This window comes from Eurosta solidaginis, chromosome 5, assembly GCF_040869045.1.
Source record: "Eurosta solidaginis isolate ZX-2024a chromosome 5, ASM4086904v1, whole genome shotgun sequence".
NCBI classification, from domain to species: Eukaryota; Metazoa; Arthropoda; class Insecta; order Diptera; family Tephritidae; genus Eurosta; species Eurosta solidaginis.
In genome coordinates, this window is record NC_090323.1 from 62,807,357 (window position 1) to 62,951,535 (window position 144,179).

The 144,179-nt window shown below is 38.2% G+C and overlaps 1 protein-coding gene across 4 annotated transcripts; it reads right to left on the reverse strand.

The window, feature by feature from the left end:
• Window positions 1-20,080: 20,080 nt before the first annotated feature.
• On the reverse strand, window positions 20,081-108,328 carry LOC137233696 (uncharacterized). 4 transcript variants are annotated; one of them, XM_067756960.1, is made up of 6 exons: window positions 108,277-108,328; window positions 97,937-99,717; window positions 63,883-64,318; window positions 45,919-46,299; window positions 22,322-22,496; window positions 20,081-20,439 (listed from the first exon to the last, which is right to left on the reverse strand). In XM_067756960.1, exons 2-6 carry the CDS (start codon window positions 99,336-99,338, stop codon window positions 20,284-20,286), a joined length of 2,550 nt encoding a protein of 849 aa, XP_067613061.1. In that variant the 5' UTR covers window positions 99,339-99,717; window positions 108,277-108,328; the 3' UTR covers window positions 20,081-20,283. The 4 variants fall into 4 exon arrangements, with proteins under 4 accessions (XP_067613061.1, XP_067613060.1, XP_067613062.1 ...); XM_067756959.1 differs by having other exon boundaries at window positions 97,937-99,511; window positions 108,271-108,324; XM_067756961.1 differs by having other exon boundaries at window positions 97,937-99,511; window positions 108,277-108,313.
• Window positions 108,329-144,179: the final 35,851 nt, after the last annotated feature.

A 144,179-nucleotide genomic window follows, 5' to 3' on the forward strand; every position in this document is an offset into this window, starting at 1 on the left:
GGTAGCGTACGTGTGGACACAAGAGAAGAAGTGTCAATGTTTAGAGCTGGCCAATATGTCAGTAGCAACGAGACGGCTTAGAAAATACTGGCCTACCCCTTCATGAAAGGTATCCTATAGTAACACTTATTGCCGTTCACCTTGCTGTGATAGGGGGTACTTTAGCGAGGATAACATACGCCAAAAAGTAGCAGATCCACAGAAGCAACTTTTGTTCATCTCTACCGGAGTGACGACTTTGGGCGATAACTACTAAGTATGCTGAAGTTACCTTCCACGTGGAATATGTCGCAAAAAGAGAGGAAGCGTAGTGGAAAGGGTACTATAGTCCAACGCTGTCAGGGAGTGAAGGCATCGTTATCATGTACACAGTATATGTAAGCCAGTTTGATTGTTTCTGTTTACGGTAATACTGGGTTCCTACCAGTTTTCAGGCTTTAAGAACGTTGATGTGCAAGAGAAAACTATTTAAGGGATGCGCGCGAAGCTTACCAGCAGGGCGCTCATTGTTGCCAAAACAAAGGAGATTTTTTATTAAAATTTTAAACCATGTGAATAGTATAAAAGGTGGTTTATTTCTTAGATGCACCACGGTGAACTGACAAGACCTTTCTGCTGAACTTGCTGCTCTCGAAATTGCGAAAAGATAAGAACGCTGCATTAGCTGTTGCTTTATTGGGCATAGCTCCCTCTGAATCTAACTAATTAAGAATCTCCAACTTCCAACATTAGCAAAAAAGTCGGAGTGAAATTATGTTACAAAGATGCTAATTTATTGCATGAAACGAATGTCCAATGTCACACAAGCGTTCAGTTGATGCACTTCATCGTAACTGGTAGGATATTGGTGGTCGCTAAACCTTGAAAGGTGGAGTTGTTTTCTTGCTCGCAAGAGACTGCCGGGAGACCCTGCTTGTCATTGAGTGCTGTACTCTGGCTGACGAAATTAGCGCGTGCTTCAAAAGCTCGTCAGTATAGCAAAAGAAGAAGTTTTACACCTAACAACAAATATACGTGCACAAGTTTACAATGACGGGGAATCCGCCACTTTTGCTCAAAACTTCCTTCAGATCGGCGAAGGTCGCAAAGCAATGGTGTTATAACATCTGAGCTCGGAAAAAAAAAACCTCAAAAATGTAACGTGACATTATAAATTTGCAACATAACATTAGAAAGGATGTTTAGATTAGCGAAGGGCAATGTAAGCTACCAAAAATTAAACCGCGAACAAATAAAATAGTACGCCGGATTCAATTGAGATGTAACGAAAGGCAATTGGCTGACGTGAGAGCTTTGGGCAGCGATTTCTCGAAAAAGTTGTATGCAAATAAAAATTTGGGCCAATATGTATATATTTTTTTTTTTTGTACCAAGCAGACCTGCACAATGTTACAACCCAGCAAATACTTGGAGTCAAAAAAGAGCCAGAAAATAGTCCTTATTCGAATAGTTTACGCTCATTTATGATTCCGAAATGAATACATCTCCCTTCCTGCAATGGTCGACCGATATGAGCTGAATTTCACACATTATTTTAGCCTGAATAAGAGACCTATATGACTCCTGATTGGTTCATAAGCCTCCCAAAATTTGCTTGTTATATGACTCTTTTCGGAGTGATTTACGTGGTTCATATAAGGGAATGTGGACGCACATTCAAATTGAATATGAAAGAAAATTAAAACAAAAAATTTGAATATATTTGTTTAAAGACTGTTATATCATCACATTTCTGGGCTCATATTTTTCACATGTTTCGGACTCATACCGGATTTCTAAATTATGAGCCCTACGAAAATGTTTTCCTACTTTATATTATATATTTCTCATATTTTTTGATTGCTAGCTCTTTGCTGTGCCATATAAACCGAGCTCGAGTACCGTTTTAGGCGACATTTTTATACAGTATTCCTGGAATCAATTACACACTGTATGAGTTTTTTACTCTTATCACTTGGTTAGACCACATACCTGCTGATTTCCTTTAAATAAAAATGTAAGGCGCGATAACCTCCGAAGAGATCTAAGGCGGAGCTTCTCTTCCAAATTGGCCGGACGGGACCTACATGTTTTATGCCGACTCCGAACGGCATCTGCAAGGCAGATGAGTTTTCACTGAGAGCTTTTCATGGCATAAATACACCCGGAGCGCTTGCCAAACACTGCCGAGGGGCGACTCCGCTTAGAAAAATTGTCTTCTGATTGAAAAATCTTATTTCTAAAATTTTGATTTTGCTTTGCCCGGGGTTTGAGCCCACGGCATACGGTGTGGTAGGCGGAGCACGCTACCATCACACCACGGTGGTCGCTGATTTCCTTTACCACCGTTAAAATGCGCGGCATAGAACTGCCTGAAACCCAGGACCTTATTCGCTAGGGCTGCACACTCGCAGAGGAATGGGTAACTGTACATTACAACCCGTTTAACTACTGCTCCTACACCTTTCAATGAAAGTGATTCTCATTCCTTCTGGTGGTGGCTAAACGTGTGTGGCTAAACGTGGTGTGTACAGGTGACCGCGAAATTCTAATCTCAAGTCGCGGTTTTCTTGATATTATATTGGTAAGTATGCCTCTCTTCGTTTATGTGTGTGGTTGGTGCACTGTTATTGATTAGTTTTAAATACCACTTCTTTGTATTCGCTGAGAATGTCAGCCAGCCTTTCATCGTCAATCTCAAGCTCTCAGTAGTTCTGCTTGGAAGATACCAGTTGTGCTTGGGAAACGGATATAGTTATATTGCTAGATTTAGCTGTTTGGAAAAGATATCTGCACCACCATCGCGGTCAAGAGTTGAGTGAGGTGATGGCCACTTTGTAAACTATGTCATCTCACCAATCTCTTTGTAAGTGGTAGATCCATCAAAAGATATTGCTTTTCTCGTGTGAACACCTACCTGCCTTCGATAGAAAGAAATTTCTAACATCTTTAGAAACCTATGAACTTTTCTATAATTTCGAAAGCCAAGAGCAGCAATTATTTTTTATGTGATAGCTCCAGAAAAATATCCTTCCATCGTGAGCGTAAATAAGAACAACAATATTCTTAATAACATTTCTCAAATATGCGCATTATAACATTTATTGTTGCATTTTTACCTTTGTTACTTGTTTTTTGCCTCTTATCAACTATTTATTGTTACTTTCTTTTCTTTTTTAGTGTTACTTGATTATAATACAATATATTTTATAAATATTGACGTTGTTATATATTGCAATATTTCTTATATAATTTTCGTATTTTACTATCGAATATAATACATATAATAGTTATATCCAACGCAGAACCAAAAACGTCCAAAATAATATGACCATAATTTTTTTAAATTTTATATATGTATATATGTATATATACCCAGTTACGAGGCAAATTATAGAAATAGTTATGAGCTGGAAAACAAACTTAGAGTAAATGTTGTTGCTTAGTAAACAAGGCAAAACAATGATTAACGACTAAAAACTCAAAATATGGTTAAATATCCAAATGACTAATAGAAAGAAACATTAAATTTAAATTTTTAGTTAAAAAGAATGTATTACAAACTATGTCATTCTTGACGGATGTAATAATCAGTTCAAGTTGATCGAATTTGCAATAAGTTTTTTTTTTTATTTAGAAATTTGAGAAAGCTGCAGTAATTTTTGAAGCGTTTAGAACGATTCTTTTATTTGCATATGGACATTTGGACTTTCATAAAAATAACCTACGGATCCGGATTAAATAAATCGCACCTCAATGTTCTAGGCAAGCAGGATTTAAAATTAGTATCAGCTTGAGAGAAATCAAATTGTGAAATCAATCAGCACCAACTCTTGTTTCCTTAACTCCCATTTTTTGTATTCCTTCATATTAATTAGCTGAAAAATGCTGAATGTTCATTTCTGCAAAGAGACTAAAGGCCTCATTATTTTTATTACGAAACGAACCTCAGAGAAACCTTTTCGAGATATCACCATAAAGGTGGACCAGGGGTGACTATAGAATGTGTTTGTACGATATGGGTATCAAATGAAAGGTACTAATGAGTATTTTATAAGAAAGTGGGCCTTAGTTCTATAGGTGGACGCCTTTTTGAGATATCGCCATAAAGGTGGGCCAGCGGTGACTCTAGAATGCCTTTGTACGATATGGGTATCAAATTAAAGGTATTAATGAGGGTTTTAAAAGGGAGTGGCCCTTAGGTGAATGCGTTTTCGAGATACCGACCAAAGTGTGGACCAGGGTGACCCAGAACATCATCTGTCGGATACCGCTAATACCACGAACAGTAATTTTAATTTTATTCTACTTAATATGGTAGGTGTCACACCCATTTTACAAAGTTTTTTCTAAACTTATATTTTGCGTCAATAAACCAATCCAATTACCATGTTTCATACCTTTTTTCATGTTTGGTATAGAATTATGGCATTTTTTTCATTTTTCGTAATTTTCGATATCGAAAAATTGGAGGTGGTCACAGTCGGATTTCGGCCATTTTTTTACACCAAGATAAAGCGAGTTCAGATAAGTACGTGAACTAAGTTTAGTAAAGATAAATCGATTTTTGCTCAAGTTATCGTGTTAACGGTCGAGCGGAAGGACAGGTTGTCGACTGTGTATAAAAACTGGGCATGGCTTCAACCGATTCGCCCATTTTCACAGAAAACAGTTATCGTCATAGAGTCTATGCCCTACCAAATTTCACAAGGATTGGTAAATTTTTGTTCGACATATGGCATTAAAAGTATTCTAGAGAAATTAATTGAAAAAGGGCGGAGCCACGCCCATTTTGAAATTTTATTTAATTTTTGTCTTTTGTTGCATCATATCATTACTGGGGTTGAATGTTGACATAATTTACTTATACATATACTGTAAAGATATTAAATTTTTTGTTAAAATTTGAATAAAAAAAAATTTTTTTTAAAAGTGGGCGTGTTCTTCATACGATTTGGCTAATTTGCACACATACAGTAATGGGACTAACGTTCCTGCCAAATTTCATCATGATATCTTGAACGACTGCCAAATTACAGCTTGCAAAACTTTTAAATTGCCTTCTTTTAAAATTGGGCGGTGCCACGCCCATTTTCCAAAAGTTTACTAATTTTATATTCTGTGTCATAAGGTCAACCCACCTACCAAGCTTCATTGCTTTATCTGTCTTTGGTAATGAATTATCGCACTTTTTCGGTTTTTCGAAATTTTCCATATCGAAAAAGTGGGCGTGGTTATAGTCCGATTACGTTCATTTTAAATAGCGATCTGAGATGAGTGCCCAGGAAAATCGAACTCATTTGAACTCGACACTGAGTTCACTTCGTTATTTTCAAACTGGTTTACGTTTAAAGACTTCACAATGGTGAATCACCATACATATGTAATAGCCTTAGTTCTCCTTTTTTAACAGACGTAAGGCGCCCAATTTATGGTGACATCAACAACATACACGACAAACCAATTCGTTAGTCGAATAAAATAAGGATTGCTGCTTTACGACTCACACAATTACACTTCTTGCCACCACTGCAATGAATTCGTGTTCATTCGTAGCAATGCCGCAGTGTAATAAATTGTAAAAATCAATTCTTTAATATTTCGGAAATGGATTGGGTTGTTTTTATAGCCTATATCTTTAGAGCTAAATTTAAAATTTGTTTCAAAGAAAGTGCAAACCCAAAAAAATTAAGACTTACATATTAAATGAAGATTTATTAAAGGCCCATCGAATTATTTTTCCAAAATAAACGATTTTGTTAAGGGAAATTATGAAAGGCGATATATGTGACTATTAATTGGTATCATTAAAAGCCTCATACCAAAATTATAGTTTTTTGGTCTAGGTTTGACAATTTTCAGCAAATTCCCATATTAAAACTTGGATATATAAAAAAAGAACAAATAGTGACACTGAAGATGGCATAACGCGAAACCAATTAGCGTTGTATCGAATTGACGAAGGAAGCCGAAACAACGTTTTGACAAAAGAATAAGTGTTTTTACGTTGCCGAAACATTAGCTTTAAAAAAGAAAAATTATACTAAGTGTTTTTTTTTTTTTACCGATAAAACTATGTATGTATGTGTCTAAGCTTTGGTGACTCGAAGGGCGAATAGTTTTTTTTTTGTTATTATATTATTTGTTATTTATGTGGGCTGTATATTATTTTATTTAGAGGGAGGTCGCTATGCGCCTTTTACACCTTGTATGTATTCATTGGAGGCGAGCACTGGGGGCTCCAAGGTATTGGCTGCGGGTTGAGCCATCTTGTTTTGCTTTGAAAAACCCCGCTTTGGGATACAAAATTTAAACTATGTATTTAGAATATTTCACTAAGCAGTGGTAAATTACAAGCACACTCAATGGCTATGAAAGAAACGAACGAAAAATGTTCATAGTTTAAGTCACTTAAACAGTATGTACTATACGAAGGTATTATGTTGCATTTACTTAATATTTTAAATGCTCAAAAAGTTTAATAAAAGAACAGGCATACCAAAAAAATTGCGAGGAAATTAAATTTTTGAACTTAACTATGATAAAATTTGAACTATTCTTGTGTTAAAAAAGATATGTATGCACTCAACAAAAGCATTGAAATTTATGAATTATAAACGTACCGTTTTCAACTTACAAATATTAAGTAACTAAACAAAAATTAAGTTGAAAACATCGTAGTAGAAAACATTTAACTTAAAGCATTAGCCAAGCTTCAATTTCCTTGTTGTAAGTATTTACAAGTATATGCTAATATTTAAATGATATATGCTAAAGTGTATTTATTAAAAAAATCAAAAACATATTTACAATCAAATTAGCTTCTTTTAAAATGTTCATCAAAACAATTTTATTTGTATTGCCCAACAAAAGTACGAAAATTATATTTTGTAATAGTAAATAATTACTGTACCCTACCAGCAATTTCTATAGCACTAGTAATGACCTCAGCGAAATCCATAAGGAATAACTATGAAGACATAGTCACCAAGAGAACAGAGCATACTTAAATTATGTAAAGACATGAATGAACTCTTGCCTGAACAATAACGGAGGGACAATTTCACCATATTTGTGTCAATGACATTATCCATAAGAATTACCACCGATTCAATCAGCTGATTGTTGCCTATAAGATGCACTATACATAGTGTTCTACACGATTGAGAGTCAAGTAATCACCTAATCAGAAATATTTCGAGATTGTTTGGGAGATCACTTCGGTAATTGATAAGCTATCTATTTAGGACTATTTCATGATCGCTTTGATATCTACTGTTTTTGTGATAATTTCAGAATGCTTATATTTTGGAATAACTTGTTTTGGTTATGTTGGAGATAATTTTGGGTGTTTTTCGGGAATATGCTAAGATTTATTTTAAGATCATTTTGGGATCTGCTATTCGAGATTCTACACCTTTCTTGTTTAAATTAAGAAATTTGCAATTCATGTTCAAAAAATTTGTCAAGTATTCATTTTTTTTTTTCAATCAATGGACATATGGGCTTATTGGACCTCAGTGCAGCTTGAGACCTGGTTAATCTACCAACGGCCAGATTTTCACAATGCGCCAAATCTTGGGAAAATGCCGCGAAAAACGAATCGACATGCATCACCCCTTCGTCGATTTAAAAGCCGCCTTCGACAGCACGAAAAGAGCTGCCTATATGCCGCTATGTCTGGATTTGGTTTCTGCAGGAAACGTATACGGCTGTGCAAAATGACGTTGAGCAACACCATCAGCTCAGAGGAGAATGAGGAGGGACCCCTCCCAGCCGTTCGAAACTAAGGAAGGTTTCAGACAGGCTGACCCCATATCGTGCGATTTGTTTAATTTGATGCTGGTAAAAATTATACTAGCTGCAGAACTTAACCGCTCTGGAACAATATATCAGCCTGACCACCTACGCCGTTAGTTCTGCTTACTCCAAACTGGAAAAAGAAGCGGTAAAAATGGGTTTGATGGGGAATGAGGACAAAACGAAGTACCTGCTGTCATCGAGCAAAGAGTCAGCGCATATGCGTCTTGCCAACCATCCTACTGTTGTTAGCCATAACTTCGAAATAGTAAGACTTCGTTTATTTGGGAACCAGCATTACCACTATCAGCAACATCAGCAACATCCGCTCTGAAATTCAGCGAAGAATCACTCTTGCCAATAAATGTTACTTTGGACTAGGTAGGCAATTTAAAAGTAAAGTTCTCTCTCGGCAAACGGAAATCATGCTCTACAAGTCACTTATCGTACCTGTCCTGCTATATGGTGCAGAAGCATGGACCATGACAACATCAGATGAAACGGCTCTTGGAGTGTTCGAGAGAAAAGTTCTTCGAAAGATTTATGGACCTCTACGCGTTGGCGATGGCGAGTACCGAAACATATTTAATGATGAGCTGTACGAGCTTAATGCAGACATCAACATAGTCCAGCGAATTAGAACGCAGCGGCTACGCTGGCTAGGCCATGTAATGCGAATGAAAAACGGCGCTTCGGTTAAAAAAGTGTTTATATTGGAGGAAGGGGGTGGCCCCCACTTCGCCGGAAGAACCAGGCAGAAACCGATTTAAACTCCCATGGCGTGATCAATTGGCTCCTGTTGGCAGAGCCAAAAAGCAACTGGTGCGCCTTTTGGGATGGCCATAAACGTTTAAACGGGTAAGCGGCAATTAAGTAAGTAAGAAAGTAATGGAAATAAATGTATATAAAATAGTAAATGTTAACTCTAATAATTTGATACATGGATATGAATATCCACTATCTGTTAAGGAAACATTCCAATTCTCAACTCATTTAAATTATTTTGCTCACGTGAAACAAAGAACACCCCACATAAGGATAAACAAGTAGATGGCATAGAAAAAACCATTCCCTCACTTCTCTATGTTTCGCAGTTACAAGGCTAGCTATATCTTGGGGCCAAGAACCATTGGTCTGCATTGAGTTTGTAAGTAGTGCTGACGTATAAATAAACACTTAACACTCTCAACGGAGCGTTCGCACCTCCGCATGTAACGTATAGGTACTATGTATGTGCTATATCTTCAGCTATGTGAGATAAGCGCACCGTATGTCAAAAATATCGCAACCAATCCGTCGTCATCTTCATTCATCACTAATTGGTGCTTAACCGCCTAAGCGATTTAGTCCGTTTCCAAACAAGTCACGCCAGCTTTCCTTGCTTCGTGATAGCTGACGCCGATTGGGAGCACCATGAGAGGTCAAGCTTTCCTCCACCTGCCTCTCACAACTCTGCGGAGGTCTCTCCTTCGACTACTTCCAAACTGTGATGTCGACCAAAGTACTTTTTTGGCCGGAACATCCTCATGCAAGACTTTTCCTCCATTTGATTTCTAAGCTCGATGTACACACCTTGGACAAAACTATTATTTTGGCAGCATTTTCAACGACGTGTTCACACTTCCGCAAGGCTATGCCAAGATCGTCCTGGTTGCTTGCAACTGATCTTAATCCTTTCATAATAACTTTGACGGAAAGACTCGTCAAATGTTAGACCAGAAGAGTTCAATGTCTTCATAGGTACCAGTTTTCTGCACAGAGCTTGAGGAATGTAACGATAAGTTGAGATATTCTAGACACATGACGCTCATATCTGACCAAGCCGACGATCATAGCCTTGCGGAAGTGTGGACGCTTCGTTGAAAATGCTGCCAAAATAATGGCATTCACTTTTGAAAAAAAAAAACCCTACTTATAAATTTCTGAACTTGGGTTGTAATTTTCTGAACGTTGTAATTTTCTGAACTAGAATTAGAAAGTCTGAACTTGAATTGAAATTTTTTGAACTTGAATTGTAACATTCTGAATTTAAATTGGAAATTCTGAACTTGAAATGCAATTTTCTGAACTTCAACTGTAAATTTTTTAACTTAAACTGGAAAAGATGTAACAAAAAAATGCACTGGGTTTTTCAAACAACAGTAAAGCGTATCGCAATGTATGGAGTAAAAAAAGTAAGAAATGTGCCCACCGTATTTAAAAACTTGCCTTGAAATTAATTTCCTAAATTTTCGATGTGTATCCTTGCACTATGAAACAAATTAGTTAAAATTTAGTAATGTATTTTTTCAGATAATGACGTAAGAATTATATATGAACCTATTCTAACTTTATTTTAAATCTCTTTTAAGATATGTGGCTCGAATAAAGAGTGCCGTTTTTAGGAAAACGTCGATAAAAGGTGAACGTAGCCACGTTATTTAATAACTTCTTGGGAGGAACTGTGCCCTAAGTGAACTCTTAAACATAGCATCATTCATTCAAATCCATGATCAAATATATGATATAGTTATAAGGAGAAAACTAATTTCGGTGTTTTTGTAGCGAACACGGGGCATATTTTAGACTTTTGTAGTAGTATGTTCGAATACACTACTCTAGTCTGACTTCACCATCCCTGAAATGCGTACACGTTAATTCAAATGGACGTTAAGTCACACATATAGCGCTACTAGGATTGGAAAGGCACGATCTGTTCAAGAAAAAGGAAAAGTTTCCCATAAGAATGCATATACTGACATATGTAGATGATATTGACAACATTCTTCGTAGCTCAAAATCAATTGTGATTTGCGAAATCAGTTGCCATGAACACTCAGATATTTTTTCCGAGCATGTAGCAATATTTTTGTTGGTAAATACTTTTCTATACTAAACTCTTCTAAATAATAAAAATAATTACTCTTAAAAAATATTATTTAACTTAATTTACTACAAAAAGATAACATATTAAGGCAGTTCAGAGTTTTGTTCATTTGATATTGCAACGTTGTAAATTTAAAAATTTTTGTTTTTACATTTTTTTGTTTAAGTGAATTTAGTTTCTGTGTATTTGACATTGGAAACCTTGCTATGGCAAATATAAGCTACAGATCGTTAACCACTTTCTTTCATTTTCAGTTTTTAATTCCACTTTCTCTTTTGCGTTGACAGTAACTGATTTGCTATTCACTATTAATCAAATAAAGCACGGTTCTAGATGTTGCGTATGTGCAACGACGTATCAAATACATAGCCGTATAATTTGTTAGTGTTTTGTGTAAAAATACTACACCAGTTTGAAACAACAATGATGCTAGACCATTGGCACAAAATCTTAAACTCCCCTACTATTTTTCGAGGTTAAGAAATTCCACAATTTTTTGGCTTTTGAATAAAGCTTACGATTTCTCAAATTTTTTCGAAAAGAAATTTCCCGCGAGTATCGGTTTCTCGCGAAATTCTCAAAACTTCAAATACTCGTATGGTTCGCGAGCTTCTAGGCATTCAGTTTAATCGCCGCATTGGCAGTTTTATATAGAGCTTACGATTTCTGTTAAAACACATTCTAGTATTCTGGGAAAAAATCGTAAGCAAAACATATAATACTGCCAATGAAGCAACTAAATTGGATGTCAAGATGCTTGTGCGCTGTACGAGGATTATGGGATTCCAGTTTGTGCAAGAAGTTATCTTTCCGATTTCTCGAGACACAAAATGCTTGTGTTCGAGAAGAATTAATTAATTAAGCTAAACTTTTTGGACTTAAATGAATAATTCTAGTGATTCGGTAAAAATTCCTTTTGGATTCTATTACTACAATTTTGCGAAAATATGCAACACAATGTCCTTTTTTTATAACCATATTTTAGTTAAAAATGATTGAAATAAGCATACAACTCAAAATGCTAATATGTACACTATTTTTACGCAACAAAGTTGTATGACGTTGGAATTTGATTGCATATTTATTTGTTTCATTTCATTTTCACACAAACTCACAATTTATTTTTACACACTCTTATTTATTTAAATATAGCATTCTATTGCATTTGACTAAATATACAGATTTTTCTGTTATATACTTATAACTATTTAAACATGTTTTTATTTTCGCATTACAAAGCAACAATTTCTACACACATAGCACACAAATCACATCTAAGTGTTGTTGTTGTTATTATTATCATTGTTATCCTGGGAAAGTGGACCTGCATTATAAAACTGTAAAATTTACAAAAGAACTATCGAAGCTTTTCAATAATTACACAAATAATTAATTTTATTATTTATAGTTCTTGTTTTTTATTTTCTTTCTTTCTTTTACAGTTTGCGCGTACTGTAGGAATTTGAAAAAAAAACGTATGTGCATACATTTACATTTTCGGGTAAGTGGAGAATCACGCTATTTCGACTGTCAGTTCGCAAATGCTCTGTCTTAACAAATGATTTAAGAATGGTTTGTTTTTTCTGAAAATGCTTTATCCAAAGCAAGGCGAATCCATACCAGGTGGTGGCAAAGCGAATTCAACCAATTCGCCGTGCAGAAGAATGCCAAGTCAAAAGACAATTTTAATTCATTCATTCATTCATTTAATATTCATTGATTTCGATTAAATGACATATTAAAGTACAAGACGCTGTATGAAAAATAATCAAGAAGAAGCAATCAGCTGTTTTGATAACAACACCTAGTTGAATTTGACAGTTCTCTGTTGTTGTTGTTGTAGCTATTAGGTTACTCTCCGAAGGCTTTGGGGAGTGTTATCGATGTGATGGTCCTTTGTCGGATACAGATCCGATACGCTCCGGTAACACAGCACCATTAAGTTGCTGGCCCGACCATCTCGGGAACGATTTATATGGCCACATTGAACCTTCAGGCCATCCCTCCCTCCCCACTCCCAAGTTCCATGAGGAGCTTGGGGTCGCCAGAGCCTCGTCTGTTAGTGAAACGGGATTCGCCGCTCGAAGGTGAGGTTGACAATTGGGTTGGAGAAGCTATATATTGCGCTACACAACCCCTTGAATCCCTTGACAGTTCTCTCTTTACACACAGTACTATACAGTACTATAATGTCAGTTTGAAAATTTTAACCCATTTGAAAACCAAATATTTCAATTTTACAAACTTTTATAAAAAATGGAAAAATGAGTAGCATTTCTCAAATTTTTCAATTTTTTTAGTGATGCCCACTTGAGATAATGAATACTAAGGCGGTCGCCCCCCGGCAGTAGGAAAAGTTTAATGATGCATAGCACAGTTCGAAGAAGAACCTAAGTTAACTCAATTTTTAAGTTTTGTTATATTTATATCTAAGTGTAATTTAAATGTGATAAAATGTAGAGGTCCACGCCGAAACAAATCATTTTTATATGAAATTGCGGATAATCGGTTGTACGGGGAGTGTACTACAATATCTATATATATAACAAGTAAAGGTGTCTAAGTTCGGGTGTAATCGAACATTATATACTCAGCATGAGCTTCAATTGTACATTTCATTTCAGATAAATTACTTTTCTACATAACACGTGGCACCGCCCGTTAAAAAAAATATCTGCCCATTTCCTCTTACAATAAAACTTGATAAGTGAAATATCATTGATTAAAAACTATTTTTTGCTAAGTTATAGCTTATTATTCTAGTCTACGACCCTTTTAAACTTATTTTGTATCTAAGTTGCCGTGGTCTTTAACCGATCCCGCCCATTTTTACTAGAAATATTTTCTGCTATTAGGAAAATATGTGTACACAATTTTATTATGATATGTTAAGTTTTCTTCGAGTTATGGCTCCCGAAACATAGAAAATTGCTTATTCAGAAAAGGGGCGGTGCCACGCCCATTTTTTTAAATTTGAAGTTTTTCCTATTTACTGTTATAAATACACTTGGGAAATGCAATACCATTGATACCCATTTTGAAAAATTTTAGTCTTTTCCAATTTAATGTTATAATTCAATTTAGAAAGTAAAATTCTATTGATACAAAGCTTTTTTCGCTAAGATATTGCTTATTTTATTCGTCCGTGACCCTTTTAAAAATCTTTTATATAAAAGTGGGCGTGGTGCTTAACCGATTTCGTTAGTTTTTCTTCAAAGCATTCCTTATAGTAAAGGCATCCTCTCTGCCGAATTTTGTTACGATAGGTTTAACGATTTTTGATTTATGATTAATAATATTTGTAAAATTGATTTTATCACAAGTGGGCGATGCCAGCCCATTTTAAAAAATGTTTTCAAATTTTTATCAAGAGTCTCAATATCAGTCCACACGTCAAATTTAAACATTCTAGGTGCATTATTTACTAAATAATCAGGAGTTTTGTGTTTTCCAAAATGTTATGTATATAAAAAATGGGCGTGGTTATCATCCGAGTTCGCTAATTTTCAATACCAATCTATTCTGGGTTCAGATAAGCTCGTGTACTATATTTGGTGAAGGTATCTCAATATTTACTGAAGTTATCGTGTTAACGGACAGACGGACGGACGGACATGGCTCAATCAATTTTTTTTTTCGATACTGATAATTTTGATATATGGTCTATATCTATCTCGATTCCTTTATACCTGTACAACCAACCGTTACTATGAGTATAAAAATCAAATTCTGTATGTGTGTGTATGTTCGCTATGGAAACGTATTTCCCACACTTCAATCATCACCAAATTTTGGCTATAGGTTCCTCCGATCAACAGGAAGGTTTTAGGCTGAAAATAATTTCGATATATAAAAGGGGCGTGGAACCTCCCATACAAATGTAATCTTTGGTACTGCATAACTCTGAAGATATACATGAAATTTAACATTGAAACATTGAAATTCAGTAACGAGTTATATAGGAGTGAATCCCTAACACCACCAAGAAAATGTGGAATTGGGAAAAAGCGGGCGTGGCACCTTCCATTCAAATGGAATATATCATACTACATATCTCTGGATGTAGTAATGATAGGATAATAAAAATTGGTAATAGCTACGTATAGGACGTTAAGCCCTAACACCTCCAGTAAAATGTGGAATTGGGAAAAAATGGGCGTGGCACATTTCCTACAAATGGGATTTTTCAGAACTATGGCTGCCGTAAAAACTTAGGTTATTTCAACACCTAAAGTTTGACTGCATTGTTGTGTTTGGCTGTTATTCCTTTTGGACGTTTAGTAATCTGCCACCGTTACAAAAAACTTGATAGCTTCAGTCTATCTACATCTTCTATAAAAAATCAAATTCTGTGTGTCTGTTCCCTATGGAAACGTATTTCCCAAACATCAATCATCACCAAATTTTGGCTATAGGTTCCTCCGATCAACAGGAAGGTTTTAGGCTGAAAATAATTTCGATATATAAAAGGGGCGGGGCACCTCCCATAAAAATGTAATCTTTGGTACTGCATAACTCTGAAGATATACATGAAATTGAACATTGAAACATTGAATTTCAGTAACGAGTTATATAGGAGTGAATCCCTAACACCACCAAGAAAATGTGGAATTGGGAAAAAGCGTTATTCCTTTTGGACGTTTAGTAATCTGCCACCGTTAAAAAAATTTATTAGCTTCAGTCTATCTACATCTTCTATAAAAAATCAAATTCTGTGTGTCTGTTCCCTATGGAAACGTATTTCCCAAACTTCAATCATCACCAAATTTTGGGTATAGGTTCCTCCAATCCACAGGAAGGTTTTATGCTAAAAATAATTTGGATATATAAAAGGGGCGTGGCACCTCCCATACAAATGAAATCTTTGGTACTGCATAACTCTGAAGATATACACGTCAGGACATTGAAATTCAGTAACGAGTTATATGAGGTGAATCCCTAACACCACCAAGAAAATGTGGAATTGGGAAAAAGCGGGCGTGGCACCTTCCCTACAAATGGGATTTTCAGAAATATGGCTGCCGTACAAACTTAGGTTATTTTAACACCTAAAGTTTGACTGCATTGTTGAATTTGCCTGTTATTCCTTTTGAACGTTTAGTAATCTGCTGCCGTTACAAAAAACTTGATAGCTTCAGGCTATCTACATCTTCCATAAAAATCAAGTTCTGTGTGTGTCCCTATGGAAACGCATTTCCCACACTTCAATCATCACCAAATTTCGCAATAGCTTCATTCGATCACGACGAAGGTTTTTCATATTTCAGAATTAAGAATTTTAAAAATAAATTTTTTTGGGCTATGCGAACGAGCAGTCTTAGATCCCAAAAATGATCATGTATACAAAATCAATGATCGCATTCAAAACCAAACAAAAGCAAAGGTGAAGATGTGCTCATACCATGGATCCCACTGATTCCTACAGATTTCCTATTAAATTTTAAGATCTTACAGTTTCCTGTAGGCCTTGATTTTGCAATTACAATCAACAAAGTACAAGGACAATCGCTTATTGTTGCAGGATTAAATTTAAAGAGTCCATGCTTTTCCCATGGCCAGCTATATGGTGCTTGCTCTAGAGTTGGAACGCCAAAAATTTTTTTTATCTTTGCACCGAACGAAAAAGCCAAAAATATTGTGTACCCACTTGCACTACAATAAGATACAATAATAAAATGTTTTAAACGAAAATTTCCCCAAATATGCGTACAAAATTCAATTCAATTTACAGAAAATAAACTAAATTATCAGCAAACAAAACAGAAAAAATAACGCAACATTCATTCGATCTCGGGCGTTACAACGTACGCCAGATAAAGCTAGTATTGCTATAAAAATGAAGAAGAAAAGGTGTAAAATCATTTTTTCAGGAGAATTGAAAATGGGTTGCACATTGCTCTGAGCGTTTGATATGGTCATAAATTTTCATGTGTATGGATATGTGTTGTGGACCAATACGAGAATGATGAGTTACATTACGTTTGCAACATACATATTTGCTTAAGAGGCGGTTTAAAAATTTAAGGTAAAATTTATGTTAGTTATTTTAAAACATATCCCACTGCTCCACTCATATTGACACAGAAGATTGAAGAATACTTTGCAAAATATATTTAAACACACTGAGCAAAAAATAATTAAAAAAACCCATAAGCTTGATGGTCTCTTAAGTATTTTAATATAGGTAGCGGGGTTCGATTTTCTGTGTTTGCTTAAAATTTTGTTGGACAAATATTTAGCTTACTTTACCAGAATAAAAAAGAAAAAAGTTAAATATTTAATAGAGATATTTTATTTGTCTAGTATAGTATAAATTACGGATTTCTACAATTTTTTCACGCAACTAAACGTACCATATTCGAAAGCATCTGGTGAAATTTGAAGCTTATATCTCACAAATTGTATATGACAAAAAAACTTGGCTGGTTCTGGTTGTTGTATTAACGGTAAAGACATTTCCTGAGAGTTTTGGGGAGTTTTATCGATGTTGATGGCTCTTTGCCGGATATAGATCCTGTACGTTCTGGTAACAACGCACCATAAAGGTACTAGCCCGACCATCTCGGGATCGGTTAATTAGACCACAATAAACCTTCTAGGCCAACCCGCTTTGTATTTTGAGGAACTTGGGGTCGCCACATCCTTGCCGGCTGATATTGTGTATGATACATATTTTTAACAGGATTCCCCTCGCGTAGGTAAAGTTGACAAATGGGTTGCAGAAGCTCTGAAGCTATAAAGCTTTGTATTGCGCTTATTAACCCCTTGATCCAGCTGGTTTCGACAATTGTCTAATCAGACACCTTAATATACACCAGCTTACCAGTTTTAAAAAGATATTTAAAAAATGAAGGGACTAGTTTGCATTCAAACAGACAGACAGACATAGCGTAATCAAACTAGATTGTCAACCTGATCAATTGGGTATACTTATTGGTGGGTCTAACTCTTCTCATTTAAGAACTTACAATTTTGAGACTCGAGTTAAACGTAATATACCATTTCATTTTCATGAAAGTTATATTTAATACATGGGTTAATTAGTTTTCTTTACAACTTTTGACATAATGGCCTTATATGAGATTCATTTACAACTATCAATCACACTTTGTTGAATACACTTCGGCCTTATCTCCGTTTGATGAATTTTTATACCCAGCTGTACTTGTACACAGGGTATTATAACTTTGATTGGATAACGGTTGGTTGTACAGGTATAAAGGAATCGAGATAGACATAGACTTCCATATATCTAAATCATCAATATCGAAAAAAATTTGATTGAGCCATGTCCGTCCGTCCGTCCGTTAACACGATAACTTGAGTAAATTTTGAGATATCTTCACCAAATTTGGTACACGGGCTTAACTGGACCAAGAATAGATTGGTATTGAAAATGAGCGAAATCGGATGATAACCACGCCCACTTTTTATATATATAACATTTTGGAAAACACAAAAAACCTGATTATTTAGTAAATAATTCACCTAGACTGTTGAGATTTGAAGTGTGGACTGATATTGAGACTGTTGATAAAAATCCGAAAAAAAAATTTTTTAATGGGCGTGGCACCGCCCACTTGTGATAAAATTAATTTTACAAATATTATTAAGCATAAATCAAAAATCGTTAAACCTATCGTAACAAAACTCGGCATAGAGGATGCCTTTACTATAAGGAATGCTTTGAAGAAAAATTAACGAAATCGGTTAAGAACCACGCCCACTTTTATATAAAAGATTTTTAAAAGGGTCGTGGACGAATAAAATAAGCTATATCTTAAAAAAAAAGCTTTATATCAATGGTATTTCATTTCCCAAGTGGATTTATAACAATAAATAGGACAAACTTCAAATTTTTAAAAATGGGCATGGCGCCGCCTTTTTTATGACTAAGCAATTTTCTATGTTCCGGGAGCCATAACTCAAAGAAAAATTTACATAACGTAACAAAATTGGATACACATATTTTCCTTATAGCAGAAAATATTTCTAGTAAAAATGGATAAGATTCGTTGAGGACCACGCCCACTTTTATATAAATGACTTTAAAAAGGGTCGTAGGCAAAAATAATAAGTCAAATCTTAGCGAAAATAAGTTTTGTACTAATGGTATTTTGTGCCATTATAACAAGAAATGGAAAAAAAACTCAAATCTTGAAAAATGGGCGTGGCACTGCCCCTTTCTTACAATTCATTTCCCAACGTTTCTGGAGCCATAAATCGATGAAAAATTTGGTGCACATGAATGCCTTTTAGCAGGAAATATTTTCAGTAAAAATGTACTAAATCGGTTAAATCGTCTTCTTTTATATACAAGATTTTGTAAAAGTGCGTAGATGCTGGTAATAAGCTATTTCTAGTAAAAGTTGGAAAATGTCGTGGTTAACCCTGCCCTTTTTTTGTAATAACGCTTTTTAGTACAATGGCACTTGTGTGTTTGTTTTATTGTTCTGTTATATCTTTGTTTTAAAATAAACAGTATGACAATTCCCATATCTGAAGGGAAACTGAATTATTACCCGCTCAAGGTCATTGGTGTTATCCTCTGTAAGCTTTTTGCTTTGTTTAAACGAAAATTAGTTCAGAATAGAACCATATATATATATGTATTATTGCGCAGCCTTGTAACACTATTAAGCACATAAAATAAACAATAACAGCATTTTAAGTGTGGGTATATAATATTCGGTTTCACCCGAGCTTAGACTTCCTTACTTGTTTCATTTTATAATTGTTTAAAAAACTGCTTTCTCTGAATACATTCTATACATTTATAGCTAAGCATAGAGCGCTCTTCAAGCAATTTCTGAGATGCATTCATCAATCGTGTGTTGAGATAGGGCGTTTCCGAACTGGTAACATAGATAGAGTTATCTTTCACTCAGCTGACTATATCGTACGATCAGTTATAAAACAGATGTTTTCCCACAAAATACGATACGTTTTTAAACGCATTGGAAATCTGAAATAAGCCGTGTTTTCTTAGTTCTACACACACTCATATAATATTAATATATACTTTATACACATACATTCGAAACTCTTTATATACATATTTGTATATACTAAAGGCTAACATGTTAGTGTTTTTGTTTTTTGTTTTTTACTATAACTAGATTTTTTCTGTTTTTATTTTTAGGGTAATAAGTTTGTAAGTTTGGTTTCGGTTGATTTCTAGCGGCCTTTGAAGGGCTTAAATGATTCTAATTTCACTTTTTTTTTTAACTCGATTATAGTGTTTTATTATATTGTATATATAGTATTTTAAAGCTTTATTTGCATATATGTTTCTATATAATTTAGCTAAGTTATACAAATAAGAACTTTATAAAAAACAATATTTGCAAAATAAACAACAACAAACAATATTTACATATATGTTATATGTACTTCAAGCAACAAACAAGCACCATAAAAAAGTAAAATGCCCTTTCATGAAATTTAACAGAATTTCTTAAAGCTAGATCAGTAACAATTTTTTTACGGTTATACAATATCTATGTAATTTATTTGACTATTTTATTAACCTAACTGTACAGGATTTATTTATTGTTTTTTTTTTTACTTTTACTTAAAACTACATAATTTTGTTTTTAGTATTTCATCTGAATTGTTTGCCCCGTTGACGTACGTATTTAATTATTTGTCACTTGGAATTTTGTAAGATCTAGCAAATGCTCGTAAAGTAGGTCTTCATTTGGCGTTAAGCCGATCATAATCCAACCACAGATGGCGCCAATGCTGCGCGTCACCGATAGACTACTCCAAACGCTTAATACGCTGTTGCTATACTGCTCGAAAGAGGAAGAAAATGTTTTAATAAAATCTGGCACTTACAGTTCAAACATATATATTTTTTTTTTATTTAAACAATTTTTTGGCTCAGACTAAGATAGGACTTAAGTATATTCTGTGAAAACGTCTCTTTATTTCCCCACAACTAAGATTTAGGCGGGCTTGATAGACTCTGGTAGAATTTGTGAAACTTCTTGGCTTAAAGTGCCCACTTTCCTAAGTCCGGTGTAAGCTACCATCACAACGTTTGCGTCCAGAGACACCTCCGAGGGAGAGACTACAAACTGGTGATCGCCAAGTAAATGCGTTCATTGAGGGTATTTTCTCGATAGCAACTGGGTTTCACTTTCAAACTCTTGACAACCTACCAAGCAGCACTAAATGTTGCGAATTTTTCACTGAGTCATCTCTCTTGGTTCTCTCAATTGGCGTTAGTTTTGGTGCAACAGGCCAATACCACCTAAGCGGTAAAGCGCTAATGAACGTTTATGATGATGTAACTTTTTGCCATTAGCGTTATGTTAACTAATCATAGCCGTATTCATCGCGCCGAAATAATCATCAATAAAAAAACAGCTGGATGACTACGTCCCACAAGACAAGCGATCAATCACAATCTACATATCAGCTGAACTGGTACCAAAGTCGTTCACGGTTATATCAACTTCTCAAGGGTAGTCAGTGATTGGCAGTATATGCCGAAGGAACTAGCTATATTATCTATAATGAATGTAACCAATACTTGGACGATCTAGCTATAACAAGAACAAGCGTTTACATCGGCTGCCACTCAACCTCCTTATTGGCCTATGAATGGGCCTCTGTTTGATTCAGATACTTAAAGAACATTAGAATTGCTTAGGCCTCAAAATAACACAGTATCGATTTTTAAACAACCGATTTCCTATCAGATTTAGGCTCTGCGGAAATTTGGACCAATATGTATAAATGCGTATGCCAAATTCGCATAGTTATTTAGTTGAGTAAGCTCTTAATGTAGGGCGGAAGAACTCTTACCAACGGCACTTTAAAGTGCTAATAGACCTAAAACTGCTCTTTCGGCTAACCTAGACTGGTTGACTTTCGGTTTTGGCGAGACTATGGATAAGCTTACCATTATTTTGCATATATACAGAGGCCTTTTTCGTTTGGTACTAAGCTTGAAATAAAATTTCTTCTTGCGTCTGTTTAACAAAACTTCACACTTTTACTTATTTGCTTACACTATGTATACATTCAGTCTATGTGAGGTATTTATTGACCGGCTAGTTCAACCTTACTTATTTGCAAATTTTAAACCAGTTTTATTTGCAGTGGTGCTTAGACTGAGTTCGTTGATCCTTGGTTCCTATCAACAAGCTAAGCGTTTGCATTAATTGTCCACCTAAGTATTAACAAAAAGCAGATGGCGCTCCAAACAGTGACTAATTCCGCCACCTAGAGGGGCCTCTATGCATTTTTTTTGTGGCTACGTTCTGCGGAATTGCAAGTTATCTTCCTACAACGCAGTTTACAAGGTCAAATGCAGTTCAATCTGCCCTAATTTGTCCATTTTAGCTCGCTTTGAAAGGTTATTAAGACGGCCCTGCTCGGTTTTTGAAAACATGGTCAGAGTTCCCTAAGATCTAGTATACTATCTATGTACATAACAACAATGTGCTGGACGGTGACGACAGACTTTCTAGAGCTAAATGCATATATAAAAACTGAGGTTTCGTCTCCATTTATATTTAACTTAATTTGGGTTTTGAGTTTTAAAAACTTATAAAACAAGTTGATAATATGAGTAGCTAATCGCAATTTTCGCGCCATACTAATTGAGTTTTCAATCCATCCGAATCTTTTATATCTGTTTTTAATATCTAAGTGCTAACTCACCATTTCTTCCTGTGTTAGCGTCACATTCGCATTGTTGCTGTAGCAGAGTCGTGCATCTATCGAATCGGAACAAATTGTTAATAGTATTGTCGCTATATAAATCATTGCAATGATTAACCAACGAAATGACACAAACTTGGTGGCATTGCTGAAATCCCAACGGCAAATATCCATGCTGTAAGAAAATATAAAACAAATTTTCGAATTTATAAAAACTTGCCAGTTAAAGGAATTTTAATCAATTTATTTATCACACAACAAACCAAGTTTTTTTTATTAATTGGTTGTTTTGTAGAATTTGTAAGAATGAAGTTTTGTCTATCCAAACTCCTTAAAGGTTTAAAATCGGTGAGCAATTATCAAACTTAAACAAAGCCAAGAAAAAGGTTCTTAATCGTTTTGATAAAACTTTAGGGCATCATTCTGTATTTCGAACGAAAGTTCAGTCGAACGATTCATCTCTTGACGATTTCGTCTAGGAATAGTATTCTCTATCATTTTCATTCGGTCCAAAAGGACCAAAAAAGTGCACAATTTGCTTAAAAGGGCTTTACATGTTTGTATATTCAACGGTCAACTTCCATCTACCTCAATATTTTAGTAATTAATTGCGCTAATTGCTTTGTGGTTTCTGATATTGTGGAGTTGCAAGATAGGACCATAATGCAATATTAATTTCATCATGGTTGGGGTAAAGTTTTAGACTGTAAACAATTTTTCCAAACGGACGATTTTCGTTTGGAAGAGAAGTACCGTTTTTCTTTTGCCTACATTTCGCTATACAGAAAATATATTTTTTTAATTTTCGTCACGAAAGAATCACTTGTTTTCGACTGGTGACGTGATCTTTTAACAATGCGCTTATATCGCACGAAAAAATGGCTCGCCGGGTGACGTTGCCTTATACATGATTTGACCCTAAATTTTTGGCACATTGTGCTACATTTTTAATTTTAGCCATTACTGAAATTCTAGAACGCTATGGAAGAGAAACAGCTGTATACCTTTTCATACAGCTGTGGGTATTCACAAATTCTCAGAAAAAAGGAATATAGCACACACTTTTTGTTCTATAGGCTTCCCCCTATCACTTTGCTATCCGAATTAATAGTCGATTGTGTAGACCTACCCTTACAATAGGCGTATTGAGACCCCGAAAATCATATCCAGTACAAATAAATACTTTTACTTAATGCGTAAAATCTAAGACCAGTTTTTCATAAATATTCTGGCAACCCTGCTGCACGATACTTGTAATTGGCCCGACAGGACATATGATGAACACAATATATTACGTATTAAATTCAAATTCCAGACAGGCTTGAAGAGATGTAAGAATAATTAAGCTAATATATTTTATATGTTCCTTAAAAATGTGCATTCGTTCTGTTACACATTATCTTTACATCAGAGAAATTCTTCTTATTTTCTAAGAACATCTGGCAACCATGGCCGTAGAGAAAAAGCCGGGCCAAAGACTAAACAATTTACGGGCCCCCTATAAAAAATCCACTAATACATTTCATTAACTTGAATTAATGAAGTCTCATTCATTACTCACTACACTGCGTTACAAAAACAAGCTTTAGTTCTGTCCTATGAACCAAATATACTCTTTCGGAAAGGAGAGAAAAAATACAAGTGTATCGGCGATTTTCATGTACACGTCAGAATTTTTTTATGTATAAAGTATAAAGTTCGTAGTGTCCGTCTGTCCACCATAAGCATTTTAGTGTTAGAATATTTCTATTGATAAACTACAAATATATGGAGTAGGATGGGTCGAAAAACAATTTTTTTTTCGAAACTCTTTAGTAGTTTAAAATTTTGGAGTCCCTTCAAGTTATGCCGAAAAAGTGATTTTTTTTTTTTAATTCAGGAAAATCTGAGAATTGATAAAAATCTATTTTTTTTTAATTTGACGTGATACAGACATTTCCAAGAGTTTGCCTGCAAAAACTCAGCTCTATTGGATGACGAAAAAAGGGGTCAAACTCGATCCAAAGACTTTCCCACAGGCGGACAGACGGACACTACGAGCTTTATACTTTATACATAAAAAAAAAAAATTACATGTACATGAAAATCAACGATACACCTGTATTTGTATTTTTTCTCCCCTTTCCGAAAAAGTATATTTGGTTAATAGGACAGAATGTGTGTAACGCGGTGTTATTGACGGATTACATCAAAAAAAATTTTCCCACATCAACTAAATGATTTTTGGACTAAGAGCTGACAATAAAATGAACACAGAATATTTACTATTAATACTATTGTAACGAATTTGCTGCAAATCCTCTTATTTGCAACCCTCTGCTAAGTTCGTATCGCTAAACTGTTGAATAAATAACTCCAATATGTAATAATGCAAAATGGCCTTTATTCAAGTACTTCACAATAACACTTGTACTTTGCAACGAATAGCTTACTTAATAACCAAACTGATTGACAGTTCAAATGAAAGTCTACTATTCAAAATAATACTGCTATAGCTCGCTAGATAACGCTTAATCCAAATCTCAAATCAAACTGAATTACTTTTTACTCGCTTGTGCCGCTTTTATAGTTTACGCTGCATACATCTAGGCTCTTATATTTCCAGAACTTACCAACTATTTCGAGTGTTTATAGTTCTCATATAGTTTCTACTTGTTTACAATTTTCTACTTTTCAGCGTCTCTCAGATGTATGTGAGTTTGTAGTTTACAGTCTCTCGCACACACACAGGCGTATAAGTAAATACATCTGTGTGTGACATCTCTTTCGGCTGCCTTATATATGTGTATACATGATTTGATTATTGACGTAAATACTGCTTGGCATGGCCTTAGCATCGCCTTAGTGATGGATAGCTTAGTCATGCTAATATCCGTGACACTGCCCTCCACCTAAGTCTGATCGTCCCGATCAGACAAATCTCCCGATCTAACTGCCGCTAGCATCTCCAAATGTACCACTCTTCTAACCCGTGGTTTCCCAGTGGTTTGTATGCGGTAGATGGTATCACTGATCTTCTTCACAACTTTGTACGGGCCTTCCCAACTGCGCCGAAATTTGGCTGGAACACCTTTCCGCCGGTGAGGGTTGTTTAACAGTACCAAATCTCCCGCCAAGAAACCTTCCGAATTAGAGTTCTTGTCATGCCAGTGTTTCATCTTACTATTCATTACCCTGGACCGTTCCTTCACACTCTGTTGTTTGGTCAATGAACCACTTCGTAGGGCTTGCGCTGGACGGATTTGCTTTGCACAATCGGTATCGTTCCCACATTTCACAACAGTATGCGCTCCGGCTTGAAACTAACCTCGCATTCTTTCTCGGAAATTCGTTGCTTCGTTTTCCTGCGTCTTTTAGGTTTTGTCAATGCCAGTGTTTCTCTCGCAGGTACTTTTGATTTTGATTTATTTGGCCCATTCGATCTATCAACTTTTGCCTTTGACTTTCGTGGTCTTTGTCGAGTCTTTTCCACCAGTGCCCGATTACTGCTGAACCCTTTTTCCAAACTAAAGTTAAGTGGTATGTCCAGGTTCTTATAGCGCATAATTTTTCTCCGCATATCGATCCTGACGTCATGGTCAACCAAGTAGTCCACTCCCAATATGACTTCATCAACGATCTCCGCCACAACGAATTTGCGTAGAACCATGACTTTCCCAATTAATACCTCACATACCACTTCGCCTTGGACTTGATTATATTCGCCTGTGACCGTACGCAACCTTGCTCCAGGTAATGACTTTACTCTCCTGTAGACCAAATCAGATCGAATCAAGGAATGAGATGCACCCGTATCTACAGTCAGTACACGCTCTTTACCATCCACATTCCCTCTGACGGTAAGACTGCTTGATTTCCTTCCAATTTGCGACACAGATATCACAGGAAATTCAATAGCCGGGGCAAGTTTTCGTTCTTAACATTCGACACGCTCTTGCTCATTTCCGCCAGCTTTGCGTTTACGGCCACCCACATTGTTGGAACTATTAGGACCAAGATCGCAATGACGTGCAATGTGACCTGGGTTGCCGCACTTGAAACATTTAATAACTCCGGCATTCTTCTGTTGAGATCCCTTCAGTGCTTCCAAAATTGTGTCTACCCACTCTGGCCTTTCTACTTCCACACGGCGTGCTTTGAAAACTGGCTTACACAGAAGCGATGCTGTTTCCTGAATCAGAGCTTGTGACACCGTTTCTGCGAATGTTGGCTTTGGGTTTGCGTATGTAGCTCGCTTTGTTTCGGCAGCCCGTATGCCATTTATAAAGCTCTGAATTTTTATCCTTTCAGTGTATTCCACGGGTGCGTCCGCATTCGCTAAATGTGCTAGCCTTTCAATATCCGACGCAAACTCTTGCAATGTTTCACCAGGCCTCTGGAAGCGGTTCAGCAACTCCATTTGGTATATCTGTCTCCTATGCTCAGTTCCGTATCGTCTCTCTAGAACGCCCATCAATGCTTCATAACAGTTCCGTTCGCCCTCTGAAATGGTTTGTAAAATCTCAGCTGCAGGCCCTTTCAACGCCATGAATAATGCGGCAACTTTATCTTCCACATTCCATTGGTTCACTGCTGCGGTCTTCTCCAACTGTAGCTTAAAGACCTGAAAAGGAACAGAACCGTCAAAGGATGGTGTTTTTACTTTTGGATTACTCGTTGAAACTACTGGGCGATTTAGTTGCAACTGCTCGATACGTCCTCTCAAAGCATCCACCTCGGTCTCGATTTTTTCTTCAAACTGTAAAATTTTTGTATCTTGCGCCTCCAACTTCGAGGAAATACGTCCTTCTTGCTCTTCTAGTTGAGCAGAGATCTGCGCTGATATTTGTGCCGACATTTCGGATATTCGTGCCTCTTGTGCTTCAATCTTCGATGTTATACGGTTCTCCTGCGATTCCAGTTGAGATGACATATACGTTTTCTGTTCTTCCAGTTGAGTTTCCATCTTGGATGCCATACATGTCTTCTGTTCTTCCAGTTGTGATGCCATATATGTCTTCTGCTCTTCCAGTTGTGATGACATTTGTGCCGACATTGATGCTACTGTCGATGTTTGTGCAGATATTGCAGCCAATATCATGTTCAAGTCTGTGCTGGTAACTGTCTGCGATGTTTCGTTTTTCTCTTCAATTTTTGTTGTCTCCTCGCCATCAAGATGAAAGACATACTCTTCCACATCAATTCCTTCTGCTTCCATTGCCTCTCTTAGCCGTGCCTGAAGTTCGTGTTTAACGCCGCTTGTATTCAATGCACGGTTCTCCAACTCCTTCTTTAGTTGCTGGATCTTTAATTCACTGAACTTTGCCATGTCCTTGTTGTCCTCTGGAATTTATTCAACAATTCCTCTTCTGACACCAATTGTAACGAATTTGCTGCAAATCCTCTTATTTGCAACCCTCTGCTAAGTTCGTATCGCTAAACTGTTGAATAAATAACTCCAATATGTAATAATGCAAAATGGCCTTTATTCAAGTACTTCACAATAACACTTGTACTTTGCAACGACTAGCTTACTTAATAACCAAACTGATTGACAGCTCAAATGAAACTCTACTATTCAAAATAATACTGCTATAGCTCGCTAGATAACGCTTAATCCAAATCTCAAATCAAACTGAATTACTTTTTACTCGCTTGTGCCGCTTTTAAAGTTTACGCTGCATACATCTAGGCTCTTCTATTTCCAGAACTTACCAACTATTTCGAGTGTTTATAGTTCTCATATAGTTTCTACTTGTTTACAATTTTCTACTTTTCAGCGTCTCAAACTGAATTACTTTTTACTCGCTTGTGCCGCTTTTAAAGTTTACGCTGCATACATCTAGGCTCTTCTATTTCCAGAACTTACCAACTATTTCGAGTGTTTATAGTTCTCATATAGTTTCTACTTGTTTACAATTTTCTACTTTTCAGCGTCTCTCAGATGTATGTGAGTTTGTAGTTTACAGTCTCTCGCACACACATAGGCGTATAAGTAAATACATCTGTGTGTGACATCTATTTCGGCTGCCTTATATATGTGCATACATGATTTGATTATTGACGTAAATACTGCTTGGCATGGCCTTAGCATCGCCTTAGTGATGGTATAGCTTAGTGATACTATTCCATTACCATTCTTGAATTGTAAAATTTGTTGCTTTCGAATTGAAATGGAGTTAGCGCAATATAAACGTAGTCAACGCGGCATAGCGTCAACGATAATAGTAAAATACTTGGCTTTCTTGCCTTTATCTAATATAGTTCCCTCACTTGCTTTCCACAAATTTCTATAGACTCGTTCTGAATGTCTGGGGCAAGATAGTGAACTTGTAAATGTTTGTGCTGCTGTTGTGAAATCCTAAATTTCTCCAAATGATCTCTAAGTATAGGACCGTATTGGATTATGAGATCTTAGATGCCCAAAAAATGCCCATCGTTTCGTTAACCAAGATATATACTTTCGCCTTTGAAAGGTAGGCCTCTTTCACCCAAAAATAAAATAGTGTCCAAAATTCTATATAAAATTTCTTTGCGCTTTTGAGTTTCAGTTATTAGCTGGTTATTGATAAGTGTATCAATTGTAGCCTCCTTTTGAATTAAATTTTGTAAAGATCGCCATTGAATATAACATTTAATATGATCTTGAGTATTTTCGTGTGATGGTAGTTTATCATATAGCTTCTTCCATACCTGGAATTTCGAATATCCGCACAACAAATTTTAGGTCTATTTAAAGTATTGGTGCTTAATAGACGAAATGGTAGGCAAATAAAAAGCATTGCTACTGGCACTCTACACTAAGCAGTCACGCTCCACAGTCTCTCCATTTGGCAAGATTCTGTTTAACAAAGAGGTAGGAAATGCCTCGTCATGACAATCACGTGGAAAAATAACACGACACTTTTGATGACCTCCACGAATTATTTCGTTGACTTCTTCAGATCGCAAAAACTCATTATTCACGGTACCGATATCGAAGTCGTTTAAATAATCTGGACTTTGATACAGAGTTGGTGGTATTGTTGGAAGACTTTTTGAAGATGAAACTTCATCAGGGTCACCACGAAAACTTAACGATTTCGGATTCATGTAAACATAATTTTTTGTTTGATGTTTTTATCGTCTCCTCACTGTTCGAAGGCCCAGGAAAAAAATTATTATCAATATTCGTTGCTTTTGAAATTCGGCTTAAAATTTGCAAATGTAACAACTAAAGACTCTCCTGAATTTAAAACAAAATGTCTTAGTACCTCTAAATCGCAGCCCCACGGGCCCGGGGGGAATACCCCCATCACCCCCCCCCCCCCTCTCGTCGGGCCTGCTGGCAACTATGGTAATTCAGTTAGTTTATATCACATTATTTCAAAACACCTTGAATAAAATAACAACATAGCTACGTTTATTTTCGACTCAGCATTTCTTGAAGGCAAGAAGAGCTTTGCGAACGAAAACCAACAACCCTACACAAAATATGTAAATTTAAATAAATTAAATTAAATAAGAGGCAGCCTTAGTTAATTTTCGGCATACCACTGCCACCCATGCTCGTCTTGTAGTCTTTTCCTCAAGATAAAAATCATGCAATCAAAGAATTCACCAGCGGCAGTTGTGGGCGTATACTTTAATTAAGTAGACATACAAATACATATATAAGGGCAAAGAAAATGCAGCACGTATTTGTATACCAACGCACGCAACCACTTTTGTTGTTGTCTTTTTATCACATCTGTGTATTATTGCACTTTTTCAAAATAACACATCAGTCGAATTAATTTTTTTTTACTTTTATCTGTAATTTTTTGTGGTATTACATGAAGACTCGGATGCGCCTTTGGCATTTGGAATAAAAATTCAACATTAAAGGAATATCGTAGTTGAAGGGATGCAAGTGTTAGTGTTTTGTATATTATTACATCACTTGTTTGATGATTTTGCGTATTTTGACGCTATCTTTTTGGGTTTATAGTGTCTATCTTGGTTGTTGTTTTTAAAGAAGGGTTGTTCCAAAAAATTCCATCTTTCAAATAAAATATGGATATTTATTACTAAAAATGTTTTATTGCTACATTTTGCTATAGGTACACGGTAAAAACTTTTAGGGGGTTTGGAAGGGAGCTAGACTCGCGGCTGTGGAACGGAGGGATCTCCCCCTTCGACGGAGAGTTCGAATGTGATTACCTGATGGACCTTTTCAGCCAGAGGGAATTTTGGAGTTGTTGCGATGGGTCAAACCTTCCGATACAGAACTGGAGGGTCCTTAGAGTAGAGGAGGCCGTTGGGCCACGTGGGCCCAAAAGGGCTACTTGTCTGCAGGGTCTGTGTTTCTTTAAGTTACCTTAATTATATCTACGCCACCTGATTGAATGTGGAAATATTTCCCAAACCATGAAATATTCTCAATGTCACCTGAATAAATAGATTCTACAAGCTGCAGCATCACTGCAACTGCGTCGTCTTTTATATTTACAGCGAAGCAGCAACTAAGGCAATAATCTCGCATTGAAAATCATCTAAAATCATTTGGAAATAGACGGAAATGAAAAAGCGGATAGGTGAGTGACGAGGTTTACAGACTGGACGCCACCTTTTGGCGCTACATGCTCTTCGATAATGATTGGTCAATGAGCGCAGATGTAGGAAGTGAGGGAACGATTCTGTGATCGTGCCTTGCCAGGTTAAGATACCAGATATTAGGAGTAGCACAGCTCGCAGATCAAGAAGCAGTAAGTGGCATATGTATGTATGTACGAGAAAACTTTCAGTATTTGATAAGAGGACTAAATTTGTTCATAACATTGGTGCTAGTTTTTGGTAGGGTTTTTCAGTTTGGTTGTTCAGAAAACAGCTGCTAACACTACGGACTCACGAACCGGGCAGTTCAACCACACAAAACTTAACCAGGGTTCCGAAAGCGATAAAGATCTCCCACGTCTATCCCCAGGATTTTAAACCGATAGTTCCGTCCTAGTTCCTGTTAAAAATGATGGAGCGCCTGAAAGATATACACATATGAGTAGGACCAAAGAGAAGAGTTATGCTACCCTGCAGCATTGGTTTCCTCTTATGAGTCGTGGTTGCAAGCAAAATACTCCAAGAATGCAGCGCTGCCAAGTGGTGGCCTGTGCGGACGACCTCGGGAAGTTCCCATACACCTTGCGGAACTTTTTACACGGGTCCTGTGAACTACCTTTAAACCGTAATAAAATTGAGCTAAATATTTTCAACTTATATGATGTACAAGGTTCCTATACTCCAAATACGCAGCTTCTGGGGATTTGGTCTGCTAGAAACCATATACCTGGTGGACATTGTGAAGACGACAGCAGCGTGGGCTGTAATTAGGCTTTGTGACGCGGGATATAAAGTTAATAATAATTGGCATTCCAATAGGAATGCTGCCAAGTAAGTTATTTGTTGGGAAGTTTAACGCCTACTTGGACAGTCTCTCGGTTATCAAAGCATTGGACTTCAAAACTATCCGGTCAAGTATAGGCGCTGAGTGGCTGAAATCACTGGCGATCGCATCGAGCTACTTTTTAATCAAATAATTTGGGTGCGAGGACAATTACGAAGTCCCTGGCTGCCAACAGGTTCTTTATAAAAAATTAAATATATGAGCTTAGAAAAACTTGCTTTTCATACTCAGTTGAGCAGAGCTCACAGAGTATATTAACTTTGATTGGATAACGGTTGGTTGTACAGGTATAAAGGAATCGAGATAGATATAAACTTCCATATATCAAAGTCATCAGTATCGAAAATAAAATAATTAAACAAAATTTTTTAAATTAAACGGTTTTATTGAAAACAATACTTACATGAAGTAATAATAATACGAAAAGCTAGAAAATAAGATTGATAAGGAGTGTGATGAATAGTACCTAGGACCTACCTAATTATTTTCTAGCTTTTCGTGTTATTATTACTTCATGTAAGTATTGTTTTCAATAAAACCGTTTAACTTAAAAAATTTTTTTAAATTATTTTATTTTCAAGTTTTTAGTCTTTATTTAATTGCCTATTATTTCTCATTCTATTTAGTTCATTTAGTGACTCATTATTACAAGGACTCTTTCCTGACTATTTGTTACAACCTAAGTCCTCAATACATAATCCTTCCAAAGACTTTACTCAACTCTGCGCCACGTGTGCTTGTCCCTCCTCCAACTCCAAAATATTTTGATGTCACTTCTACCGGACTGTATGCAATATTTGTTCCAAATATGAGCCAAATCGGGCCACAAATACGATTTTTGCGTATATCTCGATCCATGCGCCACCTAGCGGCGATTTTTTTTCATAGGTCGATTTCTATTCTTGTATGTATTAAGTGTTCCAAATATGAGCCAAATCGGTCCACAAATACAATTTTTGCGAATATCTCGATCCATTTTTTTCTTATTATTGCATTGTCATCGGGTTCTGAACTATATTCCAAGTTTCATGCTTGTAGCTTATCGGGAAGTTACTTAAATTTCAATTACAAGATTCGTTCACAACGGCCGTGCAGCCGTGCATGCGGCCATGCGGCCAGTCAATTCAAGCTACATAAAACCGTTTAAAAATTCGATTGAGCTATGTCCGTCCGTCCGTCCGTTAACACGATAACTTGAGTAAATTTTGAGGTGTCTTGATGAAATTTGGTATGTAGGTTCCTGGGCACTCATCTCGGATCGTTATTTAAAATGAACGATATCGGACTATAACCACGCCCACTTTTTCGATATCGAAAATTTCGAAAAATCGAAAAAGTGCGATAATTCATTACCAAATACGGATAAAGCGATGAAACTTGGAAGGTGAGTTGAACTTATGACGCAGAATAGGAAACTAGTAAAATTTTGGACAATGGGCGTGACACCGCCCACTTTAAAAAGAAGGTAATTTAGAAGTTTTGCAAGCTGTAATTTGGCAGCCGTTGAAGATATCACGATGAAATTTGGCAGGAACGTTACCCTTAGTACTATATGTATGCTTAATACAAATTAGCAAAATCGGAGAACGACCACGCCCACTTTAAAAAAAAAAATTTTAAGTCAAATTTTCAAAGAAAAGTTAATATCTTTACAGTATATAAGTAAATTATGTCAACATTCAACTCCAATAATGGTACGGTGCAACAAAATACAAAAATAAAAGAAATTTTTAAAATGGGCGTGGCTCCGCCCTTTTTCATTTAATTTGTCTAGGATACTTTTAATGCCATATGTCGAACAAAACATTACCAATCCTTGTGAAATTTGGTAGAGGATTAGATTCTAGGACGATAACTGTTTTCTGTGAAAAAGGGCGAAATTGGTTGAAGCCACGCCCAGTTTTCATACACAGTCGACCGTCTGTCCTTCCGCTCGGCCGTTAACACGATAACTTGAGCAAACATTGATATATCTTTACTAAACTCAGTTCACGTACTTATCTGAACTCACTTTATATTGGTGTGAAAAATGGCCGCAATCCGACTATGACCACGCCCACTTTTTCGATATCGAAAAATATTAGAAATGAAAAAAATGCCATAATAATATACCAAATACGAAAAAAGGGATGAAACATAGTAATTGGATTGGGTGTAACACCTACCATATGAAGTAGAAGAAAATGAAAAAGTTTTGCAGGGCGAAATCAAAAGCCCTTGGAATCTTGGAAGGATAACTGTTCGTGGTATTACATATATAAATAAATTAGAGGTACCTGACAGATGATGTTCTGGGTCACCCTGGTCCAAATTTTGGTCGATATCTCGAAAACGCCTTCACATATACACCTACAACCACTCCCTTTTAAAACCCTCATTAATACCTTTAATTTGATGCCCATATCGTACAAACACATTATAGAGTCACCCCTGGTCCACCTTTATGGCGATATCTCGAAAAGGCGTCCTCTTATAGATTTAAGGCCTGCTCCCTTTTAAAATACCCATTAACACCTTTCATTTGATACCCATATCGTACAAACAAATTCTAGAGTCACCCCTGGTCCACCTTTATGGCCATATCTCGAAAAGGCGTCCACCCATAGAACTAAGGCCCACTCCCTTTTAAAATACTCATTAACAGCTTTCGTTTGATACCCATATTGTACAGACGCATTCTAGAGTTACCCCTGGCCCACGTTTATGGCGATATCTCGAAAAGGCGTCCACCCATAGAACTAAGGCCCACTCCCTTTTAAAATACTAATTAACACCCTTCATTTGATACCCATATCGTACAAACAAATTCTAGAGTCACCCCTGGTCCATCTTTATGGCGATATCTCGAAAAGGCGTCCACCTATAGAACTTAGGCCCACTCCCTTTTAAAATACTCATTAACACCTTTCATTTGATACCCATATCGTACAAACAAATTCTGGAGTCACCCCTGGTCCACCTTTATGGCCATATCTCGAAAAGGCGTCCACCCATAGAACTAAGGCCCACTCCCTTTTAAAATACTAATTAACACCCTTCATTTGATACCCATATCGTACAAACAAATACTAGAGTCACCCCTGGTCCACCTTTATGGCGATATCTCGAAAAGGCGTCCACCCATAGAACTAAGGCCCACTCCCTTTTAAAATACTAATTAACACCCTTCATTTGATACCCATATCGTACAAACAAATTCTAGAGTCACCCCTGGTCCATCTTTATGGCGATATCTCGAAAAGGCGTCCACCTATAGAACTTAGGCCCACTCCCTTTTAAAATACTCATTAATACCTTTCGTTTGATACCCATATTGTACAAACGCATTCTAGAGTCACCCTGGTCCACGTTTATGGCGATATCTCGAAAAGGGGTCCACCCATAGAACTAAGGCCCACTCCCTTTTAAAATACTCATTAACACTTTTCATTTGATACACATATCGTACAAACAAATTCTAGAGTCACCCCTGGTCCATCTTTATGGCGATATCTCGAAAAGGCGTCCACCTATAGAACTTAGGCCCACTCCCTTTTAAAATACTCATTAACACCTTTCATTTGATACCCATGTCGTACAAACAAATTCTAGAGTCAGCCCTGGTCCACCGTTATGGCGATATCCTTAAATGGCGGCCAGCTATAGAACTATGGCCCACTCCCTCTTAAAATACTCTTTAATACCTTCCATTTGATACACATGTCATACAAATACAGTCCAGGGTTACCCTAGGTTCATTTTACTACGAGGTGATTTTCCCTTATTTTGTCTCCATAGCTCTCAACTGAGTATGTGATGTTCGGTTACACCCGAACTTAGCCTTCCTTACTTGTTATGCTTCTATTTGTCGGCGGAATGTGCTGTGATGCAGTTTTGGAAAGCTCCATCCACATTAATGGCCTTTTGCCTAGTTAAATTTAATTTCGAGCAGTAAGGGTCTGAGAATTGGTTGGAAAAATGTGCGTGCAAGCTGGGTTTTTAAAATAAACAGAAAAATGGAAAGCTTCATTAAATAATCACTTAAACAAATTAAATTTCTTTCAACAGGGTTTCTCTTTTTGTCTATGTGCACGTATGTATGTATGATACTCAGGTTACAACCATCTGAAGGACAATTGTTGTTAGTGTGCTCTGTTGCGTGCATACAATTGCTAATTCGCTATTGAAAAATGTGTTGCCCTTTAACACGCCACCTTTTTTGAAATGCGAAACACTTTCATATAGCTGCACCCACTATCGTTATGAACTTTATTCTCCTCTGCGCTATTTGTGGTATTTGTACACATTCCATATATTCTTTATATTCCCGTTGTTGATATATTCTATTGTTCGAATGTCATGTTATTATACTCAGCGTGGTTTGCACACAGAGTATATAAACTTTGGCAACATAACGGTTGATCGTAACGAATTATAACAAAAAGTAAGAATATATTAAAATTTTTGAAAATGGGCATGGCACTTAGCACTGTCCCTTTTTTGACCAAGCAATTTTCTATGTTTTGAGAGCCATAACTCGAAGAAATATTAACATATCGTAATAAAATTGGGCATATATACTTTCTTTATAGCAGGAAATATTTCTATTCAAAATGGTTAGGACCCCGCCCACTTTTATATAAAAGATGTATAAAACTTTTTCCCAACCATTATGAAATGAATATTGCATTATGCTCCTAACTTGCAACTCCAGAATATCAAAAACCAAAAGCAATTAGCGCAATTAACCACTAAAATATTGAGATAGATGGAAGTTGACCGCTGAATATACAAACATGCAAAGCACTTTTAAGCAAATTGTGCACTTTTTTGGTGGTTTTGTATGCCCAGGAAACATATTTCCTGGGCTTATGTTACGCGGGACTTGTCAATGGAGGACATTGCTTGAAAATATCCGCTCCTATTTCCATATCCGAGTTGTGGCTCTGTTATCTTCATAACAGATAAAGATAAAAAATCTTCCATATACCCCATACAACCGATTTTCCAGAAAACTGTGTTTTTTTTATATCTTCCTCAATTTATTAAATGAAGATGTTTTCGTATATGGCACGTAATACATATATATAAAATATACCCCTTACAACAGATTGTTCGAATTAGAAGATTTTCGAATTTTCGCCCCATTTCGCCAGCTAGAACCTTCAACCAAACACTTACGTATGCGAAATATATTGTTGTATAAGAAAATAGCAGAGTTCGGTCGTATAAATCGTACATATCCCATACAACCTATTGTTCAGATAAAAGGTTCATGATCATAGCTATCTTATGCAGACAACAACAAACGTGAAACTTTGTGTGAGAATTACCAAACTTTTATTGATATATATCGAAAATGTCGCACATGTATATTTGCTCTCTATATATTATATATCTTATACAGCTGAATATTTGGGTATTACGAATGGGATAACATTATTGCTCAGCTCCATTGATGAAAAGTATAAAGTCCCGTCCTTGCTTGTTTTCTTTGTGATTAGGTCATTCTGACCACTTGTTGTCCTCAAGCCCTCGGTGTAGGTATTGCACTTTACAGAAGCTCACATGTTCATGCTTTAGAGTTTTACCAGGGCAATAGCCAATGGGAAGTCATACAGTGGGCCTAAATATACTGTACAGCTGCAGTTGTGTTATGTGCATTGAGGACGGCAGTCACTTTATGCTTTTCTGCCTTGGCTAAGACGAGGCAAAAATATTTCGATCTATATGCATTTGACTCTCAGCGGGCAGAGATCCCCGCCTCAAGTTCCAGACAACCAACAGCAACATCATGTTTTAGAAAATTTGTTTAAAAAGGATTGCCTTCCGCATTTTGTGTGAAATTTTAAATTTATCTGCCCTTTAACAGAAATTTTGTTTCCAAAATGTTGTTTTTTTTTCGAACATATAAACTTTAAATTTAATTGGGGAAACTAATCGATTAATTAAGATTGTTAGTTGATGTATAGTTAGATAACCTACTATGTATGTATGTATGTATTCAAATGTGCATTTTTGACTCGCCTCTTGGTAATTTTTTTATTTATTCATTTTTATTATGCGTTATTAAACTGATTTCTTCGTCCTTGCTTACTGGCAAAGGTCAATGATATGTTCTTGAAATATTTAATAACTGCTATTCCCCAAAAACATTGGATAACAAGTAAAGAAGGCTAATTTCGGGTGTAACCGAACATTACATACTCAGCTGAGAGCTTTGGAGACAAAATAAGGGAAAATCACCATGTAGGAAAATGAACCTAGGGTAACCCTGGAATGTGTTTGTATGACACGGGTATCAAATGGAAGGTATTAAAAAGTATTTTAAGAGGGAGTAGGCCATAGTTCTATGGGTGGACGCCATTTAGGGATATCGCCAAAAAGGTGGACCAGGGCTGACTCTAGAATTTGTTTGTACGATATGGGTATCAAATGAAATGTGTTTATGAGTATTTTCAAAGGGCGTGGTGGTAGTTTGTGAAGACTTTTTCGATATATTGACCAAAATGGGAACCAGGGTGACCCAGAACATCATCTGTTGGGTACCGCTAATTTATTTATATATGTAGTACCACGAAAACTGGGCGTGGCTTCAACCGATTTCGCCCTTTTTCACAGAAAAGCGTTATCGTCCTAGAATCTAAGCCCCTACCAAATTTCGCAAGGATTGGTACATTTTTGTTCGATTTATGGCATTAAAAGTATCTTAGACAAATTAAATGAAAAAGGGCGGAGCGACGCCCATTTTGAAATTTTCTTTTATATTTGTATTTTATTGCACCATATCATTACTGGAGTCGAATGTTGACATAATTTACTTATATACTGTAAATATATTAAATTTTTGTTAAAATTAGACTTTAAAAAATTTGTTTTAAGTGGGCGTGGTCGTTCTCCGATTTTGCTAATTTTTATTAAGCATACATATAGTAAATTTCATCATGATATCTTCAACGACTGCCAAATTACAGCTTGCAAAACTTTTCAATTACCTTCTTTTAAAAGTGGGCGGTGCCACGCCCATTGTTCAAAGTTTGACTAATTTTCTATTCTGCGTCATAAGTTTAACTCACCTACCAAGGTTCGTTGCTTTATCCGTCTTTGGTAATGAATTATCGCACTTTTTCGGTTTTTCGAAATTTTCGATATCGAAAAAGTGGGGGTGGTTATAGTCCGATATCGTGCATTTTCAAAGGCGATCTGAGATGAGTGCCCAGGAACCTACATACCAAATTTCATCAAGATACCTCAAAATTTACTCAAGTTATCGTGTTAACGGGCAGACGGACGGACGGACGGACATGGCTCAATCAAATTTTTTTCGATACTGATGGTTTTGATATATGGAAGTCTATATCTACCTCGATTCCTTTATACCTGTACAATCAACCGTTATCCAATCAAAGTTAATATACTCTGTGAGCTCTGCTCAACTGAGTATAAAAAGGGCCGACATATGTACCGTTTCGTACAATACATGCTATTGGGTAAGTTGCTCGCGATGCATTTAGGTAATTACTCAACATACTTTTATTATTAACTTTGGTAACATAACGGTTGGTTGTACAGCTATACAGGAATCCAGATAAATATATACTTCCATAAATCAAAATCATCAGTATAGAAAAAAATTTATTAAGCCATGTCCGTCCCTTAACACGATAACTTGAGCAAATATTGAGACATCTTTATCAAATTCGGTACACGGGTTTATCTGGGCCCGTGGTATTGAAAATCTGCGAAATCGAATGGTAACCACGGCCACTTTATTGATATCGAAAAACGGAAAAAATTAGATAATTCAAAAACGAATACCGTTAAGTAAATGATATTTGGTAGGTGGATTGACTTTATAACGCAAAATGTAAATCCAAAAAATTTTGGAAAATGGGAGTAGCATAAGCTATATCTTTGTGAAAAAGACCTTTATATCAATTATATTTCTTTCCCCAAGTGGAATTTTAACAAGAAATAAGAAAAAATTCAAATTTTTGAAAATGGGCGTGGCACCGCCCCTTTTTTGGCCGAGCAATTTTCTATGTTTCGGGAACCATAACTCGAAGAAATGAACTGTACCATTGAAACTCACGCTGAGTATATAATGTTCGGTTACACCCGAACTTACACACCCTTACTTGTTTTATAGAGCTTTCTTATGTACAGCAGCGAACAGAAAAAAAGGAGTTGTAATTGGTGTCAAATTTCGTTAATTACATTCATTTTTGTTTTCTATATTTTACGAGAAAAACTTTGAATTTTACAAAAACTTTGAATTTTTCATGTAGAGCTCTCTGAGTTTTTATTAGTATGCAGTTTTAATCTTTTTTGGGGTATACAGCTTCAAGCATAATCAGTTTAAGTAGAACAAAGATCAAATCTTTCAGATCATGTGTTTCAAAATTTTCATTGATATCTTTCCTTTTTTTCCGTAGGGTGTTTCCGACTGGACCATGACAACAGCAGATGAAGCGGCTCTGGGAGTGTTCGAGATAAAAGTTCTTCGAAAGATTTATGGACCACTGCGCGTTGGCGATGGCGAGCACCAAAGAAGGTTTAACGATGAGCTGTACGAGCTATACGCAGACATCAACATAGTCCAGCGAATTAAAACGCAGCGGCTGCGCTGGCTAGGCCATGTTATGCGAATGAAAGATGACGCTCCGGCCAGTGTGTGTTTCTATCGGAACCCGCCTATGGAAGCAGTGATAGAGGACAGCCCCCACTCCGTTGGAAGGACAAGGTGGAAAACGATTTAAACTCCCTTGGTGTGACCAATTGGCACCGGTTGGCAGAGAGAAGAAGCGACTGGCGCGCCTTGTTGTACGGCCATAACCGTTTAAACGGTTAAGCGCCATATAAGTAAGTAAGTAAGTTTCCGACTTTCTTCCATTAAAAAAAAAACGTTCGTACTGTGTATGGAAAAAAATCTTAAACTCCCTTCAAAAAAAAAAAATTACAGAACTCCGTTTTCGATTTTCGAAAGGCCTATAACCATATATGTAATACTCTTATATTGCTAATACAAAATGCGCGCTATGAGTTTTGAATTCGAAATCAAAACAACATAGCCTACAAAATTTTTGTGATTGTGACAACATAAGTGTGACAAGAAAAAATATAAATTAAGGTACATTCAACTATTTAATACAAAAACAAAAACATTTAAATAGCAATATATCGGCACTCTGGTGTTTGTGAGTGGACCTAGCCAATAGTAGCAATATTACATATATGTCTATAACTTGTACTATGTTATATTAAAACTGATTAGGCTGCAAATCTGTATACTCAAAAAAAGTCAGGGACTTCAAGTAAAAAATTCGACATTTTCGTGAAATTTAAAGATTTTTCCAAAACTTTTTTGGCATTGGTTTGCATAATCAATTTCAGTGACGATACTCGTAGAAGTTTTTTCTTAAAACATCGAGAATAAAAAAAGAAGAATTTTAAATTTATAGACATTGACATGAATCGGTAAGCCTTTAGATAATGACTGGCAAGGTAGCCTCTCTATATGAAAAAAGGGCTTCTATAAGTAAATATGTGGCCCATCATGTTATGTCAATAACCTCGGAAAAAACTGAGGATGGATTTGAAGCCAGAAAACAACAAACCATATACAGATGTGGAGGACAATATGCCTACGCTGGTCTACTAGAGATGAATGTCTTGCACAAACAGTCTAATATTCATAACTCCCTGTCAACCTCGAAAATCATTCGATACTTTCGCTGGAGAATCAAAAGTCGTATGAGCACGGGTTTCCAAGTATGCCCAGTCATGCCTATAAATAGAACTATAACCCTACTGTATTCCCCTCTTACAGCAAAATAACTATCAAGATCAATCAACTGTAAGGTCATCAATGAGTCCGTTTCTGAAGGTTTGAAAGCCAAAGCAGATAAGAAGGGTATCGCTAAGGATAAGTAAACCGAAGTTTGGTCTAAATTGAACGGCTCGAGTCGCTGTGGACTGATTCAGATTTCGAAAAAGCTGTAGTTCCAATATTCGCGGACTTGACTTGACAAGAAAATTTACTAATTATTGACTAATTCATTGATTCCATCTCTCAGTAATTTGAATGAAACAGTTATTTAGTACAGAAACTTATTGTCGGATTTTAGTATACAGAAATATAAAATTTCACAACTAGGAATTGGCTCTACGAAAAGCAGATTGTTCTTGATAGGGCCACCTCAGCGAGAGCTGCATATTAACCATTAAAAAGCACGCTACACATGGTAACTTAAGTCCTCTTCTCAGTTTCACATGTCGTGGACGGGTTTCTGCGAACCCTGAAAGTAAAATTCATCTACATGCCAGACAATTTGCTTAACACAAACCAAAGCTTGTTCATGCCTCACTAGACTTAATAGTAGGGGCATGCATCAAACGATAGTTCTTCAAACTGCTTTACCTCCAACTTACAAATTCACACGAAACTTTAAGCTCTATTTTTTTTTTTTTGTTCATTCAAACGAAGATTTAAAATCTGATTGCATGTCTATAGTCTAAACGTTAAAGGTTAATTCTACATGCTCTTGAAAATATGCAACGTAGTAGGGGAAAATCCTCGCAACTTAACAAGTGGCAATCAAACAGCTGGTGACCTTCTTAGTAAAACTTATTCATTCATATACACATTACGGTGGCCCTTCGTTGTATGGAGAAAAAAAGTGTTTGGATTCTCGATTTCATCCACTACAAAAATACGAATAGCGCAAAAACTAATACATACAAAGTTGTAAGCCAATCTATAAAGATTTCAACGTTGCACAAGGAACTTGAAGTCCTGAAAAAGAACGAGTTTTAGCATTTCAAGTGTTAATATTCCTTTATCCTTGAAACCAGGGGCCGAAACTATTATTCCTCTTATAATATAATTCCTTGCAAAACTATTAATTTTGGACTTTTAATGTATTTGGATCAAGATAAAAATTATTTTCGGATTTATTACCTGAGTCCGATAGAACTAGTTAAACTCGGACTTTTAAGAATAAAAGTCCCGAAATAAAAGTTAAAAATTTCTTTTATTTCGGATAAGTCGTTTCTTTGTTATCAAGCCGGACCTTTATTTTGGCCTTAAAAAATAAAAGTCCGGATTTAACTTTTATTTCCGGACTTTTAAAAATAACTAGTTTAACTAGTTCTATCGGACTCAAAAAATAAAAATACAGATTTTACTTTTATATGTGGACTTTTATGGAAAAAGTTCGAAAAATAAAAAGATACATGATTCGACATGATATTGCTATAGGGATACCTGAGAACACAAACATTTTCACCTAGGACAATTTTTTGACCCGGACTTTTTCGACTCCGAAAAAATAATAATTATTATTTTTCGTCCCTGCTTGAAACTTTTACTCGTCTTCAAAACAATTTTTGCATCTTTCATTTTTGTTTATTTAATACGACTGCGATCTTAGAAGTCCGTCCAATCTTAACGGAGCTTCGGACTAAATATATTATAAATAAAAACATTCATTGTATAGAAGACCAACAACCGTTACGAAAAATGTTCTCAAATTAAACAGCAGTCGAAAGCGTTTTGAAACTTGCACGTCGTTAAAGTAAAATTTAATGAGCTAAAACCCTGCATACTTGAAAAATTTCCTAAAATTCATAACAAAAAGTTTAAAATTTTGCGCGCAATGAAAATCTTGGTACTTCTCTTTTTTAACTTTTTTATTATTTGCCCAATTTTTGTAATTTTAAATGCGAGAATGCAATGAAAACAAAGTGTGTGGAGGTTATAGATAACAAGTGGGAGATAATTCCGCTCATAATAAATGAATTAGGGTGGTACAATGAAATGTAAAAGTTCGTCCTTTTACAAATTCAAGCTCCTTCCGTAATCTCTATACCTTTTTTAATTGGCCTTACACTTTACAAATAAAAATTTGAGGGCTATTTCAATATATCTGAGGGGTGAGTTCGGGAATCGGAACACTTTGGATAACAACGGCCACACTAACATACATCCATATAACATAAGTATATGTATAAATCAGTGACGTAGTAACTATTAAATGAGTAACTAAAAGACTTTTGCAAGGGCGGATTTAATTTATATGTATTAAGTATATAGGCGCTGAGCTATTTTATGCCAAAAGAAATACATAATAAAATGTGATGTGGCCGCGCCATCGTTACATACATTCATATATTAGAGCATATCGAAAAAATATAGTTCGCCATACACCCATATAATAAAGAATATTTGCAAAACAGCTCATAGAAGCCAAAAAAATTGTTTCTGATCATTCTAGCGGTAAGCTTTTCAGTTTTCTTGGTATATGTTTGCAATTTTGGGCAATATCTTTAAGTATGATGATTGATTCGAGGAATCTCCATAAAATATATGTTACTCCATTTTATGTATATATAATATAGCAGCTCTTTCTGAGCGGTTCGCGTCAGCTCCCTTCTGAGCACCTTTCATTAGCCCCCTACTGGGAAATCAGCTGCTTTCTGAGCAATTCGCGTCGGTTCCCTTCTGAGCACCTTCGTCTGCCCCTTACTGGGCATACGTAAACAAAACTCTTACCCTTTTGTAAAGTTAACTTATTTATTTAAATTATCGCGCATATAATTATACATGTCATCTCTCAATATCAAATATGTAACTATAACTCTTAAGATCGTTTACTTAATGTTTTACACTGCACATTCGTTTTGTATAAGACATACTATTTGTAAATGTATTGCTATTTGCTATTTAGTATGTTTGAATTGCTCAATTTGTAGACTATTAAATAAATAAATAAATAGATTATGAAACAAATTTCTGCTTTAATATGCTTTAATGTACATGTTTGTGCTTTAAGCTCAGACATTGTAATGCAGTTGTGAGGTAAAACGATCTCATGCATACAATTTTTTTAAGTTCTCCCACCTTTTGCCACTGCTAGAATATGTAGCCTCTCTTTTGTACTTTTTCTTCTAGAAAGTACAACAGGAACCGGCATATTCTAGTAAAGTTTACTAGAGAAGGAGAAAGAGAGAGATGTATAAAAATAAAGTAAGGAAACGAGATAAAGTGGAAGAAATAAAAGAGAGAAAAAGTAGATGGCGCGCCTGGTAAAAGCTGGTAGTTTTTATACCTTCAATGAAAATTAAATGGTATATTGAGTTTGTCACAAATCTCAAAATTGTAAGCTCTTAAATGAGACGGGAGAGATCCACCAATAAGTATGCAGAATTGATCACGTATACAAACTGGTTTGATTTAGCTATGTCCGTCTGGCTGTTTGAACACAAACTTGTCCCTCGATTTTTGAGCGAGTATATTTAGTTGTCCAATTAGACATTTGTCAAAGCAGGCCAAATCGGACCACTATGGTGTATATCCACCAGTTTTTTTTTTGTCATATCTTGCTCAATTTATTAGATATAAGCTTTACATTTTAGCAGATGCTTTCGTATATGGCACGTACAACCGATTGCTAGGATCACAACCTTTTTGTAATTTCTGCTCCATTTTAAGAGCAAAAATCATAGAGATCGGTCGTGTATATAGCATACATATAAATCGTTAAACGGATTGTTCATCGAAGAAGCTTTTCCCGATTTCTGCTCCATTTTAATAGCTATAAGCTCCAAACGTAAACAAAAGATTGTGTATATCATATATATTGTTGAATGAAAAAATCGTATATATCGGTCATATAAAGAGTTTATATACCTTATAATAAAATAAATCATATATATTTTATTTTATTTTCGTGAAAATACTTTAGGAATATTACACTTAAGTCCAGTCAAAGAACCACAAGTTGGGAACTATCATTTTTCAACTTAAGTAATAGCATTTTTCGCTTTATAAAAATTCCCTCTTTTGCTGAGTACACTATGATTCTAAAGTTCACCCACTGTTTCTTAACAACTCTTGAGATTTTAGAGGTATGCTAGTTATAAACATGAGCTCTAATGGTACTCAAGACCAAATGCTTGTTGGGTATATTCGACGCCATTTCGAACGAACGCAAATCACCGATAGGTTAACTAAAGTTTAACCCTGCCATATCGGCCGCTTAAACTCAACTCAAAGTAGACTGAAAAACTACAGAATAAGTTTAAGCGAAGTTTAACTGACAAAGTGAGTTGAACTTGTACTGAAAAACCGGACCTTAGACAGTCTGCTAAGATTTAAGGATGTGGGCACTGACACTTTAAACTGATTTATTAAAAATATAAATACAAAAGTAAAACTTACCGATCAAATACCGAAACCATGCATATGATTGCCAAACAGTAGAACGTATTCAAATAGATATCAGCAAATGTTGCATAATCCTCTAAAAATCTAAATGTATGCTGGGAGCCAGTTAATGACAATTTATCAGCACCATCGCTATTGCTACCGTCGCTTGCCATTGTTATTGCTGTTGCCATATTCGCATCATTTGCCTTTGATACAGTCTCGCCCGCGAAACTGAGTACGCGTGACCAATCCAACGGATGACTACTCAACACGAATAATAAGTGAGCCAAAGCTAGACCAGCTAGCAAACCGTGACAGATATTCGAAATGAGTATCCAAATTCGTTGAATGACGCAGGCTAATTCTATATTTGAAGTTATTTCACGTCGATGCCTGTAATGAGATGAAAATAAGAAAAGGGATATAAAAATACTTGTTTTCGGAGAGAGTATGTATGTAAGGATATATACGTTAGACGTTTGTTTTGGCAAACTTTGGATTTCTTTATTGCTAATTCAAAAAAATAAGTTAACAAAAAAATAGTTTTATCGGGAAACGTTGAAGGCAGCCGTTTAGAACTTTATTATTCGTAACTCCCTCGCACATTCGTCATTCGACCATCATTTAAGCACCGAATCTATTCAAATTTACGCACCGTATCATTAAAACTCTGAGAGTAAAGCAACTCATTGAGTGCACATTATACTATTTTTTGTAGCACCGAAGTCTGGGCATTTTAGTATGGTAGACTAGCACAATACATCAGAACTTAGAGAAGATTCGCGATAAAATAATCAACACTTACTATCTTTTTTCGACTTTTAATCAGAGGTTGACAGCTCGAAAAGGACTTGCTTGTATGCCGCTATATCTGAGTTCCTTGCAAGGTAATAACACTTTGTCAAATAACGAAGAGCAATACGACCAGCTCCATAAAGATTGGGAAGAACTTCTCCGAGTCATTCGAAACCAAACGAGGCCTAAGACAAGGCGACTCCCTTCATGCGATTTCTTGAACATAGAAGGTGGGATTCCTCTTGAAGTGTTCGAGAGAAGCTCTCCGAAATATTTATATTACTCTCCCTTATGCCGACGGCGTGTATCAAAAATTTATAATGGCAAGCTATAGACTTTGCGCAGATATGGAGATAGTGCAACGGGTAAAAGACCAAAGGCTTCGTTGACTACTAAGTCGAATACGCGCCGTCTAAAAAATAATTACAGACGATATCGCAATTTGAAAGGCGAGGGAGGGGGATACCTCCACTGAGCGCTTCCCAAGGCAGTCGGTTCTATGTACCGGAGCGACTCGGGATTTTTCCCGACCAAGGACTGTCATTTCAGTGTAACCCCATTTAATTTGTTGCGTCCCGCCCACAAATTGTCATCCTCCCAGCAACTACTTGCAGCGGGACTGCTCCATATTCTCTTACTCCGGGAAGGTATCGAACCCAATCCGGGTCCGTCTCCTGACCCCGGTCCTGAGAAATGGTTTTACTGCATCTGCCGGAAAAGAATCTTTTTAGGACGGTCATACTATTTTCAGTGTGTCTCACGTAAGGGATGGTTGCATCGGACAGGTTGTTCTGGGCTAGATCCCAAAACCAGACGTCCGCGTAACTTCTATAAATCGTTTGTGGCTCCTTGCTGTTCACGCCCTAGGACGTCCCGTTGTCTGCGCCTTAGCGCCCCCCCCCCCCCCCCCCCCGCTACCTTCCAGCAGCCCTGCTGCTCAGCAAGCAACAACAAGTACCCGCTGCTGCTCGCGCCCCTCGGTGCCACCAACTCACACGGCTGCTCCCACTCTTGCTTACAATCTCCGTAGTAGAGTCGGGAGCATCAGCCCCTGCCCTCGTTTTCTCCCTCCCTCCCCTCCCCCCTCTTTTCCGACAGGAATTGTGTAGGTCAGGGAAACAGGCTCTTAGCCCTACCTCCCTTTGCACCGTTTTCCAGCACAAAATGTATATGTTTGCGTCATCCGCCCAATGCAGCTCCTGCCACTTTCATAGATGTTCTGGTCTCCGCGACGGCAACCCCCCGACGGGTTCGATTGCGCCATGTTGCCAGCCCCCATACCCAAATATACCGGGTACCGCAATGCTTACACAAGGACGTCCAGTCCCAGGGCCACAACAGCAGTCGCGTCCTAGCCTTCCACAACCCAGGCGTAGTCACCCGTCACTTACTCCCAGAGTGTCGACGTCTCCCCCTATGCACTTCAGAATTCTGCAGTTAAACTGTAATGGGTTAACTGGGAAAATCACTGAGATAGTCGATTTCATGAAGCGGCACAACATCCGTATTGCTGCGATTCAAGAGACTAAACTCACAGCAAGATCTGCACTGCAGGCCTGTTCTGGGTATAATGGCCACAGAAAAGATCGCGAGAGCGGAAATGGAGGCGGCCTCGCGTTTCTCATACGCCACTCTGTGCAATATCATATATTTGATCCCAACATCGACCGCAGGGAGAGTGTCTTAGAACGTCAAGGCTTATCTGTCCGGTCAGGCGATGCAAACCTAGAAATCATCAATATCTACATCGCTCCTGCCACCTGTTGCCCAGTGGATACCGCCCTAATATCAGCGTGTTACTCACTGGCAACGATCGCATGATCTTACGCGATTTCGATGCCCATCACGATCTATGGCATTCAAACTTGCAGGCAGACAGTAGGGGTGAGATGTTGGCGGATCAAATAAAAGAAACGATGCTCTGCACAATAAATGGAGACGTCCCCACACGTATGGTAGAAATCTGTCTCAGTTCGCCGGATATATCAACCGTGAGCGCAGAACTCGTAAACAGCGTCAACTGGCAGCCGATGGTGACATTGGCATCCGACCACCTGTCTATTCTTATTTCGCTGGAGAGTAACGCCGACTGCATTCTTCACAGAAAAACGCAATTTCATAAACTTTAAAAAAGGAAAGTGGGATGAATACAAATCTTTTACAGACAACCGCTTTGCTGCCCTCCCTATCCCGACTGATTTTCGCCAAGGGAAGCGTGCTTTCTGCAAGGTCATGGAATCCGCCTCGGCTCGCTTTATTCCCGCCGGTAGAATACCCAAAATTCGGTCTCACTTTCCGACGGTGGCCGCAAGACAGCTCGTTCCCGGCGACCTCCAAATAAGGGATATAAACCAATGCATCAGATTGCTTGTGGATGAACACAAGCGGCCGAAATGGGAGGAACACCTAAGCGGTTGTAACCTCTCTGTCGATGTAGGTAAGCTTTGGTCCACCGTGAAGTCCCTATCGAATCCGTCTAAGCACAATGACAAAATTTCCATCGCCTTTGGCGATAAAGTGCTTTCGGATGCGAAAAAATACGCGATCGCTTTTTGCTGACAACATATAATGCATTCTATGGTCGACAAAGTTATACGGAGGGCCAACCGACACGCACATCAACATAAATTCAGCGCGTCTCCAATTACCATCACCGCCGAAGAGATTGAGGATGCCATCGTTCATGCTAAACTATCCAAAGCAGTGGGCCCAGACGGCATAGCTTTTAAGAAAGCCTAGGGAGAGGGGGTTTCAAATATTTAGCACATGTCTTCAACCTGTCTCTTTCCACCTTTTTCATTCCCGAAAAATGGAAAATGGCCAAAGTGTTCCCGCTACTAAAGCCTGGGAAACCAGCTAACATAGGAGATTCATATCGCCCGATATCTCTCCGATCGCCAGTAGCCAAGACACTTGAAGCCATTTTGCTCCCCTATTTCAAAGCAAATTTGCAGCTAGCCTGTCATCAGCATGGCTTTAGAAAACTTCGTAGCACCACCACCGCGCTAAATGCCATTAGCACCTAGATAAATTGCGGTTTAAATCAAAACCCCCACCACAGAACAGTACTCGTTGCGCTAGACCTATCAAAAGCTTTTGATACGGTCAACCATGGCACGCTACTGCAAGACCTGGAAGGGTCTACCCTTCCACCAATTCTTAAAAGGTGGACCGCAAATTATCTGGGTGATCGCCAGGCATCGTTGCAATTTAGAAACGCAACATCAAAGCCAAGAAGAATTAAACAAGGGGTGCAACAGAGTGGTGTCCTATCCCCACTTTTGTTTAATTTCTACATATCTAAGCTACCTTCGCCACCAGAAGGAGTTACTATCGTTTTCTACGCCGATGTTGCACAATAATGGCCCAGGCCCACAGATCGATGAGCTTTGCAACAGAATAAACGGCTACCTCCCTGATCTCTCCAGCTTTTTCGCCTCGCGAAACCTGGCATTATCACCGACTAAATGCTCCGCGACCTTATTTACAACATGGACGTCCCAAATGTCGACCATTTTGAACATCCACGTCGATGGCGCTACGCTACCGACTGTCCTACACCCCAAAATCTTTGGTGTGACGTTTGATCAGGATCTACATTTTGGTGAGCACCCAGCAGCAATTGTACCGAAAATCCAGAGCCGTAATAAAATCTTCAAGTTCCTTGCTGGCAGTACTTGGGGAAAAGACAAAGAAACGCTCATTGCCACATACAAAGCAATTGGCCATCCGATTGCATGCTACGGGTCCCCTATATGGGCGCCAAGCCAAAAAATTACCCACTGGAAGAAGCTACAGGCCTGCAAAAATACTGCTCTCAGAACCGCCACGGGCTGTCTTCTTATGTTCCCAGAATACCATCTACATAATGAGGCGAGAATACTCCCCACCAGGGAGAGAAATGAGATGCTAACCAAACAGTTCCTGTTGAATACCCAGAAACCTGGGCATCCCAACAGACATCTGATTGATGAGCCAACACCGCCTAGGGACTTAAGGAGTCATCTCCGTAAGCATTTTGAGGAAATGCGGCACCTAAGAACTCAGCCGTATGAAGCCGCCCGCAGCGGGTTAGGGGGTCAGAATTTACCCGTGGTAGGTATGCCTGCCGTAAGGGGCGACTAAAATACCAGATTCAAGGGCTGTGTAGCGCAACCCTTCAGGTTGCCAGTGCAATATAGAGCTTCTTCAAACTCAATTGTCAACCTCACCTATCCGCGTCGAATCCTGTTTCACTAACAGACGAGGCTCTGGCGACCTAAGCTCCTCATGGAACTTGGGGGTGGGGAGGGAGGGATGATGGCCTGAAGGTTTAATGTGGCCATATAAATCATTCCCGAGATGGTCGGGCTATCACCTTAATGGTGCTGTGTTACCGGAGCGTACCGGATATCTGGCAAAAGACCATCACATCGATAACACTCACCAAAGCCTTCGGGGGGCAACCTTATCGCTACAACAACAACAACAAGCAAAAAAACACAAGCAGGTTCTTGGTGAACTCCACAAACAGGCGTCGGACCTTTATGCCAGGAATTGCCCGGTGAATCCAGTACACAAAAAACAGTACCCAAAACTTAAAGAAGAGGAACGCATACTCCCTAGGGAAACGCGAGTCACTCTGGCTCAACTTCGTTCTTGATACTGTAATAGGTTAAACTCTTACCTATCCAGAATAAACTCCGACATACAAAATGTATGCCCCGCTTGCAATATGTCCCAACATAACACCAACCATCTCTTTAATTGTAATGTGGAACCAACGCTTCTATCACCCCTTTAATTATGGTCCACCACAGTTGAAACAGCAAGTTTCCTTGGACTCCCGTTAGAGGATATTGATGACAATTTGTGATTGGTCAGACCTATTGGATGGGGCGAAGCACTGCTACAACAACAACAACAACAACCTCTACTGAGTTTGGAGAGGAAGGTGGAGGAAGACTTGACCACCATTAGCGCGCCCAAATGACTTGTAACGAAATGGCCGATATCGCTTAGGCTGTTAAGCGTTAATGATGAATCAACTCATTCCGGAGACGTTATATTATTTTTTCTGAGACCTAAATCCGGTAGGTTTAATATAGTAGATCATCACGCTGCCTCTTTACCCCTGTGCGGCCGTCGCACTATGGCTCCTTGAATATAGCCTGAAAGCTAATTATTCAAGCTTTGGACAGTTTAAATCACAGGGTGCCAGAATAACAGGGTGCTTCACAATAATTCGTCAAAGTTGAAAAATTGTAGAAAAATACAAAAAAAAAAATCTTGTTAAAAACTGAAGGACAAACTTTGAAATTTTTTTTATGAGGATGTATTTGAACATGAAATCAGATAAACTTATGATTTGTATGAAGGAGTGTGGCTCTACCCACTTATGATTAAAAGTTTTATCTTAGTAGCAAGGTTATCAATATCCACCAAACTTGATGGACGCATTACTTCTTTTAAGATGTTACACTCTTATAAAAGTGAAATTGCTTGAAAATTCATTGTATAAATTTACTTACATATTTTTGAAAAATTCAACAACCAAATAATTTATTAATACTTAACTAAGAAAAATTATTAAAAGTTATTCAATGTTATTGTATTTGAGCCAAAGATGAACAACTAATAAATTTCTGAGCACTGACCACTTATGATAAACAGTTTTATTTTAATAGCCGTTATTCCAATTTTATTGATTTCTGTAAAAATTTATTACTCTTCTGATAGCCAAAGCCTAAGCTTTAAAAAAAATATACATAAAGAGTGCTTCAAAACTCATCTTAAAATTTGATAAATTATAAAAAGATGTAAAAACGAAAATTATATGTATTTAATTAGCGAGCTTTGCTCATATTGCTTTATACAATGGTTCAACGCTCAGCTCCCGAAAAGCTAGCTGATGAAGAAGTGAAATTCAGAAACATGTCCTAGTAACCATCGCCGTTTGTAAACTTACAATTTTTCTCTAATATCAATTACGAAAATTATATGGTTGTTATTACTAAACGAAATAACTGTATTATTTATAATAAATAATAAACTTGTATTTATTGATTTATTTTTATAGGAAAATGAACCTAGGGTAACCCTGGAATGTGGTTGTATGACATGTGTATCAAATGGAAGGTATTAAAGAGTATTTTAAGAGAGAGTAGGCCATAGTTCTATGGATGGACGCCATTTAGGGATATCGCCATAAAGGTGGACCAGGGCTCACTCTAGAATTTGCTTGTACGATATGGGTATCAAATGAAAGGTGTTACTGAGCATTTTAAGAGGGAGTGGGCCTTAGGTCTATCAGTGGACGCCTTTTCGAGATATCGCCATTAAGGTGGACCAGGGGTGACTCTAGAATGTGTTTGTACGATATGGGTATCAAATGAAAGGTGGTAATGAGTATTTTAAATGGGAATGGGCTTTAGTTCTATAGGGGAACGCCTTTTCGAGAAATCGCCATAAAGGTGGACCAGGGGTGACTCTAGAATATGTTTGTACGATATGGGTATCAAATGAAAGGTGTTACTGAGCATTTTAAGAGGGAGTGGGCATTAGGTCTATAGGTGGACGCCTTTTCGAGATATCGCCATTAGGGTGGGCCAGGGGTGACTCTAGAATGTTTGTACGATATGGGTATCAAACGAAAAGTGTTACTGAGCATTTTAAGAGGGAGTGGGCATTAGGTCTATAGGTGGACGCCTTTTCGAAATGTTGCCATTAGGGTGGGCCAGGGGTGACTCTAGAATGTGTTTGTATGATATGGTTATCAAATGAAAGATGGTAATGAGTATTTTAAAAGGGAGTAATCCTTAGTTCTATAGGTGGACGCCTTTTCGAGATATCGCCATAAAGGTGGACCAAGGGTGACTCTAGAATATTTGTACGATATGGGTATCAAACGAAAGGTGTTACTGAGCATTTTAAGAGGGAGTGGGCATGAGGTCTATAGGTGGACGCCTTTTCGAGATATCGTCATTAGGGTGGGCCAGGGGTGACTCTAGGATGTGTTTGTACGATATGGGTATCAAACGAAAGGTGTTACTGAGCATTTTAAGAGGGAGTGGGCATTAGGTCTATAGGTAGACGCCTTTTCCAGATGTCGCCATTAGAGTGGGCCAGGGGTGACTCTAGAATGCGTTTGTACGATATGGATATCAAATGAAAGGTGGCAATGAGCATTTTAAAAGGGAGTAATCCTTAGTTCTATAGGTGGACGCCTTTTCGAGATATCGCCATAAAGGTGGACCAAGGGTGACTCTAGAATGTTTGTACGATACGGGTATCAAACGAAAGGTGTTACTGAGCATTTTAAGAGGGAGTGGGCATTAGGTCTATAGGTGGACGCCTTTTCGAGATATCGCCATTAGGGTGGGCCAGGGGTGATTCTAGAATGTTTGTACGATATGGGTATCAAACGAAAGGTGTTTCTGAGCATTTTAAGAGGGAGTGGACATTAGGTCTATAGGTGGACCCCTTTTCGAGATATCGCCATTAGGGTGGGCCAGGGTGACTCTAGAATGTGTTTGTACGATATGGGTATCAAACCAAAGGTGTTACTGGGCATTTTAAGAGGGAGTGGGCATTAGGTCTATAGGTGGACGCCTTTTCGAGATATCGCCATTAGGGTGGGCCAGGGTGACTCTAGAATGTGTTTGTACGATATGGGTATCAAACGAAAGGTGTTACTGAGCATTTTAAGAGGGAGTGGGCATTAGGTCTATAGGTGGACGCCTTTTCGAGATATCGCCATTAGGGTGGGCCAGGGTGACTCTAGAATGTGTTTGTACGATATGGGTATCAAACGAAAGGTGTTACTGAGCATTTTAAGAGGGAGTGGGCATTAGGTCTATAGGTGGACCCCTTTTCGAGATATCGCCATTAGGGTGGGCCAGGGTGACTCTAGAATGTGTTTGTACGATATGGGTATCAAACCAAAGGTGTTACTGGGCATTTTAAGAGGGAGTGGGCATTAGGTCTATAGGTGGACGCCTTTTCGAGATATCGCCATTAGGGTGGGCCAGGGTGACTCTAGAATGTGTTTGTACGATATGGGTATCAAACGAAAGGTGTTACTGAGCATTTTAAGAGGGAGTGGGCATTAGGTCTATAGGTGGACGCCTTTTCGAGATATCGCCATAAGGGTGGGCCAAGGGTGACTCTAGAATGTTTGTACGATATGGGTATCAAACGAAAGGTGTTACTGAGCATTTTAAGAGGGAGTGGACATTAGGTCTATAGGTGGACGCCTTTTCGAGATATCGCCATTAGGGTGGGCCAGGGGTGACTCCAGAATGTCTGTACGATATGGGTATCAAACGAAAGGTGTTACTGAGCATTTTCAGAGGGAGTGGGCATTAGGTCTATAGGTGGACGCCTTTTCGAGATATCGCCATTAGGCTGGGCCAGGGGTGACTCTAGAATGTGTTTGTACGATATGGATATCAAATTAAAGGTATTAATGAGGGTTTTAAAAGCGAGTGTTCTCGCGATATCGACCAAAATGTGGACCAGGTGATCCAGAAAATCATCTGTGGGGTACTGCTAATTTATTTATATATGCAATACCACTAACAGTATTCCTGCCAAGATTCCAAGGGCTGTTGATTTCGCCTTGTAGAACTTTTTCATTTTCTTCTACTTAATATGGTAAGTGTCACACCCATTTTACAAAGTTTTTTCCAAAATTATATTTTGCGTCAATAAACCAATCCAGTTACCATTTTTCATCCCTTTTTTCGTATTTGGTATAGAATTATGGCATTTTTTTCATTTTTTGTTATTTTCGATATCGATAAAGTGGGCGTGGTTATGGTCGAATTTCGACCATTTTTTATACCAAGATAAAGTAAGTTCAGGTAAGTACGTGGGCTAAGTTTAGTAAAGATATATCGGTTTTTTCTCAAGTTATTGTGTTAACGGCCGAGCGGAAGGACAGACGGTGGACTGTGTATAAAAACTGGGCGTGGCTTCCACCGATTTCGCCCATTTTCATAGAGAACAGTTATCGTCATAGAATATATGCCCCTACCAAATTTGATAAGGATTGGTAAATTTTTGTTCGACTTATGGCATTAAAAGTATTCTAGACAAACTAAATGAAAATGGGCGGAGCCACGCCCATTTTGAAATTTTCTTTTATTTTTGTATTTTGTTGCATCATATCATTACTGGAGTTGAATTTTGACTTAATTTACTTATATACAGTAAAGATATTAAATTTTTTGTTAAAATTTGAATTTAAAAATTTTTTTTTAAAAAGTGGGCGTGTTCTTCATCCAATTTTGCTAATTTTTATTTAGCACATACATAGTAATAGTAGTAACGTTCCTGCCAAATTTTATCACGATATCTTCAACGACTGCCAAATTACAGCTTGCAAAACTTTTAAATTACCTTCTTGCAAAAGTGGGCGGTGCCACGCCCATTGTCCAAAATCTTACTAATTTTCTATTCTGCGTCATAACGTCAACACATCTACCAAGTTTCATAGCTTTAACCGCCTTTGGCAATGAATTATCGCATTTTTTCGGTTTTTCGAAATTTTCGATATCGAAAAAGTGGGCGTGGTTATAGTCCGATATCGTTCACTTTAAATAGCGATCTGAGATGAGTGCCCAGGAATCTACATACCAAATTTCATCAAGATACCTCAAAATTTACTCAAGTTATAGTGTTAACGGACAGACGGACGGACGGACGGACATGGCCCAATCAAATTTTTTTTCGATACTGATGATTTTGATATATGGAAGTCTATATCTATCTCGATTCCTTTATACCTGTACAACCAACCGTTATCCAATCAAAGTTAATATACTCTGTGAGCTCTGCTCAACTGAGTATAATAATTTTTTTGTTGTGATAGAAAAAAGTAGAACATTTATTTAGTCTTAACGTAGTCTTCGTGGCTTGAAAATATATCTAACAAGGAAACCATTTCTGAGCTATAGGAGTCTGTAAGATCTTTTTGTGATCTTGCATGCCTCATAGATGATATGACTGGATCAGAAGAGATGGCCAACATGTTGAAAAGGTCCTCGTTTTGTCTAACTTGTGAGATTTTGCAAGCGTTAGTACTTCTATGTCTTTTGTAGTCCTTGTTTTTAGATTCTTGAGCTTTTTCAGACAATTCTCCTAATGGTAAACACTGGTATTCTATTAAATCTTTTCCATGGGGCAAAATTTTATGTACCGTTGGTGTGAGCTTCTTCTCAGGATACTTTTGAAGCTGCAGCTCTGTAGTTTTCGATGCATATTCTCCAAATTTATGTCCATTAACTTTTTCATGGCAATTTTAAATATTTAAAATTACTCCCAATCGTTTGACAATATCTCTATCGACTCCAGTAATGTGAGCAGTCATTTCAATGTGTTCAAAAAATCTTCTTGAGGAGTTTCCATCATTTGCGTTGCCTTATCCATACTTTGAGCAGTCAACTCTCAGGCCAAGCTCATTATAGAATACATCTTGAATTATTTTTTTCTAATGTTTTGTTTTTCCTTATATGTTACATTGTCGTCGAAAACTTCTCCTTGTTGTGGTAGTGTATAAGCCAGTTTCAAAACGAATTCCATGCACCTTACCCTCGCATGCAAAGGAGATATTCCATACTCATAATTTAGTTCGTCATTTAGCCATAAACATATTACCATCTGTAATTGTTCCATCGTCTACATTTATTCTTTGTTTATATGCGCTTTGTCCTGAGGATCCATCACAGCCCCATTTAATTATCAATGTTAGGCTTTTTGGCAGTGAATTCAACTTTTCTTCACAAAAACTTTTCAAGAGTCGCATAGACATATGACCCATTAAGTTTTGGAGCTCAACTTCAGCTGATTATTTTTGCTCTTGGAAGAAGTGCTTCTTTCTTGGTTTGAGTGATTTGTTTGTATCCAGGGAAAACATCGGGATTATGGTGCAATAATGACTCACGCAATATATTATATTTATCCTTCGATAACCCGAGATCTATAAACACAGCCAAAGACCCTTCAGGAGTGTATGTCCTAGGAAGCGCATTTGGGGGTGTGGGAATGCGGTTTTTGATTCTTCTCAGTCGCACTGGACTTGCTAACGCAACTGCTCCTATCATATGAGACTTGGTGTTTTCTTCGTCCTTTTTATATTAAATAGCCAATGATTCTGAAAGATGAGTCGTGGCGATAGTTCTAGTATTATCTGGCAGCTTTCTTTTCCTTGTGTAGGTCGAACATTCTTCTATGGGTTTTGTTGGTCTTCCTCTAGTTCGATTGGGTCATGTGCTAGGCATTTCTTCTTCCAAAATACTTTTACCAGCTAGCCAGCTTTCATGCTTATTTATAAACCTTGAAGTAGAACGACCGGCTGCTTGCCATTTTCTTTGTATCGGAATGTAGAGGAAGCCAATTTTTTTTTTTAAGTCTTCGTCTTCTTTGTTGCATGCTTCATTTGGTAATTCTGCCGTAATAGCCTCAACGAACTCCGCTTTTGTTTTTGAAGCTTTGAACACCTCAAATAGTTTGGAGTTTTCTAGAGACATATTAAAATTTGCCATCGAGTATATCTTACTAAAAATATGTGAGCTATATTTAGTTTATTTAAATAAACAGAATGCTTTATTCTATAGACTCCAAAAAACGACTGATTTTGGGCGTCGTATTAAACATTGCTTTATATACTCAAATTATGGAAATGAGTTCCAGGTATATTATGCAGCTTGTAAACGAAAAATTTGGTTTTATTAACAAATTCAACAACAAAAGTGACCGTACTAAATTCGCCTCCTTCTTAACCATACCTGCTCAGGCGCGTATTTATACCCAAGGTTGCCTCACTTTATTTGATGTAAAAAGTTAAATCGCAGCTGAACGCAGGTAGACCTTATGAATTCAGGTAACTGAATATTTGGCAAATACCTACTGTAAATTTCACGGACACCTTTTTTGTCCTTTTTTTTATTTTCCATCAAAGTTCGAAAAAGGTCCTAAAAATAAGCTTTTAGAAAAACAGGTAGATCTGACAACTTTTATAAAAAAACCAATTTTATGTTTTGCTTCAACCTAGAGTTAAATATCCTTTCGTTGTAATACAAGAAAGCAGTAGCAGGCCGTTTTATTTAGAGACAAAACAATTTTTAATACAACAAAAAAGAACAAAAACCACAAATTTTTCTAAGTGTTAAAAATTAATAAATTTTGAGCGGCTCTACCTTCTAAAATATCACATTCTGTAAGAGTTATATATTCGTAATCCCTGGAAAATTCTCTATTAAATACATGTCTTAGGTTTATCGAACGCCTTCATGAAATTTTTGTTTTTTTCCAGGCTTTTCGGGCAGAAGCGCCACAGTGCGTCGGTAAATCCGATTAGTGTTACTATTTTCGTTACACAAATCGTTCACCATTACATTTCTTTCGTCGCACGTAATGATTTCGGTATGCTCAATTTAAAATTAAAAATGAAATTGCAAAAATCCTACCAAACTTACATCAGCATACTAAATACCTCTAAGAACCTTTGGTCGACCTTCGTACATCAACTTCATTTCTCAGACAGTCATTGTATCAAGGCTACACGTCTAAAGATGCAAAACTAAGGATTTAAACAAAAATAGTCCCAAAACACACAAAAGGCTTCCTATCAGGCACAAAAGCTCTAAAAGCTACATCCGTTATATGACTGAGCATGAAAGCGTCCATCTTTTTGGAAGCAGCATTTGCGTAGGTGCAAGCAATATTTAAGGGAAAAATCGTTAATACAGCAAATGATACTCATTTTATCCTTGAATGCAAAACATGTACATACACACACACACGCGCGCATTACTTTTACTAACAGGATTACGTCTTAGATAGTTGGGGTGGTGTGCTTTGAAAGTTTTATCGTTTTGATTGTCTAAAAATAAAAGCCATTATTGTGCCTTGACAGCCAAAAATGAAGTCAGCCGAAGAAATTTATATTTCAGTCAACATCAGCCAATGCCTTGTTCCCAAGAACTCTGAGGAGAGTATTAAATACATTTTTTATGTACATATGTAAGGCAAAATTTTTGTTTCTTGATAATATTTACATTTGTTGTGGGCATAAATGATATCGAGTTTTGAGAAAAACAGCTTGAATTATTTTTACTTAAATATCCAGCAGAAAAAATAGCTTGTCAAAAACTGGTACAAATAAGAACCTAAAAATTATCCTTTTTTCCATACAAGTAACTGTAATTTTATTGGCCAAGTGGTATAGTGAGTACTAAGTGTGCTTTTCTACCATATCGAATGCTTCAAGTTAAAGTCCAGATACAGATAACACGAGAAATATGGCACATAAAGTTATTCAGACAAGACTGTTTCGTCTGATGTCTGCAAATTCTCCTAAAACATTTCTGCTGTAGCCGCTTTTTAAAATTCAATATGTATCTGATGCCCGATATAAATACTGTCCAAATAATTTACAAATTAAAACTATCAACCAAGGCGAATTCAGTACCAGGTGTTGTTATCCCAACAGCTGATTGCTTCTTCTTGGTTATTTTCCATACAACGCCTTGTACTACAGCATTTCAGTTAATCGAAATCAATGAAAATTTTCTTTTGATTTGGCATTCTTCCGCACGGCGAATTGGTTGAATTCGCTTTGCCACCACCTGGTATGGATTCGCCTTGGTATCAACTCAAAATCGGTAAAGAAGAAAAAGTTTTCTAAGATCAGCCAACTAGTATATTTCAATCGGAAATAGTTAGTACTGAAAGGGCCTTCGGCATAGTTTTAGAAAATTCACCAAAAGATCTACAACAGCAAAGCAGAGCCTATGATGTTCAATACACCAAGTACAACATTTAGCTTAGTCAGTGACTGTAAGAAAATACTAAAGCCAGCAGGGAGCTGCGCTAGCATCACACTTGTCAGGATTGCTTATGACAGGAATATCGAAGATAAAGATAAATCTGATAAGTAAGCAGAAGCGTAATCATAGTTATATAAAACTTAGGCAATTGCGGTGCAGAGATGTGAATAGAAATAACAAGGCAATAAAGGAAATTGGTACTATTAATCAGATCCTGGGATCAGGACGAATGGGGCTTCAATGTAAACACTTTTCGACCTTCCTTTAGCTATTAAGCCATTTATCGGATTATAATGAAACTTTGGTGAGATTTGAAGTAATACAGAAAAAATTGTATTGCATATTTTAGGAACTAAGATGGCCATATTTGGCAGCAATTGTAGGCAGATTTTAATTATATTGGAAGTAATAATGTTAAGTGCCTATAAACTTGGAGTGTAAGCGGCTTTGTTGAAGAGTTAAGCGTCTGTGCTCAATCCCATTTCACACATTGTGGAACCTTGACCGATATCAATTTCAGAGAGAGAGCGCACTTCAACGACCCCACTACGGCATATAGGCTATTGTACTCGGCAATGTAAAGGATGACATTTGTTTCCTTCAAGAGATGGGAAGCACTATGGCAGCAAAAGTACTGGATTTGTGGAAGAGACCACTGCGCTTCTAATAGGAGCTTAGAACATAGCCGATGGCTTAAAATCATAGAGCGCGGGCCAAGCAGAAGTATTCAGCCCCAATAGATAACAATCTAAGTAGAACTCATGATCATGAAACCTTGGCTCCCAAAAGTAGGTTTGAAGTTTAGACTATATACAGGCATTACCATTATTCTCCCAACTTGAATTTTAAATAATTTCTCAAGTCTGTAGCTTCGTCTGATCTTCATTACTCTTTCAAAATACAGTCTCTCTTTACATACATAACACCCTTGCTTGCAATATAGCACGTCAGCCTCTTCTTCTTTTCGTCAGTTGGACACTTCTAGAGATGCCAAAACCTCGTTGTTCCTTTGCTTCCAATAGGTGGGTGGAATGTCTTTCATCACCAACTTCCACAAAAATTCAGTTAGTTTGTATGTCTACTCTATTGGGACTGGAAAGGGAATGAAAATAAATAAAAGGAAGGCAGAGGAAGGCTCTGCCCTAGGACCTCTTTTGTTCAGTTTATTCGTCAATGATGCATCAGTGCATTCGTCTAGTCGGGTTGGGCTTGTTGAGGATTTTTGTTTTAAAATAAAAAGTGATTTTGCAGGTATGTATATCGAAATCGGCAAGTGATAACCGTTTCAGCTTTAATAAATCTAACTCATATGCGTTGCCTATATGTTGTTGTTGTTGTAGCAGTGATTTTTTATTTATTTATTATTTAAAGTCGACGACAAACTATGGTCGACTGCATAATATAAAAGATATATAAATATACAACTCAAAAGTTAAAAATTTAAGATATATCGAGATTTCAACAATGTTATATTACAAACAAAGATATATTATTGAACATTACACTTTAATTTTAGAATATAATAATAATAAGAAATATGAGCAGAAATATCATCTTATACCGAGATCTTATACAGGCAGAATGCATCAGATTCCGCTCAGCATGATTTCGGAATGCAACAAGATTCCAATCAACATGTCATGGAAATCCGGCAGTGCTAAGAGTAGTGTAATGAAGATACGCCATCACAAGGCATAAACAAGTAACATGCCCTGTGTTCTTGGAATGCACCTATTTCCAATCAGCTCGATGCCTGACCCATAAGATTATACTGCCGGAATGCATACGATTCCGGTCAGTGATTCATGAAAAATCATGTTTTTAACGTTGTTGGAATGCACCAGATTCCAATCAACACAGTACTGTCTTGTTCCTTCTTAATGAGACATGTTGATAAATGTTCCTCCATCCTTAAGCGAGATAGTGCCTGTTTTCTACGGAAGAAACAAATGCCGACAAATTAAATTAGCTTGTATTTCTTACATTAGATAGGCAAGTATTGCATTACGTATAGTGGCAAAAGTACATTCAGCTATACAAGTCATTGTAGTGCGCGCACCAGATATGAAGAGGATTATTTTTAGCAAAGTTTCGTCGACAAAGGGGTAAATAAAAAGGAGCGTAGTGTCTGAATACTCTAGGGGCAACCGCAAAAAACAAGCGGCCTAGAAGGTCGCCCTATCCAATATGGGTGCCAATCACAAATTGTCATAAATGTCCTCCAACGGAAGCCCAAGGGAACTTGCTGTTTAACAGGGGTGGACCATAATGAGAGGGGTGTTAGAGGCGTTGGTTCTACAATACAATTGGAGAGATGGTTGGTGTCATGTGGGGCACACTGCAAGCAGGACATACATTTTGTATGTCGGGGTTGATTCTGGATAGGTAAGAGTTTAACCTGTTACAGTACCCAGATCGAAGTTTAACTAGAGTGTGGCGCGTTTCCCTAGGGAGAGTGCGTTCCTCCTCTGTAAGTTTTGGGTATTTTTCTTTAAGTATTGGATTCGCCGGGCAAATCCTGGCATACAGGTCCAACGCCTGCCAGTGGATGTCACTGAGAACCTGCTTGTGCTTTTTTTACTTCATACGGCTGTGTTTTCAGGTGCCATATTTCCTCATAATGCTTACGGAGGTGACCCCTTGAACACCTGGGCAGTAGAGCCTCATCAATCAGATGCCTGTTGGGATGCCCAGGTTTCTGGGTATTCAACAGAAACTTCTTGGTTAGCATTTCATTTCTTTCCCTAATGGGGAGTACTCTCGCTTCATTATGTAGATAGTGTTCTGGGGATAAAAGAAGACAGCCTGTAGCTGTTCTGAGGGCAGTATTTTGACAGGTCTATATTTTCTTCCAGTGAGTAACCTTTAGGCTTGGCGACCATGTTGGTGTTGCCTATACATACGTAAAAGCATAGTGCATGTGGAGATTATTCCGGAGCTGTTTATTTGTAAAAGTTCTCTACAGTTTTCAAACAAAACTGGTACTAAATGAGATATTCTAAGTACATTTTGGCCTTTTCATGTTTGTATACATTCAACAATATACCACTTGCAAATGATAAAAAAGAACGATATAATCAATTGTCGTAAAAAATGCAAACTAATATTTTAACACTGAGAAAAAAACCAAATTCGAAGATCATTGTTTTCCACATAACCCCACAAATATGCATATACATATGTACATACATACAATTTCAAAAAAATAAAGACACCTCAATTTCTATAAATAAATTAATATATTGTCCCTAAATTGCCACTCCCACTGCGAAATTTAATATTATATGATTTCAGCGCAAGCCTAACGCCCGCACAATATGTACGAAATTTCTATTCTGTTTGTATTTTTGCATAACCACAAAGCACTCACCTTCCACATTCGGCATCGAGTAGACAACGAGTATCACCGAAACTACCACTCGCCCTCAAGATGCCAGCATGTTCTAAACCACCAGCCAAGCTGCCGCCCGCGGCAGACAAACGATGTGCTACACCACCAACTAAACCAAAACGCCCACTAGCACTGGCGCCAATCGTACCACCTTTTCCGCCACCGCCACTGCAACCTCCACTACCACCGCTGGCACCTTCTACACCAACAAATGAATGTTTATAGTAACAGTGTTCGACTGGTCGATATCCTGATGACGTCTGCAAGAACATTTTATCAATGTGTGCTGGCGTATCCTCGCTGGGGGATACAACCGGTGTGAATGGATTGTAGATTTCCTCACCCTCCGCAGGTACGATGTCATCAGAGAGCTCACGTAATATAGAAGAGAGGCCACCAGCTGAGTAAAGCTTGCCTGTATTAAATGAAGTGTAAAAGTATATGTATGTATGAATAATAAATGCAGAATTAAAGAGAGATGTTACACTAAATTTGATGATAAAAGAGCAAAAAGAGAGCAAGATTTTTTGCAAAAGTGTGAAAATTACACTAGAATCTAGCGAAAGAGACAAATATGTAGTCATTGCTGTCTGCTTGTAAATATAATAAATTATTTAAATTTTGAATGAAAGATTGTATAAACGTATTTATATGTGAACATAAACATATCTGACCCAATATAAGTATTCATATCCTTTTTAAAAGGCAGTCCCATGATGGTTTTGTGATTCACGAATCCGATTAAACTGAAAAAATAAGATTTTTGACAGGAGAGATATAGATTAGTGGAAGACTTCAATCGGTTTCGCTAGCAAAATCCTCAATTTCCCTCTCTATAAAGATGTGAACAGCTTTATTAGTCCACTATCGTGGTACTTGCGCATGATACTAGTATTTTGTATCGCTGCGATTGCATCCACGTCTTTCCTGTTCAACGGCTTTTCCATGCTTTTCATTTGGTAAGGGATCCGAGTAAGCAATGACCTTCGGTCATCTGGTTAATGTAGGAAATGCACTTTATATGTAGTTTTTGTTTTTTTTTTAATCTATCCGATACCCAAATATGTCGTTGGACGATGAAACGCCGGTTCACATTCTCTGTGAATGCGTGGCTCTGGCTGGACAAAGACTATCCCATCTAGGTGGTCGGACTCTTAATCCTTATGTGATATGGAGCAAAAAGTCTGAAGAGGTCCTTAAATACATCAAAAGCCTCTAGGTACAAAATTAGCCTGAAAGGTCTTGCACAATATATCTGCACAAAGGTCGCAGTGCTTCCAGACTTAGTAATAATAATAATAATATGTAGTTGGGCATGAAGGAAAGTATTTTACGACTGGCTTATTAGGTAATATCTCCTCAAGAATATTTTTAATACATTTTTCAATAGGGTTTTTTGTTTTGTATTATTCAATCATTTAAAGAATGAACAAATTATGTTTTTACTAATCAAAAGTATGAAATTTATGGTACATAAGTACCTGGGTTGCCTAGCTGTTATGGCAGACCTATTGGCTTGCCAGGTTTAATTATGAGAATACAGTGAGTCATTATCACCCATTTGTTATATATTCAAAAAGTTAATAAAATAATATCCTTTCCAGGATCCAGCTTGGATTCCGCGATATCAAGTCCACATAGATAGGTAAGAATCAATTAAAAACAATTTTTACTTTTTGCCGTAAGAAATATTCAATGGGATTCCTTGTGTAATCAACCCCTTCACATTAACCGGTTGAAACTTATTAATCTTCCCGCATTTCTTAGTCGTTGAAAAATGCTTGGGAACATTTATTTATTAGTGAACTCTTGGATTTCTAGATCTTTTCTAATCGAAGCAAGACCAACTGTTGTTGTTGTTGTTGTAACCATAAGGTTACTCCCCGAAGGCTTTGGGGAGTGTTATCGATGTGATGGTCCTTGCCGGATACAGATCCGTTCCATGAGAAGCTTGGGGTCGCCAGAGCCTCGTCTGTTAGTGAAACAGGATTCGCCACGGATAGGTGAAGTTGACAATTGGATTTGGAGAAGCTGTATATTGCGCTGGCAACCTGAAGGGTTGCGCTACACAACCCCTTGAATCTGGTATTTTAGTCGCCTCTTACGACAGGCATACCTACCGCGGGTATATTCTGACCCCCTAACCCGATGGGGGACCGCCGACCAACTCGACATTTTAAGCCTTTCTCCCTAAAACAATATAACACCAATTTTGAATTAAATGAGAACTTCTGCAGTATGTGTCAAGATTATAACTCTCACCCAAGCACAAATGATAGCTCGCTCCCACTTTTTAGCAATCAAACATCTATTTTTACCTCTCTTAATAGTTAGCAACTAACTTATGCACTACAAAGATGATTTTTTGTTTCTCTACAATAACAATGTAAACTACTAGGTGACCCGTTAGACGTCGTTCTGCCCCAACTTTGGTCTGTCTGCAAAACTTTTAATAATTTTTTACCTCTTACGCTCCCTCTCCTTTTATCCTTTTTTTTTTTGGTATACTTTAATTCACTCCTCCCTTTGCCTTTCTCTTCTTCTGTGTCTCTTTCTCCCTCTCCGTAATTTCTCTCGCTTCCTTTCTCTCAAACTCTCTCTCCTTCTCCCTCCCCCGCTCCATCTATCCCTTTCTCTCCATTTCTAGGTTATGTTAGGTTAGGTATTACCTGCCTGTTATAAGAGGCGACTAAAAAACCAAATTGATTTAAGGGGTTGTGTAGCGCAACCCTCTCAAGGGGTTGCCAGCGCAATATATAGTTTCTCCAACCCATTTGTCAACCTCAGTTATCCGTAGCGAATCCTGTTTCATTAACAGCCTAGGCTCGGACGACCCCAAGTTCCTCATGCAACTAGGGGGTGGGAGGGCGGTATGGCCTAGAAGGTTTAACTTATATATATAAAAATTTAGCTTTTTTTCGCGTTGTGATGAATTTTACGGAGAATAGCTGAACGTACTTTAACCAAACTTTGCCACATTGAAGAGGCACATGTGGAGAAGGTTTAAAACTATGTTTGGTTAAAATCGGTTCACGCATTCGTGACTTATGCGTATATATGTGCGTAAAATGTACGCACCATACAAACCGTTTACAACAACAACCATACGGGTAAGAGAAATGCTGCTTCATGTGTACTGTGTTTTTTTCTTCGTGTTCTTTCGTTTCTCCTTTCACTTCTCCGTCAACACGCAGTATACACGAGGAAGCATCGTTCAATTATATGGTTGGCTCAAGTCGACAAGAACAAAACACCTTTGCACAGATTATCATAATCTGTGTATTGGTGCATGGTTTAATTATCATTCAACCATGCCTAACAACAGCCTTTGTTTACATTTTGTATCTCCTTTTGACAACCGCAGCGACCATGCAATGAAAAAAATAAAATCAGCTGATGACTTGAGACAACCATATCATTCAACAATGCGAGGTAGCGTTCCTCTTAGGCAAGTGATTGTTGTTGTAAACGGTTTCCATGGAGAGTACATTTTACTCAAATATTTACACAAAACCAGCATTTAAATGTTGCAATGCGTGTATTGTGGCCAGTGCACGGGGTTTTTAAAACGAGAAAATGGGTAGACGAAAAATTAAAATAGTGGTAGAAGTTGGTAGATTTTTTTTTTTTTTTCAAGAAAACAATAGCTACATTTTATATTTGTACAAAACAATTCATATTTTATTGTAAAAGAAATAAAGCACATTTCACGGAAATAACACAAAAAAATGTAAACAATCCAAAAAAATTCATATAAATTTGTATATACATAGCTAATGCCTATATCATACTTGCTTTTTCCTGTATTTTGAGCTTGAAATACTGAGGAAACTTTACCGATACGTCTCATTGCAACAGCAATTTTCCAATATACCGGTATTACTCTGCCACAAAATAACCGATTTTGGCATGTTATCGTTTACTTAAAACTTTTTTTTTTCGTTCAAAATTATTCATAAAAAACTGATGAAAATGCGCAGGAAAATATTTGCGAGCTCATTTACTAATTTCTTTCATAAACAAATTTATTTCTTGTTTGAATTTGTGCATAAATTTTTCAAAATAAGAACCGAATTTCAACAAAAAAAATTGTCAGAAAAAAACAAAAGAAAAATCTAGTTCCATATGGGCGTTAAAAAAATACAAGGAACAAAATCACCTTCAAAGTAAAATTTTTTATAAAATCTTATTAATTTAATTGGAGGCTGAAATAAAGTCCATCCGATACAATACTCTTTTATTAATATTTGATTGGAAATGCTTGAAATTTTTAATCCATTATGCTTGGCGGTTTTTATGTCGTTCATTATAGAGAACTACCTTTCTGCGGCTGCACTAATGTGAGGTAATATTGCTAAGGAGAACATTTATTCACTCAAATTTTCTTTTAGAAGATTCTTTTCAGTTCCCAATTTTATCCATCCTTTAAGAATATCGTCGAAAAATATCTTTTCTATTATTTCCTTATCATATAACATTAATGATCGCCATTCGTGGTTGAGAATTTCCATGGAAGTCTTGTGAAATGGAAAAGCTTTAAGTAAGGGAACAATCGGTGTCATTTGACTAAATTGAATATTTTTTGCATCAAAATATTCCAAAAGGTGTAGTTTTTCCTCTACGAAATTGAATCGTTTCTTAATTTCCTTACAAAGGCAAATGTTGGTAGATTTTTAGGCTTTGGTGGTAGAAGTGGTAGAAAATGAAAATGGGCTAAAAAGTTGGTAGATCTACCAATAAAGTGGTAAAATCCGTGCACTGATTGTGGTATTGGTGACTTTGACAGCATTGTTAAACACAAACATACAGCCTGATTTTGTATCTCGAGACGAACGATCGTTTCGTCTGCCAGACGATTCGTTCGTGTATATGTATCATGTAAGTAAACGTTCGTCTGGCCACATGAAAACAGTTTATTGTTACGTTGTTGTCGTTTAGGTTGGTAGTTTGTAACTCGAATACAAGACGACAGTAGAGCAAAATAGACGAAAGGTTATTAGTGATCGTCTTGATGGTGGTGGATGATTTCAGTAGTTTTGAGACCAAGCACAAGCGTATACAGCGCGTCTTTTCGCCGTGGCATTGGAACAGAACGGACGTGGTAAGTTACGGCGGCAAAACAGTGAAAAGTGTAAATCAAGGTCAAAAATAATTATTATTTTGGAAAATTTTAATGAAAATATCGACGGAAAATGAAAAACAATCTCTTTTCTTAAATATTTTCATTAAAAGTAAAGAAAAAATACAAAATTACAGCCGATATTTTCAACAAAATATTCAAAAATTTCGCCGATGAATGACGGTTTCTGTTCTAAGTTTGTTTGGCTTCCGTACGTAGTCAATTTGGAGGGTAAAAAACATAGAACAGAAATCGGAAATCATCGCCTAAAATTTTGGATATTTTGGAAAATTTTAATGAAAATATTTAAGAAAAGAGATTGTGTTCACATTTTCCAACGATATTTTCACGAAAAATTTACAAAATATATATTATTTTTGCAAATGATTGGTAACAAGTGAAGCAGCGAACAAAGGGAGTGAGAAATACACACAACAGAAATCGGCAAAAATAATAAATATTTTGGAAGTCTTTACTAAAAATATTTAAAAAAAGAGATTGTTTTCACACTTTCCGTAGATATTTTCAGGCAAAATTTCAAAAATAGATATTATTTTTGCTGATGATTGCCGATTTCTTTTCTGTTTAATTTCCATTTCAACACATGGTCACAGTTCAATTATATTTTCAAAAGATGCTGCTAACAGTATGTCAATTTGAATTCCATTTTAAAAACAGAAAATTAGCAATCAAGAGCTCAGAGTGACATAAAGAAGACCAGTTTGATTCGATTTTGATAAAAGTGACGTTTGAATGCAACTGACAGGTAAAAGAAATGCCAAGAGGTGGAAGAGGTAGAATACATGCTAACATCGGACGTAATACCCGTCACAATAGAAATGTGCAAAATCACAGACAAAATAAAAATGAAGAAAATCATGCTAATAGATTTAAGTCAACAAAGAGATCGTAACAGGTCACGTTCTCAAAATCGGCCAATAAATATCAATTCTGTAAATTTGAATGGTGCAGCATTTCAATGTAACCCACAATTTGATTATTCATTTCACAAATACGTTGTCATTGGAAGTATGGATAAAATTTGCGGATTTTGTCACGCATTGAAATTTAAAACTGAAAAATCAGGCATGTGTTGCGCTGCAGGAAAAGTTCGTTTACCAGACATACAACATCCGCCCGAACCATTAGCTACATTATTATCCGGAAGATCACCCGATTCCAAACATTTTCTTGTAGACAAGATTTAAAAGATTTATTACACACACACAATGGTTTGGTGCAAAGTTTTAAAACAACAATCGAAAGATTGTCATCTGGTAATCATAAAATCAAAATTGATGCAAATAAAACGCCTACCGGCAAACATCGTGGAAGATACAATCAACCAACTTCAAGCAACGAGGTTGCAATTGTGATGAATTTCAACCAAGGGATATTGTTTTGCAAAGAAGAAATGATAAACTGCAAAGTGTTAATGAAACGCATCGAAAATATGATGAACTGCAATATCCTCTGATATTCTGTCGTGGTGAAGATGGTTATTCGATTGATATAAAACAATAAAACCCAGCAAATGGTCAAGAAATGAAATAAAACTGTAAGTGCAATGAATTATTATGGATACCGAATCATGATGAGAAGAAATCAAGAGAATCACATTTTAAAATGTCGTAAATTATTTCATCAGTACATTGTTGACATGTATGCCAAAATAGAAACAGAACGATTGAATTACATTAAATTCAACCAAAGAAAATTACGCTGTGACGAATACATACATTTACGAGATGCAATTAACAACGATACCATCGTGAATAACATTGGTCAAATGGTAATATTGCCTTCATCGTATACAGGCAGTCGAAGGCATATGCATGAACACGCCCGAGATGCAATGTGTTATGTCAGAAATTATGGTCGACCCGACTTATTCATAACTTTTACATGCAATCCGAAATGGGATGATATTAAGAATCATTTATATCCTGGACAATCAGCTACTGATAGGCATGGCATTACTGCAAGAGTGTTTAGACGAAAGCTACAGTCTCTAATGAATTTCATTGTAAAACATAAAGTTTACGGAGATGTACAATGTTTCATGTATTCTGTGGAATGGCAAAAAAGAGGCTTGCCTCATGCGCATATTTTGATTTGGTTAAAACAAAACCTAACTACAGATAAAATTGATGATATTATATGTGCTGAAATTCCAGATATAAATGAAGATCCCGAATTACATGCTACTGTAACCAAAAACATGATTCATGGTCCGTGTGGTACGTTAAATCAAAATTCTCCATGTATGGTTGATGGTAAATGTTGCAAAAATTACCCAAAGCAATTAATTGCTGAAACAATGACTGGAAATAATGGATATCCATTGTACCGTATAAGATCACCAGAAGATAATGGAAAAAACAGTCACTGTGAAAATAAATAATCAAGATGTGGAGATCGATAACCGTTGGATAGTTCCGTGTTCCAAATTATTATCGAAAACATTTAACGCACATATAAATGTTGAATATTGTAATTCCGTAAAATCCATCAAATACATATGCAAATATTGAATGTTTTGTTTTGAGTGGTAAGTGACAACGTTCAATTATTTTATACTAAAAAATAAAAAACACACACCTTAGTGTCACTTAAATAATAATTTTTATTTTGTAACTTAAATTACAAAAACAATACAAATTGTTTCGACACTCGCTTTATTTGTCATCTGATGGACAATGGTTAGTTGACATAAACACCTGAAGAAGGCACCACGCGAGTGTCGAAACAATTTGTATTGTTTTTGTAATTTAAGTTACAAAATAAAAATTATTATTTAAGTGACATTAAGGTGTGTGTTTTTTATTTTTTAGTATAAAATAATATGCAAATATATCAATAAAGGAAGTGACATGGCAGTATTTGGAGTTGCAAATCAGAATGATGAAATCACTAATTACCAAATGGGAAGATACATTAGTAGCAACGAAGCAGTTTGGAGAATATTATCATTTCCAATTCATGATCGCCTTCCAGCTGTTTATTTCACTGAAAATACTACTCCACAAATGGATGAACGACCACCAGCAACAATACTAACTGCATTTTTCAACTTATTTGAAACAGATTCATTTGCAAGAACATTTCTTTATTCAAATGTGCTGTTACGTGGCTGACTGTTTGGGTGGTGAGGAGCGGCGGCAAGCAGGTATGCTTGCGGGCCCAGGCTAGCTCGTCGTCTTGGGCGGGGTATTGCACTACCGACCTCACCCGCAGCCACATGAACAAAAAGAGGGTTCATACCTGCATGTGTATAGAAAGGAGAGAAAAAGCTGAAAAAGATAGAAATAAACGTGAGGGGCAGAGTTAAGAGGGGAAAAAGATGGAGGCCTGTCCTGTCAGGTGGAGTCTACCCTCCCTCTGCAGTGCAACCTGCACCGCATCATGGGCACTGTGCTGACTCCTATCTACTTACAGTGCCCCCAACCCTGACATGAGTCTGTCCCCTGTCACTCAGTCATTTTCCCTAAACACTCACCTTCACCTAACCTTTCCGCGCACAAGCGCAGCACCAACACCAACTTAAAACTTTAGCCCTGCATAATGAATGTCTTAAAATTTCATCCAAACATAATTCTTATAATTTATTTACAAAATTTTTGGTTTACAAATTACCGACTAACACCCTACTACTAGTTCACCAATTTCAATAAAACTTTAAACTCAAAGTTTACTACAAAATAATTTTCCAAGTGTTTCAAAAGTTTACTCAAAGTAACAATAAAAAAATTGCTCAAACTTAATGCTAAATTTTATTACTGGCGAACATTAAAAATTCATAAGAGTGCAAGAACCAGTAGATACATTCCAAATTCAATTCTATAAAAAAAATACCTACGACTAATAGACAAAGTGTCTGGCCTCAAACAAAAAAATTTAAACTTTTAGGGCCACCCTAATGCGATATTATTAATAGGAGCTAATTCTAAATTCTAAAGATACAAATTCACATAAAATAAAATAAGAGGGCGAATAAAAAAAATTCAAGTACCCTAATCCCTGACCTACCGCAACCGCTCAAATAAACATAAGATCAATTATGTACACAGCAAAAGTAGGTCATCAAGGAAAAGAATTAATGTGTATATGCAAACAAATGGTATGTATGTAAGTGCAACTGTACGTTTGTGACGTTTTCCATGCATGCACATATGTTCGTTGCACTCTGTTTTTATTTTTCTGCTTTGCTAATTCCTGTTCTATTTTTGAAAGAGCAGGAATCTGTGCTAACACATGTACATACAACTAAACAGGCGTATTTTGATAAATTTTTTATATTTCACTGAAAACACTCACCAAGTTACTCTCCTTATCCAACGGCGCCGCTGCAGTTGAGTAGCTGAAACAAAAAAACTCAAACATACATACGTACATATGACCACGCCCAACCACTGATCAAGATCGATCGCATACGGTCTTGGATGTGAGCGTATTGATAGTGATAACGTTATAGCCGTGCTGACAATATATAAAAAAAAAACGTGAATGAAAGAAAAGAAAAATTCGAAAGAAAAAAAATTATAAAAAAAGATTCAACAATTTTTCAGGTGTTTAAAAGCAAGCTCCTGAGGCTAAATGTGCGGAAGTCAGGGGTAAGTTTGTCGGAAGCGTTCCGGCAAAGAAGTATGTATGTGCGATCTGGGCAAACCAAATTAGTAAAATAAGTAAGTTCAAAATTGCATAATTTCGACTTAGTCCAAAAAAAAAACATGTGCGGAAGTGGAACTGTGGGCAGAGCACACCGATAAAGATCAGTGTGCTCAGAACATAGTAATTAGCCGCAACAAAAGAAACAAAAGAATCTTACAAATAAATGTCACAGAAAGGGGAATTGCAAATGAAAAACTAATTAAAGAAATTTCAAAAAGTGTAAAGTGAAATGAAAAATTAATCAAAAATATAATAAAAAAAAAAAGGCAAGTGAAGTATTAATTAGACCTTAGCAAAAAGGTTTCCTGGAAAAATTTTCAAATTAGCAACCCCAGCCCTTAGTTTTACCCAATATTTTTCCTACCACAAAACTTATGTCAAAAAAGGAATGTTACAATAAGAGTAAGCCAAATTCTTTGATAACGGGTCACAATGGCTAGAATACAAGGACAAACTAAGAATCTACAAAAAAGTCCTGAGACAAGCGAAGAGAACTTCATGGAGAAACTTCTGCACTGGAGTCGAAAGTGTCGTGTACACATCCAGGCTACGGTGCGTGCTTTCTAAGACGCAAACAGCTATTAGCTTTCTGCGGAGACCGAATGGTACCTGGACCAGCACAGAAGGGGAAACTCTAGAGCTGCTCCTGGACACACATTTCCCGGGAAATATGACAAACGCACCGGAAGTACCTGCAGCAAACCAAGCTGTGAATATACCCATCACTGAGGAGAGAGTGAGGTGGGCAGTCAAAAGTTTTAAAACTTTTAAGGCTGCTGGACTAGACGGGATTGTACCCGCTCAACTTATATACTCTTTGGAGGTATCAGCCAACTGGCTGCGGCACATATATACCGCTTGTTTGGCTATGAACTATATTCCGTGTGCATGGAGGAGCGCCACGGTCATATTCATTCCTAAGGCAGGCAAAGCCTCTCATTACGAGCCGAAGGACTATAGACCTATCAGTCTTTCATCCTTCGTACTCAAGACTCTAGAGAGAATAGTTAGCGATTTTCTCACTACAAGCATTTATAGGAATCTCATTTCGGACTATCAACACGCGTACACCAAAGGTAAATCTACGGAGACTGCGCTACACAGCCTAGTCTCTACTATAGAAACATCCTTGTTCGAAAAGGATTATTGTCTTGTGGCCTTCCTAGACATTGAAGGAGCATTCAACAACATAAGTCCAGACGCCGTTAACATTGCTTTAACTGATCTGGACGTAAATAGACCCTTAGTGGGACTAATTGATGAACTGCTCAGGGGAAGGAAAGTGCTCTCCTCACTGGGGAAGGTTGAGGTAACACGATTTGTCGCAAGGGGCACGCCCCAGGGTGGTGTCCTTTCCCCCTTACTATGGAACCTAACGGTAAACTCGCTATTAAGAGATACTAGTTGGGGGAGCGGGAAGGTCGTGGCATATGCTGATGACCTAGCGATTATCTACAGAGGCAAGTTTCCTCAAACTTTGTGCGACTTGATGCAGGTAGCACTGCGAGAGGTTTCCTTGTGGGCTTCCCGATGTGGACTCAGCGTCAACTCCGATAAAGTAGAGCTTGTCTTATATACCAAACGATACAAAATACCATCGTTGAACCTACCTGAACTAAATGGGGTGCGCCTAAGCCTGGTAGATAAAGCCAAATTTTTAGGCGTAGTTTTAGACAAAAAGCTGAACTGGAAGGACAACGTTATCCAGCGACAAAAGAAAGCGTACATTGCATTATATACGTGTAAAAGAGCCATTGGCAAAAAATGGGGACTCACCCCCAACATATGCAGATGGATTTATACCGCGATTATCAGACCCATACTGCTGTATGGGGTAGTCGTATGGTGGCCAGCCTTGAGCAAGGCGTCAAACCTAAACTTGTTGGGTAAAGTCCACAGATCCAGCATGATAAGCATAAGCGGGGCTCTAAGGACAACGCCTAGCGAAGCTCTTCAGGTCATTCTTGACATCTTTCCACTGGATCTGGCTGGTCATCGAGCAGCGGCAACGTCAGCCCTGCGTCTAAGGGAGTTGTCGTGCTGGAACAACAGGACCACAGGACACTCAAGTATACTAAACAAATACAGTTTTCTCCCTCCTAGCACGCTGTGCGACCACAACAGTTGCAGAAACCAACTTTAAGATAAACATACCCAGCAGGGATGACTGGACGGATTCGGACAAGTGCCTTGCTATGGGCAACAGCATTTCCATATACACGGACGGCTCCAAGCTAAACGGGAGAGTTGGGGGTGGAGTATACTCAAGGGACCTTGACCTCCAGCTCTCATTCAGACTACCCGACCACTGCAGTGTATTCCAGGCAGAAGTTGCAGCCATAATGGAAGCCGCAGCTAGGATAGGGACATACATTGTCGGCAAAGAAATGTTTATCTTCAGCGACAGCCAAGCTGCCATAAAATCTCTGGGCTCCCACTCGTTCAATTCTGAACTAGCACTAAACTGTCGCCGATCTCTTCAAGAGATGGCTCAACAGAACCGTGTACACCTCACATGGGTCCCTGGACATAGGGATATCGAGGGAAACTGTATTGCAGATGAACTCGCTAGGCAGGGTACGACCAAGCAGGTTCTTCCTGGACAATAACGCTTAGGTATGCCCCTGTCCACATGCAAGCTAATGCTAAAAGAGCACATCTACCGTCAAGCCGACGAAAGATGGCTACAAACACCGGGATGTCGAACGTCGAAAGAAAACTGGCCTAAATGGGATCCTAAAAGGTCCCGTCACGTTTACAACCTAAGAAGGGATACAATTTCCACACTTGTAGGGGCACTAACGGGTCATTGCCTCATAGGTAGGCATGCAGAAAGGCTAGCAGCGCCTTATCGTCGTTGCTGTAGGAGTTGTAAAGAAGATGAGGAGGAGGAAACGGTGGTTCACCTCATTTGCAACTGCCCAGCACTAAGCGGAGCACGGCAGCGCTTTCTGGGAGCTCCATTTCTTGATACTATGAGTCAGGTTGTGGAGCATGACGTCAAGGACCTGGTAGATTTCATCAGGTCCTCAAAATGGTTCGAAGAGGAGAGGTAACGGTGTTTTTCGTGGTATCACAACGGGCCTAGTACTACTGCCCTAAGTGTGCCCTCGGGCAGCCACCCCAACCTAACCTAACCTAACCATAAGAGTAAGCATACAAAAAAAAGGTATGTGAGAAAATACAAAAGTATAGCGTGTTGGAAACAACACACAAAAAAAAAATTTTAAATTCATCATCAGGGGTATGTGTTTATTTGTTAAATCTGTTACAAACAACAAAATACAAAAATGTTAAATTACATACAATTCTATTGAGTTTGATAAATCCGTATGAAAAATCAACTAAAAACAGATAATAATACATGAAAAACCAACTTACAATATTGCACCTTGCCGAGGGGTTTTCCTCTTTTGAAATTATTTAAAAATATTGTCTTTGAACATACAACACTTTTGAAAAACATAAAAACATTGAACATTTATGGACAGTAAATCAATACCAACTTAACGCTATGGTAATCTCGTCAATACTAAAAACTATTTTCCTAAACACGTAATGTAAGCAGATGCTATATTGTCTGTATCTTCTTTCTTGTTAATCGTCTTTTCTCTTCTTTCCATGATTCTCAGGCTTTCTAAAGTGTATCTTGTTGTTTCTTTCCGTTCCCTGTCAATAATCTTCGCATTAGTAAAGTCAGCTGAGTGTCCACTTGATATTATGTGTTGTGATAACGCTGTACTGTTCTTTTGTTTTCTTATATCCGCTTCATGTTCGCCCAGTCTAACACCTAAGGGACGCTTTGTTGTGCCAATATATATTTTGCCGCATTCTTCGTTTGGTTTTCCTTTACAAGTAATTTCGTAAATAACGTTGTTTTGTTGATGGAGATCTACAGGACACTTTGTTCTTGTAAATATCGTTGACAAAGTGCGGTTTGACTTATAGGCAAGTGTTGTGTTAGTTGTTTTTATTATGCTGTGATCAATATTTTCGGTAAGCTTGGGTATGTATGTGACGCTGTAAAACTTTTTCGCTGCTTTCGTTTCTAAATTTGTTCTTATGTTAGGTTGGTTGCTGGATTTCATGATTTCTTGGTTTATTAGCTCTCGTATTAAATTATTAGGATAATTGTTGCTGCGTAAAATATTATAAATTTTTTGTATATTGGCATTATGAAAAGTTTTGTGGCTTAAGGTCAAAATTTTATGTATGAAATTTTTTGCTGTATTAATCTTATATTTGGTCGGCTGCGAGGAAAGGTAGTTTATTAGGCGTCCTGAAGAGGTAGGTTTTGAATACCAGTCAAGAAAAAGGTTGTGTTCCTCCCTATGGATGCAGACATCAAGAAAAGGTATTTTGGAGTTGGCTTCTATTTCCATTGTAAATTGCAGTTTTTTGTGATATTTATTCAGAATATCTAGAATAATGTTCGCGTCGTTACGTTTAATTATCGCCAAGAGATCGTCTACATATTTACATATAAATTTTATGTCTATATCAAATCGTTTCTTAAGTTCTAAAATAGCATTGTCAAGTAAGTCATCCATAACAATGTCAGCTATTGTAGGTGAAATTGGATTGCCCATAGGCATTCCAAACGTTTGCGTATAAAGCTTATTATCAAACATAAAATAATTATTATCTTTAAGGCAGAAATCTAGTATCTCCTGGAATTTCGGCTTTGGAATATTGGTTTTTTCTTTTATTTGGTTCCATTTTCCAAGAATTATTTTCGAGGCTAACATTGTTGGTATGTTAGTGAACAATGAAACGACATCAAAGGACACTAGAACTTCATCATCACATAACCTTATATTGGCTAATCTATCTTTTAGGTTGAACGAATTCTTAACATTGTATTTTTCCGATATTAAAGCTTGTAGAATATCTCCAACGTAATTTGACAATTTGTAGCAGGGGACCATAACTGAAGAAACAATAGGACGTAAAGGCATTTCAGGCTTATGTATTTTTGGCAATCCATATATTCTAGGTGCCAAAGCCGCAGAGCAAGTGAGTTGTTGTTTCTCTCTATAATTGATATGTTTGTTTTTGTAAAGCTCGTCCACTATTCTGTTGTTTTTCTTTTGTAAAGTATTTGTAGGGTCAGTTCTTGTTGCTTTATAAGTGCTTTTGTCTTCGATTAGCTTACTCATTTTCTCTATATACTCAGTTTTATACATTGCTACTGTTTTCTTTCCCTTGTCAGCCTCTGTTAAAACAATTTCGTTCTTGTATTTACCGACGAACGCTTTCGCCTTACAAAATGCCGCTAATATAAATTTTTGGGCTTCATTATGCTTAATGTTACGCTTAAATTGAAGAATTCTATTGCTCACTTTGTTACGCGCAATTTCCTTATCCTTTTCGTTTTCTAATGATTGTATAATTTGTTCAATTTCAGCTATGATGTGTATAGGTGAAAAATTTGATTTTGTTGTTGGTACTGTGAATTTTTTACCAAGTGACAATATCCATTTAACTTCGTTAGGGAAATCAATCGTTGTTTTATTTACGAACCAGTTATCGTTTGTTGTTATGTTAAGCTTCTTCATTTTTTCATTCTTAAGTTTATTTATTTTCGACATAAGTATAGTTCTCTTTCTTTCTGCGATCCTGTGACTGAGGAAACTTTGCTTATTGACAAATGTGTTAAATTCTACCTCATTTAAAGTATATTTTAATTGCTGTTGAGCCTGATTTAATAGATCTTTTGTAAGCTTGATGTTAATGTTGGTTTGCGTAATTTCTAAATTTAATATTTTCATTAGAAAACTTTGTTTTGACTTATCAATCTGTTGTCTTATCTTTTCAGAAGTGGTGTTAATTTCAACGTGTCTGATTGAATTTGTTAGGTGATAAGGGATAAGTCCGTATCGTTTGCATTCTAAGAGAAATTTTAGATCTTCTTTATGCTTAGATAGTTTCTGTATTTGTTTGCTGTAGTGTTTGAGGGATATGCATGCTAAATTTCCATGCTTATAGCTTATATGCTTGTAAAAATGCTTCATTTTGGTTGGCTTTGTAAATGTTGTTCGTAGCAGAAAAAATAAACAGATTATTCGGCAGGCCTTCCGAGTTTAAATATTATGTATTTCCGACCAGTTCTTATTGAATCTGAAGGTATATTATTAGGCTTTTCCGGTCTAAGTTTTTGTTTTTAAGTGCGAAAAAATTAAATGATTCCACTTTTCTAACCCAACGTTTCGCTAATAACTTTTTAGCATCATCAGGGGTATGTGTTTATTTGTTAAATCTGTTACAAACAACAAAATACAAAAATGTTAAATTACATACAATTCTATTGAGTTTGATAAATCCGTATGAAAAATCAACTAAAAACAGATAATAATACATGAAAAACCAACTTACAATATTGCACCTTGCCGAGGGGTTTTCCTCTTTTGAAATTATTTAAAAATATTGTCTTTGAACATACAACACTTTTGAAAAACATAAAAACATTGAACATTTATGGACAGTAAATCAATACCAACTTAACGCTATGGTAATCTCGTCAATACTAAAAACTATTTTCCTAAACACGTAATGTAAGCAGATGCTATATTGTCTGTATCTTCTTTCTTGTTAATCGTCTTTTCTCTTCTTTCCATGATTCTCAGGCTTTCTAAAGTGTATCTTGTTGTTTCTTTCCGTTCCCTGTCAATAATCTTCGCATTAGTAAAGTCAGCTGAGTGTCCACTTGATATTATGTGTTGTGATAACGCTGTACTGTTCTTTTGTTTTCTTATATCCGCTTCATGTTCGCCCAGTCTAACACCTAAGGGACGCTTTGTTGTGCCAATATATATTTTGCCGCATTCTTCGTTTGGTTTTCCTTTACAAGTAATTTCGTAAATAACGTTGTTTTGTTGATGGAGATCTACAGGACACTTTGTTCTTGTAAATATCGTTGACAAAGTGCGGTTTGACTTATAGGCAAGTGTTGTGTTAGTTGTTTTTATTATGCTGTGATCAATATTTTCGGTAAGCTTGGGTATGTATGTGACGCTGTAAAACTTTTTCGCTGCTTTCGTTTCTAAATTTGTTCTTATGTTAGGTTGGTTGCTGGATTTCATGATTTCTTGGTTTATTAGCTCTCGTATTAAATTATTAGGATAATTGTTGCTGCGTAAAATATTATAAATTTTTTGTATATTGGCATTATGAAAAGTTTTGTGGCTTAAGGTCAAAATTTTATGTATGAAATTTTTTGCTGTATTAATCTTATATTTGGTCGGCTGCGAGGAAAGGTAGTTTATTAGGCGTCCTGAAGAGGTAGGTTTTGAATACCAGTCAAGAAAAAGGTTGTGTTCCTCCCTATGGATGCAGACATCAAGAAAAGGTATTTTGGAGTTGGCTTCTATTTCCATTGTAAATTGCAGTTTTTTGTGATATTTATTCAGAATATCTAGAATAATGTTCGCGTCGTTACGTTTAATTATCGCCAAGAGATCGTCTACATATTTACATATAAATTTTATGTCTATATCAAATCGTTTCTTAAGTTCTAAAATAGCATTGTCAAGTAAGTCATCCATAACAATGTCAGCTATTGTAGGTGAAATTGGATTGCCCATAGGCATTCCAAACGTTTGCGTATAAAGCTTATTATCAAACATAAAATAATTATTATCTTTAAGGCAGAAATCTAGTATCTCCTGGGCTATGGGCAATCCAATTTTCACCTACAATAGCTGACATTGTTATGGATGACTTACTTGACAATGCTATTTTAGAACTTAAGAAACGATTTGATATAGACATAAAATTTATATGTAAATATGTAGACGATCTCTTGGCGATAATTAAACGTAACGACGCGAACATTATTCTAGATATTCTGAATAAATATCACAAAAAACTGCAATTTACAATGGAAATAGAAGCCAACTCCAAAATACCTTTTCTTGATGTCTGCATCCATAGGGAGGAACACAACCTTTTTCTTGACTGGTATTCAAAACCTACCTCTTCAGGACGCCTAATAAACTACCTTTCCTCGCAGCCGACCAAATATAAGATTAATACAGCAAAAAATTTCATACATAAAATTTTGACCTTAAGCCACAAAACTTTTCATAATGCCAATATACAAAAAATTTATAATATTTTACGCAGCAACAATTATCCTAATAATTTAATACGAGAGCTAATAAACCAAGAAATCATGAAATCCAGCAACCAACCTAACATAAGAACAAATTTAGAAACGAAAGCAGCGAAAAAGTTTTACAGCGTCACATACATACCCAAGCTTACCGAAAATATTGATCACAGCATAATAAAAACAACTAACACAACACTTGCCTATAAGTCAAACCGCACTTTGTCAACAATATTTACAAGAACAAAGTGTCCTGTAGATCTCCATCAACAAAACAACGTTATTTACGAAATTACTTGTAAAGGAAAACCAAACGAAGAATGCGGCAAAATATATATTGGCACAACAAAGCGTCCCTTAGGTGTTAGACTGGGCGAACATGAAGCGGATATAAGAAAACAAAAGAACAGTACAGCGTTATCACAACACATAATATCAAGTGGACACTCAGCTGACTTTACTAATGCGAAGATTATTGACAGGGAACGGAAAGAAACAACAAGATACACTTTAGAAAGCCTGAGAATCATGGAAAGAAGAGAAAAGACGATTAACAAGAAAGAAGATACAGACAATATAGCATCTGCTTACATTACGTGTTTAGGAAAATAGTTTTTAGTATTGACGAGATTACCATAGCGTTAAGTTGGTATTGATTTACTGTCCATAAATGTTCAATGTTTTTATGTTTTTCAAAAGTGTTGTATGTTCAAAGACAATATTTTTAAATAATTTCAAAAGAGGAAAACCCCTCGGCAAGGTGCAATATTGTAAGTTGGTTTTTCATGTATTATTATCTGTTTTTAGTTGATTTTTCATACGGATTTATCAAACTCAATAGAATTGTATGTAATTTAACATTTTTGTATTTTGTTGTTTGTAACAGATTTAACAAATAAACACATACCCCTGATGATGCTAAAAAGTTATTAGCGAAACGTTGGGTTAGAAAAGTGGAATCATTTAATTTTTTCGCACTTAAAAACAAAAACTTAGACCGGAAAAGCCTAATAATATACCTTCAGATTCAATAAGAACTGGTCGGAAATACATAATAATTTTAAATTCAATTTCGAGGATTTTGCTTGCTGCTGCCGTTGTGGTTTGTTGCTGTTGTCGGAAGTGGTCTCCGCCGATACCGCTTTTATGCTTCTTTATATGTTAGCTTCTTATCCGTGTGACGCTGATAAAAATTACTTTGTTGAGCTGGTTGGTGGATGGAGATAGTGTTGTTATAGTTGTTGTTGTGGTGGCAATGTATTGCCGGTATCAAAATATGTGGTTGTTGTTGGCGTTGCGCCGCCAATAAATACCTGTGTTGTGCTAGGTCTTGTGCCGTCGGTGAAAAACCTCTGTGTAGTTGTTGTATGCGTGATGTGCCGTGGGAAAAATGTTGCTGTCAAAATTTGTTGTGGTTGTTGCTGATGTTTTCTGTGACACGTTTCTTTTGTTGCAATACCAATTAAGTGTGGCCGCAGGTGGGAATTGTAATTGCCAATAGAACAAAGGGGTTTTACTTGTAACTGGCGTTGCGCCGTCGATGAACAAATATATGTTTGTTGTTGGGTGCGATGTCGCTAATTTGGCTTTTAGGCCGCTAACCGAAATTTTCAATTCTCCGCCGCGTGTGTTCTTTCCAAAGGTGCCCTGGTAATATACAAAAAAAACATTATTCTTCAAGAATTCCTAATGTGGAAAAACTGGTGAAGCTGAAACTTATTATTTTACTTTTTTTTTTGTCTGCATTATTAATATACGCACCGACACACATATGTCTGTATGTAGGCGTGCATACATGCATGCAAGTTTTCTCTTGGCTTGCTTGGAAAATTGGCTATATGGAAGCTAACTTCCCAGTGGGCATGCCAAGCTGAAAAAAAACCCATCCAAAGCCAACGAAAACCATTAGACTCACCTGGTTTTTAGCTGTCGCGACACACGTTGTGGTTCAGCTCATTTCTGCTGTCACAGTCAGGATCGGGAGCTAGGTGGCAAACCAGATTGGTTATGTTTTAGCGTTCGCGATACCCTTTTCGCCGCGCACTACACAAAAAAACTTTAACTGTCCAAACTATTTAGCAAACAGTCTTTACTGCGATTTGAGGCGCGCACTAAGAACTGGGTGTATTTAAAGATTTTTAAGGCTTTAGCACTGCACTTACACTCACTGGCACTGATGAAATAATACTTTGGCCCGTTGGCTCATTTTGCCCCTTCTTATAGCTACCGCCGTGGTAAGGAACGTTACCCAGAAACGGAAAATTTTTACCATTACATGTCAAACTTTCTTTTCGGCTTTCCCGTATTTTCCATCTATACAATCATGCACTCATACATTCATACGCTTACCGCTCCACACAACGAACACCTACACAGATACATTTGGTTCGTGCCTTGACCGCTTACACTGATGCATTCACACGTTAATAGCCTTTCACAAATACACATCCACATACATAATACCGAACAGAACAAACACATAGTTACATATCATTCGTCAAGGCTGCTAGGTTGTTAGCAACATGGTGAAATTTTTCTTATTATAACAACATGATGCCAAGCGCAACATCTTATTTCCGTTGCAACATTGTGTTCACTACAGGTACAATGTTGTCAATGTTAATGTTATCATGTTAATATTATTTTGATGGCAACATTGCGGCTAAGGCACGGACCTGGACACAAAACACATAAACACGTAGACGCATATACACTCTGCCACTCATTCAAGCCAGTATGGAGACAGGCTGTCGTTACAGTGCCTAAATATTATACTTGGAATGCATCATCAAAGTCATGGGTACGAAGGCAACGAGGAATACCTGTAGATGGATATCCTGGTGTTCATTTGGGTGATGCAATCGGACAACTTTACACTGTGCATCCAAGTCAAGCGGAATGTTTTTATTTACGTTGACTCTTAGTTGATATTCCCGGCCCAAGATCATTCCAAAGTTTGAAACGAGTTAATGGTCATCTTTGTTATACTTATCGGCAAGCATGCGAAGAATTGAATTTTCTTGAAAATGACAATCATTGGGATGCAACTCTTATGGACGCATGTGCAACAAGTTCTCCACACCAAATAAGAACACTATTTGCCATCATTATTGCTACACGTTTCCCAGCAAACCCAATAGGAATGTGGAGAAGTTACCGAAAATACATGACAGAAAACATAAAATAATGGCCGAACATGAATTAAATGATAAAACAAGAAAAAACAAAGAACACTTCTACTTTTCTTTCACCCAGCGAAGCGGGTGAGGGTCCGCTAGTGTAGTCATATAAATCGTTCACGAGATGGTCGTGCTAGTACCTTAATGGTGCTTTGTTTCCGGAACGAACCGGATCTATATCCGAAAAAGGACCATCAACATCGATAACATTCCCCAAAGCCTTCGGGGAGTGTCTTTATCGTTAATACAACAACAACAACCTCCTAGTGTTCCTCAACGAACCAATTGTTTCCCTGATTAACCAAAGAAGAAGCGAGACGTCCACCTTCTCAACCTCTGCCAGGCTGTCGAAGAACCATGAGCCCAGAAATCTGAGCCTTATTCTTTTAGGCGCCGGACATCGGGCATCGACTGTTGTTGTTGTTGTAGCAGTGCTTCGCCCCATCTAATAGGTGTGACCGATCACAAATTGTCATCAATATTCTCTAACGGAAGTCCAAGGAAACTTGCTGTTCCAACAGGGGTGGACCATAAAGAGAGGGGTATTAGAGGCATTGGTTCCACATTACAATTGATGAGATGGTTGGTGTCATGTGGGGACACATTACAAGCAGGGCACATATTTTGTATGTCGGGGTTGATTCTGGATAGGTAAGAGTTTAACCTGTTACAGTATCCAGATTGAAGTTGAGCTTGAGTGACTCGTACTTCCCTAGGGAGTGTGCGTTACTCTTCTGCAAGTTTTAGGTATTGTTACAGTATCCAGATTGAAGTTGAGCTTGAGTGACTCGTACTTCCCTAGGGAGTGTGCGTTACTCTTCTGCAAGTTTTAGGTATTGTTCTTTGAGTACAGGATTCACCGGGCAATTCCCGACATAAAGGTCCTACGCCTGTTTGCGGAGTTCACTGAGGACCTGCTTGTGTTTTTTGGCTTCATACGGCTGTGTTCACAAGTGCAGTATATCCTCATAATACTTAATGAGATGACTCCTTAAGTCCGTGGGCGGTATTGGCCCATCAATCAGATGTCTGTTGGGATGCCCAGGTTTTTGGGTATTCAACAGGAACTGTTTAATTTCTCTCCCTGATGGGGAGTATTCTCGCCTCAATTTATTCTGGGGACATAAGAAGACAACCCGTGGCGGTTCTCAGGGCAGTATTTTGGCAGGCCTCTAGCGTCTTCCAGTGAGTAGTCTTTAGGCTTGGCGACCATATTGGGGACGTGTAGCATGCAATCCACTGGCCAATTGCTTTGTAAGTGGTAATGAACGTTTTCTATCTCTTCCCCAAGTACTGCCAGCAAGAGACTTGAGGATTTTATTACGGCTCTGGATTTTCGGTACAATTGCGGCTGCATGCTGACAAAAATGTAGATCCTAATCGAACGTCACACCCAAGATTTTGGGGTGTAAGACAGTCGGTAGCGTAGTGCCATCCACGTGGATGTTCAAAATGGTCGACATTTGGGACGTCCATGTTGTAAATAAGGTCGCCGATGATTTAGTCGGTGATAATGTCAGGTTTCGCGAGGTGAATAAACTGAAGAGGTCAAGGAGGTAGCCGTATATTTTGTTGCAAAGTTCATCGATCTGTGGGCCTGGGCCAGCGGCCATTATTGTGCAGTCATCGGCGTAGAAAACGATAGTAACTCCTTCTGGTGGCGAAGGTAGCTTTGATATGTAGAAGTTAAAGAAAAGTGGGGATAGGACACCACCCTGTGGCACCCCTTGTTTAATTTTTCTTGGTTTTAATGTTGCGTTTCTAAATTGCACCTATGCCTGCCGGCCACCCAGATAATTTGCGGTCCACCTATTAAGACTTGGGGAAAGGGTAGACCCTTCCAGGTCTTGCAGTAACGTGCCATGGTTGACCGTATCAAAAGCTGTTGATAGTTCTAGCGCAACGAGTACTGTTCTGTGGTGGGGGTTTTGATTTAAACCGCAATTTATCTAGGTGCTAATGGCATTTAGCGCGGTGGTGGTGCTATGGAGTTTTCTAAAGCCATGCTGATGACAGGCTAGTTGCAAACTTGCTTTGAAATAGGGGAGTGAAATGGCTTCAACCCTCTCCGCAGATTTGTTCAGTTTGAGAAGGAAGCTGGTGCCTTTCCTTTCCAAGCATGGCCATAAGGACCTTGAGACTTCGCACTCAACCCTTTTGGTCTATAGCAAGTATTTTGCCCTTTTCTTATATTCCTCGGTTCTCCCCAGGAGATAACTCACCCCACTTGTGTCCAAATCGGAACCTTTCCTAGCCATCTCATCTGCGAGTTCATTCCCTTCAATCCCTGCACGAAGACTTGCAGAGGCGTCAAGTGGCAGATTGCATTTAGCTGTTCCTGATGTGCGCTGTTCACGGCGCCTGACATTCCCAGGCATGCCAGCCTTTGTACCTTCCCGATCCTCTGTTGACTACTCTTTTTATCTAACGCCTTCCACCAGACCAGAGCTCCATATATAAGTATCGGTCGAATGACTGTGCTGTACATGCCATGAATGGCATGTGGTGCCAGTCCCCAGTTCCGTCCAAAAGCCCTTTTGCAGGTGAAGTATGCTGCTAGAGCTTTCTTTGATCTCAAATTGACGTTCCTTCTACAGCTTAATTTGGAAACGAGTATAATTACAAGATATTTGGCTTCCGAAGATAAGTTGTGCCGTTAGCCTCGGTAAGTTAAAGGAGTGCTCATTTGTATTTGTCGTGAACAGGACAAGTTCGGTTTTTGTTGGGTTTACCCCCAGCCCGTTTTGCCCTGCCCATCGCGTAACGTCGCAAAGTGCCGTTTCCATGAGACCGCTGATCGTTGCGAATAATTTGCCTGTGATCAGAATTACTAAGTCGTCGGCGTACGCAACTACCTTTCTTCCTTTTCTTCTACAGATTTCTAGAATTTCGTTGACTACCAGTATCCAGAGAGAGGCGATAGCACCCCGCCTTGGGGATGCATCTGATGGTCACTTTGCCAATAGAACGAGTCCCTAAAGATGCGTTGACAACCCTACTCCTAAGCATAGAATCGATCCATGCAACTACAGAGCTTTTGGTTCCACATCGTGTAAGAGCCTTGCTAACAATATATCTTTTTCATTTCCTCTTTTTAATCCCTCTAGTTTTTCTTATTCTTACCAAGCTCTTTTTCCTAGTCCCAGTTGCGGTCCCATTTCAAGTTCCAGTCCCAGCCTAAGTCCAAATCCAAGTCCCAGTCCCAATCTTAATCTCACTACCACTTTCCCTCTCACTCACATTCCTCCTCCCATTCCCATCCACTCTTCCATCCCTTCTAACATTCCTAGTCCCATTCCTCCTACCTCCTCCAACTCAATTTCTTCATGTCTGCAAACTATACCAAATATTTACGGGGTAAGGCATTGATTTTTTATACATATAAAATAAAAACAAAAATGTGTCTAAAAAAAATTAGGGGTGGACCACCCTTACCATTAAAGGGTATGAAAAATAAATGTTGGTCGACTCTCAGATGTATTAAATATGCTCACAAAATTTTATGAGAATCGGTGAAGCCGTTTTGAAGGAGTTTAACCACAAACACTGTGACACGAGAATTTTATGTATAAGATTAATATGTCGGTAGTATTTAACCTTTTAACCTCTTTAACCTCCTTTAAAATTTCTTACTTAGCTGATGAGCTTAAAACATCTACATATGTAGCAATTGTAAATCCTGACGCTTAGAAAACTCCTACCGGTCAACGGCAAACAAAAAACAAGTAAGGAAGGCTAAGTTCGGGTGTAACCGAACATTACATACTCAGTTGAGAGCTATGGAGACAAAATAAGGAAAATCACCATGTAGGAAAATGAACCTAGGGTAACCCTGGAATGTGGTTGTATGACATGTGTATCAAATGGAAGGTATTAAAGAGTATTTTAAGAGAGAGTAGGCCATAGTTCTATGGATGGACGCCATTTAGGGATATCGCCATAAAGGTGGACCAGGGGTGACTCTAGAATATGTTTGTACGATATGGGTATCAAATGAAAGCTGTTAATGAGTATTTTGAAAAGCAGTGATCCTTAGTTCCATAGGTGGACGCCGTTTCGAGATATCGCCATAAAGGTGGACCAGGGGTGTCTCTAGTTGTACGATATGGGAATCAAATGAAAGGTGTTACTGAGCATTTTAAGAGGGAGTGGGCATTAGGTCTATAGGTGCACGCCTTTTCGAAATGTCGCCATTGGGGTAGGCCAGGGGTGACTCTAGAATGTGTTTGTATGATATGGGTATCAAATGAAAGATGGTAATGAGTTTTTTAAAAGGGAGTAATCCTTAGTTCTATAGGTGGACGCCTTTTCGAGATATCGCCATAAAGGTGGACCAAGGGTGACTCTAGAATGTTTGTACGATATGGGTATCAAACGAAAGGTGCTACTGAGCATTTTAAGAGGAAGTGGGCATTAGGTCTATAGGTGGACGCCTTTTCGAGGTATCGTCATTAGGGTGGGCCAGGGGTGACTCTAGAATGTGTTTGTGCGATATGGGTATCAAACGAAAGGTGTTACTGATCATTTTAAGAGGGAGTGGGCATTAGGTCTATAGGTGGACGCCTTTTCGAGATATCGCCATTAGGGTGGGCCAGGGGTGACTCTAGAATGTTTGTACGATATGGGTATCAAACGAAAGGTGTTACTGATCATTTTAATAGGGAGTGGGGGCATTAGGTCTATAGGTGGACTCCTTTTCGAGATATCGCCATTAGGGTGGGCCAGGGGTGACTCTAGAATGTTTTTGTACGATATGGGTATCAAATGAAAGGTGGTAATGAGTATTTTAAAAGGGAGTAATCCTTAGTTCTATAGGTGGACGCCTTTTCGAGATATCGCCATAAAGGTGGACCAAGGGTGACTCTAGAATGTTTGTACGATATGGATATCAAACGAAAGGTGTTACTGAGCATTTTAAGAGGGAGTGGGCATTAGGTCTATAGGTGGACGCCTTTTCGAGATATCGCCATTAGGGTGGGCCAGGGTGACTCTAGAATGTTTGTACGATATGGGTATCAAACGAAAGGTGTTACTGAGCATTTTAAGAGGGAGTGGGCATTAGGTCTATAGGTGGACGCCTTTTCGAGATATCGCCATTAGGGTGGGCCAGGGTGACTCTCGAATGTGTTTGTACGATATGGGTATCAAATGAAAGGTGGTAATGAGTATTTTAAAAGGGAGTAATCCTTAGTTCTATAGGTGGACGCCTTTTCGAGATATCGCCATAAAGGTGGACCAAGGGTTACTGAGCATTTTAAGAGGGAGTGGGCATTAGGTCTATATGTGGATGCCTTTTCGAGATTTCGCCATTAGGGTGGGCCAGGGGTGACTCTAGAATGTTTGTACGATATGGGTATCAAACGAAAGGTGTTACTGAGCATTTTAAGAGGGAGTGAGCGTTAGGTCTATAGGCGGACGCCTTTTCGAGATATCGCCATTAGGGTGGGCCAGGGGTGACTCTAGAATTTTTGTACGATATGGGTATCAAACGAAAGGTGTTACTGAGCATTTTAAGAGGGAGTGGACATTAGGTATATAGGTGGCCGCCTTTTCGAGATATCGCCATTAGGGTGGGCCAGGGGTGACTCTAGAATGTTTGTACGATATGGGTATCAAACGAAAGGTGTTACTGAGCATTTTAAGAGGGAGTGGGCATTAGGTCTATAGGTGGACGCCTTTTCGAGATATCGCCATTAGGGTGGGCCAGGGTGATTCTAGAATGTGTTTGTACGATATGGATATCAAACTAAAAGTATAAATGAGGGTTTTAACAGCGAGTGGCCCTTAGATGTATATGTGAAGGCGTTCTCGCGATATCGACCAAAATGTGGACCAGGTGATCCAGAAAATCATCTGTCGGGTACTGCTAATTTATTTATATATGCAATACCACTAACAGTATTCCTGCCAAGATTCCAAGGGCTGTTGATTTCGCCTTGTAGAACTTTTTCATTTTCTTCTACTTAATATGGTAGGTGTCACACTCATTTTACAAAGTTTTTTCCAAAGTTATATTTTGCGTCAATAAACCAATCCAGTTACTATGTTTCATCCCTTTTTTCGTAGTTGGTATAGAATTATGGCATTTTTTTCATTTTTCGTAATTTTCGATATCGATAAAGTGGGCGTGGTTATGGTCGGATTTCGGCCATTTTTTATACCAAGATAAAGTGAGTTCAGGTAAGTACGTGGGCTAAGTTTAGTAAAGATATATCGATTTTTGCTCAAGTTATTGTGTTAACGGCCGAGCGGAAGGACAGACGGTGGACTGTGTATAAAAACTGGGCGTGGCTTCCACCGATTTCGCCCATTTTCACAGAGAACAGTTGCCGTCACAGAATCTATGCTCCTACCAAATTTGAGAAGGATTGGTATATTTTTGTTCGACTTATGGCATTAAAAGTATTCTAGACAAACTAAATGAAAATGGGCGGAGCCACGCCCATTTTGAAATTTTCTTTTATTTTTGGATTTTGTTGCATCATATCATTACTGGAGTTGAATTTTGACTTAATTTACTTATATACAGTAAAGATATTAACTTTTTTGTTAAAATTTGAATTTAAAAAAAAATTTTTTTAAAAAGTGGGCGTGTTCTTCATCCAATTTTGCTAATTTTTATTTAGCACATATGTAGTAATAGTAGTAACGTTCCTGCCAAATTTCATCATGATATCTTCAACGACTGCCAAATTACAGCTTGCAAAACTTTTAAATTACCTTCTTGTAAAAGTGGGCGGTGCCACGCCCATTGTCCAAAATCTTACTAGTTTTCTATTCTGCGTCATAACGTCAACCCATCTACCAAGTTTCAGCGCTTTAACCGCCTTTGGAAATGAATTATCGCATTTTTTCGGTTTTTCGAAATTTTCGATATCGAAAAAGTGGGCGTGGTTATAGTCCGATATCGTTCATTTTAAATAGCGATCTGAGATGAGTGCTCAGGAACCTACATACCAAATTTCATCAAGATACCTCAAAATTTACTCAAGTTATCGTGTTAACGGACGGACGGACGGACGGACGGACGGACGGACGGACGGACGGACGGACGGACGGACGGACATGGCTCAATCAAATTTTTTTTCGATCCTGATTATTTTGATATATGGAAGTCTATATCTATCTCGATTCCTTTATATATGTACAACCAACCGTTATCCAATCAAACTTAATATACTCTGTGAGCTCTGCTCAACTGAGTATAATAACAAATCTGTGCGCCATGCGCCGAACTGAGGTTGGGGCGGAATATGGTAGGTAAAACATTGGGTATCAACAAAAAAGCCTTAGTAAATCACGTCTTACTGATTTTGGCAAAAAATGGTGACTTTGGTTAATAACACCGCTTCAAAAAGAAAGGAAATGTAGTAGGATCTGGTAACGCGACATGTACTTCATGCATTTTGATGCACTGAATCCGAATCTGTTTGGTCTAGCAGGGTGCCGGTTGGGCTCTAGGCTCAATTACGGAGGTGGATTTGGATTGAACGCATCAAAAATCATACGAATACATGTTTCGCATTACCAGATCCGATTTTTTTTTTTGAGGTAATTGTGTATTCATTCTACGGTAAGGATATCTTGTGTGAAAGATGAATATATTTTTGATATTCAAGAGGAAGAGTATCGATATATTGTATTTGTTTTTCATAGCAAAATACTGAAAACACTTACTCTCGAAATGCGTAGAACTATTTCCCAAAAGAGAATTCACAAACAGATGTACCCAGTTATACAATAGATCATTCATAATAACCTGGTCTTTTGACTATTATGACTATTAGAATTGCAGCATAACTATGATGGCCTTGAGAAGATCTTTGTTTCCTTCTAATACTCTTTTGAACTCTGTTTCTGCTTTACTCAGCTTGTACACGAGAGTTTTACAACTTTTATTGGATAACTGTTGTATGTAAGGGCATAAAGGAATCGATCTATCCCGATAGACTTCGTTTTATCGAAATTAATTCAGATATCTTTTCGAAATTTGATATACTGGCTTGGCTGTACCTAGAACATATTGGTATTGACTATGTCCAATTTTTCCATGTTGAAAATTTCGAAAAATGGAAAAATGTGATATATCATTGGAAAAGACCGATAAATGCTTATGAAACTTGATATGAGGGTTGACTTCATACGACAATTAGAAATTTTGTAAAATTTCGTTTTTCAAGCCGTAAATCAAAAGCCGTTGAATACTTTAAGATAATTAACAAAGCTGATTTGGCGACCACGCCCACTTTAAAAAAATCGTAATCAAAATTTCGAAAAATGGAAAAACTGCTATAATGTAAAATAAGAAAATGTAGAAGTATTGCAAGTCATAACCCAAAAGTTTTGAAGATATTATGTGAAAATTTTGTATCACGCTCACTTTTAAATTTTTTATAAATAAATTTCAATTTCTTTGCGGCTATTACTAAATTTTACTAGAGCTTACGAATTCTCTAGTTTGTTCGAGACTGAGTCTCGGCTTCTCGCGAGATTCTCGAATATCGAAATACTCATAAAGCTCGCAAACTTTACGACATTCAATTTAATCGATGCCCTTGCAGTTTTAACACTAGCGAAAATTTCCACAAAACCACAAATAAAAAACACCAGAATACAAGGGATAAAACTAATATAGCGACTAAAGTTAATGTCGGGAGACTTGCGAATATTTCATGTTTTGTGCCGAATCTTAACGGCATCTACCGAGGGGCGACCATGCTTAGGATCATTTTTTCTAAAGTACTTTGAAGTTGTTTTGCTTTTTTGTTTACTATTTGATGTTTTAACCACAAAATGATGTCTCAAAAACTTTGCGACACATAATGGCTGCCGAATTTTTATTAAATAACTTAGGGACGTATGCACCATCTTTAGTTGGTTCCTTTTCTAAAATTATACAATAGTAAGCTGGCAAGATATACTTCCGAGGAGATTAGGGCCGAACTACTCCTTTAATTTTTGGTGGACTTCTTCTTTTATTTTCATGTGAATTGTCGTACCTTCGTGTTTTATACTAACTACGAACAGAATCTGTTATTATCACGGCCTTAATCTCCTCAGTGATATGGACAAAAAGGCGTCGGATCTTGATGCCAGGAATTGCTCGGCGAACCCAGTTCTTAAAGATAAATACCCTAAAATTGCAGAAGAGGAAAGCACTTCGATCAACTTCGACCTGGATACTGTAACAGGTTAAAATTTTACCTATCCGGAATTATCCCCGATATACATAATGTATGCCCTGCTTGCAATGTGTCCACAATTGACACCGACCATCTCTTTAATTGCAATGTGGAACCAACGCCTCTAACACCCACTCTCTCACTTTGATTCACCCCTTTTGGAAGCCGCAGTTTCCTTGAGCTCCCGTTAGAAGATTTTGATGGCAATTTGTGAGTGGTCGCGCCTATTGGATGGGGAGCAGCTGCAACAACAAAACAGAATCTAATATTGAAGATGAGTTTACCACAAAGCTTTTCATGGCAGAAATACATTTGGAGTGTTTGTCAAACCATTGCCAGGGCGCGACCCCGCTCACAAAATTTTTTTAACGCGTCTTGATGTTAAATTCCTGTCAATTGAGTTATTATAAGGTACCGAAATTCTCGTTTTCTCTATGGGTACGTGCTCCGCCTACCACACCGATTATCCTGGGTTCACGCTCCTGTCAAAGCAATATCAAAATTTTAGAAACAAGTTTTTTTTTCGATTAGAAAAAAATTTTCTAAGCGGAGTCGGCCTTCGGCAATGTTTGACAAGCACTCCGAATGTATTTCTGCCACGAAAAGCTTTTCATTGAAAACTCGTCTGCCTTGCAGATGCCGTTCTTAAGCTCCTCATGGAGCTTGGGGGTTGGGAGGGAGGGGATGGCCTGAAGGTTTAATGTGGCCACATAAATCGTTCCCGAGATGGTCGGGCTAGCACCTTAATGGTGCTGTGTTACCGGAGCGTACCGGATCTGTATCCGGCAAAGGACCATTACATCGATAACACTCCTCAAAGCCTTCGGGGAGCAACCTTATCGCTACAGCAATAACAACAACATGTACATAGGTCCCGTCGCGCCAATTTGTAGGAAAGTTAAAAGGAGCACGACGCACAACGCAGGGCGCCTTACATTTATTTTTATTTAAACCCTTTGAGGACGTATGACTACTTAATTTAATGCAGGCTAATTTCAAACTGACTATACTGCAGAAACTCCACCGCGACTCCACATATGGTCGCAAACCACTGTTTTAAATAATCTTGTGGCAAATACATTTGCATGCCTTTCATTCCCAAAAATTGAAAATGCGTCTTTTTTGATAAGCCCAACTGCACTCGGATTCGATCTGGCTAAATGCGGTTAAAGAAAACATTTTCATTTCATAAACAGATCGATAGTCTGCGAACACGATTCTTTAAGACTTTAACCTGCGATAAAAATATGTGTTCTCATAAACTTTTGGCGAGAGTTAAGTATATATTTAGCTAACAATAACTATCTCTCTCTTTATTGTAGTGACTATATCAGGGTTGGGCGGCCACCGTGGTGTGATGGTAGCGTGCTCCGCCTATCACACCGTATGCCCTGGGTTCAACTCCCGGGCAAAGCAACATCAAAAAATTTTAGAAATAAGATTTTTCAATTAGAAGAAAATTTTTCTAAGCGGGGTCGCCCCTCGACTGTGTCTGGCAAGCGCTCCGATTGTATTTCTGCCATGAAAAGCTCTCAGTGAAAATTCATCTGCCTTGCAGATGCCGTTCGGAGTCGGCATAAAACATGTAGGTCCCGTCCGGCCAATTTGTAGGGAAAAATCAAGAGGAGCACGACGCAAATTTGAAGAGAAGCTCGGCCTTAGATCTCTTCGGAGGTTATCGCGCCTTACATTTATTTATTTTTATATCAGGGTTGGGAAATTACATTTCATGAATTGTACTAAATCCACTCAAAAATCGTACTTTTTTCGTTCAAATTGTACTGATTTACATATATTGTACTATTAATCATTTACTTTTTTTTTAGGTTTTAGTACCAAAATAAAAATACGTGCTTAACCGTCCTGTTCATGCATAATTTTTCTTCTTAGTTCGCATGGCTGGGTACACGGGTACTACAAGGCAGTTCATACGTGAGAACTACTAGTGGTATCTAGGTATCCCAGCCATGAGAACTAGTAATAAAAAACTAATTTATTAAAAAAAATCATCTTTATGAAATTATATTTAAAAAATTTTCTCTATTTTTTGTAGACAACTTATTTCCATAGGATGCCACAAAATTTTGACTCATTTCTATTTGTAGATTATGTAAAAATTTTTGAATATGTAAAAGGTACCCGGGTAGCAATCTATGAACAGGACGGTTAATGTATGAATTCATTTGAAATTAATTTTTCTTTTTATTTACAAGGAAACATTTTTTTTTAGTTCAATAAGAGTTTTAGAAAAACATAAATATTCTTTTCCCATACATAAAACATACTATTATTACATAGGTATATTTTAGATATTTGCATATATGTATGTATGTTTGTTAATCAAAAGACTTTTCATCCTCGTCAACGATTAAACTTTGTTCACAACTAATTCCCTTATCAATTTGCATATTATAACAACATTGCCCCCTGGTCTTAATAAAATCCTTTTTTTTTATCAAAGAAGAAACTGATTCAACAAGTAAACTATTTCTACACCTGGTTTTAATTATATTCTGTATCGAAAATTCTTTCAACATTAGCAATTCTGTATATATTTGCAAAAAACGGCTCGTTCAGTTCATTTTTCAATAATCGCACCTTTGCCCAAAACTCAGAAATGGAATGATTTTTAAGTGCACACAATTCTTCGTGTTCTGACAGGGCTCGATATTCCGAATTAATTTCCTCGATTTTATCAATATTACATGTAGGAAATAATTTAGCAACCAGTGGAACAATGCTAGTTACTTCTCCTGATAAAACAGTTTCAGGAGCAAGCTTTGTGACCCAATTCAAAATTTCATTATCAAAGTCAATTTTCGTCTGTAGGTTTTTACAAAACTCCTTGTGTAATAGTTTGACGTTTAGTTTAAAATTTTGAATATCTTGTTTTTCCAAAAAATTTTTACAAATGAATAGATCTACTTCAGCGCCGCAATATATACTATCTATCTATTTAGAAATAGTAGTGTTATCCAAATATTCTTTTTGATTTCAGTGAAAACAGGTGGGTTTCATACATATGTATGTAGGTATTTACATATTATTTCAAACTAATTATTGCTTGAAAAATCGGATGTGATAAAGAGAGACAGTGCTAATCGAACTACTAGTGCCAGTTACACAGACGAAAGGAAACGACAACGGTTTGTTCGAAAGAAGGTTGCCATAGCGTCAAAATACATTACTTAAATTAGAATATTAGCTGTAGGAAAAATTTTACCAAGAATGGCAGCGTAGTACTTCAGTACTTTCTTGAGTCAAATTGTATCAAAAAAGTACAATTTTATCGAAAAACCCAACCCTGGACTGTATGCTCTTGTTTTCACTTCTAAGAGCGTTCAGCTGAGTACATCTATGTAGTAAGCTTTTACTCTTTTAAGGAATTTCCCTACACTTTTATCAAAGCTTTTAATTGCATTTCTCTGTTTGTTGCAGTGCTCGAATGGAAGTATGAATGTATGTAAGTGTATGCAGCTATAAAATTGGTAGATGGCAGGCATCTTGTGGGATGAGCAACTTATGACAGCTACCTCCCTGCAAGTTACATATAGTCAAAGCTATTAATAGATTTTGGTTGTTTTGTATAAAATACATATATATGATGAATACAAGCAAATAACCGTTCTTTTTCCTCGGGGTTGAATATATTTCACATTTTGACTGAAGAATATCTTTATGCAAATTTTGTGCGTGGGGAAAATCAAATTTTGCTCACTTCTTACTCATTCCTTATATTGCCATTTCAAGTTCTATTTTTTATTATACTCACTTATTAGATGCCCACGCTTATCCCGTTGCGATTTTGTTTTTCGATGCACCCGCCTCTCATCATAGCTTTGATCTATTTCTAGTTCACCCGACAGCGAGGCGTCATTCATTTCTGAACATTGCTTCAAATAACGCATTAAAGTCTCGTTTGCTTGTCTCACTTCCATTTCACCAGCAGCAATTAGTTTACGTTCGCGACGTCTTCGTGATTCCGATTTGCTGCGCTTACGACGCGGACTTTTATCCAAACTTGAACGCGAACGTACCGAACGTTGTGCGGGACTTGCCTGCGGGTCGGATAATGATTGTAATTTACGTACTGTACCGCTGGCGCCACCGCTGCCACCACCGCCGCTTGCTGCACTACCGCTGCCCACGCTCAGCGCTGACGGTGTCGGTGAACTGTGCTTCAATTCACGATCCATGAAACCCAAAATACCGCAATGAAATGAAGCATCCACTTCCTGTGTACGTCTCGCCGGAGATTGTGGTGAATGTGTGCGTCGATGACGGTGTCCGTGTGTAATCGTAGGTGGTAACTGCTGTAGTGTTTCGCGTAAGCTAAGTGCGTCGCCGGAGGAGTTGCGACTACTACTCGCCCCACCACCATTTGGATTTGGTGATGTAGGCGACTCTAATTGCGTGGTTCCTTCATCTTTCATTGCAGTACCTCCACCTCTGCCGCCGTCGAAGTCTGTGTTTGCTGTGCGGGCGTTGTCCCGGGTAATTTGCTCGTCGCACTCTTGCGGTGGCGGTGCATGTCCATTTACCAGCAAAACTGTTTGCTTATTGCTATTAGATTGACTTGCTTTTGTCAATGGATCAAGTGTTTGCCGTTCATGCACAGTAATGACACTCAGACTTGCAGATATATCTTCTGAAACACCGAAAATACTGTTATCTGCCAGCTCATCTATGTCAACACCTTCCTCATCAGCGAGATGTGTTAGTGCTGTAGGATTTTCAATTGTTGTTGAGTTCACATTAACAGCAGCGCCAGTAGTACTAGCAGCAGCATCAGCAGTGGCGCCGTTTCCCACTATACTGCTAAGTGCTCTGTTGATCCGCGCTTGACCACGACGCTCACGCACTGGCGATTGAAATGCGTTTGAATGCGTTGGCTCTAATGTTGGCGATTGCTGCAGTTGCATTGGCATTGTTATCGCGTTCGCTGCCAATGCGCCCATCGTTGTCGGTGTTGCTGATGTTATTGTTGTTGTTATTTCTGTTGTTGTAACCATATTATTTTGCCTTTGTTGCTGTGCGTTGTTGTTGCTGCCACCGCTTGTATTTGTGTTGCCATTACTATTACTGCTTGAATTATTGCTCTGACGTTCGTGCCGATGATGACGCGAATCCGAACGTCGATGACGATGATGATGCACCTTCGGAGTGGCTTCCATATTTCAGATGTATATAGGAGCTGTGTATGTTCAACAGCGCTTCAACCTACACAAAATGGATTGCGTTTTGATTGCTTGTGGGATACACTTTTTTGAAGCTCGTGGGGTTGATAATATTTTTTGTTGCTTTAATTTAATTTTATATTTGCTGCTGTGAGTTTCTCCGAAATTAACTATAAATAAGCAATATTTAAAAGTAGTAGATAACTGTTGCCAGGAATTTGTGATTCTTTCAACAGTTGACCATTTCTTTTATGCTTTTTTCACGATACATTTAACACCTAAGCTTCTTTTGATCCACAGAGAATGCTTGCACTTGTTTAGTATTATTAGCTAAACTTTAAAATGAACCTTGTCTTTGGTCTCAAATAATGCAGCACTGATTTAAATATATATAATTGTCAATAAGGATTTAAGTTGGATAAACTTAATAGCTTCACATTTGGCCACATATACCAAAAATCACCACATATAGCGTTGAGACATTAATAGGAACATGATAACGAATAAAAAGTATCAATAGCGCTTAACATACAATTTCTTCTCAGTTGTTACCACCAGCCACCTGCTTAAGACTCATCTGCTTTCCAAGAACATAGAAGAAAGCTCCATGAGCAGAGTGAAGATATTCATCGACATTTGAATAAGTCCTGAGCTTAAGCTACATATCTATATCCGTGCTGCCCGTCCCTAACTAAAGTAAGGACCGGTACCAGATATATCCTACACCTTTTCCAACTACATTTGAAGAAAAAAGCAAATGTACTTGAGACAAATCTTAAATTGGGGCGATATGGGCCGCCATAATGTATTCATGTTTTGAGTTTGTAGCACCGAAGGAAGTAGTGACAGAATTAAACTACAGCTAATTTCCCTAAGCCTAACTACTACTACTAACCTGATTTTTGTGCAGTTCTAACTAAAACTGATACCTCTGCATTATACCTAGCATTCCTCTTAGGAAGAAAATCCACTGACACAGTCATCCATATCAATTTACTACCCTAGAACCAAACGACTCTGGCCCAGCTTAGAATATATCCACTGTAGCGGATTATTGTCGTAAGAGATAAATAAAATTTATAGACCCGAGCGGTCAAAAAATGCCTTTTCGCCCTTTTTTTGGGAGTACGCCCTATTATATTGCCCAAACAGCAGCACGTCTAACGATGGGTTTCGGTTCGGTTTGTCTCTAGTATGTTGAAAGGTCCCCTGATATAAAGACAGATTCTTCGACACTTCCCACGAAAGTCTATACCTGGCAATAGAGAGGAGAGGGTTTCAGAGGCCTCTACGCATGTGATCGGAGTTTTGCTCTGCAAAACAATCATCGTCACCACGTAGTGATATTAAAGCAGAGCTGAGCGCTCAACTCAAAGTAATTATGCCGAGAATAGCGATATTACCCACAAACCTTTGTTACCCTACCTACCCCCCAAGGCAGGGGGTGGGCCAATAGTTATGCAAAAAACAAGTACTACACAGCATAACGCTCTTAGGTTATCCCCGTGATAAATTTACACCTTGGCAGGGATAAGTTTTTGTAAATTCAAAGGAAAGTGGCACCAGATAGGAAAGGAGACATATTTTCTCAGCTGGTCAGAACATAAGCACAGGATCTAGTTATATCCGGCAAAAGACCATCAACATCGATAAAACCCCCAAAACCTTCGAAAAGTGTATTTATCGCTACAAGATGATGAAGAAGAAGAAGATAAGCACAACAACATAAAATTAAATGAACATTTGAAAATTTCTGCCGGAATTGAATCGCTAGCCAAGTATGAATGGTTATGCCAGCCCTGGTACTACGAGTATCTTCGCTTTGTATTAAAACGTTATATAGGATCAGTTTGTCTCCCGTGTGAACCAAAACTCGTATGGTCCGCTCACTTCAGTGAGTGACAATAAACCTGAGTGCCAATTTTCGAGAACAACGGTACGGTTGACATTCAAACTTGTACCGATAACGCTTAAGTCTGAGCTATATGAAAGGTTGGAAGATGAATGGGCGAAATTGGAGTCCACAGATAACCAAATTGAAAACCTGCCTATGGACCACGACTACTTCACCATGGAGTATTACAACTCCATAATGAATGTGGTTTCAGAATACCGACAGGTATTCGAGATGGCAGCCCTCCAGTTGGCTCAAACTCAGGCGGCAGAAACACAACCCCAAGTAGCCCAAATACAAAAACAACCCCCGCAGCCGATTGTACCACAATCAGAAGAAATCAGCTTCATTAAATTGGTACGCAGGCAAGGGGTAATTATGGCGTCATTGCAACGGGCGTTAGATGACACAGTTTCACCTAGATGCCAACCGCCGCTTAACAAATTATGGACGAACATCGAGGATATTCATTTCCAAATCTATGAAATGCTCGAGAACCCAATTCAAGAGGGCCCCAACATCAGGCAATTCGTGGCCCTGGAGGAAAGAGTTCGGGGCAGTTTCAACACATGGGAGAGTGATTCGCATGCAATGCACTGATCAGACCCCTACAAAAATCCATCAGTCTCATTGCCAAAGATAACTATTCCAAAATTCGATGGAAACTATTTAAAATGGCAAGAGTTTTATGACTTGTTTACGCAACTTGTGATAAGTCAACAACTATCGAAAGTCCAAAAGATGTATTATCTGAAGACTCACGTGATGTGGGAGGCTGGAAACCTCATTAAACATTTTGCCTCAACAGAAGAAAACTTCGATGCTGCCTGGTACGTGGTATTAGAGCGTTATAACAAAAAGCGTCTGCTCATTAGTAAACTTATAAACGAGTTACTCAGTTCTGCGAGCGGCGCATCTATGGAAAACATTAAGAAGCTGCATGGCACCACCAAGGAGTGTATTTTAGTGCTAAAAAATCTCCAAATAGACACTTCAACATGGAATCCAATGGTGCTCCACCTGCTACTCAAAAAACTAGATCATCCAACACGTTTGCGCTACGAGCAATCGTTATCAAAACCACGTGAAGTACAAACAATTCAAGAGTTTCTGCAATTTCTGGAGAAGCACTTCCAATCCATGGAAGCCATAGGAGTCAAAAGTACCCTCCCTCAAGCAATGGTATGCTCTTCATTAACGGCAAAGAACAACAACAACGCTTGCAGTATGTGTTAACAGGGAAGCACCAATTGTTTTCCTGCAGACAATTTCTCCAAGAATCTCCATCAGCGCGCTTTGAGTTCATACAGAAGAAAAAGTTTTATCACAACTGCCTCAAAGCACAACACAAAACACAACACCTTATTGCATTACGAGGATACAAGCAAAGATACATCAAAATTATCAGTCACTCCTACAGGACCAAATGAGTTCAAAAATGCCAAACCTGTAACGATCAAATCAACAATTTCCAACGAAGAAGATACATCGCTGGCAACCTCAAAACAATCAAGGACAAACACGTATGTGTTGCTCGGCACTGCCATGGTTAAAGTCAGGGCCAATGGGACAGAAGTTCAGTACCGTGCAATCTTGGATTCAGGTTCACAAGTGAATTTTGTTACGGAGAGAGTGGTTAAGCGACTGGGTATCTCAACGAAACTATCATCAATTTCTATCAACGGCATAGGCTCAAGTAACACTAAGGTGCAACATCGAGTCAACATTGCATTACATTCACGCATCAGCAGTTTTACCACACGGCTAGAGGCAGCTGTGTTACATCAAATCATATCTCCTCAACCTTCACAATATATCAATATCGCAGGATGGAACATTCCTGCTAATATTACGCTAGCCGACCCATCATTTAATCATCCTGACAAGATTGACATACTATTGGGTGCTAAATTTTACAACCAGTTGATGGCAGTGGGGCAGATCAAACTATCCTCAGATTTACCCAGCAGGGCAAATAACAGGATTTGCAAGTAAATTCGTTACAATATATAAGGTCGGAATTAAACGATGGACAAGTGAAGTAAGGTTGCTGTGTGCAACATCACGGGTAGCACCCTTGAAGCGACAAACTCTTCAGCGGCTGGAACTCTGTGCATCAGTGCTTGAAGCTTAATTAAGCACTAGGATCAAAACGGACCTAAAGCTAGATATTCATACATACTATTGGACAGATTCTCAGATAGTCTTAGCATGGATTAACTCGTCGTCAGAATCTTACCAAACATTCGTAGCAAACCGAATCGCCATAATTCAGGAGCACACCAGCGCTGAACAATGGCGGCATATAGGTTCAAAAGACAACCCAGCTGACGTTATATCACGAGGATTGCCGCCGGAAAACTCAAAAACTGCAGCCTATGGCTTTATGGGCCCAAAGTACTGCTTGAGCATGAAGACAATTGGCCATCAAAATATTCCAAGGAAATGACAACAATAGGCGAAACTATATACATGGAGCGCAAAAAATTTACTTCAGTTCCTGTGACAACAATGGTAGTTCAAGGAAGCGTGATTCAAAATATCCGACATAATGGCTCTTTCAAAACATTACAAGGAGTTGTAGGCTACATGTTAAGGTTCATCAGCAGAACCAGAAAACGATCACAACTGTCGGACATTCCTTTGGCGGTGCATGAACTAAAAACGGCACTTATGGTCATCGTTCAAACAATTCAACAGTAAGACTTTGGGGAAGAACATAAACAGCTCAAGAAATGCAACGATGTTGGCAAGGGTATTCCTTATCGTAGTCCGTCTCCCTTTTTTGGACAAAAATGGTATCATACCCGTTGGAGGTCGTTCGCAAGCATCAGGAATTGCATTCGATGCCAAACATCCAATGTTACTTCCATAAAACAACCCAATGACGAAGTTATTAATGCAAATGATCCATAAAGAAAACCGGCATTGAACGACCATTCATCAATTCAGGCGTCGACTTCTGTGGAACGTTTTGGGTTCAATTCAAGTTAAGAGGAAAGCGGCCAAAAAAGCTTATATAGCTGTGTTTTGCTGTTTCACAACTAAGGCGGTACTTCTGGAGCTGGTGAGCGATTTAACAACTGATGCATTTATTGGTGCATTAAGGCGATTCATAAGCAGAAGAGGACATTGCCTAAATCTGTATTGTGATAACGCAACAAATTTCGTAGGCGCAAGGAGCCAGCTTTCCGAACTCAACGAAGCGGTACATAACAACTCGTCACGTCAATATATCATTAAACAATGTGCCACAAAAGGAATTACATTTCACTTCATACCTCCGAAAAGTCCACATTTTGGCGGATTATGGGCAGCGGCGGTTAAATCGGCAAAACATCTCTTAGTCAGAAGCACCTCTACAGCATCCCGCACTTCTGAATAATTGGATACAGTCGTCATAGAGGTGAAGGGATCCTTAATTCCAGAACAATAACACCAATGTCCGAAGACCCTAACGATTTTACGGCTCTAACGTCAGGCCCTTTTCTTATAGGAGAGCCAATCAATGCAGATGGACATGGTGAAACGCAGAACATGAGACTAACAACTAAATGGAAACTAGTCTCCCACCTCAAACGCGAGTTTTGGAAGCGATGGTCTGGCGAATATTGGTCGGAACTTCAATCAAGAAATAAATGGAAAATCAAACACCCCAAGGACAATATAGGTGACATGGTGATCATTAAGGAAGACAACACACATACTTCAGTGGCCACTAGGGAGAATCATCGATGTATTCAAATGTAAAGATGATGTTGTGCGGGTGGCAGATGTGAAATCCGCAAATGGTACTTGCAAGAAGCCAATTCATCACCTATCTCTACTTCCTATGGAAACAAATAGCGACGCGAAACCAAATTCTTCCGGCAAATCCTTAGCAGAAGAAGAGAAAAGTCCAACGAAAAAAGCTTCCTTGCCAAAAGGGCTTACGAGCCTATTAATCACACTATTAATTCTCCCAATAGCTTTAGGAGCTCAAATTTAACATAAGAAATTTGGGTCTAAGCTTGGCATTCATTTTGAGGGAATTGGATCTGCCGCAATCCCATCTTCAGGGTGGAACCTCGTCATATATTACGACCTTAAAGGATTCGCAACAGAGTTGGCAGCACTTTCAAATGATACAAAAGCAATGAGACGGCTATATCAAGACATGAAACAGAAGAGCATATGCAACCCTCTAGTAAGGTATTTTGAACAAACCGTAGCCACACTGCAACTAGATGCCTCAATGTTGAAATCCAATAGACAAAAAAGAGGTGCAGTTAACGTAATTGGAAATGTTGCTTACTCATTGTTTGGCGTACTAGATTCGAAATACGCTGAACAAATGTCTAACCCTGTAAACCAAAACTAAAGAAAATGAATCTCATCTCCTTAAGCTAATCAAAAACCAAACATCCATTGTGGACTCGACAATCAACATTTTGAAACAAGATCAAACAACAGTCGAAAAGAAATTCAACATCATCAATCAACAAATCAAAGAGCCCAGTCTTCAATATTAGACGTTTTAATGGACTCCCATCACGAAAAAATAAGTCCACTGCTCCTTACCCCCAGTCAATTACAACTTGAAATCAGGAAAATTAAAGACCACTTATCTGCATCATGTGAACTGCCGATGCAACAGGAAGATTTATTAAAACTATACCAGCTTATGAACGTTAAAGGTGGGATCACACCGAGGCATGTGCTATTTAGTATCATCTTACCGCTGGTGGAACACGATCGATACGATTTATTTAATATAGTGCCGATCCCCAACTTAATTAATGGCACGATGATTGAAATATATCCATGCGTCTCAATTTTTGCAATAAACATAGCCATCGACCAGTACTTCCCAATGACAGTGTCAGAGTTTCACTCCTGTGTCGACACCAAAGAGGGCAGCTACATATGCCCAGAAGTTCAAATCTATTACAACCGTGGATCAACTAAGTGCGCATGCAAGGAAAATATTTTCAATAATAACACGCAATCAAACTGTGTTCTGCGGAAGACACCTAACGACTTTGCGTTGATATCACTACAGCATGACAACCATTTCATATATGCCACATCAGTTTCACCTCGTGCAACAGTGGTATGTGGAACCGTTATCACACAACTTAGTTTAAAAGGATCTGGGCTGCTATCACTCAAACCAGGCTGCATTCTTAAACATCGTTTTGTATCAATTCAAGCACATAACTCAATATCCAGCAGTCGGAGTTCATCCTACATCAAACTTGGTGATATCTCCAAGGTGGCTTCTACAGAACAACTAAACCATCTTCTTCATAAGTTGAATGACTTGAAATATACAGCGCAGACACAAAATTTAACGACATTACAATCCGCGTTGGCCAATCCTCGTTTGCTGGAGTTGTCAAACAAACTTGAAGCACATAATCAAATCACTGTTGGATACACAGCATTGATATTAGCTGTATGCCTACTCGTATTATCAGTGATTAAAGGAAGATGCAAAGAGAAGAAGAAGCAACCTGTCCCCAGTTCTACGGTAATAACTCCATCCGATATGACCGAAAGACCCACACCAATGCCACGGCACTCTAGAGATGTTATGGATTTTACGATAAGCATTTAATCCAGAAACGGTCTCGGTAATCGACCTGCGCTCACCGGGGGGAGGATGTTGACGCCGACGTGAATATTTTAATTCTCACGGTTTGGAAGGAATGCAATGCAACTAACAAAATTCATCTCTAACTTCGGCTGCATTCTTCACCCAAAAATGTATTGAAATGTATTAACTTCATCGTTTCACAAAACTAGTATTCTCCCCCATAGTACAGTGCTTCCGATGCTGTATTGATTCTTTATTCAAATATTTTTTAACTCAAAATTGTTTAACATATGTGTAAGTAACTCTTTTAACCAAATAATAAAAAAATAAAAAATGTTACGTATACGCTACGGTACCCGTGTTTTCGGGTAGTAGGTATATGTTTGCGTGTAATTGATTAGTTTTAAATAAAAAAAATGTGCGTTTTGACTTTTTTATGTTAATTTTTTAGTTTTGTCTTGAACTATCTTCATTCCACAAGTTCTATAAGTTGCAGCTGCATTTCTTGAGCTCAAAGATGTTTTTGGTTTTGTTAAACTTTGATTTGCATAGGCGACACAAATTTTGGGTTTTCAAACTATGACCTCAAACATGAGTCTGCTAATAAAAATATTTTTATAGTTGTGCTAATAGTTTCAACGATTTTTTGCATTTCTGCTTCTTTATTGAATTGTTATTGCTGTTTTTGGTTTGAATTTTTTTTCACATTCGTGGAACCTTCACTCCTCATTGACGCACAAAAAAAATATCGAATTTCAATCAAAATATGCACCAAGCTGCATATTAGTACACTCTACCCTCTCACTCTTCTTACATTGGCACTCCTTTTTTTGTTATATACTACTTATTATAAATTTAATATTATAGTTGCCAGCCATGCGCCCCGGTTTTTTTTATTGATTTTTATGTTTAATTAAGTTTTGACATTTGATTTAACTGTCATTTTACGCGTTCGCAGCTCATTGTTTTATATTTTTGCTTTGGAAATGTTTTAACACTCATTTCCTGCCAATTTCAATTTCTTTTTTTCACATTACTTTAGCACTTGCTTTGCACTGTGTGCTGCATGTTTGTTTTTTGTTTTTTTGTTTGAATACCACGCTTGTCTTCTTATAGTCGCGAAGGTGGTCCAATTCGATCTGACCTAAATAACATTTCTGGGTAAGCAACATACTTAGTATTTAAAGCGTTCAAATATTTTGCAATTGTCTACAAACTTTTTAAGTAATATGTGTGTATGTGTACCAATATCCTTCTCATCCTTGTTCTACCAACTATTCCTATTAATTTAAATATTTTAAATTTTTACATTTGAATTTTTTAACCACTAATTGCCTTCTTATCACTTTTAAAACCTTTTTCTTGGTTTGTTTGTTTATTTTACAACATAATCACTTGTTTGTTTTCTGCTACACAAACAAAATATTGTGCTTTATTTAACTCCTAAATAGTATTACTTTCACCTTTGTACACTTCTTTAACGCAAGTGCTTTTTACGCGGCACGTTCGTTCGCGTTCACAGCTACTAAGCAACTATCTTGACTAAGCATTGCCTGTGCCCAAAATGGCTAAAGTTTGGTGCTTTCAATGTTTACTTTCCTTGTTAGCTGTCTGCTGCCATTGACAGCTTGACTAGCGCATTGACTGTTATTTGGCCGTTTACTCTGCCAGGACACTTTCTCTTCCTGCCGCCGAAAGCTATGTAATGAGGTTTGTTGTAGTTCAAGCTTTATGGTGACGTCAGCACTGTATGTACATATATCGGTGTTGCCCAATATAAGTAAGTATTTCAACCACCCAAGCGTATATGTACTGTAGGCTGTATAGTAGGTGTGTATACACTGTATACACATATGCATACATGCAACTGCACATACATATATGCGCATATAATTAAATATCACTAGCTGGCCATGGTTGCGGCAGGATTCGCCACGAATTCGACGTATATATACATGTACTAGGGATATACGCCGCCGATAAACGCCGCCGCCGCCGATTAGGGTCGTTTTTCGCACGCCGCCGCCGAAAGTCAAAAATATCGGCGCGGCGGCGGCGGCGGCAGCGTCCGGCGCGTTACTATATTTTCTACTGTTGTTGTTGTTGTTGTTGTAGCAATGCTCGTCCCACCTAATAGCCGCGACCGATCACAAATTGTCATCAATATCCTCTAACGGGAGTCCAAGGAAACTTGCCGTTTCAACAGGGGTGGACCATAAGGGAAGGGGTGTTAGAGGCGTTGGTTCCACATTACAATTGAAGAGATGGTTGGTGTCATGTGGGGACACGTTGCAAGCGGGGTATACATTTTGTATGTCGGGGTTGATTCTGTATAGGTAAGAGTTTAACCTGTTACAGTATCCAGAACGAAGTTGAGCAAGAGTGACACGCGTTTCCCTGGGGAGTATGCGTTCCTCTTCCGCAAGTTTTTGATAATTTTCGTTAAGCACTGGATTCACCGGGCAATTCCCAGCATAAAGGTCCGACGCCTGTTTATGGAGTTCACCAAGCACCTGCTTGTGTTTTTTCACTTCATACGGCTGGGTTCTCAGGTGCCGTATTTCCTCAAAATGCTTACGGAGATGACTCCTTAAGCCCCTAGGCGGTGCTGGATCATCAATCAGATGTCTGTTGGGATGCCCAGGTTTCTGGGTATTCAACAGGAACTGTTTGGTCAGCATCTCATTTCTCTCCCTGGTGGGGAGTATTCTCGCCTCATTATGCAGATGGTGTTCTGGGGACATAAGAAGACAGCCCGTGGCGATTCTGAGAGTAGTATTTTGGCAGGCCTGTAGTTTCTTCCAGTGGGTGATTTTTAGGCTTGGCGACCATATGGGTGACGCGTAGCACGTAATCGGCTGGCTAATTGCTTTGTATGTAGTCATGAGCGTTTCTTTATCTTTTCCCCAAGCACTGCCAGCGAGGGATTTGAGGATTTTGTTACGGCTCTGAATTCTCGGAACAATTGCGGCTGCGTGCTCATCAAAATTTAGACCCTGATCAAACGTCACACCCAAGATTTTGGGGTGTAGGACAGTCGGTAGCGTAGTGCCATCGACGTGGATGTTCAAAATGGTCGACATTTGGGGCGTCCATGTTGTAAATAAGGTCGCGGAAGATTTAGTCGGTGATAATGCCAGGTTTCGCGAGGCGAAAAACTGGAGAGATCAGGGAGGTAGCCGTTTATTTTATTGCATAGCGCATCGATCTTTGGGCCTGGGCCTGTGGCCATTATTGTGCAGTCATCGGCGTAGGAAACGATTGTGACTCCTTCCGGTGGTGAAGGTAGCTTAGATATGTAGAAATTAAACAAAAGTGGGGATAGGACACCACCCTGTGGCACCCCTTGTTTAATTCTCCTTGGTTTTGATGCTTCGTTTCTAAATTGCACCGATGCCTGCCGACCACCCAGATAATTTGCGGTCCACCTTTTAAGACATGGGGGAAGGGTAGACCCTTCCAGGTCCTGCAGTAACGAGCCATGGTTGACCGTATCGAAAGCTTTTGATAGGTCTAGCGCTACGAGTACTGTTCTATGGTGGGGGTATTGATTTAAACCGCAATTTATCTGGGTGCCAATGGCATTTAGCGCGGTGGTAGTGCTATGGAGTTTTCTGAAGCCATGCTGATGAGGGGCTAGCTGCAAATTTGCTTGGAAATAAGGGAGAAAAATGGCTTCAAGCGTCTTTGCTACTGGCGATAGGAGAGATATCGGACGATACGACTCACCTATGTTAGCTGGTTTCCCAGGTTTTAGTAGCGGGACCACCTTGGCCATTTTCCATTTCTCAGGTATGACAAAGGTGGAAAGAGACAGATTGAAGACATGCGCTAAATATTTGAAATCCTTTTTCCCTATGCTTTTAAGCATCGGAATGGCTATGCCGTCTGGGCCCACTGCTTTGGATGGTTTAGCACGACCAATGGCGTCCTCAACCTCTTTAGCGGTGATGCTGAATTTGTGTTTATGTGCGTGTCTATTGGCTCTCCGTCTATCTTTGTCGACCGTAGGATGCATTATATATTGTCGGCAGAAAGCGCTCGCGCATTTTTTCGCGTCCGACAGCACTTTGTCGCCAAAGGCGATAGAAACTTTGTCTTTGTGCTTAGTCGGATTCGATAGGGACTTTACGGTAGACCAAAGTTTACCCACACCGGTAGAGAGGTTACAACCTCTTAGGTGCTCCTCCCATTTCGCCCGCTTGTGTTCATCCACAAGCAATCTGATGCGTTGGTTTATATCCCTTATTTGGGGTCGCCTGGATCAAGCTGTCTTATAAGGTCACGTCCTCTCGCTAAGTTTGCGGCCTCCACCAGGAAGTGGGGCCGGATTTCGGGAATTCTCCCGGCGGGAATGAAATGTGCCGAGGCGGATTTAATGACCTTACGGAAGGCACGCTCCCCTTGGCGGGCATCAGTCGGGATAGGGAAGGCAGCAAAGCGGCTGTCTGTAAAGGATTTATATTCTTCCCACTTTCCTTTTTTGAAGTTTATGAAAGTGCGTTTTTCAGTGACGATGAAGTCGGCGGTACGCTCAAGCGAAATAAGTATGGGCAGGTGGTCGGATGCCAATGTTACCATCGGCTGCCAGTTGACGCAGTTTACGAGTTCTGCGCTAACGACTGAGATATCTGGCGAGCTGTGACAGCTTCTTACCATACGTGCGGGGGCGTCTCCGTTTATTGTGCAGAACGTCGTTTCTTCTATTTGATCCGCCAACATCTCACCCCTACTGTCCGCCCGCAAGTTTGAATGTCATAGATCATGATGGGAATTGAAATCACCTAAGGTAATGCGATTGTTGCCAGTGAGTAAGACCCTGATATTAGGGCGGTATCCACTGGGGCAACGGGTGGCAGGAGGGATGTAGATGTTGATGATTTCTAGGTTTGCATCACCTGACCGGACAGATAGGCCTTGACGTTCTAAGACATTGTCCCTGCGGTCGATGCCAGGATCAAATATATAATATTGCACAGAGTGGTGTATGATAAACGCGAGACCGCCTCCATTTCCGCTCTCGCGGTCTTTCCTGTGGACGTTATACCCAGAGCAGGTCTACAATGCAGATCTTGCTGTGAGTTTAGTCTCTTGAATCGCAGCAATGCGGATGTTGTGCCGCTTCATGAAATCGACTATCTCCGTAATCTTCCCAGTTAGTCCATTACAGTTTAACTGCAGGATTCTGAAGTGCATAAGGGGAGACGTCGCCACTCTGGGGGTAAGCGACGGGTGACTTCGCCTGGGTTGTGGAAGGCCAGGACGCAATTGCTGTTGTGACCCTGGGACTGGGCGTCCTTGGGAAAGCATTGGGCTACCCGGATGATTTGGGTTTGCGACCTGGCAACATGGCGCGATGAAACCCGTCGGGGGGTTGCCGTCGCGGAGACCAGAACATCTGGGAAAGTGGCACCACCCAAGGCAGGAGCTGCATTGGGCGGATGTCGCAAACCTATATATTCTGTGCTGGCAGACGGTGCAAACGGAGGTAGGGACTAAGAGTCTGTTTACCTGACCTGCACGATTGCTGCCGGAAAAGAGCGGGGGAGAAGACGGGGGCAGGGGCTGATGCTCAGCATTGCTACCAACTCTACTACGAAGGTAGTGGTAATGAGTAGTATCAGCTGTTTGAGTTGTTGGCGCCGTGGGGCGCGAGCAGCAGCGGGTACTTGTTGTGGCTTGCTGAGCAGCAGGGCTGCTGGAAGGTAGTGGGGGGGGGGGGGGGGCGCTAAGGCGTAGAGTACGGGACGCCCTTGGACGTGAACAGGAAGGAGCCACAACAGATTTATAAAAGTTAAGTGGACGTCGGGTTTTGGGATCAAGCCCAGAACAACCTGTCCGATGCAACCATCCCTTGCACGAGACACACTGAACAGAGTATGACCGTCCTAAAAAGATTCTTTTCCGGCAGATGCAGCAAAACCATTTCTCAGGACCGGGGTCAGGAGACGGACCCGGGTTGGATTCGATGCCTTCCCGGAGTAAGAGAATATGGAGCAGTCCTGCTGCAAGGAGCTGCTGGGAGGATGACAATTTGTGTGAGGGACGAAACAAATTAGATGAGGTCACACTGAAATGACAGTCCTTGGTCGGGAAAAATCCCGAGTCGCTCCGGTACATAGAACCGACTGCCTTGGGAAGCGGTTTAAGACTGTTTATGCCATTTATTTTTCATGTCGAAAATTGGTCGGATATGGTCGATACCACTATCAACGGATGCGCATAACTACCAGTTATAAGAAACTAATTGCGAAATTTAACTCGTTATAAATATTCAAAAGTTATTTAAAAAACAGGCGTTTTCGATGTCTGCTTAACACGGACTTTCCATCACCCAATTCACCAAGTTATTAAAACAAAACACTAAAAGAAAATTTATATAATAAATTTATATGCTCACAATGCATTTTTTTTTTTTTTTCAAAAATAAATAATTAGCAATGAATGCAAATAAACTGACCCAAGGCGAACATGTTTTAAATTGTCCTCTAGTTGCTAAAAAAAGAAATTACCCAAAAATGGTGCCGATTTTTAAAAAAATTTTATATTGCGATTGGTTCAAAGAATAAGCGAAATTAGTGATGCAAAATCCTTCAGTATGTTCTAGGGGCATAAACACTCCTTTGAAATGATTCTTACCTCATACTTAAGTTGGGGATATATGTACGTATGAGAAGGGTTTGAAAAATCTCTTGGGATTACATTCAAACATCTGTTGTTTATTTGCGAAACTATACAATAGCGTCTAAAATGTTAATTTTGATTTTCACACTTCATCCTTCAACTCCCAAGTCTCCCGGTTTGACATTTCCTAAAGTTGGCGGCACTATGCGAAACTAGTCCCCTGGATTGAATCACATTGATTATAGCCTATCAACTAAGTTTAAATATCAACTACACGTTACGGCTCCGTTTACAAATGTGAATACGTAGGCACATATATTTACCAGGTGAGGCTTTGTCCTTCGCAAGAACACTCAAAGTGGTGAAGCAAAAGCTTTCCGAAGACAGTCGAACTAATGACCGTGTGTGCTACTACCCTAACGTAGTGGACATTCGAACTAGTCTGAAAACTGAAGCTACGCGGTCATCCATAATGAGATGTTATATCATAAGGCCGGAAAACAGCAGTTAACATCTTTCAACTTAAAATCGTTCGACTCTCATTCTAAAATATCGTTTTGATTTAAGGAAGACTATTGAAATCAATGTTGTGAACACAAACGTTTGCAAACTTTGGTCTACATTTTAAAAATTTTATCCAGGGTCCTTGTAAAATTTTAATCATGCAGATGCGCCGAGGATTATACGATTTTCACCCATTACGCAATGATTCCCACTTAGATTGCTTATGATTTCGAAGGCGGCATCCTTGGCCGAATAGTCACTCCCTAACGTTTCATGGAGTTTCTCTGGTGTAGCTCGGCAGCATAGTGCGACAAAATCATCCCTTGGAAAGTCTTCGGGGCTACACCTAGAGCTTCTAGGAAAGTGAAGTTGACGAAGGTATGAGTTCGAAGTCGCAGTCCTATAGCTTCTGTACTGGCATATGGTGTGAGGGTCAGGAGGCGTGGTAGCGACTGGTTGTAGGGATTGCTACTGTTCGCACATCGGGAATTGTAGCTCTTAAAAACAGCCGAAAACACTGGAGGCGCCCTGTGCTACGAGAGTCATGAGTATTAATAGACCATTAATAGCAACCGTAAGTCGCCTTTATGCGTGACCGCCAAGGAGCCACAAATGATTTAAAGAAATTGTGTTTGCGACGATTATTAGGAGTTAACCCTAGGTGAAACTACGCTTTGCACGAGATATGCAGACAAAAGTGTGGCTATTTTATGTATCTCTATTTCTTTTCAGCAGACGCAGCAGTACCAAATCCAAAGACCGGCGTTGGGTTCAAAGCCTCTCTGGTGTAAGTGAACGAGGGAAAATCCCACCGCAAGGAGCTACTCCTGAAAATTTTTGAACGGTCTGCGAGATCTTGAGGCAAAACCCCGGATCTTTCCGAAATGGCCAACACTTTGACTTCTTTAAATACATACAAACAAAACCTTTCCTAAATATTATTTTTTTAAATAGAAAAATCAAGCTTTTCAAAATAAGAACACCGTCGTACGCCGGCGAGCCGCCCACGCCGCCGCCGCCGATAAAGCGATCGGCGTAAACCTCTAACATGTACATAGAAATTGACTTGCAATCACTTATATTGGTTCTAAGGTATTTTGATTTTCAATAAAAAGACTACCTGCAGTTTAAAAGTTGGCGGATTGGTATAAGAGCTTTGGTCGCTTCAAAGAAAGGAAAGCGACAAAGCGAAGCAACGCGACCAAATCGTTTATATAAGCCCGCCTTCAGTCACTCGAAAACTCATAAGAGATTTCATCTGAGACACATAGTTATTAACATGGATGTGCCGAAGAAAATTTCAACGATCAGCAACTAAAATCGACTTTAAGGATTCGGGGGATCAGAAAACATCTTCAAGCACTGGGGCGAGCTAGTGCAGACCGCGTTATTCTTTCAAACTACTATTTTTGAAATCTCGGAAATTAAACGGTGTGAGGCTGGCAATATCACCAGAGATCAAATACCTCGGAGTTATTTTAGACAATAAACTGAATTACGCCTCTTAAGCAACCGTGGGCAAAATGCGGGATTTAAAGGCACAAATTATGCCCGGTCGTTACACCCATCTAATTCTAAGGCATTATGGCTTAGTGGGCGGCACTCAGAAACAGTAGCCTAGACATCAAAATAACTTTGGGCCATTGGTTAACCACGATATTTACATATTGGACATACCCTTCCAGGTTATGCTTAAACTTTTCCCAAAAGACCTTTACGGTAAAATCCAGGGGAGTTTTAATAGGCTTAGACTGAATACAGTCTTACCGTGGAGCGAAATCAGATTTGGTCATACCACTATTCTGCAAACCACACCGAAAAACTTTCCTCAACCAAATTATACTACCCTGCCACTTTCTCTACAACAAGTTCTCTATCAGGATTGCAGAGCACCATGAATTGGATAATATGTTCACTCAATACCAAGAATTCACAGCTGCTGGCAATGGTATCTACACAAAGGCTCTTTCGGTCTCCTTGAACAGTAGCCTGCTGACACACTACAGCATTTTCAGACAAAACTAACAGCCATAACAGAGGCTGCTCTTTGGATAATATTTAAGAACTTCACGTCCATTGCAACTTACTCCGACAAAAATCAAAGCTTTGCAAGCCAGGAGCACTTGTCCAAAAGTAGTAATAGAATGCAGATAGTTGCTAAATGAACTAGCCCGTCCGTGCACTACAATGATGATGTAGTGCACATATCACAGACGTGTCGGTAGGAACTGTGTTGCTGATTAATCAGCGAGGACAGCCACTAAACAGGCCAAGACATTTCAGTTAAGTCACATCACTGCTCCTCTTGCCACGTGCAAGAACTTTCTTATGTCTGTTATGCACTGAAACCCTCTCAGATATGCACTGAAACCATGTGAAGTGCCACGACAAACTTAAATAGGGTATATATTCATATTGTTGGAATTATTTCTTCGCTTTGTTGCATGCTACGCTTGTGCTTATGGTGGAATAACATACATTTCTTCAAACTATTCCTTCTTGTTTTTCCCTAGAGATATCCTTATTATATGAGCATCTAGAAAATCGGCTGACTGAAGCTCAGTCGTATAGAAAAATATTTGAGAAGTGGTCAAGACCATTGCTATTGTCTCCTTTTACGCTCTCTCTCCCTATCTATATCCCTATCGATCTTCCTTTTCCTTCTTTTTATACTTTCACTCTTCTCCATTCCCTTCTTTTTCCTTCCACATTTTTTCCTATCCCTTTCCTTCCTTTCCACATTAATTTACTCTTGGAATTATTTTCCCTTTCGTTTCCCTTCCGCTATCTTCTGCTCCCTACACATCTTCCATCAGCACCTCCTCCTTCCCCTTATCTCGTTACGTACCAGTTTCTTTTCAGACCTCTACCACTCGTCCTTAATCTTGTTTGCCATATTTTTCTCTGAATATTCTAGTTCCTCTCTGCCGTTCTCCCTTTCCTCTTACTTCCACCTTTCATCTTCCACCCTCTCGCTTTCCTTCCCCATCTTACTTATGCCTTTCCCTTCTCACACCCCTTATTTTTAAATTTGCTCTTCCTCTTGCTGCCTGTGTTCACCTCCATCCATTTTTTACCATTCCCCTGGCTTTTGCCGTTTTTAAACCCCTTCTTGAATTTTCTCTTCATTCCTCCTGACCCATTTCCACTACTCCTCCTTCCCATCTTCTGTCACAGCGAATGCAAGCACAACAGCTATGTTGGCTAGGCCATTTTATGCGAATGAAAGATGATGCTCCAGCCAAGAAGGTATTCTTATTGCATCAAACCCACAAAAGCAGAGGAAGATGGTGACCTACACTCTGCTGGAAAAAGAATGTGGGAAACATTTAAATTCCCTTAGTGTTACGCCAGTAAGTCCTAAGAGAAGCGACTGGTGCGACTTGTTAGACAACCAAAACCGCTAAAACGATCAAGCGCCAATTAAACAAGTAAGAATCAAATTATCTAGGCATGACGTCACCAATGTAACTTAAAAATATTATTTGGAATGGATCGTTTCCTGGTTCGCTTCCCGAAGAAAATCCTCACCTGTAAAGACAGGTATGGTCTAATTCATCAATGTGATGGTACGACATCTGGTTCACAGCGAACAAGCACGGAAACTGTTTTTTAATTCTTCACTTCTTTCCACTGAATTTCGGAAAAAAAACAAATGTATTTCAGAAAAATCAAATATATTTTAGAAAACCTCAAATCAATATCAGAAAAGTGTAATGGTATTTCAGAAAATCTCAACTTTATTTCAGAATAGCTCAAGTGTATTTCGGAAAAAGTCAACTGTATTTCAGATTTACCAAATCTACTCCGTCCATTCGTCCGTCCGTTTACACGATAATTTGAGTAAATATTGAGATATCTTCACCAAATTTGGTACACGAGCTTATCTGGACCCATATATATATTCGTGTTGAAAATGAGCGAAATCGGATGATAACCACGTCCACTTTTTATATATATAACATTTTGGAAAACACAAAAAACCAGATTATTTAGTAAATAATATACCTAGAATGTTGAAATTTGACGTGTGGACTGAAATTGAGACTCTTGATACAAATTTAAGGGCGTGGCACTGCCCATTTGTGATAAAATCAATTTTTCAAATATTATCTTTATACATATATAAACACACTTCAATCATCACCAAATATTGGCTATAGGTTCCACCGATCAACAGGAAGGTTTTAGGCTAAAAGTAATTTCGTTATATAAAAGGGGCGTGGCACCTCCCGTACAAATGGAATCTTTGGTACTGCATAACTCTGAAGGTATGCATGCCAGAACATTGAAATTCAGTAAGGAGTTATATGAGGTCCATCCCTAACACCAACAATAAAATGTGGAATTGGGAAAAAGGCGGCGAGACACCTCCCATACGAATGGAATATATCATACTGAATACATCTGGATGTAGTAATGGTAGGATAATGAAAATTGGTAAGGAGCTATATGACGTTAAGTCCTAGCACCTCCAGAGTCTCGCTGCAAGGAGCTGCTGGGAGGGACGAAACAAATTAAATGGGGTTACACTGAAACGACAGTCCTTGGTCGGGAAAAATCCCGAGTCGCTCCGGTACATAGAACCGACTACATTGGGAAGTGTCTCCAATTACCATCATCGCCAAAGAGGTGTGGAATAGGGAAAAAGAGGGCGTGGCACTTCCGTACCAATGGGATTTTTCAGAACTATGGCTGTCGTACAAATTAACGTTACAATAAGGTAAAGTGTGACTGCATTGTTGAGTTTGGCTGTTATTGCTTTTGGACGTTTAGTAATCTGCCACCATTAAAAAAAAAAAATTGTTAGCTTCAATCTATTTACATCAATCAAATTCTGTGTGTGTGTTCCATAAGGAAACGTATTTCGCGCAATTCAATCATCACAAAATTTGGGATGTATGTTCCTTGGCTCAAGACGAAGGTTTTTGATATTTCAGAATTAAGAATTTTAAATAAAAAATTTTTTTTGGCAATGCGAGCCACCAATCTTAGATCGCAAAAATTATCATCTTAACAAAATCAGTGATCGCATTCAAAACCAAATGCCTGGTGAAGTGACGAAACATAAATCCACCGACACAGTTTCAAATGAAGATCAAATTGTGAATTATCCAATTGACCTTGAAAATTGGCTCACCAATCATGCTTCTTCGGAACTTAGACCCACCAAAATTGTGCAATGGAACCAGATTTTGGTTTAGAAATTAATGCCGCATGTAATCGAAGCAACAATCATAAGCGGTAAAAGCAAAGGTGAAAATGTGCTCATACCACGGATCACAAGGTTTCCTACAGATTTGCCATTCAATTTTAAGGGGTTACAGTTCCCTGTACGCCTTGCTTTTGCAATTACAATTAACAAAGCACAAGGACATTAGCTTACTGTTGCAAGATTAAATTTAGAGAGTCCGTGATTTTCCCATGGCCAGCTATATGGTGCCTGCTCTAGAGTTGGAACGCCAAAAAATTTGTTTATGTTTGCACCGAACGAAAAAACCAAAAATATTGTGCACCAACATTCATACAATAAGACACAATAATAAAATGTTTTAAACGAAAATTACACCAAAATCAATTCAATTTACAGAACACTAAACTAAATTATCAACAAATAAAACCGAAACAAGTAAGGAAGGCTAAGTTTGGGTGTAACCGAACATTACATACTCAGCTGAGAGCTTTGGAGACAAAATAAGGAAAATCACCATTCAGCAAAATTAACCTAGGGTAACCTTGGAATGTGTTTTTATGACATGGGTTTCAAATGGAAGGTATTAAGGGGAGTGGCCATAGTTCTATAGGGGGACGCCATTTCACAATATCGCCATAAAGGTGGACCAGGGCTGACTCTAGAATGTGTTTGTGCGATATGGGTATCAAACTAAAGGTATTAATGCGGGTTTTAAAACGGAGTGGCCCTTAGTTGTATATATCGACCAAAATGTGGACCAGGGTGACGCAGAACATCATCTGTTGGATACCGCTAATTTATTTATATATATAATACCACGAACAGTATTCCTGCAAAGATTCCAAGGGCGTTTGATTTCGTCCTGCAGAACTTTTTCATTTTCTTCTACTTAATATGGTAGGTGTCACACCTATTTTACAAAGTTTTTTCTAAAGTTATATTTTGCGTCAATAAACCAATCCAATTACCATGTTTCATTTCTTTTTTCATATTTGGTATAGAATTATGGCATTTTTTTCATTTTTCGTAATTTTCGATATCGAAAAAGTGGGCGTGGTCATAGTGGAATGTCGCCCATTTTTAGTACCAAGATAAAGTGAGTTCAGATAAGTACGTGAACTAAGTTTAGTAAAGATATATCAATTTTTGCTCAATTTATCGTGTTAACGGCCGAGCGGAAGGACAGACGGAAGACTGTGTATATGTGCGTGGCTTCAACCGGTTTCGCCCATTTTCACAGAAAACAGTTAACGTCATAAAATCTATGGCCCTACCAAATTTCACAAGGATTGGTAAATTTTTGTTCGACGTATGACATTAAAAGTATTCTAGACGAATTAAATGAAAAAGGGCGGAGCCACGCCCATTTTGAAATTTTCTTTTATTTTTGTATTTTGTTGCACCATATAATTACTGGAGTTGAATGTTGACATAATTTACTTACATACTGTAAAGATATTCAATTTTTTGTTAAAATTAGACTTTTAAAAAAAGTTTTTTTAAAAGTGGGCGTGTTCGTAATCCGATTTTGCTAATTTTTACTTAGCATACATATAGTAATAGGGGTAACGTTTCAGCCAAATTTCATCATGATATCTTCAACGACTGCCAAATTACAGCTTGTAAAACTTTGGTAATGGATTATCGCACTTTTTCGAAATTTTCGATGTCGGAAAAGTGGGCGTGGTTATGGTCCGATATAGTTCATTTTAAATAGCGATCTGAGATGAGTGCCCAGGAACCTACATACCAAATTTTATCAAGATACCTCAAAATTTACTCAAGTTATCGAGTTTACGGACGGACGGACGGACGGACATGGCTAAATGAATTTTTTTTCGCCCAGATCATTTTGATATATAGATTTCTATATCTATCTCGATTAGATTATGCCGTTACGGATTACCGTTATGCGAACAAAGTTAATATACTCTGTGATCTCTGCTCAGCTGAGTATAAAAATAACACAACATTCATTCCACTCGGGCGTTACAACGTACGCCGGGTAAAACTACTTAATTAAAAATCGTTAAACCTATCTTAACAAAATTCGGCAGAGAGGTTGCCTTTTTTATAGGGAATGCTTTGAAGAAAAATTTACGAAATAGGTTAAGGACCACGCCCACTTTTATATAAAAGATTTTTAAAAGGGTCCTGGACGAATAAAATAAGCTTTATCTTTGCAAAAAAGAGCTTTGTATCAATAGAATTTTACTTTCTAAATTGAATTATAACATTAAATTGGAAAAGACTAAAATTTTTGAAAATGGGTATCAATGGTATTTCATTTCCTGAGTGGATTTATAACAATAAATAGGAAAAACTTCAAATTTTAATAAATGGGCGTAGCACCGCCCCTTTTATGACTAAGCAATTTTCTATTTTTCGGGAGCCATAACTCGAAAAAAAATTAACAGATCGTGATAAAATTGTGTACCCAATTTTCCTTATAGCAGGGAATAGTTCTAAAAAAATGGACGAGATCAGTTAGGGTTGTAGACGAAAATAATTAGCTATATCTTAGCGAAAAGGAGCTTTGTATGAATAGAATTTTACTTTTTAAATTGAATTATTACATTGGAAAACATTAAAATTTTTGAAAATGGGTGTGGCACCGCCCCTTTTATGGCTAAGCAATTTTCTATGCTTCGTGAGCCACAACCCAAAGAAAAATTAACGGATCGTAATAAAATTGGGTAGGTACGCAAATTTTTGCTATAGCAGGAAACATTTCTAGTAAAAATGGACGGGATCGGTTAAAGACCACGGCAACTTACATATAAAACAAGTTTAAAAGGGTCGTAGACTAGAATAATAAGCTATAGCTCAACAAAAAATTGTTTTGAATCAATGATATTTCACTTATCAAGTTTTATTGTAAGAGGAAATGGGAGACATTTTTTTTTTAACGTGCGGCGCCACGTGTTATGTAGAAAAGTAATTTATCTGAAATGAAATGTGCAATTGAAGCTCACGTTGAGTGTATAATGTTCTGTTACACCCGAACTTAGACACCTTTACTTGTTTTAAATAAAACTGAGATTTTCCAAAAAACAATTGGAATATCTGAAATACATTTTGCTTTTTTGGACTGCGTTTTCACTTTTTGGTATTCAATTGAGATTTTCTGAAATACAATCGATGTTTTCTGAAGAACAGTTGGAAAAGGTGCAATGAAACACGATTAACAAAAACAACATAATGTAACGAATTGACTTTCAAATCCTCTTATTTGCAATCCTCTGCTAAGTTCGAATCACTAAACTGTTGAATAAATAACTCCAATTTGTAATAATGCAAAATGGCCTTTATTAAAGTACTTCACCGTAACACTCAAACTGTGCAACGAATAGCTTGCTTAATAACCAAACTGATTGATAGCTCAAATGAAACTCTACTATCCAAAATAATACTGCTCATGATACAAAAAATGGAGGTAGCTCCATTTCGTGTGACATTAGCCACTTGACTTTTTGACAATTTCATAAAAGTCTAGTTACCAGATTGAAAAAAGTTAAAGGTTTTTGTGATTTTGATGGATTTGAATATTATATATTTTAATTGTTTTTTTTTTTTTTTTTTTTTGAATAAACGCGAAAAAATGAGCTGTGCGCATTGGAAATGCGCAAATACAAAATACCAATGCAAAAAAAGGTATTTAGTTTTTCAAGTTACCAAAAATTCTGTTTATAAAACAACAATGGCTCGAAGCATGCGAAGTAAGGGAAGAGACATAAGTAATAGTGGGAATAAAATTGTTATTTTAAAAAGTGCAGTACCGCGAAATGAACGGTAAGGAAAACAATCCTTTATGGTTTGAAATGTTAAGTACTAAATAATGTGTACATTCTTTTCCAGTCAAGACTGTGGCGAAGTTTTCGAACAGGAAGAATATTTAGATGAGTATATTGAATTTATGGAAGGGGAAGTTTTTGATCAGTTTCAATTATATACATACAAATGTTTTAACCTTTGCTCTATTATTTCAAGGCAAAACAAGACAACAACATGCGATACAACAAATGGGATCTCATGGAAGGTTAAGTGGAAATATAATACCTCTATCAGCACACAAACAGGGTATGATAACATTTTTATATACTACGAGTGCATTGCTTTGTCCGTTTTTTAGAAATCTCGTGTTATTTTGACCCTAGATATGATGTCACAGTCATACGAGCCGCTTATTTTGAAAGTGGCATAATTCATTTCATGTCGTTTAAGTTCAAGGGTGATTGACTGTATCTCTGCTCGCTTCCTGTATGTTATAGTCCAATAGCCAAAAGATGCTATTCTTGTTATTAATTTATAATAGTAGAACGATCTTTATATACGTTCTTTCAGAAATAACAATGCATTTAAGACCATGAGTTGGAAATGATTTATACTACTTTCAAAATAAACGGCTCATATATGAACTTGCCTCTAAAAATATGAAAAGCAAATATATATACTTATTTATAGCAAGCTCCGCAGTAAATGCAAGTCCACTATGAATGTAGAGAAAAGTCTTGAAAACAATTCAAAATGTCCGCGCTAAAACTTGGAGCAGATCTCATCAGCAATATGCATGTATTCTGCAGTTCCTCGCTTTATCGACTCTTAAGAAAGAAAGAAACTCTTCCCTTACCATCTACATCAACTTTGCGCAGGTGGGCATCGAAGTTATGTGTAGAACCGGGGTTACAACTGCAAATAATATCGCATATGAAGTTAAGTATGTGATATACCATCCGAAGAAAAGCTGTGTGTGTTTGTCATTTGACGAGATGAAAGTCCGGGAAGAATGGGCTTTTGATCGAAAAAATTACGTAATTTTGCCCCCATCGCGAAAGGTTCAGGTCGCTATGGTGCGGTATTTACGTGGAAATTGGAAGCAGCCATATTTTATAATTTTGATATGAACATGGCAGCAAGTACTCTTTTTAATCTAATTATACATGAGCTGCACGTAATTGTTAAACGTTTTTTTTAGGGAGCGCCTTTTTTCGTCTTCGCCATTTAAATTTACATCTAAAATAAACTAAAATTTACTATGGAAATAACAAAATGAGAAAAATCACAACTTGATGGTATCTTTGTCAAGTATTTAATTTATTGAATAAAAAGGTCAAAAAGACGCACATACGAGTACATACATTTTTTTTCAAATTTAGGGTCAGGCTGCCATGAAAGTAAGTATATAAAACATATTTATGAGTCATTATCGATTTTTTTTTCTAAATAAAATAACATGTTTCACAGCATTTTCAGTATATATATATATGCAGATAAACCGTGCTAAAGCATATTATTATTGTCTCAGATGACCATTGCGTTTTCATACTGAAGGAAATTTCCGTCCCGAAAATCCAAAATTTCGCCTTAAATTGTAACGGTATGGCAACGCTTCTAGCAAAACAACAAACATTATGAAACTTCAAAAGTCCCCAAATACGTCAAAAAATTTTGAGTGGAACTACCTTCTTTTTTGTATCATGATACTGCTCTTGCTCTCTAGATAACGTCTTAGTCGAAACTGCTTGACAACTCAAATAAAACTGAATTCCAGCGCCTCTACAATTGCCGCATATTATACTCTTTGATTTCAACCTTCGCATCTTCTAGGCGCTTCCAGAATCTGCTAGTCCAGCAGCTCTCAAACTTCTCAGCTGTAACTACAATTGCACAATTTTATAGTTTTTCTCATTGCATACTTATAGGAGTATCTCAGATATATGCATGTGTTTGTGCATTGACTCTCCGCTGCTCGTATACGTACATGGTACACATGTGTAGACGCAATTATTGTTTCGTTTATGTAGATACATAATGATTGACCTATGGATGTGAATTCACGTCACTGCTTAGCATCGGCTTAGAGACGATAGCATCGCTCAGTGCTGCTAACATTCGTTACACTGCCCTCCAACTAAATATGATCGTCCTGATCAGACAAATCCCTCGATCTAAACGTTGCCAGCCTTTCCAAATGGACCACTTTCATTTTGGTTCGTGGTTTACCGATGGTTTGTATGCGGTACACTACATCGTTGATCCGTTTTACAACTTTGTATGGGCCTTCCCAATTACACTGCAATTTCGGGGACGAAACTTTTTTACGTTGTGGGTTGTACAACAGCGCCAAATCTCCTTCCTAAAAACCTTCTGAATTAATTGCTTTATCGTATCTGGCTTTCATCTTGTCACTCATAATCTTTGTTCGTTGCCTTATCAGATCATGTATTTCTCTTAGCTCTTCTTCCAAATCACTAGTGGATTTCTTGACATTTCTCTCTGAATTGGCATCTATCCCAAACTCCAAATCAGCTGGCAGTCTAAGGTCATTGCCAAAAATTACTTTTGCAGGGGTTTGGCCCGTTGTCTCATGCACTGCTGATCGGTAAGCCATCAAGAATAATGGTATGCGGGTATTCCACTCTTTATGGTACTTGTCTACTACTTTCCTTAAGTGCTCCTCCAATGTTCTATTGAATCGTTCTACCATACCATCGGATTGAGGATGCAATGCAGTTGTCCGTGTTTTCCGAATGCCCAATGATTTACACATTTCCTGGAACACAGCTGATTCGAAATTCCTGCCTTGGTCAGAATGTAACTCCATTGGTACACCATACCTTGCAACCCAATTGTTTATAAACACTTCTGCTACCTTTCCGCTTCTTGATTTGGGATTGGGTATACCTCTGGCCATTTGCTGAAATAATCCATAACTACCAGTACATATTTGTTTCCGCCGTTGCTAGTAGGAAATGGACCGGCGACAACCATAGCGATCCTTTCAAACGGCGCACCTGAGTTATATTGCTTCATCTGGCCATGAATTCGGGTTTTGGGCCCTTTCGCTCTGCTGCAAACCTCGCAGTTCGCAATCCACTCTGTGACCGACTGATGGCAAGCAACCCAATAGAATCTCTGTTTAATCTTCTCGAGCGTCTTCGTGATTCCAAGATGACCTCCGCTTGGACCATTATGCAGCTCGCTGAGCACGTCAGGAATCCTCTTTCTGGGAACAACTATCAGTTTCTTCTTGCATTTACCATCCTCACTCTCCCATACTCGATGAAGGCAACCAGATATCAATTCTAAACTGTTCCAGTGTGCCCAATAGGACTCGCAATGGTACTCTCTGCTGACATCTCTTCTCTGTTTGGTCTTTCGTTTCGTTCGAGCCCTTGCATAACACGTGACAGATCTGTATCTTCTAGCTGACACTTTCTTAGCTGTTCCTTGTCCCATGCATCTGTACATGTTATAGTCATTAGCCGGACATCTATAATGTCTTCTTTAGCCTCGGCTTTTGAACAGTGCTTGCATTCCAAATTACATGGTCTTCGTGACATTACGTCGGCATTTCCATGGGTATTACCTTTTCGATGCTCAATGGAAAAGTCATAACTTTGTAGTCGCTCGATCCACCGTGCCAATTGTCCTTCCGGATTACGGAACTGCAAAAGCCATTTTAAAGCTGCTTGATCTGTCCTGACACGGAATCGCTGGCCGTAGAGGTATTTGTGAAAATGTTTAATGCACTCTACCAATGCCAACAGCTCCCTCCGCGTAACGCAGTAGTTCCTCTCTGGTTTTCCAATCGAACGGCGGTAGTATGCAACTATCTTCTCCTGTCCATCGACCAGTTGTGATAAAACGCCTCCTATAGCATATCCACTCGCATCTATATCTAGAATAAATGTTGCTCCTGGTATCGGATATGCTAACATTTGGGCAGTGCACAAACTTCAATGTTTGGAAAGCCACTTCTTGCTCCTTCTTCCATTCAAAAGCTTTATTTTTTCTTGTAAGCTCATGGAGGCTATGGGCTACGCTGGAAAAATTTGGTACAAATCGGCGGTAATATGTGCATAGCCCAAGGAAACTTCTTAATTGATGTAAGTTCTGTGGTCTTGGCCAATCCTTTACAGCCTCTATCTTTTCGTTCGCTGTGCAGATGCCCTCTGTCGTTACCTTGTGACCCAAATAATTTACCTCCTTTTTAAACAGCGCACACTTTTTGTGACTTAACTTCAGACCAGCGCCAGCTATTCTCTGGAAACCTTCCTCCAAATTCTTAAGATGTTCATCAAAGTTCTTACCCAATACGATGATGTCGTCCAGGTACACAAAGCATGTTTTCAAATGTAGTCCTTTCAGTACCTGGTCCATGAGTCTCTCAAAAGTACCTGGTGCATTACAAAGTCCAAAAGGCATCACTGTAAATTGCCAAAGACCATCACCGACACTGAAGGCTGTTTTCTCTTTATCTTCCTCCTTCACCTCGACTTGCCAGTAGGCGCTTTTCAAGTCCTGCGTGGAAAACCATTTCATACCAGATAGCGAGTCCAGAGTGTCGTCAATTCTTGGCAATGGGTAGCTATCCTTTTTCGTTACGTCATTCAACTTCCGGTAGTCCACGCAAAACCTCATTTTTCCATCCTTCTTCTTTACAAGTACTACCGGTGAGCTCCATGGACTAGCTGATGGTTCGATGACGCCGCTGTCGCTTCGCCAGTGGAACACTACGTGGAGCTTGACGGATCGGCCTCGCATCTCCAGTGTCAATTTGATGTTTCACAACATTGATGCGGCCTGGTTTGGAACCATCCTGGTCAAATATGTTCGCGTACTTTAGGAACAGTTGTTTTGCCTTACTCTGATGGGCTTCCTCTAGCCCCTGCGTCCATGCCTTGATGTCATTTGAAAGATCAGTATTACTAGATGAAACGTGTTCCTGGAGCTGTTCACAGTTAATAACTACTTTAGCCTCTTGGCATCTTCCCAAAATAGCTCCTTTAGTAAGTTTGAGTGGTGACTTGAACTCATTGAGTACTCTTACCGGAATACGTCCATCTTGTTTTGTCATAGCGAGGGTTTTTCCTACAAATATATTCAGTGGTGATTTATTTGCTGCTTCGACAACCCACAATTTGTTTGTCCCACAATCTCCATCAACCTTTGCCCAGATGACTGCTTTTGATTTTGGTGGTATTTGCTGACTCTCTTCCACCAGCACTCGTTTACTGCTGTAGCCTCTCTTGTAGCCGAAATTAAGTGGTACATCCATGTTCTTATATCGCATCATCTTGCTTTGCATGTCGATCTTGATGCCCTGGTCGATTAAGAAGTCCACTCCAATTATGATTTCATTAAAAATCTCTGCCACTATAAAATTGTGTACTACTGTGACGTTCCCGATTGCGACTTCACATGATACTTCTCCTAGAACCGTGTTGTCTTCTCCAGTGGCTGTACGCAATCTTGCTCCATGCAATGGTCTTATCTTCTTGTTGACTAAATCCGCTCGAATAATGGAATGGGATGCACCCGTATCTATAGTCAGTAAACGTTCCTTTCCATCCACATGTCCTCCGACAGTAAGATTATTTGACCTTCTTCCAATTTGTGAGATAGAGATTATGGGGCATTCAATTGGTGGAGCCAGCTGTCGCCCCTTGTGGCTGACTCGCTTTAGTTTAACGATTGAGTGGACTTGGAGATTTGCTCATCTCCTTCAGCTCTGCGTTTACGGCCACCCACATTGTTGGAGCTATTGACCCCGGTGCTGCAATGTCGTGCAATATGACCTGGGTTGCCGCACTTGAAACTTTTAATAACTCCGGCATTTTTCTGTTGTGATCCCTTCCGGGCTTCCAAAATTGTGTCTACCCAATCTGGTCTTTCCACTTCCACACGATGAGCTTTGATACCGTTTCTGCAAATGTTGGCTTTGGTTTTGCGTATGTGGCTCGCTTCGTTTCGACGTCCCGTATGCCATTTATAAAGCTCTGAATTTTTACCCTTTCGGTGTATTCCACGGGTGCGTCGGCATTCGCCAAATGTGCAAGCCTTTCGACATCTGACGCAAACTCCTGCAAAGTCTCATTAGCTTTTTGGTAGCGGTTTTGCAACTCTATTTGGTGTATTTGCTTCCTGTGTTCGCTTCCGTATCGCCTCTCTAGAGCGCTCATCAATGTTTCGTAGTTGTTCCGCTCTCCCGCGGGAATAGTTTGTAGGATTTCCGCAGCAGATCCTTTCAATGCCACGAATAGTGCAGCAACTTTATCTTCAGAACTCCAGTTGTTCACTGCTGCGGTCTTCTCAAACTGAATCTTAAACACCTGGAAAGGAACAGAACCGTCAAAGGATGGTGTTATTACCTTTGGATTACTCGCTGAAACAGCTGGGCGATTCATTTGCAACTCCTGTATACGACCTCTCAAAGCTTCTATCTCGGCATCAATTTTGTCCTCGAGCTGCACAATTTTTATATCCTGTGCTTCCAGCTTTGATGTTACCCTTATCTCCTGTGCCTCCAGCTGCGAGGAAATGCGGGCCTCCTGTGCTTTCAACTGCTCAGCCAACTGAGATGTCATATATGTCTTTTGCTCTTCCAGTTGATTTTCCATCTTGGGTGTAATCTGTGTCGACATTTCGGAAATACGCGTCTCCTGTGTTTCAAGTTGAGATGCCACTGTCGACGTTTGAGCAGTTATTGCAGCCAATATCATGTTCACGTCTGTGCTCGTAACTGTCTGCGATGTTTCGTTTTTCTCTTCAATTTTTGTTGTTGCTTCGTCCCCATCAGGATAAAAGACAAACTCGTCCACATCAATTCCTTGCGACTCCATTACCTCTCGTAACCGTGCTTGAAGTTCGATCTTATTGCCGGTTGTATTTAATCCACTGTTCTCCAACTCCTTTTTCAGTTGCTGGATCTTCAATTCACTGAACTTTGCCATGTCCTTGTTGTCCTCTGGAATTTATTCAAGAATTCCTCTTCTGACACCAATTGTAACGAATTTACTTGCAAATCCTCTTATTTGCAATCCTCTGCTAAGTTCGAAGTACTAAACTGTTGAATAAATAATTCCAATTTGTAATAATGCGAAATGGCCTTTATTAAAGTACTTCACCATAACACTCAAACTGTGCAACGAATAGCTTGCTTAATAACCAAACTGATTGGTAGCTCAAATGAAACTCTACTATACAAAATAATACTGCTCTTGCTCGCTAGATAGCGTCTTAGTCGAAGCTGCTTGACAACTCAAATCAAACTGAATTCCAGCGCCTCTACAATTGCCGCCTTTTATACTCTTTGATTTCATTCTTCGCATCTTCTAGGCGCTTCCAGAATCTACTAGTCCAGCAGCTCTCAAACTTCTCAGCTGTAACTACAATTGCACAATTTTATAGTTTTTCTCATTGCATACTTATGGGAGTATCTCAGATATATGCATATGTTTTTGCATTGACTCTCCGCTGCTCGTATACGTACATGGTACATAAGTGTAGACGCAATTATTGTTTCGTTTATGTAGATACATAATGATTGTTCTATGGATGTGAATTCACGTCACTGCTTAGCCATCGGCTTAGAGACGATAGCATCGCTCAGTGCTGCTAACATTCGTTACAATAAAAATGATTTGGAGCCTTGAAAATGAAAAAAATCGATTTCGACCAAAACAAGTCCCAAAAACCAAAAAAAAAATTTTTTCACCAAAACACCCCTCAAAACCCAAAAACAATTTTTTTTTTTCAAAAAACTGTTATCGCCAAAGTTTTTAGCGGACAATTTTGAGTCGGACAGGGTATACATGAAAATTTTAAAATCAAACAAAAGTCATGAGGCCATGAAAAAAACCTTAAAAATCAAAGACGAAAAGTCAAAAAACTCAAATTTTGCAGGCTCGAAAATTATTTTTTTGGGTATGCTTAGTGAAACTTTTTTTTTCTGAGCCCAAAACCTGGCGAAAAATCGATGGCGCGATACAGGCTAATAAATCGACCCAGCTTAATATACATACAATGTATGTATACATACAATGTATGTCATACATACATATGGTTCTATTCTGAAATAGTTTTTCTTAGAGTTATGGGTCCCGAAACATAGAAAATTGCTTAGTCATAAAAGGGGCGGTGCCACGCCCATTTTTTATACCTTTCATGAAAATAAAATGATATATTAATTTCGTCACAAAACCCAAAATTGTAAGTCCTTAAAGGAAAATAGATAGACCCACCATTAAGTATACCGAAATAATCGTGATGAACAGCTGAGTTGATTTAGCCATGTCTGTCTGTTTGTATGCAAACTAGTTCCTCAATTTTTGAGATATCTCGATAAAATTTGGTCAGCGGGTGTATTTGGGTGTCCGATTAGACATTTGTCGGAACCGGCCGGATCGGACCACTATAGCATATATCCTCCATACAACCGATTTTTCAGAAAAAGAGGATTTTTGTCATATCTTCCTCAATTTAACAGATTGAAGCTTCAAACTTCACCATATACTTTCGTATATTGCACATATTTTTGTCTGAAAAAATTGATGAGGTCGGTCGTATATATAGTATATATCCCCCACAACCGATTGTTCAGATAAGAAACTTTTCGTAATTACTGCCCAATTTAAGAGCTAGAGGCTTCAAATTTCACCGATTGCTTACGCATATAGCATATATTGTTGTGTAAAAAAGTCATAGAGATCCGTGATATATAATATATATATGATCAGTGGCGGCGCAAGACAAAAAATTTATGTGGGCGAGGTATATTTTGCGAAGCCCTTTCATGGGGCAACAAAAAGGGAATTAAAAATAAAAAATCACTTGAAATGAGACGCTTTTTATTCGTTCAGAAACAAACATACATTTTTACATACATATAACTTTTTGAAACAATAAAAAAAAAAAAATTGTTTAAAAAATTAGTATGATGAAAAAATTAAAGAAACAAAAATTTTCCACTTTTGGTCTTACTGAACTCCTCAATGATTGGTTTGTAACTTATCTTAGATGCTATATCTTCTTCAATAGATAAAACTGCCAAACCCATAGTATTTATTAAATAATTTTAATTAGTTTCAATTTTGAAAAGCTCCTTTCAGCGGAAGCAGTACTTACAGGTATTGTTAACAATATCCTAATGACAATGTAAACATTTGGGTAATTTTCTTTCAAATTGTTCTCTATAATATATTGTAGCAGATGTTTCACGTCTTTAATAGAGTTGGGTAAATTTGGAATCATATTTTGTAACTCCTCATACAACTCATAAGGCTGGAAGTCATTGCTCTCACCTACTTGCAGAACAGTGTGTAAGTCCTGACAGTTTTTCAGTAGTTGCTCCTTTGGAATTCGTTTTAACTGGTTTAAGTCATATAGAAAACCAAAATCTTCAAAATGTTGACTTAAAGACATAAATCTCGATTCCATGCTACTGATCACAGAATCATTCCCGGTATTAAAAAAATGGGTTTCATACCGGCTTTCTGCAGACTTTACGGGTTGATCGCTGCCTTCATAATCAAACATCCTTTCCTTTTTGGCTATTATTTTATTTTTAAAATCTTTGGGCAAATCGTAACTGCTTTTCTCAATAAACTGACGAGCGTCAGACAAGCATTTTTCGAATCCAGTTTGTCGATATTCTTTTATCCAGTAACAAAATGTACGCAAATGTTCAAGAGTAATGCTTAAATGGACTTGTACAGATTGCTATAATTTGCTAATGGTATTGACACGAGTTAATAACTCATACCAGATATGTAATGATACGATAAATTCCAAACTGAACATTTCGTTCAAAATGGAATCGCAATCAATGAGTGTGTCCGATTTTTCCTTTTGACATTTTAAGACTTCTATACATTCAACAACATCATCAAATTGCAATAATACATGCTTCACCGCCTGGATTCTGCTTTCCCACCTTGTGTCTGATAAAGGCTTCATCGTAAGCTTTAATTTATCTTTAATTATTTTCCAGCGTTTGCTGGAACTTGAAAAAAGCAAAAAAATCTTCTGAAGAAAACCAAAAAATGTTTTTGCAGCCACCGAAGAATTGGCTGCGTCTACCAACAACAGATTCCAGCTATGACAACCGCAAGGTGTGAAAAATGTCCTGGGATTTATATTTATAATTCGAGTTTTAACTCCACTATTTATGCCTACCATATTAGCAGCATTGTCGTATCCTTGGCCACGACAGTTTTGAATATCTATGCCATTTTTTTCTAGCTCTCCCAGTATTGCATTAGCCAAATATTCTCCAGTCGTTTCGGTGACAGCAAGAAATCCAATAAAGTTTTCCTCTATGTTCTTTAGTATTTTCATGCCTGCGCAAAACATCACCCAAGTGTTTCCAATAACAACACCCTTCCTGTACCATTTGAGTTTGTGAATTTCTAAAAAGTCTGCATGGAAAGCAGAAAACTTTATTTTTAGAGCTTGAATAAACCAACCAACGCCGAAGCTGAGTTTCACCATTATTTAGTTCTCTTGATAAATGAAAATTGGGAAAGTTTCTATGATCATCATCTTGCGGATAATGTTCATCAGGATTATTTAACTGATATGTGGGACCGCTTTGAACTATATCATGACGCTCGTCATGGGAAACGTCCACAATCCCGCGTCAAAACTGGCAAATGATTGCTCCACTACATCACTGGCTCTACTAGCAGATGGCGAACTTATTACAATCATGCTCTCTTGATTGGTACTTGCACTACTTAAGGGCACCATAGAAATTTCAGCATAAGATTTTGCTTGAAAATCTATTTCTTTTTCCGATTCTCGTCGTTCGGTATCAATATTCTGTGCATCTGGAGTAATTTCCGAATTGCGGGATACAGACACATGTTGTTGAGAAGTGGAGCAAGCACACTTGTTATTAGGCCGGGTCGATTTGTGGGGAGGCAAAAAAATCGCCCATTGCTCTGTGAAAATCATATTCTAGAGATCAACATCAGAATTCGTTTTAGAGGTATGGTTCCTTCGGCAAAGTTTCTTATTTTGATTCCTAGAATACGATTTTCAGCAATGAGGGATTTTTAAATCAACCCGCCCTACTTGTTATAGTTTTAAAAATATGTGACGCTATTATTTATTTAAAGGAACGAGCAAGACTCCGTCTGAACGCGACTTGTACTTTCATTGGAAATGGCTATGCGTCAAATTTGACAGGTAACATATCATATGCACTTGTTTTGATACACAATGCTCTTTAATAAGGGGAAGTCCCGAGCAATGTTCTTTCTCTTAAAGGGGACTCCCCGCTACAGCAGCTTAACGCCAACTAATGTCGCCAGACTAAATATAAACGAATTGTCAGAAACGGAAGAGATGAGATTTCGAAATTATTGATTTTAACAGAAATATTGATTATTTCATAAACATAAATTTGTGGCGCCGAAGATTGGAATATCTTTAAGTAAAAAATTTATTTTAAGTGAGGCGTTCAGTGCAACAATGGACACAATATTGACAATTCTCAACTAATGACATTAATTTAAATTCTAAAGTTTTATACAAAGATGGTGGGAGATTTGACATTCTATAAAGTGAAAAGCAATAAAAGTCCACACATCTCAAGTTTATTTTCGATAATTACCATAAAATCATCTTCTTCGAACTAAGCAAAATTAAGATCGGTTTCTTTAAAAAATTACCAGAGGTCCTTTTTTTAGATAAAAGTTTTAAAGGTGCAATTACGCAGAAAACGCCTGAGGGGTCAGCTAGATTATTATAAGAACAGACTTGTGCCGTATTATTAGGTATTTTTCATACTTTTTCAATTATATGTTCGTTTTGGGCCGCGAGGCCCTTATCACCGCGAGGCCGTGGGCGGTGTGGGCCACCTCTGTATATGATGATATATACATATAGTATATATATATAGTATATATATATTTTTTTTTTGGAATTTCAGCCCCATTTTAATAGCTAGAAGCTCCAAATTTCACCAAATGCTTGCGCGTATAGCATATATTGATGTCTGAAAAAATCATTGTAATAGGTGGTATACATAGTATATATCTCATACAACCGATTGTTCAGATAAGAAACTTTGCGCAATTTCTGCCCCGTTGTAACAGCTAGAAGCTTCTAATTTCACCAAATGCTTACGTATATAGCATATATTGGTGTCTGAAAAAATCATAGATATTGGTGGTATATATATTATATACCCCATATAAACTGTCTTTTTTGCCCCTTTTTTACGGCTAGAAGCTTCAAAATTCATCAAATTTCATCAAATAGTTACGTCTACGTCATATATTTTTGAAATACGTGATTCGTAGTCATAGTTTTTACATGCAGACCACAAAAAATGTGAAGCTTTGCATCCCCGCACAAAGTACCTACCAATTTTTTATTTTATATTTATCTTAAAAATCGTTTAGGTATGTACATCTGTTCACTATATATTTCTTATCTTATAAATCCGATTATTTGGAGATTATTGTTCAGCCCCATTCATGAAAGGTATGAAGTCTTCGGCAAAGCCGAAGACAGTCCCGTCCTTACTTGTTTTATTATGACTTTTAGCAAAATCTCATTCAAAATTTTTAGCCATGTAAAATGTCAGTATAGAGGTATTTACAAGATTATGCATGTATGAATCATTTAACTATAATGTTTTCTACTACACTTCCATCCACCTTCTGTCGTCACTGTGAGCATACACATAAGTTTATGACGTCCTCCTTCCTAAATGAAGAACGTGATATAACCAAAAAAATACTTTAAAATATTTAGTAACTTACTCTTATTTTTTCTCTTAGCAGCACTTTTATCTCAGGAACTCAAAGCTTATCGTTTCAAAAGAATTTGATTATGCGCAGGTCTCGTTATTTTTCTGCTTCCAGAACAAAACATCCTTTTCTTTTTAGAAAAGCACAAACAACAGCACATCAACCACGCGCATGTGGTGCACATATTTGTATGATGACGTCAATCGAAAAAGCTCAGCATATAATAAAACAAAACAACAAGCCAGCGCATTACATTGGCCTGGTAATGCCACAAACAACAATAGAAAAGCTGTTTGTAGAAAATAAGGCAGGCGGATAGACAAGCAGCAGCTAAACTCGTAGCAACAACACAAAAAGCCGGCAGCAAATATTCAAAGTTAAGCAAAGTTTTTTGCAATATGCACAAAAAAAAAAGAGTTGGCGAGCTGCTTTGCTGAAATGATACGGGCTGTGAATTTTCTGTATCTCTGCTGTTCTTCTTCATGAAAGACAGCAGACACTATCGTGGGGTGATGCAGTATGGGCGGCTGTAGGAGTGTGAGTAGTGCTCACCCAAAATATTGGGGGCGCAAATCTTCATATGTGTGCAGGCGTTCTATCTGGTGCGCAGCTTTCTGGCTCACCAAAAAAATCTCGGGTCTTCGCTTAATTGCATATGAGACTTTTCTAAAAGGTCAGCAACGCCAACGCCATCCACGAGATTCCTTTTTTTGAATGACATGCAAAAATGTTGATATAAGTAATCATTATTGTTGTTGTATTTGTTGATATAAGTAATCAATATTGTTGTTGTATTTGCTCAACTCTTGTAAATCTGAAATATTGTGGACATATCATATGGTGAGACTAAAAATAATGTTTGTTTAGGTTAGGTTGAACTGGTCGGCCCATGAGGACCCCACATAGACTGCATGAGTTCGTAGGATTATCAGAAGTTTGTTTAATGACCAAACTAAAAACCCTGTCAACAACCAGGACCTATGTTGAAAAAAAACGCCGTCCTCTTGACAATTACTTGCTGCTTCTAGATCTGACAGCCGTATCACTCCTAATAGCTATAGTCTTAGCCTGGCAAGCTCAGAGCACGGGCACAAAACGTGCTCGGTCGTTCCCTCCTCCAACCCCCACTTCCTACATCTTCTATCATTGGCCAAATCTAATTTAAAGGCATGTGACGCCAGAAGGCAGTAACCAGTCAGAATACCAGTCATCAATCTACAGTCCTCACTTTTTAATATTAGTTGTAACTTTTGTTACGCTAGCCTCAAGATACATAGATACATATGTCACCGGCAACCGTACTTGTTCTTGCGTTACACCCTTATCGACAAAATGTATCTCAACCAGGTATCTGCGCGCGTTGCGCAACATTAGTGGAAGGAGGCCTACATGTACAGGTATGAATGTGTGCATGCGCAAAAAAAAAAAAAAAACCAAATGCAACTGCACATGCGTGGGTGAGAATTGAGTGAAAGTGGTAGGAAATTCCGTTTATACACGAATCGGGGTATGCGCACGATCGAGCTGAAGCTCAGAAAATCATTGCAAAAGTTGGATTCAAAGTGCGTGGGCGTGCCGCGGAAAAGTTAAAGCAAAGTATTGTGCCGGTCAAGTGGAAAAAAAAGAAAAAAAACTTCATTTTTTAATAAAACAAATAAAACAAAAAAAAAAAAAAAATCCCGTAATTTTCGCAAAACGGTTTCAATTCCGTACAATCTGCACAATTGTAAAGTATAACAACGAGAAGCAAAGTCCGTTGGACATCCTGCCACCGGTAAGTACTAATGTACCGTTTATTTAACTAAATTCCTTAAAAGAAAAAAAAATCCTTTTGTGTTTTTTCCTAAAAATTTAAATTCGATAACTGTTTCATTTTCATTTGAGAAAAACATTCATTTTAAAATTAAAGTTTGAAAAAATTTAAAAGCCCATCATCTTTCGATTTTATGTACCCTTCTTGTACTCGTAAGTTGAGCGAAGTTTCCCTTTGGCAATAAATGCAAAAATCATTAAAATAGACCTTGATCTCAAATGACGCAAAAGAATTTTTTTGCAGATAGTTGAACTTTAGCGATATTATTTTTCGCCACGGTAAAATTATATAACTTATTCCTGTAAGGCCTACACATGTACTTCGACACTTCGCAGCCCTGACCTTGAGTCCACGTCTTTCCGCTTGGTTAATCATGTGCACCTCTCGTTATACCTTTCATGAAAATGAAATGGTATATTAATTTCGTCACGAAACCGAAAATTGTAAGTCCTTAAAGGAAAATAGATAGACCCACCATTAAGTATACCGAAATAATCAGGTTGAAGAGCTGAGTTGATTTAGCCATGTCCGTCTGTCCGTCTGTCTGTTTGTATGCAAACTAGTCCCTCAATTTTTGAGATATCTCGATAAAATTTGGTGAGCGGGTGTATTTGGGTGTCCGATTAGACATTTGTCGGAACTGACCGAATCGGACCACTATAGCATATATCCTCCATACAACCGATTTTTCAGAAAAAGAGGATTTTTGTAATATCTTACCCAATTTAACAGATTGAAGCTTCAAACTTCACCATATACTTTCGTATATTGCACGTATTGTTGCCTGAAAAAATTGATGAGATTGGTCGTATATATAGTATATATCCCCCACAACCGATTGTTCAGATAAGAAACTTTTCGCAATTTCTACCCCATTTTAACAGCTATAAGCTTCAAATTTCACCGATGCTTACGTATATATATAGCATATATTGTTGTCTGCAAAAATCATAGAGATCGGTTGTATATATAGTATATATCTCATACAACCGATTGTTCAGATAAGAAACTTTTCGCAATTTCTACCCCATTTTAACAGCTATAAGCTTCAAATTTCACCGATTGCTTACGTATATATATAGCATATATTGTTGTCTGCAAAAATCATAGAGATCGGTTGTATATATAGTATATATCTCATACAACCGATTGTTCAGATAAGAAACTTTTCGCAATTTCTACCCCATTTCAAATTTCACCGATTGCTTACGTATATAGCATATATTGTTGTCTGAAAAAATCATAGAGATCGATTGTATATATAGTATATATCTCATACAACCGATTGTTCAGATAAGAAACTTTGCGCAATTTCTGCCCCGTTTTAACAGCTGCAAGCTTCAAATTTCACAAAATGCTTACGTACATATGTAGCATATATTGTTGTGGCTGAAAAAATCATAGAGATCGGTGGTATATATATTATATACTTCATATAAACTGTCATTTTTGCCCCTTTTTTACGGCTAGAAGCTTCAAAATTCATCAAATTTCATCAAATAATTACGTTTACGTCATATATTTTTGAAAGACGTGATTCGTACTCATAGTTTTTACATGCAGACCACAAAAAACGTGAAGCTTTGCATCCTCACACAGATTACCTACCTATTTTTATACTCAGTTGAGCAGAGCTCACAGAGTATATTAAGTTTGATTGGATAACGGTTGGTTGTACATATATAAAGGAATCGAGATAGATATAGACTTCCATATATCAAAATAATCAGGATCGAAAAAAAATTTGATTGAGCCATGTCCGTCCGTCCGTCCGTCCGTCCGTCCGTCCGTTAACACGATAACTTGAGTAAATTTTGAGGTATCTTGATGAAATTTGGTATGTAGGTTCCTGAGCACTCATCTCAGATCACTATTTAAAATGAACGATATCGGACTATAACCACGCCCACTTTTTCGATATCGAAAATTTCGAAAAACCGAAAAAGTGCGATAACTCATTACAAAAGACAGATAAAGCGACGAAGCTTGGTAGATGGGTTGACGTTATGACGCAGAATAGAAAATTAGTAATATTTTGGACAATGGGCGTGGCACCGCCCACTTTTACAAGAAGGTAATTTAAAAGTTTTGCAAGCTGTAATTTGGCAGTCGTTGAAGATATCATGATGAAATTTGGCAGGAACGTTACTACTATTACTCTATATGTGCTAAATAAAAATTTGCAAAATTGGATGAAGAACACGCCCACTTTTTAAAAAAAAAATTTTTTTAATTCAAATTTTAACAAAAAATTTAATATCTTTACTGTATATAAGTAAATTAAGTCAAAATTCAACTCCAGTAATGATATGATGCAACAAAATACAAAAATAAAAGAAAATTTCAAAATGGGCGTGGCTCCGCCCATTTTCATTTAGTTTGTCTAGAATACTTTTATTGCCATAAGTCGAACAAAAATTTACCAATCCTTCTCAAATTTGGTAGGAGCATAGATTCTATGACGGTAACTGTTCTCTGTGAAAATGGGCGAAATCGGTGGAAGCCACGCCCAGTTTTTATACACAGTCCACCGTCTGTCCTTCCGCTCGGCCATTAACACAATAACTTGAGCAAAATCCGATATATCTTTACTAAACTTAGCCCACGTACTTACCTGAGCTCACTTTTTCTTGGTATAAAAAATCGGCGAAATCTGACCATAACCACGCCCACTTTATCGATATCGAAAATTACGAAAAATGAAAAAAATGCCATAATTCTATACCAAATACGAAAAAAGTGATGAAACATGGTAACTGGATTGGTTTATTGACGCAAAATATAACTTTGGAAAAAACTTTGTAAAATGGGTGTGACACCTACCATATTAAGTAGAAGAAAATGAAAAAGTTCTACAAGGCGAAATCAACAGCCCTTGGAATCTTGGCAGGAATACTGTTAGTGGTATTGCATATATAAATAAATTAGCAGTACCCGACAGATGATTTTCTGGATCACCTGGTCCACATTTTGGTCTATATCGCGAGAACGCCTTCACATATACATCTAAGGGCCACTCGCTTTTAAAACCCTCATTAATACCTTTAATTTGATATCCATATCGTACAAAAACATACCAGAGTCACCCCTGTCCCACCCTAATGGCGATATCTCGAAAAGGCGTCCACCTATAGACCTAATGCCCCCTCCCTCTTAAAATGCTCAGTAACACCTTTCGTTTGATACCCATATCGTACAAACATTCTAGAGTCACCCCTGGCCCACCCTAATGGCGATATCTCGAAAAGGCGTCCACCTATAGACCAAGTGTCCACTCCCTCTTAAAATGCTCAGTAACACTTTTCGTTTGATACCCATATCGTACAAACATTCTAGAGTCACCCCTGGCCCACCCTAATGGCGATATCTCGAAAAGGCGTCCACCTATAGACCTAATGCCCACTCCCTCTTAAAATGCTCAGTAACAGCTTTCGTTTGATACCCATATCGTACAAACATTCTAGAGTCACACCTGGCCCACCCTAATGGCGATATTTCAAAAAGGCGTCCACCTATAGAACTAAGGATTACTCCCTTTTAAAATACTGATTACCACCTTTCATTTGATACCCATATCGTACAAACACATTCTAGAGTCACCCTGGCCCACCCTAATGGCGATATCTCGAAAAGGCGTCCACCTATAGACCTAATGTCCACTCCCTCTTAAAATGCTCAGTAACACCTTTCGTTTGATACCCATATCGTACAAACATTCTAGAGTCACCCCTGGCCCACCCTAATGGCGATATCTCGAAAAGGCGTCCACCTATAGACCTAATGTCCACTCCCTCTTAAAATGCTCAGTAACACCTTTCGTTTGATACCCATATCGTACAAACATTCTAGAGTCACCCCTGTCCCACCCTAATGGCGATATCTCGAAAAGGCGTCCACCTATAGACCTAATGCCCACTCCCTCTTAAAATGCTCAGTAACACCTTTCGTTTGATACCCATATCGTACAAACCTTCTAGAGTCACACCTGGCCCACCCTAATGGCGATATCTGGAAAAGGCGTCCACCTATAGAACTAAGGATTACTCCCTTTTAAAATACTCATTACCACCTTTCATTTGATACCCATATCGTACAAACACATTCTAGAGTCACCCTGGCCCACCCTAATGGCGATATCTCGAAAAGGCGTCCACCTATAGACCTAATGCCCACTCCCTCTTAAAATGCTCATTAACACCTTTCGTTTGATACCCATACCGTACAAACATTCTAGAGTCACCCTTGTTCCAGCTTTATGGCGATATCTCGAAAAGGCGTCCACCTATAGAACTAAGGATTACTCCCTTTTAAAATACTCATTACCACCTTTCATTTGATACCCATATCGTACAAACACATTCTAGAGTCACCCTGGCCCACCCTAATGGCGATATCTCGAAAAGGCGTCCACCTATAGACCTAATGCCCACTCCCTCTTAAAATTCGCAGTAACACCTTTCGTTTGATACCCATATCGTACAAACATTCTAGAGTCACCCTTGGTCCACCTTTATGGCGATATCTCGAAAAGGCGTCCACCTATAGAACTAAGGATTACTCCCTTTTAAAATACTCCTTACCACCTTTCATTTGATACCCATATCGTACAAACACATTCTAGAGTCACCCCTGGCCCACCCTAATGGCGATATCTCGAAAAGGCGTCCACCTATAGACCTAATGCCCACTCCCTCTTAAAATGCTCAGTAACACCTTTCGTTTGATACCCATATCGTACAAACATTCTAGAGTCAACCCTGGCCCACCCTAATGGCGATATCTCGAAAGGGCGTCCACCTATAGACCTAATTCCCACTCCCTCTTAAAATGCTCAGTAACACCTTTCGTTTGATGCACATATCGTACAAACACATTCTAGAGTCACCCCTGGCCCACCCTAATGACGATATCTCGAAAAGGCGTCCACCTATAGACCTCATGCCCACTCCCTCTTAAAATGCTCAGTAACACCTTTCGTTTGATACCCATACCGTACAAACATTCTAGAGTCACCCCTGGCCCACCCTAATGGCGATATCTCGAAAAGGCGTCCACCTATAGACCTAATGCCCACTCCCTCTTAAAATGCTCAGTAACACCTTTCATTTGATTCCCATATCGTACAAACACATTCTAGAGACACCCCTGGTCCACCTTTATGGCGATATCTCGAAACGGGGTCCACCTATGGAACTAAGGATCACTCCTTTTCAAAATACTCATTAACAGCTTTCATTTGATACCCATATCGTACAAACACATTATAGAATCACCCCTGGTCCACCTTAATGGGGACATCTCGAAAAGGCGTCCACCGATAGACCTAAGGCCCACTCCCTCTTAAAATGCTCAGTAACACCTTTCATTTGATACCCATATCGTACAAACAAATTCTAGAGTCAGCCCTGGTCTACCTTTATGGCGATATCCCTAAATGGCGTTCATCCATAGAACTATGGCCTACTCTCTCTTAAAATACTCTTTAATACCTTTCATTTGATACACATGTTATACAACCACATTCCAGGGTTACCCCAGATTGATTTTCCTTATTTTGTCCCCATAGCTCTCAACTGAGTATGTTATGTTCGGTTACACCCGAACTTAGCCTTCCTTACTTGTTTATTTTATATTTATCTTAAAAATCGTTTAGATATGTTCAAATTTCACCAAATGCTTACGTGTATAGCATATATTGGTGTATGAAAAAATCATTGAGATCGGTGGTATATATACTATGTACCCCATATAAACTTTAATTTTTGCCCCCTTTTTACGGCTAGAAGCTTCAAAATTCATCAAATTTCATCAAATAGTTACGCTTACGTCATATATTGTTGAAATACGTGATTCGTAGTCATAGTTTTTACACGCAGACCACAAAAAACCTGAAACTTTGGATCCTCACACAAAGTACCTAACTATTTTTTATTTTATATGTATCTTAAAAATCGTTAAGGTATGTAGATCTGTTCACTATATATTTCTTATCTTATACATCCGATTATTCGGAGATTACGAGCAGGATAAGATTATTGTTCAGCCCCATTCATGAAAGGTATGAAGTCTTCGGCATAGCCGAAGACAGTCCCGTTCTTACTTGTTTTCTTTTAATCTTGCCCAATCTAGTTGGTAAGTCTACGGGGGTGCGCCCTTTTTATCCAGTTCATCCGCTTTTCGTTCCCATCTATTCCCGTATGCCCTGGGACCCAATAAAGATATATGCTTCTATCAGTCTCCCAACTCTTTCCAGGGATTGCTTGCACTCTAACGCATTTTTAGATGCTGTGCTATGCAAGATTTTTGCCTTAATTGTGGCTTGGCTGTCAATATAAAATTCGAAGCTGCTGCACTACTTTGGAACCATTGGTTTACACATGTATCGCTTCGTCCGCCATTTAGGCACCCTTGCGCAAAGCACCCACCTCTTTTTTGGCATTAAGAGCCCCCCCCCCCCCCCCCCCCCTCGGAGTGCAGATACGGAATCAGGTAGTCTGTTTGCTGTTTATGACGCTATACTACTATGGCCGTATGGTATGCGCTCAAGCTGTTGTTAACGCTATGTTTTATGCCATTAGGTCTGCAGGTTGAATGTCGGAGTTGCTTTCAGGAATCCCTTCTCTAATTGTTTGAAGTAGGTTCATTTTGTGTAGCTCTCCACAAAACAAGGACTCCATAGAAGAGGAC

Bases quoted from the DNA above. Each gene is read 5' to 3' on its own strand.
- LOC137233696 (XM_067756960.1), bottom strand. From the start codon at position 99,338: ATGGAAGCCACTCCGAAGGTGCATCATCATCGTCATCGACGTTCGGAT. The intron at 46,300-63,882 runs GTGAGTGCTTTG...ATCTCATTACAG, and splicing joins CTCGATGCCGAATGTGGAAG to GCATCGACGTGAAATAACTT. The intron at 20,440-22,321 runs GTGAGTTAGCAC...TCTTTCGAGCAG, and splicing joins CGCTAACACAGGAAGAAATG to TATAGCAACAGCGTATTAAG.